This window comes from Lactuca virosa, chromosome 5, assembly GCF_052849685.1.
Source record: "Lactuca virosa cultivar CGN04683 chromosome 5, Lactuca_virosa_CGN04683_v6, whole genome shotgun sequence".
Lineage (NCBI taxonomy): Eukaryota > Viridiplantae > Streptophyta > Magnoliopsida > Asterales > Asteraceae > Lactuca > Lactuca virosa.
Genome location: NC_136430.1, coordinates 422,123,793 through 422,267,971, shown reverse-complemented (window position 1 = coordinate 422,267,971; position 144,179 = coordinate 422,123,793). Strand labels below are relative to the sequence as shown.

At 37.7% G+C, this 144,179-nt stretch overlaps 1 protein-coding gene across 1 annotated transcript; it reads right to left on the bottom strand.

Annotated features, from left to right (window-relative positions):
* Positions 1-399: 399 nt before the first annotated feature.
* On the bottom strand, positions 400-1,075 carry LOC145116402 (uncharacterized). The gene has a single exon (XM_079052747.1). It carries the CDS (start codon positions 962-964, stop codon positions 494-496), a length of 471 nt encoding a protein of 156 aa, XP_078908873.1. The 5' UTR covers positions 965-1,075; the 3' UTR covers positions 400-493.
* Positions 1,076-144,179: the final 143,104 nt, after the last annotated feature.

The window sequence follows — 144,179 nt, the reverse complement described above, 5'->3', positions numbered from 1 at the left end:
ATTGATGAACTATCATCTAAATTTCAGATTTTATCAATTCTTTGCATGATTTTTTTTATTGACATGAAATTTCAAACATCTAATTGTCCTATACATTGTTTTAATTAATTTATTTTACATCGGACTATTTAATTAACTATATTTTGATACTGCCTGAATAGTTACACATTCTACATGTCAATATAAACCAATTTATATATTATAATAATTCAGATAATTTATTAGTTAAACAGTTTAATTAAATGGTTTAGCTTTCAACATTCAGATATCACTTGTGTTTTAGGCCATTTACATTGATTGAAGTATTTAGCACTTAAAATAACTCATGGACTAGTAAAATTATATATAAATTTCTTTACATAGAGCTATCGTTTTTATATTTTGTTGTATTAACATTGATAACATAAATAAAGAAAATAAACATAAATCAAGTAGCTTACATACAGAAGAAAAAAAAAATCAAAGTATCGATCTTCATGCATATGATCAAAACTCAATCCACAACATCAATCTTAGTGGTGCAAGATAACAACCTACGGAAGATGGAAGCTAAGGCAGCATACGACGCCTCCTTCGCCTTCATAACCACCGTGCACTTCCTCCTCCTCCTCCTCTTTCCACCATCTCTCTGCCGGCCGCCACCTGCACTACTCGTTGGAGACTTTTTCTGTTTCCCTCGAACCGCCGCCCTTTCTTTAACTCTTCCAATACAGTTCATGGTTCTCTCATTCAAGCTCTCTTTTCTTGAAAACGTGTAGCTTCGAAGGTAAAGCTGCCGGCATGAGATACTATCGACCAGGCGGGGGTGACCCTGGCTTTCTCCGTTCTTCCGGTGACTGTTTCTACTGACTGACCGGACGAATTCACGGTCAGAATCAGGCCATTTGTAGAGGTTAACATATGTGGCTCTAACCGGGACACGGGCATCGTCGGCAATGCATGTTGACATGCATCCGGAGGTCATGATGGTCCACGGCGAGAAGGGTTGGCCGGAATTTATTAAATGTGGGTTTAGCGATCAGCTTAGAATTGAAGAAGAAAGAGAGGATGAAAGAAGGGTGGAGTGTAGACTGTAAAGTGTGATTTTATTTCATTTTTAGCGTGGATGATGAGTGTGTGGGGATAAGCTGGCAATGATGTGGCATTATGCATGTAAATATACTATACATCAAATTTTAAAAAATAGAAATTCATAAAATAGCAATTTAGTTTTTTTTTTTTTTTTTTTTTTTTTTTTAATTTCATTCACTTTTTATGAATCGTTATATTAACACCAAGTTGTTATCTAATTGTGAGAAAAAACCGACCAAAAAATCAGGAAAAAAATTGATATTAAACAAATAATTGATGGTGTGGTTTTGTTATTTTTAAAAACTAAAGATGCACAGTGTAATTCGGTTTTGCATTTTATACTGTACCGAAAAAACTGCACCGCACCATTTAAATAGAAAGAAATCAAGAAAAATCAATTTTACTTTAGTAAGGTTGCTAATTTTCAAACCAATTTTTTTTTTACTTTTTTTTACAAATAATAAGTCATTCAAAGATAATAAACCCGTTGCTTGACAACCATAAAATCCAAGTATCCATAAATCAGAGTCAATATCATAAACATAGCGCAAAGCTCAAATCACAACTAATGTCGATGAGCATGTACACTTATATGAAGAAGTACCCGAAAACACTTAATCAACAACTGTAAGTCAAAGCTCACTAAGTTCCTCAAAATACCACATACCATAATACACATATAATGCATACAAACAAAGCCTCTCGGCTCTAGTGCAGATCCACCTAAACAAATAGTGACTAATAGCTCTAGTGCATATATAGTCATGATCAGTAACAGCTTTGGTGCATGTCAAGTCATCACAATGGTTAACGGCTCTAGTGCACGTCTAACCATGATACGATAATATGTCGACATATCAAACAATCAAACAATCAACAGGCAACAGAGCATACTAGCCTACTTCCCTAATTAACATACTACAGTACCACTACATCCTATCATATAAAGCATATATACTGTAACATATAGTATAGTGAAATATGACCAAAAGTGGCTAGAACTCCTTAAGATTCTAGACCTAAACATGAAATATGAAAAAGGATGGAACTTTGACACATAAAGAGTTCAAGAAAATATTGAGAAGGATGAACACTTCTGGATCATTGCTTCCTTGCAGTTCAACACCTTGGTCTAACTCCAAAATCACACCAAGAATCACCAACACTCTCAAGAATACATAAGGGGCTATGGTTTTTCTTTTTGGAGGAGGAGGTTAAGGAGAAGAACAAACCCTAATAGTTAGTATCTTTATATAGGGCTCAAGGACTAAGATTTAGGGTTTTGAGACCAACCTCCTTTGTGTCGTGACCATCACATGACCCTCTAGCTTCTTAAATATGTGGCTCGCATCGCAACATAAAGAAGTTGTGATGCATTCTGCCCAGAAACCTTAAAACTCAAACTTAATTTAATTCAACATAAAATCATTACAAACCCGGAAGACGGATGTTACAACTTTCAACAATAATTCCCAAAAATAATTAGTTTCAAGACCTACAAATGTATATTTGGTTACAAATAATTATCTTTTTTCATAGTTCCAGTATGTTCTAGCATTAAACATATTATTCTTAAATTATGTCCATTATGCGCTCATAATTCTTCTCTCGAGGTCCTTAACGATAAGATCAATGTATTTTATAAAATTATCCTTTTTTAGTTTTATACTATTGTAAGATTTAAAGTCATCAACTATCACAAAATTATATTTCTTTGATTAATAGATTCACTATAATATATGTATATATTTTTTCATTAATACATTTTATTGTAAATGCTCCACATAAAAAGATAATTTTATAAAATTATCTTTTTAGTTTTATACTTTTATTGCAAAGGCTCTTGAATTGATGAATCAAAAATGCTCTTGTAAGACTTTTTTTTTTATTTTTCACTATAAATAAAATTAAATGTAGTAGCATTTAGTTTTAATGGCATTTTGTTTTTATGTTACTATAGTCTACTTCTAGTGGCAATTTGCTTTTGTGCCACGATAAGTTTTAAGATACAATGTCACTTTATACCTTATGACACTAATAGCCTACTTTTAGTGGCATTAATAATTTATGACAATATTTTCATAATTATTAATGGCATAAAAAAGTAACACTAAATTTTTTATATATCATATGTTATATTTAATTTAAATTTTAATAAAATATAAAGAAAAAATTAAATCATTATAATAAATTGAATAAGAAAAAACGTGAACCGAAAAGAAAATAACTATATGTTTGAAAGAATAAAAACCATATAAGTATATGTTTGAGAGAATTATCCTAAAAATTAGAAAATCCCTCCTCTTTTGTTGCAAGCGGGAAAATGTTGTCACGTTCGGAAATTATGAGGTAAAAATTTCATTTTTAATTCAACTAAAACATTAATTATCTTTAAATCAACATTCAATATCCTTTTTCAAAATATTCAAAAGTACTTTATAAGGTAACAGTTATCATAGTACAATCTCAAAACCATCATAATGCGGAAATATGGGTGGATGCGTTGCGATCAAGTCGGACCCTTCCCTTCCGAACCGGAAGTACCTGAAACCATAACCATAAAAACCGTCAGCACAAAGCTAAGTGAGTTCCCCAAAATACCACATATCATACAAGTAATGGGCCCCGCCTAGTGAGTGTAACGGGCCTCGCACTAACCCGCATAACGGGCCCTGCCCAATAAGTATAACGGGCCTCGCCCTAACTCGGATAACGTGCCCCGCCTAACATCGGGCCCTGCCCGGAACAGATATGTCAGTCATCGGGCCCCGCCCAGTAATGGGCAATGCCCAACATACATACAATCATATAATAACATGTAAGTATCACAAATATAAATAGCATACAATACATTTATCGGGCCCCGCCCGACTTCGGGCGCTGTCCGACACAAATACAGACACATAACAGATATCATACATGCAAGAGTCACACAAACAACTAGCATCCTAATCATAATCAACCATGGGTCGGCATTGATGCCTTCGAACCGCCAAACACAATGAGGAAACTCACCTCAATCCGCTGATAACCAAATAACTATTCGGGCCGCTGAAACGGATAACGTTGCACCAGCTAACAATAAATACAATTTCAATTAATAATTAATTTGATAACCAAAAATACAAGACCCAATTTCAACTTCCTAAAGGGTAAAAGATCATTCTACCATTTTCCTTACTTGGCCCAAAACCAAGGCCAAGACCAATCTCCTAAAAGGCATACCAAGGCCCAATATGGCCTATCACCCAAATGGGTCCCAAAACCACCATGAACCTAATTCCAAGAAAGCCCTTAGCCCAACCATGGCCCAAAGTTAGAAGTCCAATAGCCCAACAAGGCCCAAAATGACATACTCGGGAGTACGCCTCGCGTACCAGAATGGTACGCCTTGCGTACTCGCAATCAAAGCACAAAGTATAAGTCCCTGATGCACAAAATCAACATTATGATGAGCGTACACTTGCGTACGCGCATCGTACTCCTCCAAGGTCCAAAAATCCAAAATAAGCTCTTAATGGTTAAGACAATGACTTCCAAACTTGGATACGCCCCTAATGAGATGTCTTAACATGTAAAGTTGGCAACTTTACTCCTTTGCATGGCTTAATGGGACCAAAACTTTAATATAATCCATAATAATCACCCAAACTCATGCATGCACCACAATAACTCATCAAGATGATATTTTTATAAACAATGGTCCTCCCAAAGGCCAAGATCCAACATTCTAAGCTCTTAAAGTACCTCATACTCACAAGGATGACTGTAAGGACCAAAATGAACCCAAAATACTCCTCAAACTAGATCTAACACCTAGAGTCATCAAGATAGAAACTTTATACCTCCAAAATGTAGATCAAGATGTAACAAGCATGGATCCAAAAGCTTCAATCAATCCCACACTTCTCCAAGAAGTTACTTCTTCTTTTATGAACACCAAAAAGCATGAAATACCACCAAAAGCTCAAAAACCACTCAAATGGGGGCTAGGCTTTCGTTTCTATGGTTTAGAAGGATGGAGGCTGAAGATAATAGGGTTTGGTGGTGAGTTAAGGAGCTTAAATAGGGTCCAAGACCCTAAATTAGGGTTTGGATTTAACTAGAGTAGTCCCGGCATACTCCTTAAAGAACCATGATCATTTTGCTTAGTACGCCCAGCGTATTCCAATGTATGCCCCGCGTACTGGCCTTCTCGCTAGTACGCCATGTGTACACTTGTGTACGCCCCGCGTGCCCAGTTAAACCCTAAAATCACCAAACTTTCGAAGGCCATAACTTCTTTGTTATAAGTCCGTTTTTGACGATCCTTATATCCACGAAAAGGTAACGAGAAGCTCTATGATTCTATTAACTCATCTTGCATTAAAACTTCCCAAACCAAAATCCAATTTCCATAAAAGGCCAAACTCACACTTTACCAATATACCCCTTGGCTCCAAAACTCAAATCGAACTCCCGGGTAATCTAAACTACATTACTCACACCCAAATGGGTCTAAATCCCTCTTTTCCAAAGGACCTAAGACTTATGATACCCGATCTTCCGATCACCGTCCCGTATTAGGAAACGATTCGAAATAGGGCATTACAAATGTTTTCCCAAAAAACAGTCAAGAATTTCCAGTTTCAATTTCATCCTTACCCTTATATTACTTATCCCAAGTCCAACCGTCTCCCACCCATGCCTTAAATCCCTAATCGCCATATCCATCAACCTGACTCCAAACTCTAAATTGTTGCCGCTCAGTCACACATTTCCGATTCAGGTAAAAAAATCCTTCATCTTCCTAGCACTCCGGTATGTTGTTGCCTTTATAGCTCGTCATCTCCTTCAAAGCTCGTTGTCGTATTGTTGGCTTAAAGTCAGTGATAGGATGTGTCGGATATACGACGCTTCCGTTCCTCCGGAATCCCTCTGATACCATCCTTTGTCGTTTATGAAGGTTAGTTCTCATCGTCTTCCTAAATCATTTGATTTACTTATTTCAAGGAATGTTAAGCTGATTTTAGAATCAACAAAGGCAAACTTAAGTTGTTATATTGATTTTAGCATTTGATTTGAATTACTTTATTGGTTATGCTTATGGGTTTGTTAAAAGTGTTGTGATCGTCTTATTTTAGCATTTGATTTACTTGTTTTGATTAATTGTTAACTTGTTAACGTGTTTAGCTGTTATTGGTTATCTCGTGTTAAGCACTTAAGTTGTTAACTAGAATGTTATTTCCTATAAAAATTTATTTTTGTTGATTGTTATTAGTGTTTCGGTTAAAAAATAACTAATTACATTCAGTCTTTTATTTGTAGGGTTTGATGAAACTAAACATCAGACAAGACAAGGGAATCCCCTTCCATACAATTCATAATACTCGTTTTATTTGTAGAAACACCAGATATGGTTAAAAGGGAAGCTATTTTGATTGTGTTTTCGCTAGATCCTTTTGATCATCATCATGCTATTTTGAATGTGTTTTCTGGTGACCGTTATCTCATCTCATTACGTCATCACCACTGTCATGAACTTTATACAAACTAAAATGCTATCATAAACATATCAATGAAATTACTATTGTTATTTCTTGCATCTAAACCCCTTCCAGTTTGTGTATTTTAACAATATTTAATGATCAATACGATGTGATTTAACTTAAATTGTTTTCATATATTTTTTTCGCAGGGGGCAATAAGATATTCAAGTAGAAGTGTCCATGGGTTGGAATTGAAGTAGAAGGGATGACCTTTACTCACTTTGTTGAGCATTTGTATGTTGTTAGGTTGATTAGTAAGCATTTGTTAGCATTTGTCAAACATTTGTCAAACATTTGTAAGAATTTTGTAAGATTTATTAATTTTTGTCAAGCATTTCTAAGCATTTGTCAAGAATCACCAAGCATTGATTGATAATCATTTTTTAGCATTTGGTAATTGATAATTTGTGACTAACTTAATATTTATTATGTACGTAATATGTATAGTTAGGAAATATGGGTTCAAGGGTTGATCCTTCAAAGAACGGGTCAGATTAACCAGCAAAGATAAATGAAGTAATTTGATAAATGGAACACGAGTTATGAGAGAAAGTAGAGTGTCTTTCAACATGTAAACATTTTCCTTTTATCTATTTTTTTTACTAAATTATGTATTTTTACTAAATATATGTTTTTTATTATTGCTAGAAAAATCTGTTTTTCTTACTAAAAATTTGCTATTTTCAGCTGAAAAACTTTTTTTTTAGATATTATTGCTATAATTCCATGTTTTAAATTCTTACGTTCTTTTATTCTCTTTCTTGTTGTCGCTTCACATGAAGAAATAGAATAGATTGACACAATGTAGGTTGAATGACATGGTGTTTGTCAAATTCAGTCATGCCTTGGACCGGATGAAAGCTTTGAAGACTGACCACACTTAGGTGTAGACATAATATTAGAATAGAGTACATGGGTGTATTATAATACAATGTATGGGAGTCTAGCTTGATATAATTAATCGAGTACAATTCTATTGACATTATCACAAGTGTGATATAGAGAGTCATCGTTGTTAGACAAGTAAAAATAAAAGTATTGATATTGTGTTTGCACCTATTATCTTAATTGTCATATTATTATTTTATATTTCATTTAAAATTAAAACAAAATGGATCTAATTTATTAATATAGCTTTTTTTTTTGTCAAAAAGTGTCATTAAAAATATGAATATAATATTTATTTTATCACTTAAATAGCGACGTAAAAATAGTGTCACTAAAACCTACAACTGATTTAATGGTATAACCGAAAAATGTCACTAAAACCCAATAAGATTACAGCGACATAATCAGAAAGTGCCAATAAATGCCTTTAGTGACACTTTTTTTGTACAGCTGATTGTCAATAGGGCCTTTAATGGTATTTTTTAATAGAATTCTTTTTATACCACTAAATATCATTTTATTTGTAACTAGTATATGATCTTAGGCTTCGCTCAAGACGTTTAAAAAAAAACACAAAAATCGGTGCATTTAAAACAACAAAAACTAAAAAAATAAAAATCAAAAGTTGATGATTTCTTGATAAGTTAGCAAAATACAAAGATCATTTATCTAATTTATGAAAAAAATGAATGATAGCAAACTAAATAAACAAGGATGCATAATAGTAAAACCCATATCAGGACCAAAAGTGCCAAGGTCAACAAAATTCATAGACCATTTATGTAAGGGAACCACAACACTTATGGACCAAAACTGCTAAAAAAGTAAACATCTGTGGTCAAAATTGAAGGAGAGAGACATCACTATTCGTAACCGTGTTGTAATTTAACTATGTATATAAATTTATACAAAAAAAACATTAATTATGAAATTTAAACACATGTAAACCTTTTAACCATATCATCTTCGACAACCTTGATAAGGTGATAAGGTATGTATGGTCTTATTAGTATAATTAATAAAATAGAGAAGATAATAGAATAAAAAAACTAATCGAAGATTAATGAATTGTAATATTTTATTATCATGTTTGGTTGATTTAAATATATAGAATAAATCATGTTAACGTATTATTTAATTTTTAATAAATATATATTAAATAAAGTAAAAGTTAATAAATAAAAATAAAAAATATCATTTCATTAAAATAAGTTTTAATTAAATATATGTAAATTATATATATAAATATTTTATTTCGTTTAAAATACATATTATATCTATTATAAATAGTTAAAAATAATTATTTTTAACATAAAAACATGCTACAAACTATATACCATGCAATTTTAAGATATAATTATAATCAAATACGTTTATTTGTATTTAAAAAACAAATATTTATTTGATATTTTGTGAAGAAATGACTAAAAACTAAGTGACTTAGACTTAAGGAGTCTAAGTGTTGAGAAAATACTGAAACAATTTTCAGAATCGTCAAGTGACAAGTAATGCGGAAAATACGAATTGTGAATCAGCCAAATTTATGATGAAAACTTTTTATTAGTTCAAAGTTAAAGATTCAAAGGTGTCTTGTATTAATATTCGTAATGATTGAATTTCAAGTGTTTGAAGTATAAAGACACTAAGTAAGAAACACTCAAATGGCTTTTTGGAATTCAGTCTAAACAGCAAATGAGCAGGAAGAATCAAAAATTGAGCAATTTTATAATGGAGCCCTAGGGGCCTCTTTATAGGCTTTGGAAAAGCTCATGACATGGGTTGACCAATCAGGTGTTGGCATGTCATTAAGACTGAGTCACCAGTTGATGCCTTACCGTACTTAACAGAGAATTGATAGAATATTCCAATTTCGTTAGTATTCCGTTAGGGTTCCATCCAAGTCTTGAGTCTTCATTTCTCTTGAACATTCTTGATCAACATTGAGGATATGATGAGCATCATGTTGCTCCATTATCTTCTAAAACGGCCAACAACTTATAGAGGTGCATTTACTTCTAGGAGTGTCATTGATCAAGAGAAGTTGCTTCTTGAATGTTCCAACGTGTCTTAATATTGAAGATGTGCAAGCATATAACATGATGTGCCATTGAGAGCTTGAATATGCGATCATTATACATGATGTGCCATGTGCAACTCTAATGAGCCATCAATGTATTCTTGATGCTCCATTGACTTGAGTTGAGCCGCCAATATTCATGTTTCTCCACATATCATCTAGATGTGCCATCTGAGATCATGATGGTACAACTTTCTTTCAGTAAGTGCTCCATGTCAACTACAAGAGCTGTAACATCTGATTCTTCAAACACTTGATCTTCCTTTACTATTTTTCCAACCTGAAATATTCTTATAATGTTTGTTAGAGAGATAAAGACAATGGCTCAACTTATTTCAAGTGACAATCGCATACAAATATTTTTTTACCAACAGTTTCCCCCTATGTGATGGTTAATGAAATAAGGGGTAGAAATAAAACAAATGTTACACTTAATGAAATTTATAAAACGAGTTATCAGTACCAAAAGAAAGTTCATCCACATGTTTAAATAAAAACAAAGAAATAACTAATGAAGACACACAATCTACACTTTATTTCTCAAGTTTAGCCCATTGACGAAAGATTAGAAACCAATTAAGTTCTTGGATAATCTTCACTCTCAATGTGTTGCTTGGATCAGTTCTCTTCAATAGATTGATGATGCCTTGGATAAATTTTGAAGAGAATAAATGATTTTAAGAAATTCTCATGAATTTCAAATGTCCTTTGGATGAAAACACAATTGCTATGCATGGCTTTTTAAGTATGATCCCTGGTTGCTCATTCTCCACATTTAGATCCAAATCCGGTTGATCAACCTCCTTATCTCCAAGTTGATATATTTACCAATCATGTCTAAAATCAATGACCATGTACAAAACATATTGTCTCAAACGATGTAGGGCATATGCATATGCTTGATTTGTGCTAGGCTTCAACCAAATACTCAATGTTCTGATGTCAGCTTGATTTATCTTTAGGAAATCAGCTTTAGAAAATGAAATTTCAGAATCATCCGATCATTTCCCTTGAAAGAAGGCATATGACGTCTTTCAAAATTTACAGATGTCAATTTTCCTTATCGAAACGATTTTGAATTTCGACCAAACTGGGAAAAATTGGTTTGATTTCTGTGTAAATAATCCTTTCTTAACCTCTTCAGTATCTATATCAGATTTAACTAGATATACTGTATTGGGCCATAGATTGAACTTTGTGCCATTTGGAGGTGCAGGAATGTCCTAATTTTCTTTACGGGGATCTGAAGGAGGTTTAAAGGAGTTTGTAGGCTTAATGAATATAACCTCTTAATATGAATATGTATTAGGATTAAAGAAGATAATCCTTTTTGGAGAGGGTGCTCTTAACTGTTTTTTTATACCATGTATTTCTTTCTTCATATGATATCTCCGTATATTTCTTTCTAAGAAACACCTCTTGTTTCTTCTTTAACTCCTTAGCTTGAAGTTGCTCTGCTAACTCAACATCTACTTTTCCTTGAGTTTCTTTAACTAGGTTCTTCTTCGATTTGAAAATGACCTTTTGTTTTCCATTGTCTTTCGGATTGATATGGGGAAGCTTTGGCTGAACAATTGGCTCTGATAAAGAAACATGTTTACTGATAGAAACACTTTTGTGTCTTGGCATATTTACTGTTGGTTCTTTAATCCCTTGCTTTCTAGTAAGTTCCTTTTCTGATTCAACCATTCGTGCTATGTTTTGTTGAGCTTTCAGTCTTGACTCAGCAACCTTTTTGTCTATTGCATCTAATCGTTCTTTTCTCCATTTCTCAGGTTTATTTGGCGAAACTGGAATTTCATGAATAATTGGAGAAGGACTTTATCTGGATTTGTCCAACTTTTCTCCCCTCTTGTTCAGGTTCCCTTTTAGTTGAACCCGATAGTCTCGCCAGAATCAAGACTAGCTTAAAACCAGATAAAGTGACTTTTTGTCGAAGCTCGTATATCTCTGAGGAGTGATATTACGTCTTGAACTCCTTAACTTCATTGACAAGTATCTAAACCGCCTTTTGAAGAGTAGAGATGTCTTCGGAGAAATCATGGATTTTCTGCATATAAGAATTGGATTTGGAAACATCTGTAATGTCAGAGCGTGGGGAATCCAATTTACATTGAACCTTTTCATTAAAGGCTTGAAACAGAGCAGTAGATGATATGTCTGAAGGCTTGGATAGATCTACAACATATTTCTCAAGAGTGGAAATGTACCGATTTTGAGAAGCGATTTGATTTTGCATACTGCCCACTTTCGATTCATATATGGAATTGAGTTGTGAGGAAGACTGTAGAAAATCATCGATTTCTGATGCATTGAACATAGAATATTTTTTATGGTCTTATGAATAAGTGGATATGGTCTCTCTATTTTCCTCATATTGCAAACAGATTGACCCTTGAGATATGAAACCATGCCATAGAAGTCTTCAATGGTTTCTGTAATTTTTGAAGTCAAGTTTTCTGTCTTTTCATTATAGAGACAGAGATTGTCTATTTTTTGTTGTAGATACCAATGAAATTCGCTCAACGATCATCTGCGCATTCAATTTAATGCGTTCAAGCTCAGGTTTGGATGAAGTTGGAAAAGTGGGAATAGGTGCTTTATCTATATCAACTTGAGTGTTTTTTGCATCTCTGGTATGTGGTTGAGGTAATAAGGTATTTGCTTCATAAATGTTAACATTATCTTGAGTCTCTTTTTGAGGGAAATGATAATAGTCATCAAGATCGATATCGAAGACTCTAGTGGACACTTTGTTGTACAGAACTATCGAAATATTGGTTGGTTCATCATCAACAATCAATCCATTACTTGGAGGTATGTCAACATCTGCATAGGAATATCCTCGTCTTGATCATCTAGCATGTTGAAAGTATGAAAAGTTGGTTGTTGGTCACCTTCTTCTTCATCATTGTTCTCTAAAAAGAAATAAACCATGGTAGCATGAGCACTTCGACTGGGTTGGTCTTACTAATTGGATAGCGGTGAATCGGGAGTTGGAGATGACAATTGGACATAGTCAGAAAGAGCTCCAAATATGAATTCAATGAAATTGAATGGCTTAGAGGTTGTACCATATTTACGAGAATGCATTTGCTCATCTAAATCTGCTCCATTGTCATCATCAGATGCGTCTTGAGTATTGACAGGAGTTGGTGGATCTGGTGACTGGTCCCAGCGTTTCCTTTTCATTTTAGGAGAAGGAGTGATTTCATACATGTATTTATGATAAGAATGGATATAAGTGATGTATGCATCCAACTTCTCTAGGATGACATCGGGACTGGTGACTGGTTGTGGAAACTCATATTCAGAGATTGCAAGAATCTTATAAGGTGTCATAGACAAGAATGTGGGTATTTGTCCATCTAGAATGCCTCTCGACGGTTGTAGAGCATTGGTAATGGTATCATGAATAATAGTGGATCACCATCAAGGATGATGAACTTTAAACTAGTTCTTTGAAGCAGGTAGATAAGTGAGAAAGTTCTCCCAAATAATAGATGTGTAGTCAACTTTGACATCATAGTAAAGACTATACATGATAGTCCAGAGATCTGTTATACCACGAGTACCTCCACCAACTGACTCGAGAAGGCACCGAGTAATAATAGAACTGAGAAAGTGCCATTGTACTGGAAGAAAAGTTTTCTTTATTCTTAAGATGTTTTGTTTTTTTATCTTTCTCAAATATGTAACCCATTTCCATGAGCATTATGAATATTTGATCAGTTGTAGGAGTGACAAATGTTGGGGTTCATTAGAGTCATTAGATAGAGCTAAACACTTTTCAAATTCTTCTTTCTATATAATTAAGGTGGTTGCTTCATATTGGAATTCAACATCAAGCTCTTTTGAACACATCTTAGGAGTTATTGTTGCAGTTGAAAGGTGTCAAAGATAAGGGACTCTGGAATCTGAGTGGTATTCACTAATGCATAAGCAAATGGACATTTTTGCAGATATTCAACGATGACTCCTATTTCTTTAGGTTGTGCCTCGGTATCAAGGAGTGTGACATAATTGGATGCAGCCATGGTGATTTTTGAAGAAGAGTTTTCTGTTGTAGCTGAAGATTCCTTTGTTGGAGATGTAGACGCCTTATATATGGGAAGATTTTGATTTTGATGTCTTAACATATGCTTTAGGAGCCATATCTTGAGTAAAAAGAAAAATATAATCCCAAAGAATGAAGGTAACAGACTCTTGAAGATGAAAATGCAAGATGTGCACTTAGTGATAATGCCCAATAATTATGGTGTGCAGAACTAAGTCAAATTCTCACAAGAGAGATATGATCAAGAATTCAAAACTAAGTGAATAACCTAGGATGATTTTAACAAAGAGCAGTGTTTATAGATAAAATATGACAGGAAAATGCTATAAGGGTTGGTTGATGTATTGTTAAATCAATGAATTACACAAGGACAAATATGCATACTTGACAATAACACGTAAGGTTCAAATATCTAGAATGATAAAATAAGATGATGCTCATGATAAATGTTGATGAATCATGTGGTGATGTTCACAAGATGATGATGATCCAACAAAAAAGAGTTATTGATGCTCCAAACAGAAATCGGTGATGTTAAGGGATAGCGCAATAAGAAGTGATGATGTGCCAAGGGTTGATGTTGCACCAAGGGAGGGAGGCGACACTTGGATTTGATCGAGTAGAATCGATAATGGATGGTGATGATGCAAGTCTTTGATGATTGAAAAAAAGAGTGGAGCAAGATTATATGGCGCAAGATCAAGGTGTTGCGCCAAGGGGGATTTCGTAGGTGGGACTTGTGCGAAAATAAAAAATATTGTGGTGCTTTGTTGGATTAGATGTCTAAGTCCATAACTAAAATTGGTATATACTTGAATTGAGAGTAACACAATCCCTTTGGGTTGCCCTCAAACCTAGGAATTGGACATGATGACTTTTGGATAGAGAGGTTAATTTATTATTTGATTAATAAAAGATGTTTATTAATATATTATGAAAATAATATATTAATTAGAAAAGGTATTATTTAATTAATAATTAATCAGAAACTAATTGGAATTAATTTTAGGATTAATTTGATTAATTAAAAGTACAAGGATTGTTTGGTTATTTATTGAAAGTTGAGGAAGGAAGGCTCTAGAATCTCATGGGATGAGGTGGAGGAAAATTCTCTAGGGTAAGCATAGAATATTTCATCCAATGCTCCCTAGATAAGGAGATTGGTCTGCTTGGTCACCAAGTAATTCAAGCTAAGGCTAATCCCTTAAACCCTAGCTTTGGCCCCAAGATTCCTCAAATATATAAACGACCCTAGTCCTTAGATTTTCGGCAAGTCATAATTTCAAAGGAGAGCAAAAATTCTACACCTCCTCTCTCCTCCTTCAAGTCATCTTCTTGCAAGCTTGGGTGTGATTCCATTAGAGGCATGACATTTATGGTGCTAGATTCCAAGAGATCTACAACAAGGTATGTAATCCTAAAACCCTTTTGTGTTTTTCAAAAATTGCCAAGGGTTTCTACGGTTTCTTATTTGATGTTCATATTTATAGGTTCAATAGTGAAAACATACATCTTTAGGTTGCATGTGAACTTAAGAGTTTTTTTTGTTTTGCATAAAACCTATCATGCTTGATTACGAGAAGGACGTTGTGCAAAAAGATTTGTTCACGAGAGAGGAGTTGTGCCAAAAGGTATTATTCTAAGGAGTGATATTGATATTTCTCCAAGATGCTTTTCGTTTGTGATAAGCCAAAAAAATTAGTGGTTGATCATGTGCCAAAAAAAATTGTAGATGAGATGTTGCTCCAAGGAATCGTGGGTGGTCTAGTGTTGCTCCAAAAAATGATGTTTTGCCAATATATCAAAGTTCCTTGAGTGTAAAGCAAGATCAGAGTATGAAACAAGAGAAGGTGTGACGCAAAAAAGGGTATGGTTGCTCAATTAGACTGCGATGTTATACCAAGAATGAGGTTGCTCACGAGGCTCGCTGATGAATGTTGTGTCAAAAGGAGAAGCCTCTTACGAGGTTGATGTTTCTCCACGGAGCCAAATTGCTCATGAGGGAGAAGCTGCTCACAAGATCAATGTTGATCCAATGGATGAAGTTGCGCATAAAGTTAAATTTGTGCCAAGGATCTTCGTGAGGGGGAGGAGTAATGCACCAAAATAGCTTTGCGAGGTTGACATGTTGCGCCAAGGTTATGCGAAAGGAAGATGTTGTGTAAAGTTGCTCCAAGATGTTCACAAAGGGGAGGGGTGTGCAAAGTTGCTCCAAGCTATGACTGTTGATAATGTTCTCCAAAAGAGAAACTTCACATGATGTTGCACCAAAGAGGACTCTGACTACAAGTTACTCCAAACGATTATGAGAGAAAATGCTATGAGAGTATGAGAAAGAAGAATGAGAAACAAGAATGAGGTATTTATAGGTTGTGGTTCCTTGGGTTTCACAAATAATAGGAGAACGAGACATAGTAGGGCTTGCATGGACCGATTGTAGACCCATAAGGCATGAATGACACCCTCGTACAAATAGGAGGATATCAATCTTGGGATACAAGTTAGAGAATGACAACATAGATATCAAGAAAGGAAAGGTGGAACATGCAAGAATGCTAACTTGAGACACTACAAACATGCATGGCACACAAGGAATGTGCATGGCTCACTTGAAACGTGTATGGCCTATTTGAAACGTGTATGGCCCACTTGAAGTACATGGCACATTAAAAACGTAGATGGCATATTTGCGATGCTCTATTTTTTAAGGTGCTCCAAGACAGTCTAATTTAGTGAAGATGCTCCAAGATGGTTCAGTGAGTGAAGTTGCTCCAAATTGGTCCAGCGAGTGAAGTTGCTCAAAATTGGTCCAAGAAGCTTTTGATCTTTTCTAACTTCACTACCTATGAGGATACTCCATGAATAACCAAACATGTTCCCTTTGAAGAGGATGCTTCGCATGGCTAAGGATGCTCCATGATCAAGTAAGTGATCTTTTCTATCTAACTTAGATGCTTTTCCTAGATTCTAAGCCATGAGATAAACAGAAAGCTTTGATATGCAACACTAAAGAATCTATCTTTCATAGTGATATGTGTGTGAATGCGGATAGAGAAATTGAGTAAGAGACACTAACGTACAACACTAGGTAATATTTATTTGAGGTGAAGTGTGTGCATGTGAAAGGAAAAATCATAAAGAAAATTAAGGCTTAGAAGCATGATGAAACTAGAAGCATTGTGGATAGAACTTTTGCTATCACTTACAGATTTATCAAGAAACTACATTATGTTTATGATCCTTCACATCACATTGTTAAGAATTTCCTTTATTGATTATGTCTGAACACATTAACATCACACAAAATAAACCATTTTGTGTAACGTCCCAAAATCGTGACTTAAATTTTTTTATTTTTAGATTAATAAATCGTGAATACACGTCTTTCCCATAAAAACCAAGGTAAATTATTTTTTAACATAGCATTGTCAATCAAAGTATTTCACAGAAAACGGAAACATGCGGTGTGTGCTCTGCAATCATCCCGAGCCCTTCCAATTGAAAACCAGAGTACATGAAACATAAACTGAAAACCGTAAGCACAAAGCTTAGTGAGTTCCCCAAAATACCGCTCAACATACAACCACAGAATATCATGAAACATACATATAGTTGCCATGCGCTCCCCCATGGTCTTTATCCGATATGTCATGGGCTCCCCCCATCGTCTTTACATGGAATGCCATGGGCTCCCCCATGGTCTAATATCCAAATGCCACGGGCTCCCCCGGGTTCTTCCATGCAAGCATCACAGAGACAACTAGCACACCACATATCACAAAAACAACTAGCATACCACATAACACATAATGGGCCGACATTGGTGCCTTCGACCTATGGATATAGTGAGGACACTCACCTCAAATGCTGAAGCTTTCTGAAAGAAATCCCTAGTTGCTGCCCTGACAACTTCCGGAGCTAACAATACCAAAAGACACCCAATTAGCAATTGGGTTCTAATTCATAAATATGGCCCAAACTATAATCTGAAAGTCCCAAAGGCCAATTAATCAACCAATGGCCCAATTTTCCAAAATGGGCCCAAACCTCTACATAGTCTTACCTTAAGGCCCAATCATTTATTCTAGTCCAAACACTTGGCATTCTGATGGTCCAATATCTCACAATCATCAAAGCCCAAATATGGCCCACTTATGGCCTAATTTCCAAATTGGGCCCAGGCCTTTCCAATGGGCCTTATGCTTAAGCCCAATAATTTCCTTAGTCCATAAACATGTTTCCAATTGGTCCATGAAGGTCTACAGCTTAGTCTAAGAAATGGCCCAACCCGAGGCCCACAAATGCAAAGTCCATTTCTATATTAGGCCACAAGGCCCAATAGGCCTAACCATATCAATCATTGGTCCAAAGATACTTTTAGGTCCAAACACCAGCAAGTCCAGGCCCAAAACCATTAGGGCCCAAAGGTCCGAAGTCCGCTAAAGCCCAAGTCTTCCTGAGAGCGTACGCCCAGCGTACCTCTTCTGTACGCTTAGCGTACTGGGCAAAAGGGCAGTACGCCCAACGTACAAACAACTCATGCACAAACTCCATTAAGTGCTTAATGGATGCAGGCTCAACACTCAAATTCTAGATCTTGGTCGATTAAATGATTCTAAGGCATAAAGTTGCTTTGCATGCTATGAAAAGTCCCAACAACTCATTCTTCCTCATTAAGACCTTTCCAAACGTCTTAACTCATGCATGAAACCATAGAAGACATCAAGATTGCATTTTTATAAAATAAACAAGTCCAAGAGTCCCAGATCTAGCCTTCCTAACCTCTAGAGTTGCCCAAACTCACAAGAGATGATTTATGGACTCACAAATGGACTCTAGAAAACCCTAACTCAACTAGCAAGGATAATAGGCAAGATACAAGCTTTTTACCTTCAAAAGCTCTCCAAGAGGCTCTAGATGCATGATCCAAAAGCTCCTTCCATGATTCAAACTTAAACACCACCTTCTTCTTCTTGAACATCCTTTAGAAAGACCACCAAACACACTTTTAAGCTCAAATCTCACACTTCCTTGCAAAACTAGGGTTTTAAGACGAAAAGAGGCTATGGAGGCTGATTAGGGTTAGGCTCCAATGACATAAGGTTGTTTAAATTGGGTACAAGACAAGAAATTAGGGTTTTACTCTGAAGGGAGTACGCCTCGCGTACCCCTTAGTACGCCTGGCGTACTCACAAACCATCCGCGACCATACAGCCTTATACGCCCCACGTTCCTCCCAGCTGCGCCTTGCGTAACTCCTTTTCCTCGGTACGCCCTGCGTACCACCATGGTACGCCCCGCGTACTAGGGTTTTCCCCCAAAACCCTAATTGTTCCGAAGGCTATAACTCACTCGATATAACCCAAATTCCGACCATTCATATATCCATAGAAAGGTATCGAGACGCTCAACACTATTATCAATTCATACTCGCCATAAGATATCGTGAACTAAAATCTACATTCCATAAAATCCCGAGCTAACAAATTACCGAAATACCCATTTGACCCAAAAACTCAAACTGAAAACCCGAGCAACCAAAATACATTAACCAACTCCAACTGGGTCCAAAACCTAATTCCTCGAGGATCCAAAGCCTGATAATACTCGGTCCTTGATCTCCATCCTAAAAACGGAACAATTCAAAACAAGATGTTACATTTTGAGCTCACCAATTATGTTTCACCGCAATGCATATATTTGTATCTAAATCCTAGTTACTTCCTAAAATCCTACTTACAATCCTCATAAATATTTCCTACTTATTATGATCAACATTCATTTTTGGTATTCCTACCACCTATGCCTTTTCATTTACCCCATTTCGTTTCAAAAGTTATTTCCAAATTACAAGTGACACGATTTAGATACAAACAAATAATTTATTATGATCAACTTTTTATCTTTTCTCATAACTTCAACTTTCACGTATAAATAAACAAACAAATAATTTATAATGTTATTTCTATTAATACTATAGTTCACAACTTTGTAAGAGATTCATTGGAGTACTCGGAATCTCAAAGGCTACTAATGGGTTCCATGACTGTCGATGAAACCCACGTAGCAGACTTCCTCCTGGTTTGATCCGCGTTAATCAACTGCAAGGTGGATAGAGTTTAAATATCCCGATGGGATTATTGGCTGAGTTTTAAAGGTCATAGATTGACTCCACTCCTGAACTGTTACTTATTTAATATATAACTAGACTCAAAATGCAGAAATTAAACAAATAATCTTGGAACTTGACTCGCTTTATTTTAACAGAAAGAACCCAAGAGATAAATCGTCACTAGAAGGATTTTTATTGGGTTTAGGTATTCACAAAGAAATACTTTTTATATCCCTCAAACTACATAAGGTCGCGTATTTGTCTCATGATTTCATTAGGACTGGAAAGCTACAAATATACTATAACACATTGGCTTAACTAAATCTTAGAGTTCGCCTCAAATTATCTCACATTACATTAGTACCTAACATATGTTATAAATTTAAGGAAAATATAACGATGATGCTTGGTAATGGTCACTAAGGAACCAATATTTGTTGTGTACTGAGCAAACCAAAGAACCACAGAGTTTGGTATTTTGGAAAATCATTAAAGTGTGGAGCAACTATCTGTAACGCTCATAGATCCGGGCTAGTCAATTTAGAGATAATAGGGGTCGAAAACGACTTTTCAACAAAAGATTATTTAGAATAAATAATCTTAACCAAGTTGTATAATACGTCTCAAGGTTTCCGTACATATAAAGAACGCCGAAATCCGAGTTATAACGAAGAAGTTATGACCCGTCGAAGTTTTACGGCAGAACCGGCCCGGCACCGGGAGACGTAAATAGTGAATTTACGATAGAGCGACTTTTAGCCTTAGCGATCCAAACGAAAGTCATAGAAAACGTTAAACCGAGAACATACAAAAAAAGTACGCCCAAATCTGACTGCGTATGAGGAAGTTATGAATTTTCTAAGATTTGGCATAGCAGTGCACGACTCGAAACTCGAATTTTAGATTGAGCGGTTTTTGTCCTACGTGACCTAAAGGAGAATTGAAGATCTCATTAATAGAAACTCAACGGTAAAAAGACAGACGAAAACGGAGTCCGTGTGTAGAAGTTATTAATTTTACGCGGACATTTAACAGTATAATCTCCTCATACTGTTAAATTTAAGATCGGTCGAGAATTAGCCGACGGAGTCAAAATGAAAGTTGTAGATCTTATTTTTACCTACGCGTGGATATAAAGAACGTCAAAAACGGAGGTCGTATGTGAAAGTTACGGATTTTAGAAGTCGGAAATGTGCTGTGCGAAAATGGATGATGTGGCACAATCTTGGCCATTGCTTTCTCCCCAAGTCTTGCCACTAGATGGTGACATGTGGCACCAAGTTCAGCCATTTTTCACCCTATAAATAGAACCTCTCTCACCCTCATTTTCTTCACACCTTTCCCATTCTTTCTTCTATTTACTCTCTCTCTAGAACCTCTCTCTAGCCCCGAAACCCCCCGAAAAGCCTAGGGAGCCTCCCTAGCACGAGGCAGAAGCCCCGGAGTGCTCGACGGCTCCGAGAAGAAGAGCTTTTCGGCTCGGGAACGCTGCTCCAAGCAAAGCCCGGTTTTCTATAAAACCCGCTGTAAGTGAGCTACGCCTACGCTATTTTTAATATATCGTTTATTTAATTATAGTAGCGTTATTAGGAACTTATAATAAGTACTTGGGCTATTATTATGGGTTATATAAGTATTGTTTAACGCTTATATAATAGTAATAATAGCTAGACTATTAATTAGTCTCGGCGAATAATAGACTAAACTCTAGTGGTAATAATACTAGGTTTCGTCGAAGGAAATTATTTTTAAAGAAGCGAAGCGCTTTCTGAGTTCGGATTCACCACCTTTTCAAGTGAGTGCATAGTTACTTTCATCTTACACATAGATATGAAGTATTTTAAATAAATTACGTGCTATGTGTGCATATTATCTGTATACTTGCTATCTATGCTGGATTAACGATTTTATACATGTTTTAAATTATTTAAACTGTATATATATATATATATATATATATATATATATATATATATATATATATATATCTACGAGAATATGTTGGGTAAAACATGGGTAGATGTAATAGATGGAATATGAGTTGGATGATGAGTTGAGAGGTATTATAGACCACGAGGTAAGTGTGAGAGGTGGACGATGTGAGAAGCCTTTCCCAAATGATGGCCCCGTCATCTAGCAGAGTATGGATGACAACCACGGACTATTCTAGACAGCCCAGTGGAACACTGGCAGGCTCGCAACCTGTAGGTGTTGTGAATGATGTGTTCACCGGTGTACTCTAAAAACCCATTGACATGTATTGCGAGTGGACTCTCGAAAACGATACTGTCAATAAACGAGATAACCCTAGCAGCTGTGCTCGAAGGACAATACTGGTAGCTGCGCCTCACATAGAATGTCACAATTCTGGCAGCTGCGCCTAAGTGATAGAACTAGCAGCTGTGCTTGACAGCTGTGTCATTGACAACGATGGACTTCGTGCCGATTTCTTAGGATGATCCTTAGGAATGAATGAACGAGGAATAATTGATTCTTAGGGTATATCCTTAAGAGTAAAGAAGATAATGGGGATGGGTAATTAGGTTGATTGTTTGATGTTTAAACATAATAATATTATTGTGGGTTGAAAACCCTATGTACTCACCAGGTTTCCCAACCTGACCCACTCAGTTTATTTGTATCACAGGTGTCGATATGAAGTTACATTACACTGAGAGATTTAAAAGAGATGTAGATCACTAGTGTAAATGAATGTAAGTTCTGTTTATGCTTATGTTTCTGTATTAACGATGACATCCCAAATGTTTTAAAATGAATAAAAATACATTTCTTCGGAAATTCTTTGATAACGTATTTATCATGTTTTTCTGGGAACAAATTCCGCAAGATTTTTATTAAAAGAAGTACTCTGATTTTTATAAAGCATAAACAAAATCGGTCTTTTCTGGCTGTGAAAATGGGGATGTCACAGTTGGTATCAGAGCATTAGTTTAAGCGAACTAGGAATACGGATTTATTTCTAGACTTAAACTTAGAATGCTAAGCGATGATTGTGAGATGTGAGCACTAGCTTATTTAGGAAAGTATGCCTAATATGCTTTATGTGCTAAATGATTTATGCCTCATATGTTGTTATTTGTTCGGATCTATGGTCTGTTGCCGACCGGATCTGGAAACCTTATGTGTTTAGGATTCTAAACGTACGACTACGATATTAGAACTAACATGTAAACGTTTCGGAGTGATAAGGACGATTTAAACGACTATCCTAAATAAAGATCTAGATTCACCTTATTTGGTGTATAGATCAAAATGGCAAGAACCCGCAGTGGAGCCGGGAATGCTAATGGGAACAGAAACCAACCCCCAGTGATTGAGCAAATACCGGTTGTGGTAGCCGCTGCTGAGCCAATAACCATGGCAGGAGTACAAGCGATGATCCAAATGATGTTGGATCGTCAGATGGAGGAAACAAGGCGTTTACTTCAACAAAATCGAGAGGAACTTACGGTGCCTATTGAACAACCCGAGCTCAGTGATGGGCAGTCAGAAGGAGGGAACTACAGTGGGACGGTTGGTCGAGCCGACCCACCGATAGTTAGACGAAACAATCAGGATGGAGGAAATGACGGACGTAGATGCAAGTACAAGGATTTCATGGCATCAAAACCCCCAAGTCTTTCTGAAAGCCCAACACCGGTGGAAGTTATGGACTGGATCTCCGAGATGGAGACAATGTTTGAGAGTTGCGAGTGTAGCAACAAACAGAAGACCGCTCTCGCGATCCCTCTTTTAAAGTCTGGAATACTGAGCTGGTGGAAGCTACTAGCTAACACGATGCCCAAGGGAGAAGCAAGCAAGATGTCCTGGGAAGATTTCGTGGTGCAACTAAAAATGCAGTACTGCTCTGAGCAGGATCTCCTAGAGATCAACAATGAGTTTCAAAATCTGAAGAAGGGAAGGATGAGTGTCACTGAGTATGCTGCAAGTTTTACGGAGAAGATGAAGCTTGTTCCTTACCTAGTTCCAACTGAGCTCTCCAAGGTCAACAAGTTTGCCCATGGATTACCAGCGGACTTTGGTCCAATGGTCAAGCAAGCAACCACTTTGAATGCCGCCATCTGGGCAGCCAGGATTGTTGAGACTCAGATTAGGGAAAAGGGTCTGGAGAAAGCTGAAGTTGGCGAGAAGAGGAAGTTTGAAGGATCTTCAAGGTCCAACATGGAGACCAAATTCCTGAAGTCTGGAGGAGGAAGAGGAAGTGAAGCAAGATGGTGCGAGAAGTGCAAAAAGAAACACTCTGGAACATGCGGTGAAAAGGTGACATTTTTCAAGTGTGGAAAGCATGGGCATTACGCCAACGAGTGTACATTCAACAAAAGGGTATGCTACGCATGTAACGAGGAAGGTCACTTCAAGCAAGACTGCCCAAAGAGAGAAGGGGCTACAAAGCCAAATGTGTCGCCAAAGCCAAAGGCGAGAGCATTTCAAATGATCCTTGACGAAGCAGATAACAATGCAAGGATTCAGGAGTGAAGGCTTAATATCCAAAGATCGAGTTATAAAGTAACCAAGGGATAGTATCGTATAATGTAACCTGTTAGAGGCATAGTATAGGGTGAACTTGAACACCTATGTAATAGTTTCAAGAAATAATAAAGCCTTCGTTTTGTTATCTGGTGTGTTAAACTGTTATGTGATTTTCTTGTATGGTGACTTGGGGACTCACGCTTGGATCTGGGAAAGTCACAAGGTTACCGAGAAGCTAGTAGTTGATTCCGTTTTGTTCAGGTATGTCATTACCATTGTTTCGGTAATGACTAAGAAGATGATTGTTATTCCGACCCTAGTGTTCATATCAAATCGAGTCCGACTATGATGAGTATGTTACGAGGTTCAGAGAACCAAGTTCGATGTAGCATCTGACTTAAGCCGGAAGATTGAAATGAAAGATAATCAAAGCGATCAGTACAGGTATCACGACAGATGCTTGTAGCTAGAAATGCTACCTTTTAAGATGTGATAAGAACATGATGGAAGGTATAGTATGTTCCGAAATTTGACTCTAAAAGACCTGAGTCTAAGCATTGGAACATACGATGAGAGGTCATTAGAACATGACCTATCGGTCTATTATGATAATCGAAGGAAGAAACTTATCTCAAGTTTGTTAAATAAGGAGTCTCCAATAAAGATCGAGATCGTGACATGAACATCATGATTGGAAGTCTAACATAAGATAGAGAGCGGATGCAAGATCGAGCACCGCCTGTAGTCAAGGAGTCTAAGAGTTAGATACTCGTTCGAAGAAACATCAAAGTTATGACTTAGGATGAAGAGATAACGTATGGAGTCATCATGTGAGCCCTGTTTCGTTGATGATTCCGGGACGTAATCATCCTAAGGGGGAGATAATTGTAACGCCCATAGATCCGGGCTAGTCAATTTAGAGATAATAGGGGTCGAAAATGACTTTTCGACAAAAGATTATTTAGAATAAATAATCTTAACCAAGTTGTAGAATACATCTCAAGGTTTCCGTACATATAAAGAACGCCGAAATCCGAGTTATAACGAAGAAATTATGACCCGTCGAAGTTTTACGGCAGAACCGGCACGGCACCGGGAGACGTAAATAGTGAATTTATGATAGAGCGACTTTTAGCCTTAGCGATCCAAACGAAAGTCGTAGAAAACGTTAAACCGAGAACATACAAAAAAAGTACGCCCAAATCTGACTTCGTATGAGGAAGTTATGAATTTTCTAAGATTTGGCATAGCAGTGCACGACCCGAAACTCGAATTTTAGATTGAGCGGTTTTTGTCCTACGTGAACTAAAGGAGAATTGAAGATCTCATTAATAGGAACTCAACGGTAAAAAGACAGACGAAAACGGAGTCCGTATGTAGAAGTTATGAATTTTACACGGGCATTTAACAGTATAATCTCCTCGTACTGTTAAATTTAAGATCGGTCGAGAATTAGCCAACAGAGTCAAAATGAAAGTTGTAGATCTTATTTTTACCTACGCGTGGATATAAAGAACGTCAAAAACGGAGGTCGTATGTGAAAGTTACGGATTTTAGAAGTCGGAAGTGTGCTGTGCGAAAATGGGTGATGTGGCACAATCTTGGCCATTGCTTTCTCCCCAAGTCTTGCCACTAGATGGTGACATGTGGCACCAAGTTCAGCCATTTTTCACCCTATAAATAGAACCTCTCCCACCCTCATTTTCTTCACACCTTTCCCATTCTTTCTTCTCTTTACTCTCTCTCTAGAACCTCTCTCTAGCCCCGAAACCCCCCGAAAAGCCTAGGGAGCCTCCCTAGCACGAGGCGGAAGCCCCGGAGTGCTCGACGGCTCCGAGAAGAAGAGCTTTTCGGCTCGGGAACGCTGCTCCAAGCAAAGCCCGGTTTTCTATAAAACCCGCTGTAAGTGAGCTACGCCTACGCTATTTTTAATATATCGTTTATTTAATTATAGTAGCGTTATTAGGAACTTATAATAAGTACTTGGGCTATTATTATGGGTTATATAAGTATTGTTTAACGCTTGTATAATAGTAATAATAGCTAGACTATTAATTAGTCTCGGCGAATAATAGACTAAACTCTAGTGGTAATAATACTAGGTTTCGTCAAAGGAAATTATTTTTAAGAAGCGAAGCGCTTTCTGAGTTCGGATTCACCACCTTTTCAAGTGAGTGCATAGTTACTTTCATCTTACACATAGATATGAAGTATTTTAAATAAATTACGTGCTATGTGTGCATATTATCTGTATACTTGCTATCTATGCTGGATTAACGATTTTATACATGTTTTAAAGGATTTAAACTGTATATATATATATATATATATATATATATATATCTACGAGAATATGTTGGGTAAAACATGGGTAGATGTAATAGATGGAATATGAGTTGGATGATGAGTTGAGAGGTGTTATAGACCACGAGGTAAGTGTGAGAGGTGGACGATGTGAGAAGCCTTTCCCAAATGATGGCCCCGTCATCTAGCAGAGTATGGATGACAACCACGGACTATTCTAGACAGTCCAGTGGAACACTGACAGGCTCGCAACCTGTATGTTGGGTTTTCTACGCATCAAATACACTCTAAAACTAGGTAGCGGAAAAATCGAAACAATGATATACCTAAGTGTACATGCAACCTATGGATCTATGGCTTCATGCTAATTACATCAACCCTAGAAAACTAAAACATAAGTAAGAAAACATACCTCTTATGTAGCCCTTGATCTCCATGCTTGAGATCTTGAACCTCCATGAAGTTGCTTGGATGAAAGGATCCAAACCAGAATCCCTCTAATGGTATCACACCCAATGACACCAAAGAGTGGAATAAAAATAACTAGGAGAAGGGTCAATTTCACAAACCCAAAGGGGTTAGAAATCGTCCCTAAGAGGGGGAGGAAGAAGGGATGGCGAAACTTCAAGCCAAGGTGCAAGGAGGAATGAAATCCCTAAGGCCCTATTTATAGCCTTGGATGCCTCCTAGGCTTTAGTACTCCTTCCCATGTGGGATGGAGGCCTAACCACGAAATTTCACTCCTTTCCCATGTGGGATGGAGTGATTTTCATCCAACCCTAATTCCATAAGGTTCTGGAATATTCCTGATTAACCAACTATCGATTAATGAACATTCAACCCTTTAATTAATTAAACTGTTAATTAATTCCCAAAATATATTTCCAAAATATATTTTCAATTAGTTTCTAATTAATTATTAACCATAATAATTAAAAAAACCAATTTCTCCTTTATTTATTCTACTCAATTTGGGTCTTGAGGGCAACCCAAAAGGACCCTGCTATTATTAGAAATATTAGCAATAGTTAATGACCTTGGACACTATTCCAACACTGTAGGTGTTGTGAACGATGTGTTCACCGGTGTACTCTAAAAACCCATTGACATGTATTGCAAGTGGACTCTCGAAAACGATACTGTCAATAAACGAGATAACCCTAGCAGCTGTGCTCGAAGGACAATACTGGTAGCTGCGCCTCACATAGAATGTCACAATTCTGGCAGCTGCGCCTAAGTGATAGAACTAGCAGCTGTGCTTGACAGCTGTGTCATTGACAACGATGGACTTCGTGCCGATTCCTTAGGATGATCCTTAGGAATGAATGAACGAGGAATAATTGATTCTTAGGGTATATCCTTAAGAGTAAAGAAGATAATGGGGATGGGTAATTAGGTTGATTGTTTGATGTTTAAACATAATAATTATATTATTGTGGGTTGAAAACCCTATGTACTCACCAGGTTTCCCAATCTGACCCACTCAGTTTATTTGTATCACAGGTGTCGATATGAAGTTACATTACACTGAAAGATTTAAAAGAGATGTAGATCACTAGTGTAAATGAATGTAAGTTTTGTTTATGCTTATGTTTCTGTATTAACGATGACATCCCAAATGTTTTAAAATGAATAAAAATACATTTCTTCGGAAATTCTTTGATAACGTATTTATCATGTTTTTCTGGGAACAAATTCCGCAAGATTTTTATTAAAAGAAGTACTCAGATTTTTATAAAGCATAAACAAAATTGGTCTTTTCTGGCCGTGAAAATGGGGATGTCACACTATCCTTCCTCAGATGCATAGTTGTGATAACAACTTGCATTATCCTTACAAAAGTAAAAGTAAAATATTTTTGGTGTTTTTTTATTAAAGTAAAGACAAGAAAAAGAAAAAAGTAACATCTTTTTGGTGTTTCTAGTACTAAAGGAAACAGTTTTTTTGTTGTTTTGAAGTGTTTTTCTATTTTTTTTTTTTTGAAAGAAAGAAAACATAAACTTCAAATTCCTAAAAAATTTGGATTAAGCATGCCAAGTCACCTAAGAAGTGTAAAGAGTCATGGAGGAGGATGTGGAGAAGACGGCGTTTCAAACTCGTTATGTTCATTACGAGTTCATGGTGATTCCGTTTGGGCTCACCAATGTGCCGACGACATTTTCTGATTTATTGAATCGGGTATGTAGGCCAATGCTCAATCGATTGGTCATTGTTTTTCTCGATGATATCTTGGTCCATTTCAAGACTAGGTAGCATTATAAGGAGCACCTTCCAGAGCTGTTGGGAGTGTTGAGTAGGGAGAGACTTTATGCCAAGTTATCGAAGTGTGACTTTTGGTTACGGAAGGTCCAATTCTTTGGACACATCGTTAACTAACACGGGATTTTGGTCGACCCAACCAAGATTGAGGCATTTATGTAGTGGGAGGTCTTGAAGTCCCTTTCAGAGATCAGGAGTTTTCTAGGTTTAGCAGGTTATTATTAGAGGTTTATTCAGGATTTTTCGAAGGTTGTTATACCTCTCACTCATATGACGAGGAAGGACGTGGATTTTTTAGGGAGCTGAGCAACATGCTGCATTCGATATGCTGAGACAGAAGTTATGTAAGGCCTTGGTGTTGACCCTCCCGGAGGGTGTGGAGGATTTTATTGTTTATGGTGATGCTTCTATCACCGGTTTGGGTGCAGTACTCATATAGGGATGGAGGGTTATTGTGTATGCTTCCAGACAGCTAAAGCCGCATGAGGTTCGACATCTAACACATGATCTGAAGATTGGGGTGGTGGTGTTTTCCCTCAAGATTTGGCGCCATTATCTTTATGGGGTCCCGGTGTACCATCTACATGGATCACAAGAGTCTGAGATATCTCATGGATCAGACGAATATGAATATGAGACAGCGTAGATGGCTTGACATGGTCAAGGATTATAAATGCGAGATTCTGTACCATCCCAGGAAAGTGAATGTGGTCACTGACCCTTTAAGCCTCAAGTCAGCTAGTACTTCTATTGGGGGCTTGTGCATGTGGATTTTTATCGATTCACCACTTCTAGATTTGATTAGGGAGGCTCAGGTCGAGGGAGTCAAGAAGGAAAATTGGAAGCAGGAGTGAATCAGGGGCGAGATTGTCAGGTTTTCTACAGATAGCCGCAAATAGTTGACCGGTTGCGGTCGATTTTAGGTACTAGATTTCGGCGGGATCAGGAAGACTGTGATGGAGGAGGCGCATAAGTCCAGATTTTTGATACACCCTGGAGCCACAAAGATGTATCAAGACTTGAGACTTAGTTATTGGTGGTTGTGTATGAAGAAGGAAATAGCCTGGTACGTTGAGAGATGTTTGACCTGTAGGATGGTCAAAGCCAAAAACCAGAGGTCGCACGGAAAATTGCAGCCTTTAGAGGTTCCCATATGGAAATAGGAACATATCACCATGGATTTTATCACAATGTTACCCAGTACGGCTAAAGAGCTTGATTCGATATGGGTCATTGTGGACCGTCTAACCAAGAGTGCCCACTTTCTAGCTATTCGAGAGAGCTCCTTGGCTGAGAAATTGGCCGATGTCTATGTGAGCGAGATTCTTACTCGGGATGGTGTTCTACTTTCCATTGTATCTGATCAATCTGTTCAGTTCACTTCTCGATTTTGGCTAAGGTTCCACAAGGAACTGAGTTCTCATATTCATATTCACTTTCCTGGGATGGTACAGAATCTCGCAGAGTCAGAGCGAGCGGACCATCCACAGACTGACGGCCAGAGCGAGCGGACCATCCAGACACTCGAGGATATGTTCAAAGCCTATGTTATAGATTTCGGTGGGAGTTGGGACTCCTAATATCCCGTAGCTGAGTTCTCTTACAACAATAGCTATCACTCTAGTATCGGTGTGCCGCCTTTTTAGATTCTTTATGGGAGGAACTGTTATACCCCAGTTTGTTGGAGAGAGGTCAGTCACAGGGCTATGGGAAGGCCCAAGGTGGTCCTTCAGATGACAGAGATTATCCAACACATCAGGTAGAGGTTGCAGAAGGCTCAGAGTCAGTAGAAGAGTTATGCTAACAGACGTCGATCAGAGTTAGAGTTCCAGGTAGGGGTGTTCAAAAATATCCGTATCCGAAATTCCTATCCGAAATTCCGAAATTCCGAATCCGAATTATCCGAAAAATCAGATATCCGAAATTTCGGATATCTGATTTTTCGGAATCGGAATTGGATAGTGTTTTTCAGATTTTTCGGATAATTCGGATATCCGATATCCGAAAATTTTGATTTTAGTTTATACATTATATTTTATTTTAGTCACATATTTCTGATAATATGAATGTTAGTAACTAAAACATATTCATAATACCCTTAATTAAATACATATATTACTTCATAAGCCTTTCTAATTTAAAAATATGTTTTTCTAATATAAAAACTTTCAAATTTGAACAAAATTACAAATTTTCGGATATCCGTTTTGGTATCCGAATCCGTATCCGAAATTTCGGATACGGAATCGGATACCAAAAATCAACTATCCGAAATTTCGGATATCCGAATTTTCGGATATCCGGTTATGAACACCCCTAGTTCCAGGTCGACGATATGGTTTTACTAAAGGTATCACCGTAGAAGGGTGTAATACATTTCAGGAAGAGGGGAAATTTAGGTCCCTAATTCATCGATCCGTTTCAAGTAGTGTCCATAGTAGGCAAGGTGGCCTACCGAATGGTTCTGCCTGGCGAGCTCAACCAAATCCACAACACTTTCCATGTTTCTCAACTTCGAAAGTGTGTAGTTGATGATTCAGCGGTGGTCCCTTTGGATGATATTCAGGTTGGTGAGCGCCTGAACTATGTTGAGAGAACAGTGGTAATTCTGGATAGGAAGATGAAGGCCTTGTGAAACAAGGTGGTCCCATTAGTCAATGTTTGGTGGCAGCATCGGAAGGGTTTCGAATGAACTTGGGAACCCAAGGCAGAGATGTGAGAGTACTACCGTGAGTTATTCACAGCATCGAAATTTGAGGACGGAGTCTAATTCAAGTGGGGGAGAATTGTAACACCCAGACATTAGGTATTTTCCTTTTTCACCCAAAAGTATAATTAGATTGCAAAATTGGTCCTTACGCCAAGCGTACTTGGGGCGTATACTTGGCGTAGCTCATTAAAGAGGGTTGTGTGTGCAGGTGAGTACATTAGGCGTACTTGGCAGGTGAACAAACCCTAATTTTTAGGGTTTGAGCACTATTTAAGCATCTTTATCCCTCAAAACCATTTCCTCCATCAGCTTCCATCTCCCAAAAATGACCCTTGCAAACCCTAGTTCTTTGGTGTGATTTTGAGCTTGAAAAGAGCGTGTTCTTGTGCTTGTGAAGGAGGAAGAAGGTGGTAGATCATCTTGGAAGCTCAAGGCAATAGATGTATCTCACCCTCAAGCATCCCTCGAAGGTATAAAGCTTGGAACTTAATGAGTGTTTTCCTTGGATCTTGCTAGTTCTTAAGTTTTTATGCATTTTTGGTCCCATAATATTGGTATTCATGAGTATGGATTACTCTAACCATAAGAGCTATCCTTTTAGACATTTTTAAGTGCTAGGAACCATAAAAATATGATCTTAGTCCCTTTCTTCCTTCCATGAAATAGTTATGATGTTTTGGTTTCTGTATTAAGTTAGGGTTTTTGTTCTTGAACCCCTTCTAGCCATGGAAAGTCAGAAAGTTGCAAAATTATGACTTAGATTGATATTTAGGACTAGATCTAAGCTTTACACATGAAATCTTAATGGAATAAGCACTTAATGAGGAAAAGTAGGATCAAGTTGAGTACATAGGGCGTACCTGGTGGTGCGCTGTGCATAGTAGGCAAAGGCCCTGTATTTTGGCTAAGGATCTACTACACCAAGCGTAGTGACCGAGTATGTTGGGCGTACTCAGTCTATGTTGAACCTTTTGACTTTTGACTTGGACTTTGACTTTGACCAAGTTTGACTTAGGGGTATTTTGGGTAATTTGAGTAGTAGTTTGAGTTTTAGATCACTGTTTATTGTATATGTGACTGGTAGAGTCATTAATTGGAGCAGTGATATGTTCAGCTACATTTCAGACTGTGAGGTGAGTTTTCCTCACTGTACTTGTTGGTCGAAGGCGCCAATGTCGGCCCACTGGATTATGTATCCTGGTATATTGGATTGATTTTATGTTGGTGACAAGTAGATCTGTATGGTTACCTGTGTTCACTGATTATGCGGTACAGATAGGTTGTAGGCCCTGCGAGGCGGTCTAGTCAAGCTGAAGGCTCATATATGCATGTTGTTATCTGTATAGTTATGTATGGTACTTTTGAGGGAACTCACTAAGCTTTGGCTTACAGTTTGATTGTTATAGTTTCAGGTACTTCAGAGGACATGGGTAAGGCAAAGACTTAATCATACACATCCTTTGCGTTTTTATGAAATTTGATTTTGGGATACTTTGATTTATGATTATGACTTTTGGGAACTATGTTTTGTAAACATTTATGGTTTTTGGTTTGGTTTTGAAAATGAAAATTTCATCTTAATTTTTGGGATGTTAAATATTATAAATACTTCAAAAATTCTTTAAAGGTGTAACACGGCCCGTCCTTGGTCTATTCAACATTTCATCTCCAAATATGCTCTAGTTAAATCCAAAGGCTTTAAAACTACTGCCCCAATTCAAATTACGTACAATAGACACCAAAACATGACTTTTATGGGAATTTTAACGAAATAGATGAGTTGTTCATTATTTAAACGAATACAGACCCAAATGCATAAAATATGATGCAAAACAATTCTAAAATCTAATATAAAAGATGCATAAAATGATATCTAATGGATATATTTTTGTTTTAACACGATTTTAGACATGAAAATTGTAAGAACCCTAAATTTATAGAGATTTGACTCTGGGTGAATAATTGGCTAAAAGGGAAACTTGGTCCTTTAGAGGAAATTCATGAATTGAGAAGATGTAATTTCATGAACTGAGATGAGATAAGTCTAAGTCACATTTATGAGATGAGATAAGTGAGTATAAGAGAAGAAATACAAGGGATGGTGCATTTACATCATAAAATGTAAAATGGGAATTTTAAGCTTTTTAGGACATCATGTGACTTAATAGATTAAGATTCATATGTAGTCCGTCAGAAGTGACTTAATGGAGTTGTATAACTCATCCCCGCCTTCGAGTGGATATAAAGGTCATAGAAAACATGTTTAGAACGGAGGAAATATGAGTGTTAGAATATTGGAAGAAAATTGTCCCAAAGCTCGAATGGAATCAGCTAAGGAAGTTGTTGATGTGTAGCCACTATGGCATGGTGAGTGTCTTGACGCGACGTGGTCTTCAGAGCGGTAAAATGGACGTAAGTTCATTGTAAGTAGAGGGAAGAGTACTTTGCACCGCATCATGGTATATGGGTACCAGAACGTTGTGGTGAAAGTAGGATGCTATGTCAGTAACGCACTGCGGCTCAACCAGAGAGAGACCGCGACCTAATAGCGTACACCACACTACAGTAGGGATATTACCACGACACGGTTACATAGTCTGGAAACATATTTAAATAGATTAAGGGTTTATTCTCGAGCAATAACTCCCTCAATTCAATAGAGAACGGATGAATGGCGATTTTGAACCCAAGATGAGCTAAAGATGGAGGATTGCAAGGATTAACATCCTCTTCTCCTTGAGGTAATGATTTCTCCTTTGTATGAAGCTTTGAGCTTCAAATTTGAAACTTTTATCTTGGTTAGATTGCTTAATTTAATCATTTTATAACTTAATTAGTACGTTATTAAGAGTGTTTAAAAGCTTTAAGCTCTGTGTGATTTCCATGGTGAAATCCATATATGGAAAGTTAGGGTTTGAAACCTAAACCAGTGAGGATGATGAATTGATGAAATAGATATTAGAGTAATAAATTAGATAGTATGGGGTGCTTAATTCATTAGGTAAAATAGATTTAGAGGTAGAAGATGAGATGTGAGAATTATGATCAATTAAGTGATCATTTTGATAGAGTGATTAAGCTCTTAATAGGAGAAACCAATTTCTAAGGAGCTTGATATGTTGTATGAATAGGCCTTGAGCAAAGAAGATGGATCAAGATGCATCAATTGAAGAATATAAGTCAAGGGTAGTTAGTCTTCACTAACTAACAATGTGAGTTATAATTTACTCTCTCACTAGATTATGTATGCATGCTTATATGCGTTTATGTTATTATGTATGCATGTTTAAATGTTTGTGGTATTGTGTTAAATACCCAAGATATATTAGATGATGATAAAATATGGACGGTATGATTAGATGTAAGTGGTATTATCTTAAATACCCATAAGATATCAGAAGAAAATAGATTATTATTATATGTTTATAATCATGTAAATGAGTATGTATGTATGTTTAGAGTATATATGTATGGTAAGATAGTGATACTATTGTGTCGAATGACCATCATAGATTAGATAAATATAGAGTATGAATGTATGGCTAGATGTCAAAGGTATTGTGTTAAATACCTATATGTTAGTAGATGAACATTAAGATTAAGTACTTAATGAATTAAGTACTACACTGGTAGTAGAAGATCTCTTGGTGGAGATATGAGATATAATGTTATGTGACATGTGATGTATATGACTATAGGGAGACCATAGCATTTACATGAAAGATTATGAGAAGAATAGAAAGATAACTCCTTTGAGAATGAAATTATGATTCCTAAGGGAATAAGATGATGATTCCTTCGAGAATGGAGATAGATCATTCCTTCGGGAATGGAGATGTTTATTCCTTCGGGAATAGATATAGGTGATTCCTTCGGGATCTGATATAGATGATTCATTCAGGAATAAGATGATATGTGGTTGAATAAGATTGAGAAAGGGTTCCATGAATGGAATGAGGTAAGAAGTTTCTTTAGGGAAACTTCATATAATCCCTAAGAGATTATGTGTAAAGGATTCGTAAGAGATCGTTGTAATCCACGAGGGATTCAAGAAAAGAGAAGCTGCCAAAGGATCCGCGAGGGACTTAGTTCGAATGGTTGTACTCCGGTAAGTTAGAATTGTTTTTTCCCTTATATGATAGGTGTAGCTATCATAGATGATTAGACCGGTTGGGTCTAAGTAAGAATAGAAAGGGAAGGCATGTGAATATTTAAATAGAGAGGCAGAAGGCAATAAGAGATGGCAGCAAAGATGAGATGGGACGAGGAAAGAGTATAAACTATGCCATAGAATGAAAGAGAGTATGAGGTGAGAGAGAAAGGCATAATAATAGGTGTAGATAGAGTTGAACAAAAGGAAAGAGATGAGGTGAGAAGAAGGAATTGGAGGAGTCGGGAAGAGGCTGTGATAGAGCATGAATAGAGCATGAGATGAGCAAGAGAAGACATGAAGATAGAGTATGATAAAAGAATGAGAATAAATGAGAAGGAATGAGGTGAGATAGAGTAAGAGTATGATAAGAAGATGAGGGAATGGTAGAGTACGAGAAGAAAGAAAGAATCGAAGTAGAGTATGATTGCATGAAAACAGAGTATGATATAACTCACCAGACTTGTGGTTTGATGTTGTATATTTTTCATGTATTGCAGGTTCAGGTAGTAGTTTGTGTACGATGGGAAATAGGAGCACAAGGAATTGGACTAGAAGTAGTTTTTATTTTTAATATATTCTTTTTGCTAAAAATTATGATTATTCTTTTATTGTAAACCCGAAATCCTAGTATGTAACGTGTTTTTGAGATATAGAATTATGTATTTTTATAGAAAACTATGATAATCCCTTCGCATTGATTTGGTGTCGGGTGCCGCTCCGATAGCGAAGGCTCCGTACCAGTTAGCACCGCTCGAGATGCAGGAGCTATCTATGCAGCTTCAGGAGCTGCTAGACCGAGGGTTTATCCGTCCGAGTAGTTCCTCGTGGGGAGTTCCGATCCTGTTTGTGAAAAAGAATGATGGATCACACAGGATGTGCATTGATTATCAAGAGCTGAACAAGCTAACGGTGAAAAACCGTTATCCGTTACCAAGGATCGATGATTTGTTCGATCAGCTGTAGGGTGCGTCTTGGTTTTCCAAGATTGATCTTCGGTCAGGGTATCACCAGATGAGGATTCGGGAGGAGGATATACCGAAGACAACTTTCAGGACTCAGTATAGGCACTATGAGTTTGTGGTGATGCCATTTGGGCTCACTAATGCCCCAACATCATTCATGGATCTCATGAACAGAGTGTGCAGACCGATGCTGGATCGGTCGGTGATCGTTTTTATTGATGATATCCTAGTCTATTCTAAGACCAAGGAGCAGCATGAGCAGCATCTGAGGGAGGTATTGGAGACACTGAGGGCAAAGAGACTTTATGCCAAGTTCTCCAAGTGTGATTTATGGCTGCGAGAGGTATAGTTTTTGGGGCATATCATCAACCAGGAGGGCATTTCGGTTGATCCAGCCAAGGTTGAGGCAGTGATGCGGTGGGAAGTACCGAAGAACGCATCTGAGATCCGTAGCTTCTTGGGTTTAGTGGGCTATTATCGGAGATTCATCCAGGATTTCTCCAAGATTGTTGTGCCTTTGACTCGCTTGACCAAGAAGAATGTGACATTTCGATGGGGTACAGATCAGCAGTTGGCTTTTGAGACCCTTAGACGGAGGTTATGCGAGGCTCCGATTCTAGTACTACCTGAGGGGTTAGATGATTTGGTAGTGTATTGTGATGCATCGATCTCAGGGTTAGGCGTGGTACTGATGCAGAGGGGGCATGTGATAGCTGACGCCTCGAGGCACTTGAAGCCTCATGAGGCGAATTACCCCACCCACGACTTGGAACTGGGTTCAGTGGTGTTTTCCCTCAAGATTTGGAGGCACTACTTGAATGGAGTACGGTGCACTATTTACACTGATCATAAGAGTTTTAAGTATTTGATGGATCAGCAGAACCTCAACATGTGGCAGAGGATGTGGTTGGACGTGCTGAAGGACTATGATTGTGAGATCTTATACCATCCAAGGAAGGCCAACGTGGTGGTCGATGCTTTGAGCCGCAAGGTGTAACACCAGTCAAAATAGGTCAATAACAATCACATGTGATTATGCCAATCATGTAATGTGATTTTGTTAAACTAGTAATGTGATAAACTTACTATGTAATTCATGTTAAAGTATTAACTTTCATACATAATTTATGATACAACTCAAAGTATATGTCCATACGATTCCAAAGTTATAGAGAACGTCTAAATCTGACTTCGCGTGAAGAAGTTATGATAAACCCTAACACTATAAATCTATATAATAAGAGGAATTTAAAATAGACTTAGAATTATCTATTGGAGTCTAAAAGATAGTTGTAGTACTCGTAAATACCTACGCGTGGATATAAAGAACGTCAAAAATGGAGTTCGTATGCAAAATTTACGACCTTCCGAAGATACAGCTGTCAGAAACCCTAATCTGACTGAACTCACGACGTGATCATAAAAATTCACGACGTGAGGAGTCAAAATGCCACATTTCGGGCCTAGAAGATGCATGGCAAGTCTACGAAGCGATAAGTCAAAAGCTCACGACGTGAGCAAGGATTTCTCACGTCGTGAGGAGTCAAAGGGACACCATCCGAAGCTAGGGACCAAATGGCGGGTCTACGAGATGAGCAAGCATGGCTCAAGACGTGAGCATGCTTAGTTCACGTCGTGAGAGGCCAAAAATCATCCTATAAATATCCATTTCAACCCCAAGGCTTAGCACACCATTTCTCTTCTTTCTCTCTCGTTTGTTGAGGCCATTTCACATACCGAGCCCGACGATTGCGAACCGCTGACCGTTTTCAGTTAGATTCTGTCAAAGCACGATATTAAAGTGAGTTTCACGGCCCCAATTTCTAATGTTTTCGGGGGAAAACGCATGCTAAATATTGTATTTAATTTAATATTATGTCTATATGATAGTATATTTGTATCAACATAGATAGTTTTATTAACCGAGATATAGTTGTTTTGAATATGATATTTTGAAAACATACAACTATCATAAACTTGTTAGCATGATATTATACTAATGTAGACTCTGAGTTATACTTGGGAGTTCTATATATATGTTGTGTGCGATATATTTCCGGAGTTATACTCGGAAGTTCTATATACTAATTACTAAGTATGTTGCTATTGTTGGTTTTATGTCAAGATAAAACCTATTATGTTATTAATATAACCCTGAAGGTATATTCAGGAGTTCTATATATACTTGTTAAGTATGTTGCTATTGTTGGTTTTATGTAAAGATAAAACCTGGTTTTAATTCTATTTATAGTTGTTGTACTGCCTAAGTATTATAAATATTAGGAGTAATGCTTAAAGCATAGTCTAATAACTTAGGGTTTTAGACACGAATATGTTTTTACTACTAGAACTAACGGAACTCGACAAGTCTACATGAGTTATTGTATTCATCAACTAAGATTAGAAATCTTAGGGAAAATCCTCTGACCTGTAACCGATAATCCCGTGCGAGCGAGGAAGTTGTGTATGCATAAGATACAGATTGACAACCCCCACTCGTGGTTGCTAGCTACAACCAAACTTAAGCGAGTGACGAACTGTCCTTTTATTTGTTTATTGTTCCGATGTTGATGAAGCGTGTGGAACTTGTCTTAAGATGCGAAACTTGTAGCATCAAGCAGAGGTTTGAAACTAGTCATACAGCTGCGGTTACGGACTCGTGGTAGCAAATTGTTAGAAGCATTATACTTTATCGTTATACAAGTATTAATGTTAAGTATAAGTTTCCCAAACACTTATACTCTAAGTACAAGAAACTGGTAGGAATACTACTTGTATATTAAGTAGACAACTATACCTAGCCTACATACTCGTATAGAATTGAAATAAGATTTATATGTAGCCTATTTTACTCGTATAGAATTGAAATAAGATTTATACGTAGCAACCTTCGTTTGTATGGAATTACAAACACCTATATGCATAGTATATGAAACTTATAGGTATACTACTAAGTTAACCATTATAGCTAGGATTTATATATACTATATAGAAACAAGTATGAGTCAGAATAATATTTTCGAACTATGTTCTATACTTTTTGAACTCGGAAAGAGTACTATTTTTACTCAGAGTCAAAACCTGTGAACTCACCAACTTTATGTTGACGTATTTTCAAAACGCATGTGTTTTCAGGAACTTGATAAGCTGGAATAATATAACTTTCTATTATCAATAAAGGTATGTAGTATACAATAATTCTTTTGTACTGTTCAATATATATTTGATAACTATGATACAAGGAATGACGTTACATCGCCCGGTGTTTCCGCCGCCGGCTGGGGGTGTGACACAAGGCGGAAGGTTCCCTAATTGGGAACCATTGTTGAATATGATCAAGGAGGCTCAGTTCGAGGGTGTGAAGAAAGAGAATTGGAAGATAGAGTGGATTTGGGGACAATAACCCTTGTTTGTTCGGGATAGCCAAGGTCTCCTGACACAGTGTGGCTAGGTGTGGGTACCGGTGAATGGAGGAGTGAGACAGAAGATATTGGAAGAGGCACACAAGTCCAAGTTCTCTATACATCCGGGTGCTACAAAAATGTATAGATACCTGAGACTGAGCTACTGGTGGCCCTGCATGAAGCGGGAGATCGCTTGGTTCGTGGAGCGGTGCTTGACCTGCAGGAATTTCAAGGTCGAGCATCAGCGGCCTCATATCAAGGTTCAGCCACTACCCATTCCCATGTGGAAGTGGGAAGAGATCACTATGGACTTCATCACGAAGTTACCGAGGACAGCGAGGGGTGTGGACGCCATATGGGTGATTGTGGACATGTTGACGAAGAGTGCCCACTTTATTCCGATTTCTGAGAGCATATCCGTTGAGAAGTTAGCGAATATTTATGTGCGAGAGGTGGTGGCTAGACACGGGGTGCCAGTGTCGGTAGTATCAGACAGAGATGTTCGATTTACATCTAGATTCTGGAAGAAGTTCCACGAGGAACTGGGCCCTCAGTTTCATTTTAGTACGGCGTACCACCCCCAGACAGAAGGCCAGAGTGAGAGGACGATCCAAACACTCGAGGATATGCTTCAGATATACGTGTTGGATTTTGGAGGTATTTGGGAAACATACCTCCCGTTGGCAGAGTTTTCATACAATATTAGTTACCATGCCAGTATCGACCGACCTCCATTTGAGATGTTGTATGGTCGGAGGTGTAGGACCCCGGTTTGTTGGGGCGAGGTTGGACACCGAGTCATGGGGAGCACTGAGGTAGTGCTCAAGACTACTGAGCTGATTCAGCTGGTGCGCAGCCGGTTGCGAGTCGCGTAGAGCCGTCAGAAAAGCTATGCTGACCGGCAGCGATCAGATCTTGAGTTCCAGGTGGGGGACTTCGTGTTACTGAAGGTGTCGCCATGGAAGGGAGTCATCAGGTTTCGGAAGAGAGGCAAGTTGGGGCCCCGATATATTGGATTGTTCAAGATTGCGGACCAGGTGGGCAAGGTGGCCTATCGTTTGGAGCTGTCGGATGAGCTTAGCCAGATTCACAACACCTTCCATGTGTCACAGCTTCGGAAGTGTGTCACCGACGAGGCCTTGGTTGTTTCTCTGGACGACATTCAGGTGGACGAGAGCCTGAACTACATTGAGAGGCCCGTTGCAATTTTGGATAGGAAGACCCAGGTTCTTCGGAATAAGGAAGTGAAGCTAGTAAAGGTGCAATGGCAGCACCGAAGGGGCTCCGAATGGACGTGGGAGCCGGAGGACGAGATGCGGGAGCATTACCCCGATCTATTTGCGTCTACGGACTTCGAGGACGAAGTCTAGTCCAAGTGGGGGAGATTTGTAACACTCCAATTTAGGTATTACACTTTAGACCCTTGAAAAGGAAAATATGGCATAAAAGGTCCCTTAGTACGCGGGGCGTACTCCAGGAGTACGCTTAGCGTACTAAGGATGCATGATCGCGGAAGGTGGCCGCGTACGTAGGGCGTACGCGTAGGTACGCGGGGCGTACACGATAGAGGGCCAAAACCCTAATTCTCGGACTTGACACCTATTTAAACACCCTTAAGCCTCTTAGACTAAACCCTAATCAGCCTCCCTAGTCTTATTTCACCCTTCTACACCATAGATACCTTGTGAGAGTGTTTTTGAGCTTAAGGAGTGTATTTGTGGCCTTTTTAGCGACCATTCAAGAAGAAGGAGTTGCTAAGAAAGCTTGGAGTGGCATTGGGCTTCAAGAATCTGCATCTAGTTCACCTTAAAGAGCTTCTGGAGGTGTAAAGCTTTGATCTTGCCATCTTATTCATTAGATCTAGCTAGGGATTTCTATTTTGTCCCTTTAGTTGGTTTTGGACCACCTCTTGAGAGTTTGAGCAACTCCAGATCTTAGGGAGGATAGATCTGAAGTCCTTTGGTCCATTCATAGCATAAAAATGGAGTCTTGATGGGTGTTTTGACCTCATGCATGGATTAAGACTCTTGGAAAGGTCTTAATGGGTTGTTGGGAGCATATGGGACCTACAAAGGCATATAGTTGCCAACTTTATTCCTTAGGACGTCTTAATGAGATCAGTTCTAAGGTTTGGACGTTAGAACCTCGAGTATTAAGCACTTAATGGAAAATGTGCTTAATCTATTTGTATGTTGGGCGTAACTTAGAGTACGCAACGCGTACGACTCAGGGACTCAGTACGTTGCGCGTACCAGGGTGGTACGCAAGGCGTACGCACAGCAGATAGGCTCGGACTTGTTTTGGGCTTGTAAGCTTTTGGGCCTTAATTAGTCATTAGGCCTTGTCACGTTTTGGAGTTAGTGGGCCAGCTTATCTGTTTTGGGCCATGAGTACTATGGTTGGGCTTTATTGGGCCATGAGGCCAATTAATGATTTTGGACATGGACTTTGGGCCCATTAGCAAAGGAAGACTTTTTGGGCCGTTGTGAAAGGACTTGGGGCTTGGGTTCTTCAATTGGATTGTGTGCAGTCCTAACCTTGGGTAATGTTATTATTGTTCAGCACGGGTGGTTACGGACTGTTAGGAGAGCAACTTTTAGATTCAGCAGACAAAGGTGAGTCTTCTCACCATACTAATGGGTCTAAGGCACCAAGGCCGGCCCATTTTATGATATGTGGATTGTCGATTGATTATGCGTTATATTAGTATGACATTTGCATGGAAGACCCAGGGGGGTTCCCGTGGTAGTAGACTGAGACCACGTGGGGGTTCCCATGGCATTTGCTATAAGACCGTGGGGGGTTTCCATGGCATCCTAGTATATTTGCATGATTAGTTTGTATGATATTTGCTTTGTAGTGAAGACCATGTGGGGATTCCCATGGCAGGTAGTTAAGACCACATGGGGGTTCCAGTGGCACTAGGTGTAAGACCCTAGAGGGTTTCCATGGCTTCCTTATATGTTCTATGCATGGAGTATGTGATATATGTAGCTTTTATAGCTAATATGATATGTGTTATGTGGATTGTGTGTGGGGTATGCTCTGGGGGACTCACTAAGCATTAGCTTACAGTTTGTGGATTTGTTTCAGGTACATCTGAGCCCAAGGGCAAGGACAAGGATTGATGGTGCGGCGTGCACTCTCTCCCAGGCGTTTTTATGGGACACTGATGATTTGAAATAAAATTGTATTTGACGTGAATTTTGAAAACAATTGTATTTGGGATTTCATGGTTTGTGGAAAGTATTTTGGTTAATCAAAAATGAAAATTTTCTTTTGAAAATTGGGTCGTACAATACTGCTACTAAAAAACATATAATCAGCAATATAGAAGTACCCTCTCAGTCTACACCTTAAAACCCTCAAGTTGACCAAAAGTCAACTTGGTCAAAAAGTCAACGGTCAAAGTCAGCATGAGTTGACCTCTATGTCGTGGCCACCCATAGGCCATGTCGTGGCAGCTACACAACAAAACAGTCGTGATGACAGTAGCCACCACATTGTGGCAAGTAGACTGCCACGTCGTGGAACTGGTCACCCACAACTTAATGGATTAAGCTCTTAACCCTTAACCCCATGAGCTACCAATCTAAGATCTGAATCTTCCAAAGGTCATGATGAATAAAGTTTCCATTAAGACATCCTAATAATCCAAGATCTAAAATCCTAATCTCTTAATGGTTGCACCCATTGCATAGACATCAAACTAAGTCATTAAAGTCCCATTTCTAACCACCACCATGGTCCAGAAATCGAATAAGGGACACAACGATTCTGGAGCTCACTCAAACTCCAAGAATAAGGAGATATGGACCAAAAGCTCAAAAATGACCTATAATTATATCTAGAGATCAAATAAGCAAGGTGAAGACTTTATACCTACAAAAGACCATAAATGTGATGAAGATGTTGTTGGATTAGGTGTCTAAGCCCATAACTATAATTGGTATGTACTTGAATTGATAGCAGCACAGTCCTTTTGGGTTGCCCTCAACCTAGCAACTGGACAAGGAAATTATGAAAGGAGAGATATTAATTTATAAGATTAATAAATTAATATAAATGATTTATTAATATGTTAAAAGATTAATATATTAATTAGAAATCATTATGTTTAATTAATAGTTAGCCAGAAATTAATCAGAATTAATTTTGGGGTTAAAAGAATTAATTATAAAGTGCAGGGACTAGTTTGCAATTAACTAATAGTTGAGTGGAAGGATCCAGAACCCCCTTGGAAGGAGGTGGACGAAATCCATAGGGGAAACCCTAGAGATTTCGTCCAAGGGGTCCAGATAAGGCCCTTGGGTTTTGCTTAGGCCCTAAGCAAAGGAGCATTAGGGTTTTCCCTAAACCCTAGATCCCTCAGCTATATAAGGAGCCTCCCAGCTCTCAAAATCGGTCACTCCTTCTTTGAAGAAACCCTAGGGCCGAAATTGCATACTCTCTCTACCCTCTCTCCTTCTAGTTTCCTTCTTGCTAGTACTTGGGTGTGATTCCATTAGAGGCATTACATTTGTGGTGCTAAGCTTCCAAGAAGATCAAGATCAAGATCAAGAGGATTATCAATTGTTTGCTATAACAATTGAAAGGTATGTAACTCCTAAACCCTAGTTTACTATTTTCGGAAATAGCCTCCTCCTCTATGGTTCTTGTTTTTGCAATTCAAAGTTGTATGTTCAATAGTTAAAACATAGATCCAAAGTAGGTTGCATGTGAACTTAGGAATTGTTTTCTGGTTTATTTGTTTTACCTAAAACCCATCAGTGGTATCAGAGCCATTGTTTGTTTTAAATTGAATTGCTATAATTGTTGAATTGCAAATTAGGGTTTATAGCTATTAAACCCTAAAGGCCAAATTTTCGAAATTAGGGTTTTGGATAAAAGGATTTTCGAAAACCCTAGCCTCCAAAGAACCCTAATCGAAATTAGGGTTAGGGTTTTGAAAACCCTAGCCTCCTCCCTTGTAAATTTCAAAATATGCTAGAAGTTTTAGGGTTTCTTGTTTTGGATAATTGTTACTTGATTAGATTAATTGGATAATTATCCTTACCCTAATTTTCGAAATTTAGAGGGATAAGGATTAGGATTAAATTAATTGATTAATTTAATTAGATAATCCTTACAAGATTTAATAAATTGATTAAAAGTTAATTAATAGATAAATATTAAATCTAGTTAATTGGTTTATTTAAATTTAAATTTAATAGTTTGAATTTCGAAATTTATATAAACCTTGAAGTTTTAAAAAGTTTTAAAACACACCTTATATATGTATTATGATCAAATGTTTAATATTATATATGTATAAGAATATGGTCAGTCAAATCGCTAGTATGCCTCATTCACGAAGCTAGTCTATAAGGGGGTATAAGGAAACTGCCTATAAAATGGTAGTTGAATGGGTGTCCACTCTCACCCACCGCTCCCTTGATTAGTGGAGGGTCGTTAGCAGAACGGATTTGATAGGACAACTACTTCTCATTAAAAGTATAATGCTATTAAAGAAAGTACTAGAACATTATTTTTTAAAATCCCAACTCAAGTTACTTTAGGAAAAATGTGAAAAGTATGCTAATCCATGAAATTGCACATTATGCTTTATTGGTCGTTAGTGGAGCGTGTGTGGTTAACCAGCACACTAAAAGGCACTAATAAAGAGTAGTAATGGGTATCTCATAATTGTCATTTTGATGGAGCGTGTGTGGTTTACCAGCACATCAATAGTTAATGATAAAGACAATGAGGTTACCAAGCACATTTGCATGGTTATTCACATCTTGTTTGTGATCCTCGGCATCCCAGTCACAAATAGAAGAGCATAATCTGAGATTAAAACATGCCATTGAATAGTTTCAATGTATCTCAAAAGAATTAGGAATTTCACTTCGTTTGTTTCGTCTAATGGTGGAATTGGTGAATCGTCATTCACCTACCTTTATGAAATTTACACTTGGATCTCAGCATCCCATTTCTAAGTTATGAATCTTCATAGTTGGATCCTAACCTTGATATTTTATCTTTGGGTTATTATATTGAGGTATCTTGAAATCTAACTAAAACTTTCTTTCTTTTTAGATGTCTACTCCTGGAAACACTTCTGCTTCATCCTCCTCCAACCAAAACTTCTCTTTGCTCAATATCTGCTCCAAAGTCGTTATGGATGGCTCTAACTATAACGATTGGATGCGCAACATCAAGATGGCGCTTCGTTTTGAGAACAAAGAATATGTTCTTGAAAAGGAGCTCAAAGAGCTTGATGAGTCTGAAGCTACTCCTGAAGAATATGCTGCCTACAAGAAACATTACGATGATGCTACCAAAGTGGCATGCATCATGGTGGCAACTATGTCCCCAGAATTGCAGAGGTACTATGAGGACTACTGGCCTTTTGAGATGAACAAGGACCTTATGGAAAAGTACCATAAGCGAGCTCGTCAAGAAAAGTTTGAAGTAGTCAAGTCACTCATGGCTTGCAAGATGAAAGAAGGGGAGTCGGTTGTGTCACATGTGCAAAGAATGCAACGCTACATAGAGCGTTTGGTCAAGCTCAACATTCACTTTGATGAGGAATTGGCCATTGACATGGTCTTGAACTCACTTCCTGATTGTTATGGTCAATTTATTCTAACTTACCATTTGAACAACACTGAGCAGACTCTGGCCCAATTGCACAACTTGTTGCAGACAGCTGAAGCAGGGATGAAGGGTAAAAGTATACCCTCCACACCTGCAAGTGCCCCTGTCTTGGCTATTGGACAGGGAAAGGGGAAAAAGAGGAAAGGTCCTCCCAAGCAAAACTGGAAGAGCAAGGCTCAAGCTGGGTCATCTAGCAATGGCCCAAAGGCTAAGCCCAATGGTTCCACTCCCCATGTTTCTGATCCAAAAGAGGCCATTTGCTTTTACTGCAATCAAAAGGGGCATTGGAAGAGATCTTGCCCACAATATCTGCAAGATATCAAGGACTTTCGGCAGGTATTTACACTATTTCTGCTAATAACTCATTATCTTCTCGTTCATGGGTCCTTGATACAGGATGTGGTTTTCATATCTGTTCTGATATGCAGGGGCTAAAGGAAAGTGAGGAGATAGAGCGAGGAAGGATAAACTTGATCATGGGAAACAGAAAGTCTTCACCAGTAACCAAGATCGGAGTTTATCAGCTTTTGCTTAGTAATGATGTTAGATTAGATTTGATAAATTTTTGCTATTCGTCTGAAATGACGAGAAACATTATTTCATTTCATGCATTGTTCAAACAAGGTTTTAAATATTCTTTTAATGATTTGAATGTTTCAATTTCTGTTTATAAGAATGGTGTTTTATGTTTGAAGCTTTACCTTGTGATGGTGTGTATGAAACAATGACTTGTGTTGATAGCTTAGGAAATAGTGTACTTAATATTGACTTGTCTAATAGTGTAGACAAGGCATGCTTGTGGCATTGTCGTCTTGGACACATTAACAAGAAACGCATAGCCCAACTCCAAAAGGATGGAGTGTTGGAATCATTTGACCTAAAATCAGATGATATGTGTGAATCTTGTCTTTTGGGAAAGATGACAAAATCACCATTCACAGGGTCTTGTGAAAGAGGTGAAGGTCTGTTGGATCTCATACACACAGATGTGTGTGGGCCCTTCAGATCAACTACAAGAGATGCTAATCGATTCTATGTGACTTTCACTGACGATTATAGCAGATATGGTTATATCTACTTGATCAAGCATAAGTCAGAAACCTTTGAAAAGTTCAAAGAGTTTAAGCATGAGGTCGAAAATCAATTGGGCAGGAAGATAAAGATACTTAGATCCGATAGAGGCGGGGAGTATCTTAGTATCGAGTTTAACGACTATCTGAAAGAATGTGGGATAGTCTCACAATTGACTCCTCCTAGGACACCACAATTAAATGGTGTAGCTGAGAGGCGTAATCGGACCTTGTTAGACATGGTTCGTTCTATGATGAGTCGTGCTTCGCTTCCTATTCACTTCTGGGGGTATGCCTTAGAGACAGCCGCCCACATCCTCAATCTTGTCCCTACAAAGAAGGTTTCCAAAACACCTCACGAAATGTGGACGGGGAAAGTTCCCTCGTTGGCACATATTAAAGTCTGGGGTTGTGAAGCTTTCGTAAGACGAGAGACTCACGACAAGCTAGCAGCTAGAAGTGAGAAATGTGTTTTCATTGGTTACCTAAAGCAGTCTTTTGGATATTTGTTCTACAGGCCTAGTGAAAACGTGGTCTTTGTAGCACGAAGAGGAGTCTTTCTAGAAAGGGAGCTCATATTCAAAGAGGACAGTGGGAGCACCATTGAACTTGAAGAAATTCAAGAGTTAACCAATGAAGGAACCTTAGATGACACTAGCACTCAACCAGAGGAAACAATTCATGTTGAACCAGTTGATAATTCATTACCTCTTCGAAGGTCCACTAGGGTGAGTATGCCACCTGAGTTGTATGGTTTTCATATTACTTCAGATGGTGACACATTCATAAGTGACAGAACACTGGTAAACTTAGATGAACCAGTCACTTATAAGGAAGCAATGGCAGGCCCAGAGGCTTCCAAGTGGAAAGAGGCAATGGACAGCGAGATTAAGTCCATGTATGACAACCAAGTTTGGAATTTGGTTGATAGTGCACCAGGTCGTAAGACAGTTGGGTGCAAATGGATCTTCAAGAAGAAGACAGACATGGATGGGAATGTGCATACATTCAAGGCTCGACTGGTTGCAAAAGGTTTCACTCAAACCCCAGGGGTTGACTATGATGAGACCTTTTCGCCAGTAGCTAAGATTAAATCTATTAGGATATTGCTCGCCATAGCTGCCTTTCATGACTATGAAATCTGGCAGATGGATGTCAAGACTGCTTTCCTTAATGGGAAGTTGGCTGAGGATGTTTACATGAATCGGCCAGAGGGTTTTGTTGATGCAAAGTTTCCCAATAAAGTGTGCAAGCTTGAGAAATCCATTTATGGATTGAAACAAGCATCTCGCAGTTGGAATCTTTGCTTCCATGAGAAAGTCAAAGAGTTTGGTTTCTCTAGAAGTGAAGATGAGTTTTGTGTGTATATCAAGGCTAGTGGGAGTATAGTAACTTTTCTGGTGTTATATGTCGATGACATATTACTCATTGGTAACGACGTTCCAACCTTGAGAGATGTTAAGTCTTGGCTTGGAAAGTGTTTTGCCATGAAAGACCTTGGAGAAGCTGCCTATATTCTTGGGATTAGAATATTGAGAGATAGAAAGAAGAGACTAATTGGACTTAGTCAGAGCACATACTTGGATAAGGTACTAAAGAGGTTTAGTATGGAAAATTCCAAGAAGGGAGAGCTACCTATCCAGAGCAATACCAAATTGAGTAAGACTCAATGCCCGAGTACAGATGTTGAAATAGATGACATGAGTCGTGTACCTTATGCTTCCGCTGTCGGATCGATCATGTACGCTATGACATGTACTCGCTCTGATGTGGCATTTGCTTTGAGCATGATCAGTCGCTATCAGGGAAACCTGGGTAGAGCTCATTGGATAGCAGTAAAGAATATACTCAAGTATTTGCGAAGGACAAAGGACTGGGTCCTTGTACTTGGTGGCAATGATACTTTGAGAGTAGATGGTTACAGTGATGCCAGCTTTCAAACGGATAAAGATAACTTCCGTTCACAGTCAGGCTGGGTATTTCTACTGAACGGAGGAGCAGTTACTTGGAAAAGTTCCAAGCAAGATACGGTGGCTGATTCTACTTGTGAATCAGAGTACATAGCAGCGAGTGAAGCGTCGAAAGAAGCAGCTTGGTTGAGGAACTTCATCGGAGATCTCGGAGTTGTTCCAACCATCCAGGAGCCTATGGAACTGTTCTGCGATAATGAAGGAGCGGTTGCCTTGACAAAGGAACCGAGAGATCATGGTAAAACCAGACATATCGACAGAAAGTACCATTTCATCAGACATAGAGTAAAAGAAGGCCATCTTGTAGTAAAGAGGGTGTCATCTGAAGATAACCCAACAGATCCCCTCACAAAGGGTCTGAGTAGGGCTAAGCATATTCAGCATGCTCGGAGCATAGGACTGAAAGATGATATTAGTTTTAGTAGTTAGATCAGTTTTGTTCTGAAACTTGAAACAAAATAAATGTAATTGACTTTTGGTGATTAAATAATAAAGTATTGTTTATTAGTTTGATTACTGCCTTTTGTCAATTGTTTATTATTGTGTTTCATATTTTGCATGTTTTACTTCCTGAATAATAAGATTATTCAAACTCCACAGTCGCTCGTACTTTTGGAAGTAAGTAGTGAATTAAGACTGTCATGAACTGGATTGTAGATTGTCTAAGGATAGACATGGCAATAGAATTGCTGCAATGTTCATGAGTACTCAGAAATTGAGATTTGAGTATTGGATAAACCCTCGCTCAGAGTATCACTTCATGGAATTCATCACGAGTAATACTGAGACGATAATATCTTATAATCTTGAAGCGGAGAAATATGAGTTGTAATTTACAAGTCGGTCATGCATTGGTGATACGAAAACGCATCAGTAAATTGGTGTTATAAAACGTATTGTCATGTATAATTTGATAAGTAAAAGATACAAGCATATGAGTCAACGTTTATTCGTTCCTTTTTCCCTAACCGGAAAAGCGATATCTGTGGGCCCCTCGATGATTTGGTGTTGACTTATGTACTGGGCCCAGCCAGGACTAAATTGATGTGTTCAATTAGAAGTCCTACATCATCACAAATCAGAAATCGGGAAACATAGATTCTGGACAAAGAGATTGATTACATTCCATGTCTTATGTCTAGGGATATCTAGCAGAATGAAGGATTATATGATCACTTATCTTAGGACACGTAACTGACTGGGTCAGAGTTCAGCAGCAGCTTTTGGAAGCTACAATTTGCTGGTCAAATTTAGAAGGCATACTAGCAATTATAGTTACAGACTTATCCAAGTGGGAGACTGTTGGATTAGGTGTCTAAGCCCATAACTATAATTGGTATGTACTTGAATTGATAGCAGCACAGTCCTTTTGGGTTGCCCTCAACCTAGCAACTGGACAAGGAAATTATGAAAGGAGAGATATTAATTTATAAGATTAATAAATTAATATAAATGATTTATTAATATGTTAAAAGATTAATATATTAATTAGAAATCATTATGTTTAATTAATAGTTAGCCAGAAATTAATCAGAATTAATTTTAGGGTTAAAAGAATTAATTATAAAGTGCAGGGACTAGTTTGCAATTAACTAATAGTTGAGTGGAAGGATCCAGAACCCCCTTGGAAGGAGGTGGACGAAATCCATAGGGGAAACCCTAGAGATTTCGTCCAAGGGGTCCAGATAAGGCCCTTGGGTTTTGCTTAGGCCCTAAGCAAAGGAGCATTAGGGTTTTCCCTAAACCCTAGATCCCTCAGCTATATAAGGAGCCTCCCAGCTCTCAAAATCGGTCACTCCTTCTTTGAAGAAACCCTAGGGCCGAAATTACATACTCTTTCTACCCTCTCTCCTTCTAGTTTCATTCTTGCTAGTACTTGGGTGTGATTCCATTAGAGGCATTATATTTGTGGTGTTAAGCTTCCAAGAAGATCAAGATCAAGATCAAGAGGATTATCAATTGTTTGCTATAACAATTGAAAGGTATGTAACTCCTAAACCCTAGTTTACTATTTTCGGAAATAGCCTCCTCTTCTAGGGTTCTTGTTTTTGCAATTCAAAGTTGTATGTTCAATTGTTAAAACATAGATCCAAAGTAGGTTGCATGTGAACTTAGGAATTGTTTTCTGGTTTATTTGTTTTACCTAAAACCCATCAGATGCAAGATCTAAGCTGGAACTAAGCACACAAACACCAAAATGGACTCCTTCTTCCTTCAACCTTCACAAAAGTGGTTTCACACACTCAAAACACACATATGGATGCTAGGGTTTGGATGAGTATGATCTCAAAGGTGAAGGCTGCCAAATGAAACAACCCTAGGGTTAGTGCCCTTAAATAGGGCATAAATCTAGAGATTTAGGATTTTGCACCAAAATAGCCACCACGTCGTGGAAAGCAGATTGTCACGTCGTGGTACTTCACAGCTCCATGTTCTTAATCAGACGATGACACGTCGTGGGGCCTCAACCACCATGTTGTGACCCACCCAAAAATCCTCACAAATTATATTTAATAAATTAAACTTGGAAAAATCATTACCTGAAAAATAGATGTTACAAAATGGGATTTTGAAGCCATAAATTACACTTAATAGAAAATTTTATGTTTTCGATGCACCGCCTAATTAAAAGAAAAGGCAACAATATCATCAAATAACTTATCATGTCTAAGACTCGTTTGGTCAAATACACACTTATTTCTAAAGTTCCAAAGAGTCCACCAAGTTGTGCAAATAAGAACTTCCAAGATTGCCTTCTTATTCATATTTAATTGAATGGACTCCATAAACGAAAATAACCCATCCACTGAATTTAAAGAAGGCATATCAAAATCACACCACCAACTAAGCTTCTGAAATAGAGCTTTAGCAACCATACACTCAATAAAAAGGTTATTAACACTATCCAGTTGGTCAATACAAATTGGAGAGAGAGAACTAGGAACATCAATACATATACAAAATAAGGTTATCTTTAGCAGGAAGGCGATTTAAAGAAGCTCTCCAACTAAAAATATTCACTTTCATCAGCACCAATCTATTTCATCTTGTTTCACCCGAACCGTGAGGTAAAACTAACTCTTCAATAACCTCATGCGTATCTTTCACCAAAAAAATCGACATCATTAGCCAAATCCCACACCCAATAATCTTTAGAATCTGGAATTAAATATTATCTAATGAGTTTACCATGACCGAAAATTGAGAAAGTTGAGCACCTCCTCTCGGATCATATCTCCAATGCCACTACCAATTATTACATGGATGCCTATCTAAAACAAAACAATTTGAATCAACATCCAAAGCTGCCAGTCTAGGGAACAAATCGATTAGAGGAACATTCTCAACCCACACCTCCTTCCAAAACACGATATTTCTCCCATCTCCAACAGATTTTGCTAAAGTAGACAAAGGAATAATTTGTTTAACATGTAACTTCATGATGGATCCCACAATAGACAATCAGACCCCTTTTGTAGTCAAACGAACATTCACACTAAAACCTACTTGTTAACCATGAATCAACTTTATAATACGATCTCATAATCATCAAGATTATTAACAAGTCTCCATTTCCAAGACCGCAAAGCTTCATTAAAATCCATTAAACTACCAATGCCCAGACCACCATTAATTTTATTAGCTAAAATGAGCTACCATTTAACCCAAGACATGCGCTTTTCATCAAGATTTGCACCCAAAAAAAATTTTAGCCTCTTTTAAACACTCCGCAACCTTAATAGGAATTTTAAAAAGAGAAAAATAGTAAATACCCAAGGAGACAAGAATTGAACGAATAAGAGTATACCTCCCTCCAAATAGACAGGATGTTAGCGTTCCAACCGTTCAGCTTCGATCTAAACTTGTAAAAAAATAGTTGTCGGTTTTTAATAATAGATATTCAAAACAACCAACACAACAATATATTTGAGAGGAAAAAAATCAACCCCACATCCTGCTATAATGGTAAAACCGAGAACGTTAGAAGCCAAACCCCACTCCAAAAAATTTCGACTTATGAAAATTTATTTGCAGACTCGATACTTCATAAAAATATTTCAATGTTAACACCAGACTCTTCACATTCTGTTTAGATCACCTACTTATAAAAATTGCATCATCAATAGAGTATCCATTATCTAGTTTTCTGTAACCCGTAAAAGATTAGTTTTCGAACATTTAGCTTTTGCTAAGTAATGTCGTTGATCCTTTTTTTTCTTTTTTATTTTAAACAACAAATGAATATATTAATAAAGTGACTTAACAAAATATTAGTCAGCGAAGGAATACAAGTAGATAATTAGGAAACAATTACAAACTTATAAAAGGAATTATGCTAAGTAATGTCGTTGATCCTACGATGCTATTTGTATTGTGAAATAGTTACATAATTAATATAATATTCAAGTCTTTAAAGTATTTAAGATATAGGAGAATAGTTGATAAAGGCATCTGTAATTTATTGAGTTTTAAAGAGTTCATCTCTTTGCTTTGGCATCACAATTTCACTTTTTATTTAACTTTATTTTTTAATATCAACATTTTATTAAACCCTACAAATTAAATGGATTTTTAAATACATGATTACTTTACCTTTTTAACATAAACATTTTAACTTTTATTTTTTAACATCAACATTTTATTCGCCTATCATCATCAAAATTTTAAATACATGATTACTTTAAAATTAAATTTCAAAATTTCAAAATAAACGATATAATAGTTAAGAATAAATATATTAATTAAAAATTACAAAACCTAAAACATACAATACCTAAAAGTATATAATAAGTTGGAACTAACTCGTTTGGCTAAGATGTCTAACAATATGTTTCTAATAAAGAGATTCTAGATTCAATTCTAGACATATACTAACTCGACGTTATAAAAAAAATATATTAATTAAAAAACACAAAACTTAAAACTACATTAATAAAAAAACAAAATATATACAAATCATAACTTATCTTGACCTGCATGTGCTTCCAGGATTTGCCCAGGAAATTTAGTATCAAATTTTAAAGAACTCTAAATTAGATAATAGTAAAATGCATCATGCATTTTAACATAATTTAATGGAACATATTTTTGAACGCTCTTAAATGATAATAGTCAAAATTCATTCATAATATTTCGATTCATGTAATATTTCATCGTAATTAGTTTGTAATATATTCGTAACTATTATATTTTTATTTTCATTGGTTTTTATTTTTAAATATCTTAATTGAGTTATTGATTTACGAAAAAGATACAACCCCTAAAAATATGATACATTAAAAAATACAATACCCAAAATGATTAATTTAATTTGTTGTTTAATTAAAAAAATTATAATCATCATCTATCTATTTAGTTATCCTTAATATCATTATCAACATTTATTATATTTAACATAATCATCCTCTATTCAATTCACATAAAAACTCCATTGATGCCTAAAAAAAAAGATTTATAAATTGTAGCCTCCCACATAAAAGTTTTGTACTTGAAGAGTGAAATTTCATAAAAAAGATTGAAGGTTCCAAAATAGAGTAAATTACATGGATGTTCCTATGATTTCGGTTAATTTATATGTTTGGTACCTAATTTACTTTTTAAACTTGGATCATCCCTATAGTTTATTTTATTGCGCGTTTGGTCCTAACCGACTTAAAATGATCATTATACCCTTATCTAAGGCTAAGAACACGAAGGAATTATTATAACTTATAATAATAAAATAATAATATAAGCTCACCCTCATCCCTTCCGTTTTATTCCAAACTTTATACATCTTTCATAGTCCCCTTCTATCTTCTCCAAACCCTAACTGTATAAAGACTCTCATCGGAATCCACAACTACAGCTGTCTGGCCGTCGGCGTCCGACGACCACCTTCATCAACTATTCAAGAACTAGAAAAAATGCATCCAAATATCTCTATCCCTCTCTCTCTTTTTTAAATTAGTTTGCAGAACCGTATACCCAATTTAGCCTCCGAAGAGAAAATTGTTGCCACTCCTCCTCATCGGACCCCATTGGTAACCTCCATGTCTCCTTCTTCAGGTCGTCATCGGAAAATGCAACTATCAAATCTCCTCATATCCCTCTTCAAATCTCCACCGGAAGAAAAGTGAAGCTTTAGATCTCCAAAAAAACCGAAGTTTTCAGGTCCACTAAAAAAAAGAATCAAGTCACTGCAGAAACTGGCGTTGATCGCCGGAGAAGACTTTAGAACACTGCAGATCGCCGAAAAAAACAAAGCAATTACCAGTTCACCCACCTGCAACTTTTTTCATGATGGAAATCTCATCAGAAATCATTGTGTTCAGGCCTTTAGGGGAAATGAGACGATTGTAAAAATTCTAGAATCTAAAAAGCGAAATCGAGGCAAGCTGAATCGTGCACGATAAAGTGTATGACGAATTGAAAACATGGCGGGGGTCTCACATTCTCTTCCACAATTACCGCTCAAATCACCTTATCTGGGTTTTAGTTCATTGGGGTTTTTCTGATTTGTAGTGACGATTCAAAAGCTTGTTCCAAATGAACTTTTAGTTCAACGATTCCTTCCTATTCTTAGCCTTAGATTTTGATTAAAGGGTTTGAATTTAGGTTTGATTCATTAAAGGTTTTTTTTTAATTTTGATGGATTGAATAATTCCTTTTTGTTTCCATTTTTTTGGTGGTTTAATGTATTGAATTGTTATGTGAAGATGAAGATTGATAGGTTGCAGGTAACATGACTGGGTTAGGGCAGGGAAGGTCGGTAGTCCTGCAGAGAAGGATGGTGAGGAGGAGGGAGGCCGTGGTATGGGTGAGGGTGATGGACCACATCTATTAATTTTTTTTCTTTTTTACAATTTCATTGAACAAGTTAATAAAAAACAAAAAAAATAAAATAATAGATAAGGGTATAAATGTCATTTTAAGTCGATTAGGGACCAAACGCGCAATAAAATGAAACTATAGGGATGGTCCTAGTTAAAAAAATAGTTACGGACCAAACACGCAAATTACCCCAAACTACAAGAACCATCCGTGCAATTTACTCCCCAAAATATTACCAGGATTTTGACCACTTACATAAATTCTAATTTAACCTAGACCATCGGATTTTACTATTTTTTTTAGGATTTATAAGTTGGTTGGATATCACATCGTATAATATAACATGTTGATAAAGTGGTTAAAAGTTTCATTAAATGTAGACACTTAAGTTACTTAATACACATTTCGGTTATTTAATTCGTGTAGGGGGCAGCAGGGAAAGCAGGAGTATAGAGATGTAGAGATAGCCATGCCCCCCTCTTGTTTCTTTGAGGTTGTTTTTTTTTTTTTTAACCGGCAAATACAATATATAATCTACTTCTAAACTAACACCTAAATCCATCTACGTCCACGACGGGACTAGAACCATCGACCTTAAGGAGGGAGGGCACCACCTGATATCGCTGGGCTAGAACCCGTTGACTTAACATAAAATTTAATACGTAATCTTTCCCAACTTTGAATGGTTACCGCAAACGTAGAATATATATATATATATATATATATATATATATATATATATATATATATATATATATATATATATATATATAGAGGATAGTTCAAATAAAAACTTTAAATAAAGTGAAAACGTGAGAACGGTTCTTAGCCATTCATTTTCTTTAATTAAGTTATTTTTGGTTATTAATAAAAACATTATTCAAAATTATATTAATAAATATGTAGGGGTAAAGTGGTAATTGTATTTTAACATAATTTTGGAAATAAGAGAAATTTGTGGGATTGTTAAATTTTCGAAATTTAAAATTTCAGATTTTTTAAATTTCAAAGTTTTAATTTACTATAGTTTAAAATCTTGTATTCATTGTAGAATATATAATACTTAAGGTAAATACCAATTAACAATGTATATTCATAATAGAATACATATAAATTCATACAATCCAAAATCATAACATAATATATAAACATATAAACTCATTCAGATTTATAATATATAACATTCTTTACTGAATTATGAGATAAGCATACATTTATATGTATAAGTCATAACGAACTAATATCGTATATAGAAAGATGAATTTATACAAAAAAAAAAATTCTATGTATTCAACTAATTTCTTCTATCCCGTTGATCTTGGTGTTGAGTATGTTTCTTCTTGGCCTTGACTATATTTCTTTTGTTGAGCTTTTTTAAGCTGTAGGTAGACAAAAAATCATAAACAATAAGACATGTGTAAAAATTCATAGCAGAATAACAATAAAACAAGAGTTCGTATATATAAATTCACGATAGAATATCAGTAAAACATCAATTTTTCAATGTATTGTTCTAACTAGCATAATATAAAATACACGTAATATAAAATCTAGTAGAATTACATACCTCTTTTTGTAGCTTGATTCCATGGAGCTCAAGAGCCTAGTGTCCCAAGTGTGACACCTCAAATGGTTCACACAACATCAAAACAACTTGGAATAACCATGAGAAGAGACACTTCACTCTAGAAATCGGCTTGCCCTCTTGTGTATGCACTAGTACCGATTTCACCAACCAATGGGGTCCTTATATAGTGTGCACATTAGGGTTACACCATGTAACCCATGAATTTACCCATTCCTTATGCTCCATGGGTTTTAACCTCCATGGAGTATCCATGGGTCACCACATGGGTTAAACCCAACATAAGGAATCATGGATCATAAGCCCACATATATAAGAATGAATGATTTATACAATCAATCCCCATATATTTAATTAGTCTCTTTTGATCACTAAATTAATTCCAAATTAATTCTTGATCAATACTAATTAAATAATATGATTTCATATTAATATATTAGAACTTATAATATATTAATATGTCACAAATATCCTCTTCTCACAAAAGGTCTATCCAAATGTCCCGATGTCATGCAACCCAAATGGACCATGCCGGGTCAGGTCAAGTATATACCAATTATAGTTATGGGCTTAGACACTAATCCAACAGTCTCCCACTTGGATAAGTCTAATAACTATTATTGCAAGTATGACTCCAACCTGACCAGCAATCGTAGCTCTTAAAAGCTGTTGTCGAACTTTGAACAAATCACTGACGCGTCCATTAGATAAGTGATCATATATTCCTCCATTCTACATATCATATGGACTGAGACATGGATTATAATCATTCTCTCTATCCATTTATTGTTTCCCGATTTCTGATTTATGACGACCGACTAATTGAACAAATCAAATCAGTCAAGGCTTGACCAAGCACTTAGGGTGTCATCACTAAATCATCGAGGGGCCCACGGATATCGCTTTTATCCCTTTAAGGGTAAAAGGAATGGATAAACTTTGACTCATGCTTGTACTAACTACTTGTTGAATCATACACAAAGGCACGTTTTATAACATCGAGTTACCAATGCGTTTTCGTGCAATCAATGTATAACCAACTCATAGTTAACAACTCATATCTCTAGGTTTGAAGAATATAAGATATTATCGTCTCATGATTCACTCGTGATAAAATCCATGAAGTGATTCACATGAGCGTGGGTTTAATCCAATACTCAGAACTTATGAGCACTCATGAATGTTGTAGCAACTTATGCTATGTCCAACACCTTAGACATCTACAAACCAACTTCATGACAGTCTTGCCTTAATACTTACTTCCAATGTATTATCGACTATGGATGGTTTGAATAACTTAGTTATTCGGGAAGTCAAGACATGCAAAGTGAAACACAAGAATAATACTAATCCTATATGGCCCCAACACTTTGAGTGTAAATAAAACACCTTTTATCTAACCACCATATTGATTACTCATTATTCATTGTATAATGTTTCAATTTATCAACTTAATACTTGAATAAAAACAATAGTTATGCCATGCTCCAAGCATGCACACTATGTTTGTCTAAACAATAACTATTCCATACTCCAAGTATGCACACTATGTTTGTCTTATGATCCTTACTTTGTGAAACAGATCAATTGACAATATTTCAATGATGCTCATTTCACAATCTCAATCCTTATTGTAAATTTAAGAATACCAAACTCTTTCCATTTACTATAATCTATTAGATTCAAAGCTTATATGCAATGATCCCCTTGCAATGAATATGCACACAAGTCACAAAGACTTGGCAACAGACATTACAAAGTATTCCAATGGAGAGTAATTCCATGGAAACGAAGTCTCACATTCAAAGTACATTCCTTTTAACACCCTTCTTGCATTAAGTTCTCTAATCTTACACAGATTCAAAGAATAACTTCCACCTATGGAGATAATTCCATATTCCCATTTTGACTATCACTTCTGAACAAGAGTTGCCTCCTTTCAGAATATGTCAATGTGGTCCTATCTCTATACTTCCAATTGTCCATGAGCAACCAATCTTTGGCAAACCTCAGATTGTCCTCGACAATTGCTTATATCATTTTAGTCAAATCCAGTTCTATTCCTTTTTCCCCCTTAACGCCCTAGGCATTTGGAAAATTTATAATGGATAAATATTATAGCACATGTAATCGATCCTATACCCGAAGCATATGGGACCCGATTAAATATTATATCACATGTAATCGATCCTATACCCGAAGCATATGGGACCCGATTCATGCTATACTTTTTTTTTATTTTCCATGTTCTCAAAATTCGAACTATGAAGAGGGATGTCGTAATCATAATCGAATTTTTGAGAATGCAACATATATAGAATTTCCTTATGTTGAACCATTCCAACATAACATTCATATATATCCTTGACTAAAGTGTTGGGTTTTGAGCATTCTAACACTCCTATGGTGTACATGCAATCCTAAATACCTTGGATCTATGTTTTCTCTAATATACATGCAAATGCTAATATTCCAAGGTATTACCCTATCTAGCATACAATCATAGATACTTGGGTAATAATATAGATAGAATACATACCTTTTGTAGTGTAGCTTGACTCCATGGGGCTTGAGTGCCTAGTGCCTCAAATGTGACACCTCAAATGGCTCACACAACATCAAATGCTCTTGGAATAACTTAGAGAGAAATCCACACTTCAAGAAATCGGCTAGCCCTTCTTTTTCCCACACTAGTGCCAATTTTGGTGAATAATATGATACTTATATAGTATGTTACAATTAGGGTTACACCATGTAAACCCTAATTGTCGTGACCTTTCGTTTCCATGACCCATGGGTTATGTAACCTCCATGGAGCATCCATGGAGCATCCTATGGGTTTAACCCAACTTGATTATCCATGGAGCTTTGGCCCACTATATAAGTTATGGATGATTTACACAATCAACCCATATATTTAATTAGTCTTCTTTTGATCACATAATTAATTCTAAATTAATTCTTGATCAACGCTAATTAAATATTATTATTCTTATTATTAATATATTAGAACTTATAATATATTAATAACTATAAGTGTCTTATTTCTCTCATTTAGTCTATCCAAGTGCATGATGCCATGCAACCCAAATGGACCATGCCTGGTCGGGTCAAGTACATACTAAATATAGTTATGGACTTAGACACTAATCCAACAGTCTCCCACTTGGATAAGTCTAAAACTATTATTTCGTATGACTTCAAGAACCAACTGGCAATCGTAGCTCTCAAAAGCCGCTGTCGAACTCTGACCTTGTAACTGAACTCTGACCTTGTCAATGACTTGTCCATTAGATAAGGGATCATATATTCCTCCATTCTAGATATCATATGGACTGAAACATGGATTATAAATCATTCTCTCTGTCCATCTGTTGTTTCCCGATTTCCGATTCATGATGACTGACTGATTGAACAAATCAAATCAGTCCTGGCTTGGCCAAGCACTCACATGTGTCATCACTAAATCATCGAGGGGCCCACATATATCGCTTTTATCCCGAAGGTAAAAGGAATGGATAAACTTCGACTCATATGGCTTGTTCTACTACTTGTTGAATCATACACAAAGGCACGTTTTATAACATCGAGTTACCAATGCGTTTTCGTGCAATCAATGTACTATCAACTCATAGTAACAACTCATATCTCTAGGTTTGAAGAATATACGATATTATCGTCTCATGATCACTCGTGATAAAATCCATGAAGTGATTCAAATGAGCGCGGGTTGAATCCAATACTTAGAACTTATGAGCACTCATGAGTGTTGTAGCACCACTTTGTCCACCAACTTGGACCTCTACAAGCCAACCCATGACAGTCTTGATTCATATCTACTTCCAACATATGACCGACTGTGGATGGTTTGAATAACTTAGTCATTCAGGAAGAATAACCTAGTTTATTATGGAAGTCAAAACATGCAAAATGAAACACAAGAATAAATGAATCTAATATGGTATCAAACTATGAATATAAATAAAACACTTTTTATTTATAACCATACTGATTACTCATTATTCATTGTTTCGGTTTTATTAACTTTATACTTGAATTTAGAAAACACTAGTTGTCCCATGCTCCAAGCATGTACACTATGTTTTCTAAACAATAGCTTTGCAATGCACTCTATGTTTGTCTATGATCCTTACTTTGTGAAATAGGTCGATTGAACGTACTTTCAATGATTCTCTTTTCACACTCCCAAATCCTTATCGAAAAATGTAAGAATTCCAAATTCCTAACATTTACCAAAATCTGTTTAGATTTTAAACTTATATGCACAGACCCTCTTGTAATGAATATGTACAAGGTCACAAAGACTTGTCATCAGTCATTACAGGTTATTCCAATGGAGATCAATTCCATGGAGACGAAGTATCAAAGCACATTGCTTTGAATATCCTTCTTGCATTAAGTTTTCTAATCTTACACATATAACTTCCACCTATGGAGACAACTCCATATTACTATTTTGACTACTACTTCTGAACAAGAGTTGTCTCTTTTCCAGAATACGTCAATATGGTCCTTCCAATATTAACAGTATACTTCCAACTGTCCTTGAGTAACCAATCTTTGGTAAAACTAAAACCTTAGATTGTCCTCGACAATTGCTTAATCACTTTAGTCATATCCAATTCTAGACTTTTTTCCCCTTAATGCCCCAAGGCATTTGGAAAAATTCAGAAATGATAAATATTATAGCACATGTAATCGATCTTGTACCCAAAGTAAATGGGACACGATTCATGATGTTTCACATAAAGACATGATTCTAGACCAGTCTTTTGCTACAATATTTTTATTTGCCATGTTCTCAAAATTTGACTATGAAGAGGGATGCCGTAATCATAATCGAATTTTGAGAACGCAATATATAGAATTTCCTTAAGTTGAACCAATCCAACATGAAATTCATATATATATATATATATATATATATATATATATATTCTTGACTAAAACGATTAAAATCTCAATCTAAGCCTTTTAGAATTGAAATGAAGTATAATTTCCTCTCCCTTAATTATAGCAAAACAACTTTTTCAACCCCTGCAACCTCACGAATTGAAACTTTTGTTTTCTATAATTAACATTGCTAACTTGCAATACTTATCATAATTATCATGCTCCCACTAACATGATGATTATCAGCATAATACTTATGCTCCCACTAGCTTTGACATGTATTCAGAAATTAGTGGACTTCTAGAAATCAATACTTTATTGACTTTCTTACCAAAGTTCAAATTTCTGATACTAGATTGCTTTGATAAGACTTTATCAAAATCATACACCTTATTGTAGATAGCCCACTGGTGTGTCTAAACAATTTAAGAACTATGAAAAGGGATGCCGTAATCATATTCTCAATTGGTTAGACCTTTGTTATTTCTCATAAGTCCATGTTAGTGTACTCTACTAACGACTTTGAGAATGCAAAGATTACTATCTACTTAAAAAACTACTTAGTGAAAGTGTTTCCTCACCATCATTTTCATGAATCGGAGAGAAACCTTATGACACTTAGATTTTTATGGTGTATGAGTTCCTACCCATATGAATTTGTCAAAACCATAATCACAAGACAAGGTTAGTGACAAATCCAAACTCATATGGATTGAACTTGTGCAATCTTAAGTTCTTGCCACCTGGCAGCACAAGGGTCTGCCATAGCTTCCAAGTAGTTGTGCAACCAATTGAGAACTCTCAGAACTACTATGCAAAGTCAACTTGAATAGGCACATAAATGTCAACACGATAGGTTATACACCTCAAGTCGTGTGCTAGTGAAGAATTTCAGGTTTTATTCTTGATTATGTCTTGAAACTTTCAAGAGCTTTAGGACTCCCACTGTCCTCTTAACATATAAGACTCACTTGCCAAATATACAAGAGATAGTGCGAATTCTTTATCAAGACAAACACTTCACACACTTGGTCTAAGTTGGTCTCTGTTTTATCCAAAACATCACAACTTACTAATTTCAAATGTACAAGAGTAGATAACCTTTTACTCTTCCATTTGACTAGTGTTAATAAACCTTCTTTAAGATATATCACTCAAGTTACAATCTTGGAGTATGACTCTAAGAATTGTTTTGGAACAAAGTATGACTCATCTTTTTGATTTAACCATTTCAACAATTCATGACTCCTCTTCTTAGTCATAAAAATGCACTAAGATGACCTTAGAGGATCAATTGTGATATGGTATCTTAATCATTAAGATGATCATAAACATGATACTAAAGTACTCCCATCTTTTCAGATTTGAGAAACTTTTATCTTTCTGCCAAATTTGATTCTTCTCATTCATTTTGCCATACATTGAAGTATTTTCAATGTTTTTCAGAATTATACTTAAACTTGTAAGTATAACCATATTTACTAAGCTTTAGTAAATCATGACGAATATTCTTTGTGGTGGACCTGACCAGAACACACCCAAGTGTACCCGATCCCTTTGTCCTTCCTTTGACTAATATATACATGTGAACAAGGAATTAGTCTTAATTTTCCAAAGATGAAATTTCTCATTCATCATACTATACAACTTGCATGATTCCAAGTTTCGGTCCAATTTAAACTTGGGTGATGAGAAACTTTCCTTATTTGGTAAATTTAGACACTACCACAAATGAAAGAATCAAAACCATTTTCCTATATTACTAGCAATGGAATCATATAAGCAACAAATTTTTTTTCCACAAATGCCATTGTAAGGATACTTAAAATAAATAAAATCAAAAATTTCCTTTTATTTTAAAAAACTTTGCGGAAAAACTCATCCTTACAATCCATATGAAAACCTTGTTGTTATCTATTCCTAAGCAATGAGTCATAACTCCTAAGTAACAGCTCAAAAATTCTGATGCGATCGAAGTCCATCTTCGCGATCAGAATCAACATATACTTCCTTTAAGATTTCTCTCTTTTCTTTGATTCTTATAACATCAACATGTGACCCAGTCACATCATGTAATAAGAATCTCCAAGTAGGAACTTAATAGAGTTAGACAATGGACTTTACCTGAAATAAAGTCAAACTCATTGACTTTACCATCCTTAGGTAAGTTTGGCAGCTTCGTAACCAAAGCCCCTTCCTTTGGCAATAGAAACATATGGACCCTTAGGTAATAGTACATGGGACTATCTCAGACTTAGCCTTTCTCTTTACCATTTGGTCAACCAAGTTGACTATGGTCAATCCCTTTCCATTGGGAAGAGAATGCTTTTTTGGATTTCCTGTGTCACTATTGTCCCTGTCCATAACGTTTTGGGAAGTCGATCTTCTAATCAAATTTGCTTTACTAGCCTTCCAAATCATTGCTGATTCAGCAGTACCAAGCAAATAGATAAGATCATTAAGGGTCTTGTCATAGTCTGTTTCATAGGAGTCCCAAAGGAACTCACTATGTGACTTAGAAGAAAGTGATTGAACAACCAACTTTCTCAAGACTTTTACACCCAACTCTCCCGGCTTGTCAATATGTGACTTCATCTCCAAGATGTGATCACACCTAGACCTTGCCTTGCCAATAGGGCTTGAGTGACCTTGAACTTTTCAAGAACTTGTGGGTTAGGGAGAATAACTGGAGGAGGTGAAAGAAGTAAAGTTCTAAGAGATTTGGGAAGATCATAGATGTCTGAACTTAGACATCTTTTGGGAGATATTCAAGATAGTTGATCTAAAGTCCTTAATATGACACCCAATATGAAATATTAAGGCTAGGACCCAACAAACTATTTTATAACTTAGAAGAGGGATGCCGTAATCCAAGCTATAAAATATTTGAAAGTAGGTGAATGACGATTCACCAATTTTCACCAAGATAAACGAAATGTATTATTAGGTTTTAATTGGATTTGAAACTCCTAGATCTTTTGAGATTCATTGAACTTTTCAATGGCATGTTTCAATCTCGAGTGTGCCCTTCAGGTTTTGTGACTGGGATGCCGAGGATCACAAAACAAGGTGTGAAGTAACCATGCAAATTACTTGGTACCCTTAAGTGTTTACCCCTCAATCGATGTGCCGGTTAACCACACACGCTCCATCGATACTATGATAAACATTAAGTTACCATTTGCCTACCTTGTTAAGTCCAGGTTAGTGTGCCGGTTAACCACACACGCTCCACTAACGTCTTAAACAAAGTGCAAAGTGTAATTTCATGGATTAGCACCTTATTCACATTTTCCTAAGTAACTAAGATTGAGAATTTATAAGTGTTCAGTTACTTAGTATTTATCATTAATACTTTTAATGAAGGGAGAATTATAGTCCTTGTCCTACCTGTTTGGCTAACGACCCTCCACCAGTCAAGGAAGCGGTGGGTGAAAGTAGACACCCATTAAGCTGCCATTTTATAGGCAACAACCTTATACCCCCTTTATAGACCGGCTTCGTGAATGAGGCCTACTAATGGTAAGACTGACTTGCTCTTATACATATATATACATATATATATATATATATATATATATATATATATATATATATATTATTAACTTATAATATTATAAAGTATAAGGGTTGAATTTTAACTTTTAAAACTCTAAGGGCTTAACTTGGAATTAAAGTATTCTTGAGGGAAACTTTACATATTCCAAAACTTGAGGGCAAGTTTTGAAAATATTCAAAACTAATTAATTCCATAACTTATGTGTTTAAAGTAGTTTTAATTAAAAAACTCTTCAAGTTCCATAACTTGAGGACAAGTTATGGAAGACTTTAAACTAATAAAAGAATGTAACTTTTCTTTATTTTTGTAACTTATGGAACTAATTAAGGTTACACATTTTATTACTTAATGAAGTGACTCTTGAACCTCCATAACTTGAGGACAAGTTATGGAGTCATAAAACCATTCAATGAAGACAAGACTCTTCATTTTGTAACCTTTGCCAACTTTTATGAGTTTTAAGAAACTTTAATGTGACTTTTCATGTAACTTGAGGACAAGTTACACAAACACATTTTAGAATCAACTTTTAGATTAAAATGGATTGAAAACAACTATTCAATTAACTTTTCTATTAATCTAAGCAACTCATATGAACAAAGATAATTCACATCAAACTTTTCCATGTAATTAGCAATACTCTTAAACTAATACAAAACATGAATCTATTGACAATTATCTTTGAAATTGGATTAGCATGAACATTACCACATCAAAAATAGGTTTATAAGTTCAAAAACAGCTTAGGGTAATGTTCCTAGTCCAATTCCAGCCAAAACAGTCGAAAATCTGCCAACAGGAAGTCAAACTCGTCGATTTCAACATGGAACTCGTCGAGTTCATGCTCAAATACATGAACTCGTCGAGTTTTCTTCCAGAACTCGTCGAGTTTTCTGTTCTGACAGATTCTTGGCTTCGAAAAATCAATTTGCATCAAGTATAAGAGAAAGCAAGCCTAGGCTCTGATACCACTGTTGGGTTTTGAGCATTCTAACACTCCTATGGTGTACATGCAACCCTAAATACCTTGGATCTATGTTTTCTCTAATATACATGCAAATGCTAATATTCCAAGGTATTACCCTATCTAGCATACAATCATAGATACTTGGGTAATAATATAGATAGAATACATACCTTTTGTAGTGTAGCTTGACTCCATGGGGCTTGAGCGCCTAGTGCCTCAAATGTGACACCTCAAATGGATCACACAACATCAAATGCTCTTGGAATAACTTAGAGAGAAATCCACACTTCAAGAAATCGGCTAGCCCTTCTTTTTCCCATACTAGTGCCAATTTTGGTGAATAATATGATACTTATATAGTATGTTACAATTAGGGTTACACCATGTAAACCCTAATTGTCGTAACCTTTCGTTTCCATGACCCATGGGTTATGTAACCTCCATGGAGCATCCATGGAGCATCCTATGGTTTTAACCCAACTTGATTATCCATGGAGCTTTGGCCCACTATATAAGTTATGGATGATTTACACAATCAACCCATATATTTAATTAGTCTTCTTTTGATCACATAATTAATTCTAAATTAATTCTTGATCAATGCTAATTAAATATTATTATTCTTATTATTAATATATTAGAACTTATAATATATTAATAACCATAAGTGTCTTATTTCTCTCATTTAGTCTATCCAAGTGCATGATACCATGCAACCCAAATGGACCATGCCTGGTCGGGTCAAGTACATACCAAATATAGTTATGGACTTAGACACTAATCCAACATAAAGTTGCTTAAAATCTCAATCTAAGCTTTTAGAATTGGAATGAAGTATACATCATCTCCCTTAATTATAGCAAAACAACTTTTCAAAGCGAATTGAACCTTTTGTTTTCTATAATTAACATTGCTAACTTGCAACACTAACCATAATAATCATGCTCCCACTAGCACAATGATTACTATCTTACTAGTGTAACACTAGTCAAAATAGGTCAATAGACAATCACATGTGATATTGCCAATCATGTAATGTGATTATGTTAACCTAGTAATGTGATAAGAGTGCTATGTAGTTCATGATAAATTCTAATACAAATATGAACTTTCTTTATGATATAACTCAAAGTATACGCCCATAGGATTCCAAAAATATAGAGAATGTCTGAATCTGACTTCGCATGAAGAAGTTATGATAAACCGAACACTATAAATCTCTATAATAAGATGAATTTAAAATAGACTTAGAATTAGCTATTGGAGTCTAAACGAGAGTTGTATTACTCGTAAATACCTACGCGTACATATAAAGAACGTCAAAAACGGAGTTCGTATGTGAAAGTTACGACCTTACGAAGATTAAGTTGTCAGAAACCCTAATCTGACTCAGCTCACGACGTGGGCACAGAGCCCACGACGTGGGGAGTCAGTTATCCACATCTCGGAATCTAGAAGGTGTGTAACGAGGCTGTGAGGGGATAAGATCCAAGTTCACGACGTGAGCAAAGATATCCCACGACGTGATGAGTCACATGACACATTCCGAAGCTAGGGACGCAAATGGCAAGTCTACTGGGATAAGATCTTAAGCCACGACGTGGGGGTCCAAAACCCACGACGTGGGGGTCCAAAATCCCTACTATAAATAGCAGGTCCAACCTCAGCCATTCTTACACCTAAACTTCTTTCTCCTCTCTCTTTTGCTGAGGCTATCTTACATCCCGAGCCCCGACGACCTCGTACGCTAACCGTTTTGCTTAGATAACATAAAATCACGCTACTAGGGTGAGTTTCACGGCCCCACTTTCTAATATTTCGTGGGAAAACGCATGCTAAATATTATATATACGTTATTATTATGTCTATATGATAGTATATTAGTATCAACGTAGATAGTTATAATAACAGGGATATAGTTATTTCGTATCTGAAAGTATACAACTATTGTAAAGTTGTTAGCATGTTATTGTTATAATAGTATACTAATGTTGATCTTGAGTTATACTTAGGATTCTATATATATGTTGTGTGCGATATAGTTCCGAAGTTATATTCGGAAGTTCTATATGTTAAGTTATAAAGTATGTTGCTATTATTGGTTTTATGTCAAGATAAAACTGGATATGTTATATGTTGTTATTGTTAGTTTTATGTCAAGATAAAACTTGGTATTGTTATTGATAGTTTTATGTCAAGATAAAACTAGGAACGTTATATGTTGCTATTATTGGTTTTAGGTCAAGATAAAACCTGGTTTTACTTCAAGATATAGCTGTTATACTGCCTAAATATTATGAAGTTAGGAGTAATGTTTAAAAGCATAGTCTAGTAACTTAGGGTTTTAGACATGAAAATACTTTTGTTGTTAGAGCTATAGGAAGTCATCGAAGTCTACATGAGTAATTGTATTCATCAACTAAGATTGGGGGTCTTAGCGAAAATCCTCTAAACTGTAACCGTTAATTCCGTGTGAGCGAGGAAGTCGTGTATAATTAGTATACGGGTTGACCACCCCACTTGTGACTGTTAGCTACAGTCAACCAAAAGCGAGTGATGAACTATCCTTTTATTTGTTATTGTTCCGGCGTCGATGAAGCGTACGGTGTTGTTTCTCATGGTAAATCATGAGTGTGTTTGTTTCTCATGGTAAATCATGAGTGTGTTCTATCAGAGGTATTATGTCATAGCAGCGGTTACAGGCTCATGGTAGCAAATTGTTAGAAACATTATACTTTGTCGTATACAAGTATTAATGTTAAGTATAAGTTTCCCCCTACTTATACCTTAGGATTAAGGAATGTTTAGGTATAACACTTAATTGATAAGTAAACTATTATACCTAATATACATACTAAATGTTGGAGAGTCAGAATGATACTTTCAAAACTATACTTTTGAACGTGCAAAATGTATTATTTTATGGAGTCAAAACCTGTGGACTCACCAACTTTATGTTGACGTATTTTAAAATGCATGTGTTTTTAGGAACTTGAAAAGCTGGTATGTATTCGAACAGAAGAAGTTTTACTATTACCTTTATGTTCATTAAGAAGTATGCCATAGTCGGATATCATGTAATAGGTCCTAGAAAAACAGTTATGTAACTTTCAGTTATCAATAAAGGTATGTATTTTCTTTAGTACTATTCAATGTATGTTATATAACTGTGATAGGAAGAGTAACGTTACACTACCCGGTATTTCCGCCGATGGTTGTGGGTGTGACAACTAGCATAACACTTATGCTCCCACTAGCTTTGACATGTACTCAGAAACCAACTGGACTTCTAGAAATCAATACTTTATTGACTTTCTTGCCAAAGTTCAGATTTCTGATACAAGATTGCTTTGATAATACTTTATCAAAATAATACACCTTTCCTTAGATAACTCACATGCTTGTCTAGACCTTTTGCCATTCTCACTAGTTAGTGTGTCGGTTAACCACACACGCTCCACTAACGACATGAGAATGCAAATATCACAATTGCTATCTACTTAGTGGAAGCGTTTCCTCACCATCATTTCCATGAATCGGTGAGAAAACTTATGACACTTAGATTTTTATGGTGTATGTATTCTTATCCATGTGAATTTGGAAAAAACATAATCACAAGACAGGGTTAGTGACAAACCCAAACTCATATGGACTGAACTTGTTCAATCTTGATTTCTTGTCACTTGGCAGCTCAATGGCCTACCATTGGTTCCACATTGTTATGCAAACAATTGAGAACTCATAGAACTCACAAGCATAGTCAACTTTAACTGGAATAGGAACAGAAATAAGAATATGTCAACACGATAGGTTACAAACCTCAAGTCGTGGGCTAGTGATTAACAATACTCTTGATTAGTTCTTGAAACCATCTCAAGATTTTTAAAGACTCCCACTGACCTCTTGACATATAAGATTCTCTTTTGTCAAGAATCATTCCTTGACAAAACAAATAATCAAGAGTTAGTGCGGATTCTTATCAAGTTAAACACTTCTCACAATTGGTCTTAGTTGGTCTTTGTCTTATCCAAAATATCACAACTTACCAATCTCAAATGTACAATAGTAGAAAACATTTTACTCTACATTTGACAAGTGTTTTACACCTTTTTAAGATTATGTCACACAAGGCTCAATCTTGGACTATGACTCTAAGATTTGATTTTGGAACGAAGTATGATTTATCTTTTGATTTAATCATTTCAATAATTCACGATTCCTCTCCTTAGCCAAACAAATGCACTAAGGTGTCCTTAGAGGATCAATTGTGATATGGTTTCATAATCACCAAGATAACCATAAACCAACATACTTAAGCACTCTCCCACATTTTTCAGATTGGAGAAACTTTTATCTTTTTGCCTAATTTGATTCTTCTCATTCGTCCTGCCATACATTGAAACTTTTCCAATGTTTCAGAATTACACTTAAACTTGTAAGTATAACCATATTTACTAAACTTTAGTAAATCATGACGAATAATCTTATCATTCCTTGTGGTCGACTTGACCAGCGCACAACCAAGTGTACCCAATCCTTTAGTCCTTCACTTTACTCACATATACATGTGAGCAAGGACTTAGTCTTAATTTCCCAAAGATGAAAATTATCATTCATCACACAATACAACTTGCATGATTCCAAGTTTCTATCCAACTGAAACTTGGGTGATAAGAAGCTTTCCTTATTTGGTAAATTATAACACTACCACAAATGAAAGACTCAAATCCATTTTCCAATATTGCTTATCAATGGAAACATATAAACAACAATTTTTCACAAATGTCATTGTACGGATACTTAAAATAAATCAAAACATTTTCTTTTATTTTAAAACTTGCGGAAAAGTCTTATCCTTACAATGCAAATACATATGAAAAACATGTTGTTATCTATTCCTAAGCAATATATCATAACTCTTAAGCAGCAACTCAAAATTCTGATCATCGAACCATGCGATCGAGATCCATCTTCACGATCAGATCAGCATTCTCTTTCTTTAGGTTTCCTTTGGTTCTTCCAAAACATCAAAATGTAATTTACATTACACCATCTATTAAGAACCTCCAAAAGAGACTTCATTGAGTTAGATAATGGACTTTACCTGAAGCAAAGTCAAACTTTTTGACTTTCATCCTTATGAACTTTTCAGGTAACACTACAAATAAAATGACATTTAGTGGAATAGAATAAGTGCCACTAAAAAACAAAAAAGTGCCACTAAAAGCCCCATTGGCAATCAGTGGCACAAAAAAAATGTCACTAAAAACGCTGCCATTAAAGACCTTTAGTGACACTTTTTTCTTGTGCCGTTGCAGTCTTATGGGGTTTTAGTGGCACTTTTTTTATGCCACTAGTATTGTTGCTAAAATAAATGTCATTTTCTGCTTTTAGCATGATATTTTTTTACCACAAAAAAACACATTAAAAAATCAGGTATGATTATTTTAAATTAAATAAATACAGAATTATAATAATAATAATAAATAAATAAATATAAAACATAATATCTTTATTCAATTAAAATTAACTTGTCTAAGAACAATAATATGAAGTACAACAATATGAGCACTACAGATACTCCTTTTCACCTCATCAACTCCAATACAATGATGATATCACTCGAGTCATTATGATCAATTCTCAGTCCCATCCTAACCATGGATGCAGCAAAATCACATGTAAATCTTGAAGGGTTGTTGATGTAATCTAATACGTATGCTATCACTTGAGTCTCCGTTCAATAGCACCTAATCTGATTATAGAAGATCTCTCATATGTACAAGATTCCAAAAGTAGTTGTTTTCAAATTAAGAAGGTGTCACAAAATAAAGTGGTGCCATGTGTTGATCTCCTTCTCCTGTATTTACTAGAGTCGCGTCTAGGTCTAACCCATTTCCATGTATCTCTTATGCCAATACCAAAGAATGACGATGGACAACCCACCTGCATCTTTTTAAACTATTGGTATAAGTACAAGATGCAGATTCTAATCTCATTGTATGAAAATATTTAAACCCGCAACAACACAAGCAACATGGGCTACAACAGCAAGTATATCAGCACATGAACAATGCAATTATGAAAATGCAGGCAAATGAAATGAAAGGCATTAAGGGGAGACTGAAGTATTTTTCTTTAGTAACCTGATTAACAATCCAAAAAAGATCATGTTGGGTGTAATGTGTAATCAGAGTCATAGTCCAACAGAAGATAATTTTGAGTAAAAAATTTTCAATTTCATGTTATGAAGATCATGTTAGAATCTGTAAAACAACATGATCAATACATTTTGAAAAGACTAAATGCAAAACAAGAAATGAATCCTACCATTTACCCTTATAAATATTACTATTACCTCATGAAAAAAGGCTTGAGACATAGAGGGCATGCAATGGTGTTTGTTCAACAATTTTAACTACCTATAATCACAAATGCTACAATGCTCATTCCTCATCTTGATAATTTCGCTCTCCTCCTCAACCTTCCAGATTAAATAAAATATTTAATACACATGCTTCAAATTGAGGATAAGACAGACATGCATTTAAAGGCTAACCTTTGGTGAGAGTTGGTTGAAGGGTGCACCATTCTCATTAATTTCAGTGCTATTAGACCTAAGTGCAACACAAACTTTTGTTCCTATTGCTTTCAAACATAAAAATATTGTTGCAGGGTAAATCAAAGCATCACCTCCAAGCTTTGAGATGAAAACAACATGTTTTATCTATTATAAGTAGTTTTGTTTATTTCCGACTAGTCCTGTAAAGTAATCATAAAAACAACACATTTTATCCAATCACATCACATCACAAACTTCTGATGATGCCCATAAATCAAACAAGAACAGTTCTAAAAAACAATCCATTTGAAAAAAATATCCTACGCCCAACAAAAAATACACAGTTAGACAATAATAGATAACTATTACATGACCTGTATCATTTTGATTATATGTTGTTTCCCCTGTGCATATGAATATGAATTTATCCATGTCCTTTCTTGATATGCCACAAGTAGTGATGATAGTTGGACAAGTATCTCATAATAGATGAGATGGGATGGAATACATTATGAAAGATGGCTTAAAACAATTGAGTTAACAACTGTCTTTTCTTTTTTTGAAAATCATCACCCTTCAAGAACTTAATAAATAATTGAATTCAAATTTTCAAGACAAAACAAAAGAGAAAAAAATGTATATAAAAAGATAGAGAGGTGTTGATAATACCTTCCGAATCAAATAGACCTAAAACCCAAAATTAGGGTTTTGCTGCATTCTTCAAAATCGCACGATCTATGCAACTATTGATGTGGATGAGACTCAAAATCATAATATTTTCTTGCGATTGACATACCCATGCTCCGATACAGATAACCCCTTTCCCTCCTATTGTCCCTATCATACATATCCCCACTCCTGTTATAGATTCATCCAAGGTGGTCACCGACATTGGAGGCGACAGCCACGACGAGGGGATGCCGATGGGTAGGAAATTAAGAGGGATGACGTTGAATGGACGATGGTGATGGAGCGACGACCAGAGGGTTGAGTGATTAGGGAGAAGGGTGGACGAGGGATGAAGTATGAAAAATTATCGGTTTAAAAACTTTCGCTGAAAGAGAATATAAAATTTTCAAGGAGCTGCGTTTTTTTGCCTCTTTAAAAAGTGGGACGTAAAAGCGGGAAGATAAGAGGGAACGAAAAATTGATTCATTAAATTATATAGCATCAAAAGAAGAAATGTGCCACTAAAGACAACTATAGTGGCATAAAACAAAGTGCCACTAAAAAATTGTGCCACTAAATGTAATTTTATTTGTAGTGTAAATTCGGCAGCTTCGCAACCAATGTCCCTTCCTTTGGAAAAAGAAACATATGGACCTTTTGGAAATGGTACACTTGATTGTGTCAGACTTAGTCTTTCTCTTTACCATTTGTCAAATGACTTGACCATGTCCAATCCATTTCTATTGGGAAGAGAAAGCTTTTCTGGACTTCCAATGTCACCATTATCAATGTCTAAATAGGTTTGGGAAGTAGATCTTCCAATCTAATTTGCTTTACCAATGCTCCAAATCATTGCTGATTTAGCAGCATCAAGCAAATAGGTAAGATCACTAAGGGTCATGTCGTGATATGTCATCAGGGAGTGACTGAAGAACCAAGTCAACAGCCAGCTACCTCGAGACTTCGACACCTGACTCTCCCGGCTTGCCAATATGTGACTTAACCTCCAAGATGTAAGCACATATAGTCTTTGCTTGCCAATAGGGATTGAGTGACTTAGAAATTTTCAAGTCCTGAAACTTGTGGGATAGGGAGAATTATTGGAGGAGGTGGAGGAAGTGAAGCATGATTTCCAGTCCCATTAATGCACAACAAAGGGATTAATCTTTGTAACGACGTAAATTTTAAAACAATTTTTCATTTTTCAACACAACAAAACTCATATAATATTCTCAAAAACTCATGTGTATCAAATGTCATCACAATAAAACATATCCCAAAATCTTGAAAACATAGTCCTCTGCCAGTGTGTACAAATCATGTTGGCGCCTTCCCGCGATCCTCGCTAGTACCTGAAACACAATTCACATAACACGGTAAGCATAAATGCTTAGTGTGTTCCCTAATATACCACATACAACACATAAGGCACTCAAGGCTACAACTCGGTATGACCCTCTGGTCAACGTGTCTCAGCGGGACCCTCCAGTCCCGTAGCTCGTTGGACCCTCCGGTCCGGTCTAAATCGTTGGACCCTCCGGTCCGGTTTGATCGAGGACCCTCTGGCCTCATAAGTCGTTGGACCCTCTGGTCCGGTCTATATAACACATAGCATACATATAACACAAAGCACATAAATCTCAAACATACACATACACATAAGACCCTCCGGTCTGCACCTAGATACCACTCTAGGTAATGTATAGTGAGAAGACTCACCTCGGATAACCTCCGCCTAATCACATAAATTAATTTACCTCTAATTAACAACGATTCTCATAGGCTAGACTAATCCCTTCCTATAATCTCTCAGAAGGGGAAAAGACCATTTTACCCCTCCAATGGTCCAAATGTCCAAATGTTGACCAAACCCTAAAAGTCAACGAAAGTCAACTCCAGTCAACGGTCCAACTTTGACCAAACTCGTCGAGTGCACTCGGGTGACTCGGCGAGTCCATGCGTGTCCTCTGAATCCTCCTAAGGCCTCACTCGACTCATCGAGTTAACCTTTCACTCGACGGGTTACCACTGATCACGAATCGCGGAGCAACACGATTCGACTCGTCGAGTCCTCTCATGGACTCGACGAGTTTCCTCCATGACAATGCTCAAACGACCTTCTGAGTTCAGATCTGTTTCTCTAACTTATAGATCTGACCTTCTAACACCCAAAAGTCACGTAAAGGTCCCATCTTTATGTTCATGCATCGCACATATGGCTCTATTTGATGAAATAACTCTTAAAATGGAAACCTAGACTCAAAACTCTTATGGGACTACATAAAGCCTGATGATTGGGACTCTCTGGACCTCTCAAGGTCCAGATCTAAAGTCTATTCCTCAATAGGACTCCACATGCCCCATATTCCAACTAAAGAAGGGGTAAAGAAACCCTAGATTCATGAGATCTACTATATACACGAAAATAGGCATGGATTCATACCTCAAACAGAAACCTTTGATAAAGTGATAGTAGATCTGAGCTCCTCAATCAGCCTAGCTTGAATCCTCTCCTTCCTTCTTGCAAGAATACACTAAAGGTGATATAATTAGCTCTTTCCCTCACTCTCTATGCTCTCTGGCTCGTCAGGGTTTCTCAAGTGGGTGTGTGGCCGCAAATGAAGGCCATAAGGTCCTTTAAATAAGGAACTAGCCCAAAGATTTAGGGTTTCTGTCCACAGCGCGGACTCATCGAGTCGACTCTCCGGCTCGTCGAGCCCATTCCTTAATCCGAGTCATCAGTGGCGATCCCACTCGACGAGTTTAGGCGTCAACTCGTCGATTCCCTCTTCTCATCTCAAAACAAATATTTAAATTATGATACCTAGAAATCCGGATGTTACAATTCTCCCCCACTAGAATCAGACTTCGCCCTCGAAGTCTTACTCTGCAAACAACTCTGGATGCTGCTCCCGCATCTCCGTCTCCGGCTCCCAATTCAGCTCGGACCCTCTCCGATGTTTCCACTGGACCTGAACCAGAGGCACCTCCTTGTTCCTTAGAACCTTGATCTTCTGATCCAAGATCGCGATCGGCCTCTCAATTTAATTCAGGCTCGCATCCACCTGAATATCCTCTAGCGGCACTACTGTCGTCTCATCGGCTATACACTTCCTCAACTGGGATACGTGGAAGGTATCATGAATCTGGCTCAACTCCGCAGGTAGCTCTAAACGGTATGCTACCTTACCTACTCTTGTGGTCACCCTAAACGGACCAATGTATCGGGGCCCCAGCTTGCCCCTCTTCCTGAATCGGATCACTCCTTTCCAAGGAGATACCTTCAGAAGCACGAAATCTCCAACCTGTAACTCGAGCTCGGATCGCCGCCTATCAGCGTAACTCTTCTGGCGGCTCTGGGCTGTCAGCAACCTCTGCCTGACCTGCTGTATCTGCTCAGTCATCTTAAGCACTATCTCAGTGCTACCCATCACTCGCTGCCCTACCTCTCCCCAACAGATGGGAGTTCGACACCTCCTCCCATATAAAATCTCAAAGTGAGGCATACCTATACTCGAATGGTGGTTGTTGTTGTAAGAAAACTCAGCCAAAGGTAGGTATGTGTCCCAAATTCTACCGAAGTCCATGACACATGCCCGAAGCATGTCCTCGAGCGTCTGTATCGTCCGCTCACTCTGTCCATCCGTCTGTGGGTGGTAAGCAGTACTGAAGTGCAATCTCGTACTCAACTCCTCATGGAACTTCCTCCAGAACCTGGAAGTGAAACGTACATCTCGGTCTGACACAATCGAGATCGGCACTCCATGACGCGACACCACCTCCCTCACATATATCTCTGCCAGCCTCTCTACAGAAGAGCTCTCACTGATAGCAAGGAAGTGAGGGCTCTTCGTCAGCCGATCAACAATCAACCAAATTGCATCAACACCCCTCGCGGTCCTCGGCAATTTGATGATGAAATCCATAGAAATATGTTCCCACTTCCACTGGGTAACCTCTAGCGGCTGCAAATTGCCAGGCGGACGCTGGTGCTCGGCCTTAACCCGGCGACAGGTCAAGCACCTCTCTACTATCCATGCAACATCCATCTTCATACAGGGCCACCCGTAGTCTCTCTTCAGGTCCAAATACATCTTAGTGGCCCCGGGATGGATCGAGAATCTCGATCTATACGCCTCCTCCATCAGAGTGCTATGTGTCCCGCCCGTATAAGGCACCCAAATCCGACCTCGAAAGGTCATAAGCCCTCGGCTATCCGTCACAAACTTGGATACCTGTCCAACCACCCGCTCTCTCTTGAGGTTCTCCCATCTCAGAGCCTCTGCCTGGGCCTCTCGGATGGTATCCAATACCGGAGTCATCACCGTCATCCTCATGCATATATCTCGAATCGGGGCACTCTCCGCCCTGCGGCTCAGAGCATCTGCTACCACGTTAGCCTTGCCCGGGTGGTACAGGATCTCACAGTCATAATCCTTTACCACATCCAACCATCTCCTCTGGCGCATGTTCAGGTTGGGCTGATCCATCAGATACTTCAAACTCTTGTGGTCCGTGTATACGGTACATCGAACCCCATACAAATAATGACGCCATATCTTGAGGGCGAACACCACTGCCCCCAACTCCAAATCATGGGTGGGATACCTCGTCTCATGAGGATTCAGCTGCCTCGATGCGTATGCTATCACGTGCCCTCTCTGCATAAGCACCGCACCCAACCCCGATATAGACGCATCACAATACACCACGAAATCCTCCATTCCCTTCGGAAAGGCTAACACCAGGGCTTCGCATAATCTCTGGCAAAGAGTCTCAAACGAGGTCTGCTGCTCTGGACCCCAAGTAAAAGCAACGCCCTTCCGGGTCAATCTGGTGAGGGAATGGCAATCTTGGAGAAATCCCTGATAAATCTCCGATAATAGCCAACCAACCCCAGAAAACTCCTGATCTCGGTGGGGGATCTCGGCACCTCCCAACTCATCACCGCCTCAATCTTGGCCGGATCGACCAATACCCCATTCTGATTAACGAGATGTCCCAAGAGCTGGACCTCTCGTAACCAGAAATCACACTTGGAGAATTTGGCATAAAGCCTCTCCGATCTCAATACTCCAAGGATCTCCCTCAGGTGCTCCTCATGCTGCTCTCTGGATCTCGAATACACTAGAATATCGTCGATGAACATAATCACCGATCGATCCAACATCGGCCTGCATACTCGGTTCATGAGGTCCATGAACACCGCTGGTGCATTGGTGAGCCTAAAAGGCATCACCACGAACTCGTAATGCCCATAACGAGTCCTGAACGTCGTCTTCTGGATATCCTCATCACGCACCCTCATCTGGTGATATCCAGACCTCAAATCTATCTTGGAAAACCAAGACACACCCTGCAACTGATCGAACAGATCATCGATCCTCGGTAATGGATAACGGTTCTTGACCGTTAACTTGTTCAACTCCCGGTAATCAATGCACATCTGGTGTGAACCATCCTTTTTCTTGACAAAAAGGATCAGCGCTCCCCATAGCGAGCTACTCGGTCGGATGAATCCCTTCCCCAACAGCTCCTGAAGCTGTGAGGATAACTCCTGCATCTCCGGTGGTGCAAGGCGATAGAGTTCCTTGGCAATAGGTGCTGCCCCCGAAACCAAATCGATGCGGAACTCCACCTTCCTCAAGGGAGGCACACACGACAACTCTTCGGGGAAAACATCTGGAAACTCTCGCACTATCGGAACCTCACCGATAGAACTCGGCCTCTCAGCAGAAACTCGTGTATCCATCACATAGGCTACAAACCCTCTATAGCCCTGTTGTAGACTCTGCCTTGCTCTGGCAGCCGAGCAAAATGCTGACCCAGATCGGGTACCCTCGCCATACACCGTAAGTACTCCCCCACTAGGGTCTCATATGGTCACCAACTGATGCTCGCAGTCGATAACAACTCCAAATCGGCTCAACCAGTCCATGCCCACGATGACACAGACATCCCCCATCGCAATCGGTACCAGATCTATCGGGAACTCAACACCGAAAATCTCGAGTACACATCCTCGAATCACATCAGTAGCATACATTTCTCTCTCGTCGGCTATAGAAACTCGCAGAGGCCGACTCAACACCTCTCGTCGGATACTGATGTGCTGGCTAAACGCTAAGGACACGAAAGATCGACTCGCACCCGAGTCAAATAACACTAAAGCGGGTACAGAACTCACAAGAAAATTACCTATGCATACCACAATATAAGAACAATATCTCAAACTCAGTATAAGTAATTAAATGAATACATACCAGCCACGACATCGGGCGCTGCCCGGACCTCCTCCGCTGTCAACTGAAAGGCTCTCCCGCGAGCCTTCGGTGCCTCGGCCTTCGCTGGCTGGGCCTCGGTAGCTCTAGCAGCTGGTGCAGATCCCTGTGTTGATCCCTGAAGTGATTCAAATGAGTGCGGGTTGAATCCAATACTCAGAACTTATGAGCACTCATGAGTGTTGCAGCACCACTTTGTCCACCAACTTGGACCTCTACAAGCCAACTCATGACAGTCTTGATTCATATCTACTTCCAACATATGACCGACTGTGGATGGTTTGAATAACTTAATCATTCAGGAAGAGCGAATTAGTTATTCTGGAAGTCAAAACATGCAAAGTGAAACACAAGAATAAATGAATCAAATATGGTATCAAACCCTATGAATACAAATAGACCACTTTTATTTATCACCATACTGATTACTCATTATTCATTGTTTCGGTTTTATCAACTTTATACTTGAATTAAAACACTAGGTGTCCCATGCTCCAAGCATGTACACTATGTTTTTCTAAACAATAGCTTTGCAGTACATCAAGTATGCACTCTATGTTTGTCTATGATCCTTACTTTGTGAAATAGATCGATTGAACGTACTTTCAATGATTCTAATTTCACACTCCCAAATCCTTATCGAAAAATGTAAGAATTCCAAATTCCTAACATTTACCAAAATATGTTTAGATTTTAAACTTATATGCATAGACCCTCTTGTAATGAATATGTACAAAGTCACAAAGACTTGTCATCAGTCATTACAGGTTATTCCAATGGAGATCAATTCCATGGAGACGAAGTCTCAAAGCACATTGCTTTGAATATCCTTCTTGCATTAAGTCTTCTAATCTTACACATATAACTTCCACCTATGGAGACAACTCCATATTCTCATTTTGACTATCACTTTTGAACGAGAGATGCCTCTTTTCAGAATATGTCAATATGGTCCTTGCAATATTAACAGTATACTTCCAACTGTCCTTGAGCAACCAATCTTTGGTAAACCTTAGATTGTCCTCGACAATTGCTTAATCCTTTTAGTCATATCCAATTCTAGACCTTTTCCCTTCTTAATGCCCCACGCATTCGGAAAATTTTAGAAGGGACAAATATTATAGCACATGCAATCGATCCTGTACCCAAAGCAAATGGGACACGATTCATGATGTCTCACATAAAGACATGATTCTAGACCAGTCTTTTGCTACAATAATTTTTGTTTGCCATGTTTTCAAAATTTGGCTATGAAGAGGGATGCCGTAATCATAACCGAATTTTGAGAACGCAATATATAGAATTTCCTTAAGTTGAACCAATCCAACATGAAATTCATGTATATATTCTTGACTAAAATGATTAAAATCTCAATCTAAGCCTTTTAGAATTGAAATGAAGTATAATTTCCTCTCCCTTAATTATAGTAAAACAACTTTTTCAACCCTTGCAACCTCACGAGTTGAACTTTTGTTTTCTATAATTAACATTGCTAACTTGCAATACTTATCATAATTATCATGCTCCCACTAACATGATGATTATTAGCGTAACACTTATGCTCCCACTAGCTTTGACATGTACTCAGAAATCAGCTGGACTTCTAGAAATCAATACTTTATTGACTTTCTTACCAAAGTTCAGACTTCTGATACGAGATTGCTTTGATAAAAATTTATCAAAATCATACACCTTTCCTTAGATAGCATGCATGTGTGTCTAAACAATTTCAGAACTATGAAAAGGGTTGCCGTAATCATAGTCTCAATTGTTTAGACCTTTTGCCATCTGCTTCAAATCTACTTGGTGGAAGTGTTTCCTCACCATCATTTTCATGAATCGGAGAGAAACCTTATGACCCTTAGATTTTATGGTGTATGTGTTCTTATCCATGTGAATCGTCAAAACCATAGTCACAAGACAAGGATAATGACAAATCCAAACTCATATGGACTGAACTTATGTAATCTTAACTTCTTGCCACCTGACAGCTTAAGGGCCTGCCATTGCTTCCAAGTTGTTATGCAACCAACTGAGAACTCTAAGAACTCATATGCAAAGCCAACTTTAACTGGAATGGGCACAGAAATAGAAATATGTCAACACGATAGGTTATAAACCTCACGTCGTGTGCTAGTGTTAAACTACAGGTTTTATTCTTGATTAGTTCTTGAGACTTTCAAGACCTTTAAGACTCCCACTGTCCTCTTGACATATAAGACTCTCTTGTCAAATATACAAGAGATAGTGCGGATTCTTTATCAAGACAAACACTTCACACACTTGGCCTAAGTTGGTCTTTGTTTAACCCAAAACATCACAACTTACCAATTTCAAATGTACAAGAGTAGGACACTTTTACTCTTACATTTGACAAGTGTTTTGAACCTTTCTTTAAGATATGTCACTCAACTTACAGTCTTGGAGTATGACTCTAAGACTTGTTTTGAAACGAAGTATGACTCATCTTCTTGATTTAACCATTTCAACAATTCATGACTCCCCTTCTTAGTCATAAGAATGCACTAAGATGTCCTTAGAAGACCAATTGTGATGTGGTTCTTTAATCATTAAGATGATCACAAAAAATTATACTAAAGTACTCTCCCATCTTTTCAGATTTGAGAAACTTTAATCTTTCTGCCTAATTTAATTCTTCTCATTCGTTCTGCCATACATCGAGACTTTTACAATGCTTCAGAATTATACTTAAACTTATAAGTATAACCATATTTACTAAACTTTAGTAAATCATGACGAATAGTCTTAACGAGCTTTGTGGTGGACATGACCAGTGCACAAGAATGTGTACTCGATCCCTTTAGTCCTTCACTTGATTCACACATCCATGTGAACAAGTCTTAATTTTCTAATGCTTGAAAGTTCTCATTCATCATACTATTCAACTTGCATGATTCCAAGTTTCTATCCAACTGAAGCCTTGGGAATGAGAATCTTTCCTTATTTGGTAAATTATGACACTACCACAAACGAAAGAATCAAGTCCATTTTTTTTTCAAATATTGCTATCAATAGAATCATATAAACAACCATTTTTCACAAATGCCACTTGTAAGGATATTTAAAATAAATATAAAATTAAAACCTTTTATTTTATTTCAAAACTTTGCGGAAAAAACTTATCCTTACAGTGCAAATGCATATGAAAAACTTGTTGTTATCTATTCCTAAGCAATATATCATAACTCCTAAGTAACAGCTCAAAAATTCTGATGCGATCGAAATCCATCTTCGTGATCAGAATCAGCATGTACTTCCTTTAAGTTTCTTCACTTTTCTTTGATTCTTAAAGCATCAACATGTGACCCAGTCACATCATGTAATGAGAATCTTACAACAAAAACTTAACAGAGTTAGATAGTGGACTTTTACCTGAAGAAGAGTCAAACTTCTTGACTTGAACCTTTTGATCTTTCAGGTAAATAGGCAGCTTTGCAATCAATGCCCCTTCCTTTGGCAAGGTAAACATATGGACTCTTTGGTAATGGGACTATCTCAGACTTAGCCTTTCTCTTTACCATTTGGTCAACCGGGTTGACTATGGCCAATCCCTTTCCATTGGGAAGAGAATGCTTTTTCTGGGTATCCAATGTAACCATTGTCAATGTCCATTGAAGGTTTTGGGAGTTGATCTACTAATCAGATTTGCTCTACTAGCCTTCCAAATCATTGTTGATTCACCAGTACCAAGCAAATAGATAAGATCATTAAGGGTCTTGTCATAGTCTGTTTCATAGGAGTCCCAAAGGAACTCACTATGTGACTTAGAAAGTGATTGAACAACCAACTTTCTCAAGACTTTTACACCCAACTCTCCCGGCTTGTCAATATGTGACTTCATCTCCAAGATGTGATCACACCTAGACCTTGCCTTGCCAATAGGGCTTGAGTGACCTTAAAATTTTCAAGAACTTGTGGGTTAGGGAGAATAACTGGAGGAGGTGAAAGAAGTAAAGTTCTAAGAGATTTGGGAAGATCATAGATGTCTGAACTTAGACATCTTTTGGGAGATATTCAAGATAGTTGATCTAAAGTCCTTAATATGACACCCAATATGAAATATTAAGGCTAGGACCCAACAAACTATTTTATAACTTAGAAGAGGGATGCCGTAATCCAAGCTATAAAATATTTGAAGGTAGGTGAATGACGATTCACCAATTTCCACCAAGATAAACGAAATGTATTATTAGGTTTTAATTGGATTTGAAACTCCTAGATCTTTTGAGATTCATTGAACTTTTCAATGGCATGTTTCAATCTCTAGTGTGCCCTTCAGGTTTTGTGACTGGGATGCCGAGGATCACAAAACAAGGTGTGAAGTAACCATGCAAATTACTTGGTACCCTTAAGTGTTTACCCCTCAATCGATGTGCCGGTTAACCACACACGCTCCATCGATACTATGATAAACATTAAGTTACCATTTGCCTACCTTGTTAAGTCCAGGTTAGTGTGCCGGTTAACCGCACACGCTCCACTAACGGCTTAAACAAAGTGCAAAATGTAATTTAATGGATTAGCACCTTATTCACATTTTCATAAGTAACTAAGATTGAGAATTTATAAATGTTTAGTTACTTAGTATTTATCATTAATACTTTTAATGAAGGGAGAATTATAGTCTTTGTCCTACCCGTTCGGCTAACGATCCTCCACCAGTCAAGGAAGCGGTGGGTGAGAGTGGACACCCATTAAACTGCCATTTTATAGGCAGTAACCTTATACCCCCCTTATAGACCGGCTTCGTGAATGAGGCCTACTAATGGTAAGACTGACTTTACTCTTATACATATATATAAATATTATTAACTTATAATATTATAAAGTATAAGGGTTGAATTTTAACTTTTAAAATTCTAAGGGCTAACTTGGAATTAAAGTATTCATAAGTGAAAACTTTTCAAATTCCAAAACTTGAGGGCAAGTTTTGAAACTATTCAAAACTAATTAATTCCATAACTTATGTGTTTAAAGTAGTTTTAATTAAAAGACTCTTCAAGTTCCATAACTTGAGGACAAGTTATGGAAGACTTTAAACTAAAAAAAGAATGTAACTTTTCTTTATTTTGTAACTTATGGAATTAATTAAGGTTACATATTTTATTACTTAATGAAGGACTCTTGAACCTCCATAACTTGAGGACAAGACTCTTCATTTTTGTAACCATTGCCAACTTTTATGAGTTTTATGAAACTTAAATGTGACTTTTCATATAACTTGAGGACAAGTTACAAAAACACATTTTAGAATCAACTCTTAGATTAACATGGATTGAAAACACATAATCAATTAACTTTTCTATTAATCTAAGCAACTCATATGAACAAGATAATTGGAATCAAACTTTTTCATGTAATTATCATAACACTTAAACTAATACAAAACATGAATCTATTGACAATTATCTTTGAAATTGGATTAGCATGAACATTACCACATCAAAAACAAGTTTATAAGTTCAAAAACAACTTATGGTAATGTTCCTAGTCCAATTCCAGCCAAAACAGTCGAAGATATGCTGTCTGGGACACAAACTCGTCGAGTTCTTATAGGAAACTCGTCGAGTTCATGCCTTAACACATGAACTCGTCGAGTTTATGGCCAGAACTCGTCGAGTTTTCTGTCTGGACAGATTCTCAGCCTTGAAAAATAAGTTGCATCAAGTATAATTGAAAACAGCCCTAGGCTCTGATACCACTGTTGGGTTATGGGCATTCTAACACTCCTATGGTGTACATGCAATTCTAAATACCTTGGATCTATGTTTTCTCTAATATACATGCAAATGCTAATATTCCAAAGTATTACCCTATCTAGCATACAATCATAGATACTTGGGTAATAATATAGATAGAATACATACCTTTTGTAGTGTAGCTTGACTCCATGGGGCTTGAGTGCCTAGTGCCTCAAATGTGACACCTCAAATGGCTCACACAACATCAAATGCTCTTGGAATAACTTAGAGAGAAATCCACACTTCAAGAAATCGGCTAGCCCTTCTTTTTCACACATAGTCGCCGATTTTGGTGAATAATATGATGCTTATATAGTATGTTACAATTAGGGTTACACCATGTAAACCCTAATTGTCATGACCTTTCATTTCCATGACCCATGGGTTAAGTAACCTCCATGGAGCATCCATGGAGTATCCTATGGGTTTAACCCAACTTGATTATCCATGGAGCTTTGGCCCACTATACACAATCAACCCATATATTTAATTAGTCTTCTTTTGATCACATAATTAATTCTAAATTAATTCTTGATCAATAGAAATTAAATATTATTATTCTTATTATTAATATATTAGAACTTATAATATATTAATAACCATAAGTGTCTTATTTCTCTCATTTAGTCTATCCAAGTGCATGATGCCATGCAACCCACATGGACCATGCCTGGTCGGGTCAAGTACATACCAAATATAGTTATGACTTAGACACTAATCCAACAATCGGCTCATACGTGCCTGCTCGGTAGACACGTGCTCAGGGAAAAATAACGACCTCTCATGAAACATCTGTGTAATCACAGTCGCGGACTCCGTCCCCTGCTTGAGGGACAAGAACTCCTGGGCTAGACGTTCCCTCTCCACAGGGGAAACATACTCATCTCGGAACATGGTGGTGAACCTCTCCCAGGTCACCGTTGTAATCTCTGCTGTGGTGAAATCAGCCGTTACAAACTTCCACCAATCCTTCGCCCCCAAGCGAAGCTGGTTCAGCGCGAATCTACTCTCAGATGCTCCGGACAAGAACAAGTGTAGAAGCATCCCTCAATGTCAGAGATCCATCTCATCGCGGCTATCGGATCCTGAGTGCCATCAAAATATGGTGGCTTCGTGTTGCTGAACTCTCGGTATAGTAACGAGTCACCCCCCTGTGGCCTCGCGGCAGCGACAGCTGCAGTGGCTGCAGCAGCAACCGCCTCAGTAACAGCAGCATATCTCTCGTCAAACGTCTCAATCAGCGTGGTCTTAATAGACCCAAACATCTTAGGAATCTCAGCTCGAATGGCTGCGGCCACCTCCTCGTGAATCAACCTACGAATCTCCTCATCACTGGTACCACTGGTACCACTGCCTCCTGGGTTGTGGTGCGTACCCACCATGATGACTCTGAAACACAACACAAAAGAAATCAGAGACTCGCTCGAGTATACTCGCATTCGATACTCAACCCTACTTGTTCCTTAGTACCCTAAGGATTCTCACTTGGACTGCTCACTGATCCGGTGTTTCCAGTAGTACGGGCCCTATACTACCTTCCACACCGCATTAGTATTCACCCCAAGTCCTCCTCCTAGGATCCCATATCACAAGTACACTATATCTCGCTGAACACAGGCTATCCTCCAGTAGACCACTCATAAGCTCCTCGCTGCTACCTACTCACTCTCGAAGTAACTCATAGTAGCAATAATCTCCTAGGCTAAGGCATCACAAATCAAGCCACCCTAATCCTAGATATGAATACCTAGCCTACTCTAGCATGCATAGCATATCACATAATATCTCATAACACATAATGTAAGGGTATTTTAGGAAATCACCGTTCGGGCGTTGGCTGATCGTACACACTGCTCCTTTCCGCTTTTCCTAAAATCTCTTTCTCTTTTAGAAAAATCGTTTCTTTTTGAAAATTTTTTCTCAAATCCTCAGTTTGAGTTCAGATACGCCCGAAGGTGTACCCGAATCCATCAAACCTGGCTCTGATACCAACTTGTAACGACGTAAATTTTGAAACAAATTTTCATTTTTCAACACAATAAAACTCATATAATATTCTCAAAATCTCATGTGTATCAAATGTCATCACAATAAAACATATCCCAGAATCTCGAAAACATAGTCCTCTGCCAGTGTGTACAAATCATACCGGCGCCTTCCCGCGATCCTCGCTAGTACCTGAAACACAATTCACATAACACGGTAAACATAAATGCTTAGTGACTTCCCCAATATATCACATACATCACATAAGCCACTCAAGGCTACAACTCGGTATGACCCTCTGGTCAACGTGTCTCAGCGGGACCCTCCATTCCCGTAGCTCGTTGGATCCTCCGGTCCGGTCTAGCTCGTTGGACCCTCCGGTCCGGTCTAAATCATTGGACCCTCCGGTCCGGTCTGATCGAGGACCCTCTGGCCTCATAAGTCGTTGGACCCTCTGGTCCGGTCTCTATAACACATAGCATACATATAACACAAAGCACATAAATCTCAAACATACACATACACATAAGACCCTACGGTCTGCACCTAGATACCACTATAGGTAATGTATAGTGAGAAGACTCACCTCGGATAACCTCGGAAAGTCTCGAACTCGAAATACTGATCTAGCCTCCGCCTAATCACATAAATTAATTTACCTCTAATTAACAACGATTCTCATAGGCTAGACTAATCCCTTCCTATAATCTCTCAGAAGGGGAAAAGACCATTTTACCCCTCCAATGGTCCAAATGTCCAAATGTTGACCAAACCCTAAAAGTCAACGAAAGTCAACTCCAGTCAACGGTCCAACTTTGACCAAACTCGTCGAGTGCACTCGGGTGACTCGGCGAGTCCATGCGTGTCCTCTGAATCCTCCTAAGGCCTCACTCGACTCGTCGAGTTAACCTTTCACTCGACGGGTTACCACTGATCACGAATCGCAGAGCAACACGATCTGACTCGTCGAGTCCTCTCATGGACACGGCGAGTTTCCTCCATGACAATGCTTAAACGACCTTCTAAGGTCAGATCTGTTTCTCTAACTTATAGATCTGACCTTCTAACACCCAAAAGTCACGTAAAGGTCCCATCTTTATGTTCATGCATCGCACATATGGCTCTATTTGATGAAATAACTCTTAAAATGGAAACATAGACTCAAAACTCTTATGGGACTGCATAAAGCTGGATGATTGGGACTCTCTGGACCTCTCAAGGTCCAGATCTAAAGTCTATTCCTCAATGGGACTCCACATGCCCCATATTCCAACTAAAGAAGGGGTAAAGAAACCCTAGATTCATGAGATCTACTATATACACGAAAATAGGCATGGATTCATACCTCAAACAGAAACCTTTGATGAAGTGATAGTAGATCTGAGCTCCTCAATCAGCCTACCTTGAACCCTCTCTTTCCTTCTTGCAAGAATACACTAAAGGTGATGTAATTAGCTCCTTCCCTCACTCTCTATGCTCTCTGGCTCGTTAGGGTTTCTCAAGTGGGCGTATGGCCACAAATGAAGGCCATAAGGTCCTCTAAATAGGGCATTGGCCCAAAGACTTAGGGTTTCTGTCCACAACGCGGACTCGTCGAGTCGACTCTCCGGCTCGTCGAGTCCATTCCTTAATCTGAGTCATCAGTCGCGATCCCACTCAACGAGTTTAGGCGTCAACTCGTCGAGTCCCTCTTCTCATCTCAAAACAAATATATAAATTATGATACCTGGAAATCCGGATGTTACAATCTTTCACCTTGATTGCCATGTGGGATATCATCTTCATTAGGAAGGCTTATTCCTAAAGATTTGGGAAGACCATAGTTGTCTGAAATAGACATTTATGAGGGAGAAATTCAAGTTTAGTTGATTTAAGTCCTTAATATAACACCCAATATGAAATATTAAGGCTAGGACCCAACAAACTATTTATAACTGGAAGAGGGATGCCGTAATCCAAGTTATAAAATATTTGAAGGTAGGTAAATGAAGATTTACCAATTTCCACCATGAAAAACAAAATAAATTATTAAGTTTTAATTGGATTGAAACTCCTAGATCTTTTGAGATTCATTGAACTTTTAATGGCATGTTTAAATCTCGATTGTGCCCTCTCAAGTTTGTGACTGGGATGCCAAGGATCACAAACAAGGTGTGAATAACCATGCAAATTTACTTGGTACCCTTAACTTTATCACCTAATTGATGTGCCGGTTAACCACACGCGCTCCACCAATCTATGATAAACATTAAGTTACCCTTTTCCATACATTGTCAGTCCTATGTTAGTGTGTCGGTTAACCACACACGCTCCACTAACGACTTAACAAAGGTGCAAAGTGTAATTTCATGGGTTAACACCTTTTTCACATTTTCCTAAGTGACTAAGATTGAGAATTTATAAGTGTTTAGTTACTTAGTTTTTATCATTATACTTTTAATGAAGGGAGGATTAGAGTCCTATCCTACCCGTTCGACTAACGACCCTCCACCATTCAAGGAAGCGGTGGGTGAGAGTGGACACCCATTAAACTGCCATTTTATAGGCAGTAACCTTATACTTAGTTACTGGCTTCGTGAATGAGGCCTACTAATGGTAAGATTGACGGTATCTTATACATATCTATATAATTAAAATTATAATAATATTATAAGGGTTGAATTTTAATCTTTTAAAATTCTAGGGTTTGATTTGGAATTAAAGCATTCATAAGCAAAACTTTACAAATTCCAAAACTAGAGGGCAAGTCTTGAAACTATTCAAAACTCTTGGATTTTCATCACTTTTAAAAATTTTAAAGAAGAGACTCTTGAACATCCATAACTTGAGGACAAGTTATGAAGTCCATAAAACTATTTATGAGAAAAAGACTCTTTGTTTTGTAACCTATGGCACTTTTATGAGTTTTAAGATTCATAAATGTGATTTTTCATATAACTTGAGGACAAGTTACAAAAACACATTTTGTGAACTACTTTTAGATCAATTTGGATTGAAAACAACTAACACATAATTTTTCCATTAATCTAAATTAACTCATAAAACAAGGTGACACAAAAAACTTGGTAATCCTTAACTTGAGGACAAGTTATGGAGTCCATACAATGTCATTAAGATCAAGAATTACACTAACAAACAATTTGCACATAATTCCTATGATCTACTAAAACTCATAAGCATGAACAATCCATATCAACAATTTCAAGAATTACATAGAAACACATAAAACTTGAAATTTTGATAACAACCTTGAAATTGGTTTACCATAATCATTACCACATCAAAACCAGGTTTTATAAGTCCAAAACAGTTTAAGGTAATGATTCTAGACCAATTCCAGCCTTAAAAGTCAAAAATATGCTGTCAGGGGCTTCTACTCGTCGAGTGTATGAACCTACTCGACGAGTAGGATGAATTTCTTCGTGGACTCGGCGAGTCCAGTGCCCAGGAAGCCAAAATTTTCGATTTTTAAGCTATTTCAACATGTATAACTTGAAAACAAGCCTAGGCTCTGATACCACTGTAGGGTTATAAGCATTCTAACACTCTTATGTTGTACATGCAACCCTAAATACCTTGGATCTATGTTTTCTCTATTATACATGCAAATATCAATTTTCCAAGGTATTGTTCTAACTAGCATAATATAAAGTACATGTAATATAAAATCTAGTAGAATTACATACCTCTTTGTTGTAGCTTGATTCCATGGAGCTCAAGAGCCTAGTGCCCCAAGTGTGACACCTCAAATGGTTCACACAACATCAAAACAACTTGGAATAACCATGAGAAGAGATACTTCACTCTAGAAATCGGCTTGCCCTCTTGTGTATGCACTAGTACCGATTTCACCAACCAATAGGGTCTTTATATAGTGTGTACATTAGGGTTACACCATGTAACTCATAACTTTACCTATTCCTTATGCTCCACGTGTTTTAACCTCCATGGAGTATCCATGGGTCACCACATGGGTTAAACCCAACATAAGGAATCATGGATCATAAGCCCACATATATAAGAATGAATGATTTACACAATCAATCCCCATATATTTAATTAATCTCTTTTGATCACTAAATTAATTCCAAATTAATTATTTATCAATACTAATTAAATAATATGATTTCATATTAATATATTAGAACTTATAATATATTAATATGTCACAAATATCCTCTTCTCACAAAAGGTCTATCCAAATGTCCCGATGCCATGCAACCCAAATGGACCATGCCGGGTCGGGTCAAGTATATATCAATTATAGTTATGGGCTTAGACACTAATCCAACAACCACCACCCGCCATCATCCACCCATCAACTCATGGGTTTTTGAGCATTCTAACACTCCTATGGTGTACATGCAACCCTAGAAACCTTGGATCTATGTTTGACTATGATACATGCAAATAATTATTTTTCCAAGGTTCTTATCCTATCTAGCATGGCATGGGGAACTTGAATCAAATCAAGCTAGTAGAATTACTTACCTTGTAGTTGTAGTTGATTGCTTGGAGTTTTAGAGCCTAGCACCAATAGTGTGGATGCCTCAAATGGAAATCACAAATCACCACAAACTTGGAACTTTGAGAGAATAGTAATCACCTTCTTGAAATCGGCCCTCTTACTTTACTCACCACAACTCGTGCAATTTCAAGAACCAAAGCCTCCTTTATATAGTGTGGTGGATTAGGGTTACATCCATGTAAACCCTAATACCCATGTCTTTTCATTTCCATGAGATCCATGGGTTAAAGCTCCATGGAGTATCCATGGACTTTCCATGCAAGCCTAGCCCATTCCAAATAAGCATTAGCCCACACTATATAAATACAAGAGCCCATATTTAACTAGTCATACTTTTGATCTCTAAATTAATTCTAAATTAATTATAGATCAACACTAATTAAATAATATGATTTTATATTAATATATTAGAACTTATAATATATTAATAAATCATAACTTATACTATTCTCAAAAGATTATCCGTAAATTGTTCGGGTGAAGTGCAACCCAAATGGACCATGTCGGGTCGGGTCAAGTACATACCAAATATAGTTATGGACTTAGACACTATCTCCAACAGTCTCCCACTTGGATAAGTCTAATAACTATAGTTGCAAGTATGACTTCAGGAACCGATCAGCAATCGTAGCTCTTAAAACTCTGTTGAACTATGAAGCGCCATTTTAGATAAGTGATCATATAATCCTCTGTTCTAGATATCAGCCGGACAAATACATGGAACATGGTCTTGCTTATTGTCCAACATTTGTTTCCCGATTTCCGATTTGTTTAACATAGAACTTAACTGAACACATCAATTTAGTTCTGACCGGGCCCGGTACATAGGTCAAAACAAAATCATCGAGGGGCCCAGATATCGCTTCTAATCCTAGAAGGAACAGATAAACTTCGACTCATATGTTTGCTCTACTACTTGTTGAACTACACACAAAGGCACGGTTTATAACATCGAGTTACCAATGCGTTTTCGTGCAATCAATGCATAACCAACTCATAGGCAACAAATCATATCTCTAGGTTTGAAGACTTATATGATATTACCGTCTCACGATCACTCGAGATAAATTCCATGAAGTGATACAAGTGAGCGTGGGTTGAATCCAATACTCAGAACTTATGAGCACTCATGAGTGCTGTAGCCCCGCTTTGTCTAACATCTTAGACCTCTACAAGCCAACCCATGACAGTCTTGATTCATATCTACTTCCAACATATGACCGATTGTGGAGAGTTTGAATAATATGATATAAACCATAACATAATTATTCTGGAAGTCAAAACATGCAAAAAGAAATAATAGTAAACGATTGACAAGAGATAGCAACACTTTACTCATAAATAACAACTTTTATTTATCATCAAATGTCAATTACATTTTACAAATTTCAAGATTATCTAACTACTAAAACTAATATCATCCTTCAGCCCTATGCTCCGAGCATGCTGGAGATGCTTAGCCCGAGTCAGTCCCTTCGTGAGGGGATCTGCTGGGTTCTCATCCGATGATACCCTCTTTGCCACGAGGATTCCTTCTTCTATTCGATGTCTGATGAAGTGATATTTTCTGTCAATGTGTCTGGATCTCCCATGATCTCTTGGTTCCTTGGCTAAGGCAACCGCACTATTGCTGTCACAGAAAATCTCCATTGGCTCCTTTATAGCTGGTACAACTCCAAGGTCTCCGATGAAGTTCTTTAGCCATATAGCCTCCTTTGCTGCCTCGCTTGCTGTTATATACTCTAATTCACAAGTGGAATTAGCCACTGTCTCCTGCTTGCAACTTTTTCCAAGTAATTGCCCCTCCGTTTAGAGTAAAGACCCAGCCCGACTGGGAGCGGAAATTATCCCTGTCAGTCTGAAAGCTAGCATCACTGTACCCTACAACTCTCAAGTCCTCACTGCCACCGAGGGTAAGGACCCAGTCCTTAGTCCTCCGTAGGTACTTGAGGATATTCTTTACCGCAGTCCAGTGTGCCTTGCCAGGGTTCCCCTGATACCTGCTAACCATGCTCAAAGCAAAGGCTACATCAGGTCGAGTACACGTCATAGCATACATGATCGATCCTACAGCTGAAGCATAAGGTATTCGACTCATTTCTGCTATCTCAGCCTCAGTACTAGGGCTTTGTGTCTTACTCAATCTGGCATTACTATGGATGGGTAACTCTCCTTTCTTGGAGTTATGCATGTTGAACCTTTTCAACACTTTGTCCACATAGGTGCTTTGACTAAGTCCAATTAGTCTTTTACTCATGTTTCTCAAAATCCTCATCCCTAGGATATAGGCAGCTTCTCCAAGGTCCTTCATAGCGAAACACTTCCCAAGCCAGGACTTTACTTCCTACAGGGTTGGGATGTCATTTCCTATGAGTAGTATGTCATCCACATACAGTACCAAAAAGCTGACTATACTCCCACTAGCCTTGATATAGACACAAGATTCTTCACTCCTTGAAAAGCCAAATTCTTTGACTTTCTCATCAAAGCAAAGATTCCATCTGCGAGGTGCCTATTTTAATCCATAAATGGATTTCTCGAGCTTACACACTCTACTGGGTTACTCTGTACTGACAAAACCCTCTGGCTGAACCATGTAAACATCTTCAGCCAACTTTCCATTAAGGAAAGCGGTTTTGACATCCATTTGCCATATTTCATAATCATGAAATGCAGCAATGGCTAACAGAACCCTAATAGACTTAATCTTGGCCACTGGTGAAAAGGTCTCATCATAATCAACTCCCGGAGTTTGAGAATAACCCTTTGCAACCAGTCGTGCCTTATAAGTGTGTACATTACCATCCATGTCGGTCTTCTTCTTGAAGATCCATTTGCACCCAACTATCTTACGATCAGGTACATTGTCAACCAAGTTCCAAACTTGATTGTCATACATGGACTGTATCTCGCTATCCATAGCCTCTTTCCATTTAGCAGCCTCAGGGCCTGCCATGGCTTCCGTGTAGCTGTTAGGCTCATCCAGATTTACCAGTGTGTTATCACTGATAAGTGTCTCACCTTCTGCAGTAATATGAAAACCATAATAATGCTCAGGTGCATTCCTAACTCTGGTGGAACGCCTCAGAGGTATAGATTCTTCAGTCGGCTCAACAGGAGTTTCCTCCTCAGTTTGAGGGCTAGGGTTTGAGGTTCCTTCACCACTTGACTCTTGAATTTCCTCAAGGTCAATTTGCCTCCCACTGTCTCCTTGGCTCATGAATTCTCTATCTCGAAAGAATCCTCTTCTTGCTACAAAGACCACATTATCACTGGGTCTGTAGAAGATGTAACCAAAGGATTTCTGTGGGTAGCCGATGAAAATACACCATTCGCTTCGGGGTTCGAGCTTATCGTGAGTCTCGCGTCTCACGAAAGCCTCGCAACCCCAAATCTTGATGTGGTCTATATTGGGAACTTTTCCAGTCCACACCTCGTGAGGTGTTTTGGCAACCTTCTTTGTAGGGACTAGATTAAGGATATGGGCGGCAGTCTCTAAGGCATACTCCCAAAATGAGATTGGTAGCGAAGCTCGACTCATCATGGAACGAACCATGTCCAACAAGGTCCGATTGCGCCTCTCAGCTACACCATTCAACTGTGGTGTCCTAGGAGGTGTCAATTGTGAGACAATCCCACATTCCTTAAGATAGTCAAGGAACTCAGTACTAAGATACTCACCACCACGATCGGATCGAAGCATCTTAATGTTCCTGCCCAACTGATTCTCCACTTCTTGCTTAAACTCTTTGAATTTCTCAAAGGCTTCTGACTTATGCTTGATTAGGTAGACATATCCATATCTACTAAAATCATCAGTAAAAGTCACATAGAACCGATTAACATCTCTTGTGGCGGTTCTGAAGGGTCCACACACATCCGTATGTATGAGGTCCAACAAACCTTCACCCCTAGCACAAGTGCCAGTAAAAGGTGACTTTGTCATTTTACCAAGCAAACAAGATTCACAACTATCATCTGACTTTAGGTCAAATGACTCCAAGACTCCATCCTTTTGGAGTTGGCCTATGCGTTTCTTGCTTACATGTCCAAGACGACAATGCCATAAGGATGCTTTATCTAAGCTAGTAGAAGAGTTAATACACAATACATTATTTCCTAGATTATCTACAACAGATACAGTTTCATACACGCCATCACAAGGTAATGCTTTAAAATAAAGAACATTATTAAAGAAAGCATCAATACTACCATTATTATTATCAAAATAAAAGGTAAAACCTTGTTTATACAACGCATGAAAGGAAATAACATTTCTTGCCATTTCTGGCGAATAATAACATTTATTAAAATCTAATGTAAACCCACTATTTAGCACTAAGGAATAAACTCCTATCTTGGTGACAAGTGAAGCTTTCCTGTTTCCCATGATCAAGTTTATCTTTCCCTGCTCCACATTCTCACTTCTTTTTAGTCCCTGCAAATCACAACATATGTGAATACCACAACCTGTATCAAGGACCCAAGACTTAGAATGAGGTGAGTTATTAGAAAATATAGTGTATATACCTGCATGGTTGGGTTTTACTTTCCCATCCTTCAAATCTTGCTGGTACTTTGGGCAGTTTCGCTTCCAGTGCGACTTTTCATGGCAATAGAAGCATTCAGCCTCATTAGGGTTAGCAGAAGGAGTGACAAAACCTTTCTTGGTTTTGCTTGAAGAGGAGCCTTCAAGGGTCTTACCCTTGGTACCCTTAGAAGGGTTCTTTCTCTTCTTCCCTTTGTCATGCCCGATTGCCAAGACATTGGCCGCAGTTGGAGTAGGAGTAGGAGTAGTAACAACCGACTTACCCTTTAGACCACTTTCGGCGGTCTTCAAGAGTCCTTGAAGTTTGCTGAGGGTGACTTCTTCCTTGTTCATGTGATATGTCATGCGGAATTGATCATAACACGATGGCGAGGAGTGCAAAATGATGTCTATTGCTAACTCTTCAGGGAAGTTCACATTCAGCTTCAGTAAACGGTCCACATACCTTTGCATTTTCTGCATGTGGCCCGTGATGGTTTCACCATCCTTCATTCGGGTTGTTATCATGGAGGAGATTATTTCATATCGCTCTTGACGAGCACTTTGATGGTAGCGGTCCATCAAGTCCTGGTGCATCTCAAAAGGATAATAGTCCTCATAGGACTTTTGGAGCTCGGCTGTCATGGTGGCCATCATGATGCATGCCACTTTTTTAGCATCTCTTTCATGTACCTCATATTCAGCAAGCTCTTCAGGAGTAGCAGTTGGCTCGGGTACCTTCAGCTCCTTGTCGAGAACATATTCTTTGTTCTCATACCGAGTGACCATCCTGATGTTTCTGATCCAATCTGTAAAGTTGGACCCATCAAAGATGACTCTCCCATAAAGATTCATGAGAGAGAAGGGGCTAGTAGGGTTTGAGCAAGAAGCATTGTTATTGGAAGACATCTAAAGAGAAGAGGGAATAGATTAGATTAGATATAGAGATAGTCCTTAACAAAACACCCAAATGTAATATTAAGGCTAGGACCCAACACAATATTTTATAACTTAGAAGAGGGATGCCGTAATCTAAGCTATAAGATATTTGAAGGTAGGTGAATGACGATTCACCAATTTCCACCATGAAAAACGAAATATTTAATTAGGTTTTAATTGGTTTAGAAACTCCTAGATTCTTTGAGATTCATTGAACTTTCTTCAATGGCATGTTTCAATCTCGAGTGTGCCCTTCAAGTTTTGTGACTGGGATGCCGAGGATCACAAAACAAGGTGTGAAGTAACCATGCAAATTACTTGGTACCCTTAATGTATTACCCCTCAATCGATGTGCCGGTTAACCACACACGCTCCATCGATACTATGATAAACATTAAGTCACCCTTTACCTAACTTTTTAAGTTCAAGTTAGTGTGCCGGTTAACCACACACGCTCCACCCATCAACTGATGGGTTTTTGAGCATTCTAACACTCCTATGGTGTACATGCAACCCTAGAAACCTTGGATCTATGTTTAACTATGATACATGCAAATAATTATTTTTCCAAGGTTCTTATCCTATCTAGCATGACATGGGGAACTTGAATCAAATCAAGCTAGTAGAATTACTTACCTTGTAGTTGTAGTTGATTGCTTGGAGTTTTAGAGCCTAGCACCAATAGTGTGGATGCCTCAAATGGAAATCACAAATCACCACAAACTTGGAACTTTGAGAGAATAGTAATCACCTTCTTGAAATCGGCCCTCTTACTTTACTCACCACAACTCGTGCAATTTCAAGAACCAAAGCCTCCTTTATATAGTGTGGTGGATTAGGGTTACATCCATGTAAACCCTAATACCCATGTCTTTTCATTTCCATGAGATCCATGGGTTAAAGCTCCATGGAGTATCCATGGACTTTCCATGCAAGCCTAGCCCATTCCAAATAAGCATTAGCCCACATTATATAAATACAAGAGCCCATATTTAATTAGTCATACTTTTGATCTCTAAATTAATTCTAAATTAATTATAGATCAACACTAATTAAATAATATGATTTTATATTAATATATTAGAACTTATAATATATTAATAAATCATAACTTATACTATTCTCAAAAGATTATCCGTAAATTGTTCGGGTGAAGTGCAACCCAAATGGACCATGCCGGGTCAGGTCAAGTACATACCAAATATAGTTATGGACTTAGACACTATCTCCAACATCAACACCGCCACCACCGACCCATCCACCACCCATCATAACAACCACTCCCAACCTTACACACCACCTTTCACTACCATCAGCACGCACCACCTATCACCACCACATACCACCACACATAACCACCACAAACCAGCTATCACCCATAACCCCCATCACTCATCATTCACCACCCCCACCCCGTCACTACTACCCACTACCCTCCCCCACCGCCACAACCCACCACACACCACCACTCATCTCCGCCACCTACTACCAACAATCACCAACACTATATGTGATTAAATGCATATAATTGCATAAATTGTGTGTGATTATATGTATTTAATCACATAAAACACATGTGATTAAATACGTATAATCACATGAGATTTTATGTATCTAATCACATATGATTTATATAAACAACATTCGTTTTCAAGTTTTCATTTAATAATTTTCCTCATGTAGTTAATCATATTTGATTATATTTATTTAGTCACTTATGATTAATTTGTTTTCGTATTTTTGATTCAATGGTTGTCCTCTTGTATATAATCACATATGATTTATATAGACAATATTTTTTTGTCCATATAAATCATATGTGCTTAGATACATATAATCACATGTGATTAGATGTATATAATTATATATAATTAAAGATGACAAAGTACAATTATTGAATCGAGAACGCAATAATGAATTTTCTCCACATAAAGCATATGTAATTCAATAGTTATTCTCATGTATTTAAATACATATAATCACATAAATCTTATGTGATTAAGTACATATAATCACATGTGATTATGTTTATCTAATCACATATTATTTAAATAGACAAGATTCATTTTCGAATTTTCGATTCAATAATTTTCTCATGTATTTAATCACATTGGATTATATATATTTAATAACATATGATTAATATGGACAAAGAACAACTTTTGAATCAAGAACTTAAAAAAATCTTGCACTCATAAATCATATGTGGTTTGATACATATAATCACATGTGATTAAATACATGAGAATGAATATTGAATCGAAAACATAAAACGAATATTGTCCATATAAATCTAATATGATTATATACATAAATCTATTCATGTGTGATTAAATAATGAGAACAACTATTGAATCTAAAAAACGAAAATGAATATTTTCCTCATAAATCATATGTGATTAGATACATATAATCAAATGTTATTATATGTATCTTATATAGACAATATTTGTTTTCATGTTTTCGATTCAATAATTTTTCTCATGTATTTAATCACATGTGATTATATGTATTTAATTACATACGATTAATACGGAAAAGAGCAACCTTTGAATCTAGTATACAAAAACAAATCTTGTATACATAAATCACATGTCATTAAATAAATGAGACCAAATATTGAATGGATAAAACAAAAACTTATCGTGTCCATATAAATCATATGTGATTAGATACATATAATCACATGCGATTAAATACATCAAAAACTATTGAATCGAGAACGCGAAAATAAAATTTGTCCACATAAATCATATGTGATTAGATACATATAATCAAATGTGATTATATGTATATAATTACATATGATTTATTGGACAAGTTTTCATTTTCACATTCTCGATTCAATAGTTGTGCTTGTGTACTTAATAATATGTGATTATATGTGTCTAATGACAAATGATTTATATGGAAAAGATTATTATATTGTGGGTTGAAAATTTTATGTACTCACCAGGTTTCCCAACCTCACCCACTTAATTTCTTTATATAACAGGAAGCAGTACTAAGATAATGATGTTTAGATCTGATAATAGATTCGAGGAAATATAGGACGTTGTAAGGAATGTAATGATTACGCTTATGCTTATGTTTCTTGTATCAGTTATGACATCCTAAGTTTAATAATCAATGAAAAACCTTTCTTTGGAAATACTTTTATGGGACAAATTCTGCAATATAAAGAATACTCTGTTTTGCAATAATCATAAATAAAAAGGTCTTTTCTAACCATTAAAGTGGGGATGTCACAGTTGGTATCAGAGCATTAGTTTTAGCGAACTAGGAATTTCGAGGATTTCTAGTCTTAAACTTAGAATGCTAAGCGATGATCGTGATATGTGTGTCCATTTTATTTTAGGTAGTATGCCTGAATTGATACAGTCACTAGCTTACTTTAGGATAAGATGGATAAATTTCTATTATGTGCTAAATGATCTATAGCACGATTTAGGTTGCCTAAATTGCAACTACTTGACTAGATGTAAGGTTTATTGCCGACCTTAGCTTGGATAAGGAAATTTTATATGTTCAGGCTTCTATACCTTTAATTATTGTATTAGAACTGGCATATAACTTTTCAGAGTGATAAGGGGGATTATATGCCTAAACATAACTAAAACCTTCTCTATCATAATATAATCGCGTACCCTAAACGATGGTTGGTGTATAGATCGTCATGGCAAGAACACAAAGTGGATTAGGAAATGGTAATAGAAACCGACAACCTGAGCCTCGTGTGAATGAGCATGCACCTGAAGACGTGCAAGTAGCTGAACCTATCACGATGGAAGGAGTCTAAGTAATGATTTAGGTCATGTTATCCGAGCAAAGGGAAGAGATGAGACAACTACTACGAAATAATATGGATGAACCTACTACACCAGTTGTGCAACCTGAGCTGAATGAGGAACAATAAGAGGAAGGAAACTATAGTCGAACTGTTAGCCAAGCTGAACCATGAAGGGTTAGGAGGAACAACACTGATGATTAAATAGAAAAAAAATGGATACAAGTACAAGGACTTCATGGCTTCCAAATCACTAATTCTTTATGGAATCCCAACACCAGTAGAATTTGTAGATTGAATCTCTAAAATGGAAATGGTGGAAGCTATTGGTTGATACTATGCCAAAGGGATAAGCCATTAAGATGTATTGGGAGAACTTCCTTGAGGAGTTGAAGATGTAATACTGCTCTGAACAAGATCTTTTGGAGATCAACAGCAAATTCCAGAATTTGAAGAAAGGAAAGATGGGTGTCAGCGAGTATGCTACAACTTTCACTGAGAAGATGAAGTTAGTTACTAACTTCATTCCTACCAAATATTTCAAAGTAAACAAGTTTGTTATTGGAATACCAGCGGATTATGGGCCAACAGTGAAGCTAGCAACTAATCTTAAATTAGCCATCTAGGCAGCTAGGGATATGGAGACCCAGATAAAGGAAAAAGGTATGGAGAAAGCTGAAACTGGAGAGAAAGGGAAGTTTGAGGGATATTTAAGTTCTGATAAGACGTGTAGATTTTCAAAGTCCAGACCCAATGACAAGAGGTCTGGGGACATCAACAAAGCAAAGTTGTGTGAAACGTGCAGAAGGAAGCACTTCGGGAAATGCAAAGAAGAAGTGACCTACTACAAATGTGGAAGGCCTGGTCATTATTTTGACGAGTGCATATACAATATGGGTATGTTTTGAATGCAGAGAAGAAGGGAAATTAATGAAGGACTTCCCAAAGAAGAAAGAAGTTGCAAAACTGAATGCACCACTGAAGCCAAATGCCAGAGCCTTCCAGGTGATCCTTGATGAAGCAGATAACACTACAGGAGATTAATAATAAGGAGCTACTTGTCCAGAGTCCAAAATATGATGTAGCTATCCTATATAGATAGTATTATGTTATGTGGCCTGAGGAAAAATGCATGATGTATGATGTTGTTTTCAAGAAGTTATAAAAAAATCCCTAATTAAGTCATATTATTCGATGTGTTAAGTGGCTGTGTGATTTTATTGTAAGGTGACTTAGGGATCGCGAGGCAATTATTGGGACGAGTATGAGTAGGTATGAAAGGTAGTAGAGGCATATACTACCAGAAGCACATGACTCGCACTTGGATTAGGAAAAGTCACAAGGTTACTAAGACATTAGTAGTTGAGTTTGTTTTGCTTGTTTCCGTCATTCCCTTCGTTTCTGTGATGACTAAGAAAATGGATGCTATTTCGACCCTAATGGTCATATCAAATTGAGTCTGACTAAGATAAAAAGTAGGAAGTGAGTTACTCGGTTCAGAGAACCATATTCGATGTAGTATCCGACTTTAGTTAAAAGATTGAAGAAAATGTTAACTGAAGCGATCGACAGAAGTATCGTAACTATCGTTAAGGTTAAGCAACCAATAGCTAGAAATGTTACATGCTATGATGTGATTATATCACATTAGAACATGAAGGAATGTATCTTCCATGCTATAGTCTGACATAAAGGGGCCTGAGTCTAGCTAATAGCATCATGCAACAAAAGTTCATTAGGCTATTGTTAACATGTTGTCGCGAGCATCTTAAGAAATAAAATTTCACTACTAGGTTGCATTATTGGGTAGCACAAGGAAGTATGGTCAAATCCTCAAGGGCACAGCCTAAAAGTCAATGCCTCTTTACGTAATGTAACGCCCGTAGATCCGGGCTAGTCAATTTAGAGACAATGAGCATAAAAAAATGAGTTTTGATGGAAGATTATTTAGAAGGATTAATCTTAACCATTTTTTAGAATATGTTACAAGGGTTCCGTACACATAAAGAACGCCGAAATCTGAGTTATAACGAAGAAGTTATGGCCCGTCAAAGTTTTACGGCAAAACCGGCACGACACGACGCGACGTAAATAGTGAATTTACGATACAAGAATTTTTGGCTTTAGTGATCTAAACAAAAGTCATAGTATACGTTAAACCGAGAGCGTGCATAAAAAGAATGCCCAAATCTAACTTTTACATACGGAATTCGAATTTTAGATCGAGCGGTTTTTGGCCAACGCAACCTAAATGAGAATTGAATATATCATTAATAGGAACTCAATGACAAAAAGACAGACGAAAACGGAATCCGTATGTAAAAGTTATGAATTTTACGCGGACATTTAACAGTGTAATAACCTCCTACAGTTAAATTTAAGATCGGTCGAGAATTAGCCGACGGAGTAAAAAGGAAAGTTGTAGATTTTATTTTTACCAACGCGTGGATATAAATAATGTCGGAAACGGAGCTCGTATGCGAAAGATATGGACGAAGCTTAGTCGCTACTCTTCGTGCGCGATAAATACGATACAGTTTTTGTAAATCTGAGATAGAAGGTGAATTAGCCGACGAGGTCTAAACGAAAGTTGTAGTACTCGTAAATACCAACGCGTGGATATAAAGAACGTAGAAAACGGAGCTCGTACTCGGAAGATACGGACGAAACTTAGGGGCTACTTTACTATAAAACTCCTATAAATAAAGGATGAATCATTCATATTTTCTTCATACCATAAGCCTTTCTTTCTCTCTCTAACTTCTCTCTAGCCTCCCTAAACCCCTCCCAAGTCTAGGGAACCTCCCTAGCACGAGAAGGAAGCCACGGAGCGCCCGACGGCTCCGACAAGAAAAGCTTTCGGCTCGGAAACGCTGCTCCAGCGAAACCCGGTTTTTAATAAAAACCCGTTGTAAGTGAGCTACGCCTATACTATATTTAATATAGCTTTTATTTAAATATAGTAATGTTATTAGGACCTTATAATAATTATTTGGGCTATTATTATGGGTTATATAAGTGTCGTTATAATATCTTTTTAACCATTCGCGGTACGGGGAATCTGGTTTGGAGGGCCGCTTGGGTTGTTGGATTCAGAAGTGCTATATGCCGAAATGATCCTGCCCTCTGGTGTTTCATGTCTGGCCCTTGTCTGTACATAGTGGTTGAGAAATATTGTTTCGTTCTTATATAATAGTAATAATAGTTAGATTATTAATTAGTCTCGTCAAACGTTAGACTAAACTCTAGTGGTAATGAAATTAGGTTTCGTCAAGGGAAAATTGTTTTAAGAGTAACGAAGTGCTGTCCGAGTACCGAGTCACCACCTTACCAGGTGAGTGCATAGTTACTTTCATCTTGCACAAGATATGAAGTATTTTATATAAATTACGTGCTAAGTGTGCATATTATCTGTATACTTGCTATCTATGTTGGATGAACGATTTTATACATGTTTTAAATGATCTAAACTGTATATGTATTTTATATCTACAAAATGTGTTGGGTAAAACATGGGTAGATTAGAGGTGAGATAAATGATGAGCGATGAAAGATGAGATAAATGATGAGCGATGAAAGATGAGATAAATGATGAGCGAGGAAAGATGAGATGAATGATGAGCGATAATATATGAGTGATAAAATATGGTGCGAAGCGATGAGCAAAAACGATGAGCCAGAGCGATGAGTCAAAACGATGAGCCAAAACGATGAGCCAAACGATGACCCAAGCGATGGCCCCGTCATCTAGCAGAGTATGGATGACAACCACGGACTATTCTAGAATGTCTAGTGGAACACTAGCAGGCTCGCAACCTATAGGTGTTGTGAACGATGTGTTCACCCGGTGTACTCTAAAAACCCATTGACAGGTATTACGAGTGGACTCTCGAAAACGATGCTGTCAATAAACGAGATAAACCATGGCAACTATGCGAACTTAGTGCCGATTCCTTAGGATACTCCTTAGGAATGAATGAACGATGAATAGATGAATCTTAGGGTAGATCCTTAAGAGTAAAGAAGATAATGGGGATGGGTAATTGGATTGATTGTTTGATGTTTAACATAATAATTATATTATTGTGGGTTGAAAACCCTATGTACTCACCAGGTTTCCCAACCCGACCTACTCAAGCTTATTTGTATCGCAGGTGTCGATATGAAGCTACTTTACACTGAGGGATTTAAAAGAGATGTAGATCACTAGTGTAAATGAATGTAAGTTCTGTTTATGCTTATGTTTCTGTATTAACGATGACATCCCAAATGTTTTAAAATGGATAAAAATATATTTCTTCGGAAATGCTTTGATAACGTATTTATCATGTTTTTCTGGGAACAAATTCTGCAACATTTTTATTAAAAGAGATACTCTGATTTTTATAAAGCATAAACAAAATCGGACTTTTCTGGCCGTGAAAATGGGGATGTCACACGTAAGGCACTAGTCAAAAACAAAAAATATAAAAGGGGATTTTTTATTGTAACTAAACTAAAAATTGTAGTGAAAATAACTAAATAAAATTCAGTAATAAAAAGTGAATTCAGTTCTGCTGCAACTTTCCTAATCATGCAATCAACATTAAAATGGTTATTCAAAATGTGTTCTATCTAAGCTGGTACTGAGAAAAACTAATAAGCTCTAGTAAATTCTTTTTTACTTAGCTAAATTAACCAAAAAAATCTCTTCAATTAACCCTAACTTTTTACTGGTCTAATTAAACAAGGTCTTAATTAAATTCAGAAAAGCAGCATTAAGATCTGTGTAAAATTCCTAACAATACCCAATACTTCTTACAAGCTCGGAAGCGTAAAGATATGAAGTTTCAGTTTATATCAGAGTTAAATCCCAACATGGAACCAATCTGATACTTGTTACTTATTACCAGTTTATTAAAACAATTATGGATTTCAACAACTGATTAACTAGAATGATTAAACCCTAATTAGGCGATCAAGCTAAAAAAATCAAAATCAAACATTCATTAAGATCAAAACTGAAATTACTAGATAGAATCACAAATCAAAAACCAAGTCTAATGATTGATTACATGAAAGGTACTAATCTATATAGAACTGAAATCTAGGGTTTAGCCAGACATGACTAAAATCTGATCTAAACTAATAAAAAGAAAGATGAAACTACTAATTCTTATTAATATAATTGATTGAGATGATCCACGGCCTTCAGATCTTCTGTAAGTGATGTAAAAGTGCAGAAAATCGCCTTCAGAAGTCGTTTTCGTCGTCTCGGAACATCTCGCCTTCTAACTGATCAGAGAGGTCGAAATTATATGACAGCCAGTGAACTTCATAGAAAGAAACATAAAAAATATGATCGAATTTTCTAAAGCATGATCGAAGTTTATGAATTTCGATCGTGTCAGGCTCGTGTTAGGCAATAAAGTGATTTTTGAAGATTTCTGCACCTCGAACCATTAACACAATTGTGTATTTTGGCATAACACGATCGAATTTTTCCTTTTTTTAGAAACTTCAAACTAAGGCAAAAAATCTTCAAATGATCAATTCGATCGTGTTTCTGGAGGAAGCACGATCGAATTTTGTGTTTTTCGTGCGAAATGTTGTTTTTCCTTGATTTAAGCATCTTCCAATCGTTCCTCGGCATCCTTCATAAGTTCCTGACTCTAGCTTAGCTCCAATGCCCCATTAAACGCATCCAAATCTGCTCTCAAAGTACCGCTCCACTCGAATTATCTGAAAGTGACATAAAAACATGAGCAATATGGGAATTCTGACGAAAGACATAAGCTAAACATTTATTTAAACAAATGTACATGAAAGTGCATAAATATTATGCTAAATGTTAATAAAAACTACCCTAAAAGATGCATAAAATGGCATCTATCAGGTATGGTCATTCGGTTTGTTACGATAGCCAAAGTAAAGACTCGAAGGTTAGGACTAAAGGTCCAAAATATAATGAAGAGCAAATGCAAGGTTGAGCACCGTCAGAAGTTAAGAAGCCCGAGAGTTTGATACTCACATGGAAAGATATAGGAGTTACAGTTATTACCTAGGATGGAAAGGTGACGTGTGGGATCATTATACAAGCTATGTTTTGATGATGATTCCAGGAGGTAATCATCCTAAATGGGAGATAATTGTAACACTCGAAACTTTGGGCTAGACAATTAATATAATAGGTGATAATTTATATAATTTGAACCCTCAAGTAGGGATATCGCTAGTCTTACGCATTGCAGACTACATATTATAAGTCTTTTTTGGAAATTTATCGATAAGCGATAAAATGACATTTTGATAGAAGTTTATTTAGGATAAATAATCTTAACGAAAGTTATAGTAGATGTAACAAGGATTCTGTGCATATAAAGAAATCTGAAATCCGACTTCGCATGAAGAATTTATGTTTCTTCAAAGTTTCACGATTAAGCCGACATGCCTAAATCTCACTTCATATGAGAAAGTTATGATTTTTCGAAGTTTCAGCGCAACTGTATTAGCACAGAAATCGAAATTCAAATTGGTTGATTGTTAGCCAAAATAATCTAAACGAAATTTAAAGATATAGTGATAAGGAGTCTGTTGATATAAAGAAAATCGAGAACGGAGTCTGTATGAAAGTTCTGAAATTTACACGGTCCTTTGCAGTGTTATCTTCGTAGACTGTTAAATTTAAGATCGTCTGAGAATTATCCGATAGAGTCTAAATGAAAGTTCTAGTACTCAAAAATACCTACGCATGGATATAAAGAACGTCGAAAATGGAGCTCGTATAAGCGAGATATGAATTTTTGAAATTTCAGCCCGTACTTATCCCCTTGCCACACAACTCCACAGATTGCACCCGTGTTTTAAAAACCGGTTGGAACCGGCCGGTTGAACCGACTGGATCGGGAACCGGAGAAGTGAACGGTTCAACTAGCACCAGTTTTATATGTATTTTTGAACCGGAATGAACCGACCATTTTTATAAAAATCTGGTTGAACCAGTTAAATTAAATAAAAACACATAGAAATTGATCATTTTGCATAACAAACTTTTTCGTTTTTTTCACATCTATTTAGATTTCTTTGAATTAAAACTCATGGTAAATGTTCAAGGTTTTTAATACGTTTGTATTCATCTAAAACAATATTTTGTTTCCGTATTATACATTATTTTTTTTAATGTATTTGTATTGATGTAAAATTTATGGTTATATGTTTTCTTAATGTATTTTGATTGATCTATGACTTGTATTTATTTGTATTTTTTATGTTTAAATGTGTGGATGTCTATGTGTGTAGGAAAATTGAAAAAAAGATGAAAATTATAGAAACTCGTTGAACCGACGATCGAACCGATTAAACCTGTTGAACCGGGAACTGGTCACCATACCGTTTCAACTAAAAAACCGATTTTTGAAACATTGGATCGCACGCCACGTGTTGCTTTTTGGGCGGATGAACCGCCACCTACCCAGGGCATTGCACGCCTCCCCCGAAAACCTTTTATACATAGCTTCCAAAAGCCCTCTTGTTCCTCACAACTCATCTTTTCCTCTTTGAACTTTCTAAGATCAGAATTTCTAAATTTTCTTTAGATTCTAGAGTATTTTAGCTAGGCTCTGAAGCATCTGAAAGCCCTACAATTAGAAGCTGTTTCGGAGTTCTGCCAGTGCAATTTCCAACTTTTCGCTAGAAAATCTTCGTAAGTTAAGTTGGACTTATCTTAATTCAAGTGTAACTTATATTTATATTCATAGTCATTGTTATGAATTTACAAATAAGATTTATCAGTGATTCTAAGTCATTATACTTATTGATCTACTTACGGGGGTAATGTCTATGCTAGATTTAGTGAGGTGCTTAAAGTGGGATTTCCAAACAGTATACTTTGTATACTAAACGAACCCTACCTCTAATATCATCTTACCTAGTTCCTCCTTAGTTGATAGATCTTGATGTAGACATTGTGATTGTTGAGGAATCTAGACTATCATTAGTCACGAGGAATATGAGACTAAGACTTAGTGATAATTAAACCTAGGTCATATCAAAGGAAAAGCCAAGGTGTTAGGAGAAGCGCTACCAAATTCACCAGGCATCCACTTTTAACAAGTGAGTGTATAGTTACTTTCAACTTACACATAAAGTACAAGTATTCCAAATGCTTAAATGTTATGTATGCTGTTTAGTTGTGCTTAATATGTCTATGTAACATGATATGACTATTACTTGATTAAGCTGTATATTAATCATACTTAAAATATGATTGGTAGTGAAGGGCTATGTGAAATAATAGATGAGAGGCTGTGATAGGTTAATGAAGGGTTGTGTGAAAAAATAGATAAAAGGCTGTGATAGGTTAGTGAAGGGCTGTACAAAATAATAAGTTGTGATATGTTGTGTTGTGATCAAAGTACTATCGTACTGCTATGCTTACCCAAGTACTATCATACTACTGTGTCTACCCAAAGTACTACTGTATTGTTGTGCCTAGTCATGTAGGAAGGTATTAATTAGGAAAAGGTTGTGTGAAATAATAACTTGTGACCTGCTGTGTTGTGACCAAAGTACTATCGTATTGTTGCGCTCGTCCAAAGTACTATCATATTGTTGCGCTCATCCAAAGTACTATTGTACTATCGTGCCAGATGTTTAAGGAAAAATAGATAACGAACACTGGTGATAAAGATCCTTTAGGAGAGATCAATCGGGATCATTATTCTAGGATTTGGAAGTGAGGACAACGAGAATGGAGAATTGGGTTATTTGCTTGCTGTAAAATTTATTATTAAAGATTATAATATTGTGTGTTGAAAACTTTATGTATTCATCAGGTTTCCTAACCTGACCCATTTAGTTTCTTTGTATCACAAAAAGCAGTACAAAGATAATGATGTTTGGATCCAATGAGATATTTGAGGAAATATCTATTATGATATGTTTATGCTTATGTTTCTTATATCTATTATGACATCCCAAGTTTTAATAACCAAGTTTCTTGTATCTGTTATGTTTCTTGTATCTATTGTAAGAATACTTTATTTAAAATAAGCATAAATAAAAAGAGTTTTTCTGACCGTGAAAATGAAGATGTCACATTGGCCGACCCGGATACACCATTAATTATCTTCCCACGATTACTACTATCTCCTTCACAATTATCTCTTTTCCAAATATAAATCATTTAATCGATTATCTCTCTAATTATTATGATTCTACTATGCTGCACGTCGTTCTCAATTTCTACTACGTTGCACGTCGTTCTCGATTTATTGACCTTGGTTGCTGTTGTGTCGTCCTTTTTACCAGGTAAGTTATTCAACATATGTTGTATATATCCTAGAAAACTTGTAATCCTTTACATACTTCATGTATTTCCTTCAAACATAAGATAAATGCATTATTGGAAATAATCGAAATTTGTGAATTGACTACATGGGCCATTCCTTCCTTCTCTTAACATGGGCCTGAGCCCAACAATGGGCCGTAGCATAAAGGCTTTATAGTATACACTATAATACACGTTGATGGTGTATACCCTCTAGATTGGAATGGTTTAAAAATATTGATTTACTGTATTTATTTAAAATGTTTATTGTTATTGTTGTAATGGTGTATGATACCGCTGATACATAATAGGGATTTCTATTTGTTTTAACTGAATGAATTAAAAAGATTTATTTAAACAAAACATTTTTGTAAGTGTTTCCTTCTAATTATTTAATACTATTTATTATGGATGGAAAGTTGGAAACTACTTTACTAATTTACTCTTATTTTAACTTGGACAAAATCGATATCACACTTTCGGGGTGTTTTTTCAATATTTAGAAACCCATGTAATCCTTTTACACATCTAATTCAATTAAAATGCATAAATAAAGTATTATGTATTTACCTTTGATTATTTATTATAACACAATATACTATATAATTAAACAATTATTTTCATTTTTTTTTTCAAAGATGTCGTTTCTTTTATATATTGAAATAGGAATATAAACAATGTAAAAGTTAGTTTTAAATATGATTTATAAAAACGTTTTTAAATTCCCAAATGACAAGACAGTTTTTTTATGAAAAGGTACAAAACAATCAATACTTTTGTTACTTTAATGTTGTAAAAGATATTTTTTTAAGACTATTAATCTAGATTTTTGTAAAAGATATTTTATAATATTATCATTGTTTATTGTTGTATATTTTATCTTATAATATAATATGTTATATAAATAAATATATGAGTTATATATATATATATATATATATATATATATATATATTGATATAAATTTTTTGTCAAGATCATTATTATGAATCATAATGAATAAGTTTTTATGTGTAGAAAATCAAATAAATGAAAAATATGTAAAAATATGTTTTTATCATTTTAAGATGTATAAGTGAAAAACAAAGGGTGAAGGAAAAGTGAGAAAAAAATAACGTGATGCTGATATGAAACAAAAAATAAGAAGTGAGAGGGTACATTAGCCTTAGACTTTATGTTGAGTTAAAAAAACATGTTTTTAATAATCTTTAAATCCTTGTATTTTTCAATATTAGTTTCTCTGTATTGATAAGTTTTTCAATGTCGACATGTATTGCAAGTTGTAGAGAAATGGAGGACATACTTTTCCCCGAAATCGGAAGATGGCTCATAGTGTTGTAATGAAATTTCCATGTATTTATGGATCTTGTATGGTTTTGCAGAAAAACTCAATTTGATTAGTTACGTAATGAATTGAATGTCTCCTATATTAGGCTGGTAAGGTATATGTTAAAAAAATATAATATAGTTATTGATGTGGCAGTGGAAATTAATTTTAAAAAATATTGGTATCTATGTAGAAATAATTGTAAAATATGATACGGAATTTATGAAAGATAGTGATATTTCATTTGTGTGGATAAAAGTTGTTGCAATTACGTGTTTCTAAATTAAAATCTTTTTCAAAATAAATGCATTTATCTTTAAAAGTTAAAATGTCTTGTTGTAAACCTGAACCGTATTTTTTTGGGTTTTGAATTGGAGCTATGTTCTTGGGGCTATACTTAGTTGGATTCAATCGAGGCATTTACTTTAAAATGGTGATATGTTTTCACTAGACAATGATAAAAATGTGTAAGGTGTTTGTTGGTAACTTGGCATCCATCGTCCTTTAGAAATACCCAAGAAGTTGCCAAACACAAGCTATCTTTAATACCCCTACTCACCTACCAAAGATAAAACGAACAAAGGACTATGGTGTCATAAGTAAAGGAATCCTGTCGCTATTTGAGGAATGTTAAACAAAAGGCATATATCATGCTGGATTAAAACTTAAATCAAATAAGTAGATAGGGTTAAATAGATAGTTCGAAATAATTGACCGATAAATTATGATAAGTTTAGATCAAACGAAATAATGTTATTTTTTTTAACCATTAACTTTTATTAAACTCGTAATGTTGTTACAAAGAGAAATAACGGTTGGATTCCGTAAATAATCAACTCAACTCAATTAAGTTAGAACTTAGATCTTTTATTAAAAATTTCAAAATACAATTGGAAAACAAACGTATCAAATATGTAGTCTTTTCTTGGGTTTTGAACTCCAAATAATATTGCATTTTCGAAATTTCAAAGCAACCAAAATATATCTATTAGGTTAGAGAAAGTGATAACATTCTTAACACATTGCAACGTAAAAATTTTAGTTTTTTTGAAGTCACCTAAGCTTAGCATGTCTAGCACAAAAAAGATAGGAAATAGTAGTGTGACAATTTATTAGGTTTAATTTTTGGGGGAAAATTTTGGAAAACAAACAAACAAAATAGATAGAACCGATCACAACCCACCAACCAACTTTCTCTCTTCTCTCTCCTCTCGCTATCAGCTTGGTGAGCTCCTCCTGGCACGCCCTTCGCACAAAGCAGGGGGTGGTGTAGCGCATGCCTAGCATGCCTGGTGGCTAGCACCTCTCACGCTCTGAGGTCTTAGCACCACATCTAAACATAGTCTTTAAGTCTTTTGAAGGCCTTAATTACCAATCTATGAATTCATATCACTCGTGGTAGTGTCATAATCCTACAATCCAGCTATCCAATTCCAAATCAAAGCAACAACAAAACAAGAGTTAAAGAAATGGCCATTTGTCTCCACACACGAACCGCAAACCGGCCACAAAAGAGAGTCAACATCAACTCCTCTTATATCCAAATTAACTCTAGTTTTTTAACAGCTTCATATATATATATATATATATATATATATATATATATATATATATATATATATATATATATATATATATATATATATATATATATATATATATATATATATATATATATTGTAAATAATTGGTGGTGTTGTAAATAATTGGTGGATGACATAATAATTGGTGCATGGTAAATTTGTCAACATTTCTAATTAGTTACAATTATATGTTAGTAAAATTTGTAGTATAAATACCCCTCCATTGTAAAGAATGAAAAACACAAAAAATTTATAAGAGATATAACTTTCATATTCTCTCTAAATATTCTTTCTTCTCAATTAAAGTTCTTATCAAAGTTTACTAGTTTGGTTTGATTTATAGTTACATTAATTACGCTTAATTCATAACACGTTATCAGCACGAAAGCTCTAATCAATGTTATTAAACAAGTGGAAAATCACATCTATCTTAATCAAGGTATGCATTACTTAGTAAAAACACTATTAATTATAAAAACCTCAATCATATTAAAATAATAATAATACTAATGAATTAATGAAACTTATACATTATGGACATTATGGACTACTAACAATTTTTATTTCTTATACTAACATTTCTTTATGTATTCTAATTTTTATACTAACATTTATATTATGCAACTGATTTTTATTTATGCAAACTAACATTTACATTATGCAACTAACTTTTATTTATGCATACTAACATTTATATTATGCTACTAACTTTTATTTGTGCATACTAACATTTAAATTATATTTATTTATACATGTCAATGTTTATTTATATTTTAGATACTCTTCATAATTTTATTTAAACATTTACTAATATTTATTTATGTTTCTAATTAGTAAAGTTATGTATTAGTTATAAGTCTTATTATATGATTTATAAAATACATATACATATATACACAACGGGAATATATATGCAACGGTTATAAACAACAAAAACAACGGCTATATTTTTTTACCATAAATAAACATCTTTACCCTGCTTATTTTACCCACAACAAATATTTCTCTCTTCTATCAAATAAATCAATTTCAAGAAATCAAGCTTCAAGATGATTCATCCTTTTGTGATAATCATGACTATAATAGTCATGTTACTTTTCATCCCAATCCTTAACATCGAAGATAATATGGAATTTCATCTACTTTTAGGCTTGTATGCAATGTTAGTTTTACCGCTTCTTTTTTGTGTAATATTTATTGAAATAAATGGATTTTAATTTTTATTTTTATTTTGTTTAAAATTTATAGTTACATTATGTCCAACATTGCAAAGCTGGAGTTTGCAGCACTTGAAGTTAGTGGGAAAAACTATGTGCCATGGATGATAGATGTAAAAATACATCTTGAATCCATGGGTATCTCAAATACTATATATGAATTTAATAATTTCTTGGCACAAGACAAAGCAAAAGCACAAGTTTTCCTTCATAAGCATATTGATGAAATGTTGAGATTTGAATATCTTGATGTTACTGATCCAAGTATTCTATGGAATCTTTTGAAAGAAAGATTTGATCATCAAAAGGAAGTTATACTTCCAAATGCTAGAGATGAATGGAGAACACTAAGGTTTCAAGACTTCAAGAAAGTAAATGCAACGGGAATATATATGCAACGGTTATAAACAACGGGAATATATATGCAACGGTTATAAACAACAAAAACAACGGCTATATTTTTTTACCATAAATAAACATCTTTACCCTGCTTATTTTACCCACAACAAATATTTCTCTCTTCTATCAAATAAATCAATTTCAAGAAATCAAGCTTCAAGATGATTCATCCTTTTGTGATAATCATGACTATAATAGTCATGTTACTTTTCATCCCAATCCTTAACATCGAAGATAATATGGAATTTCATCTACTTTTAGGCTTGTATGCAATGTTAGTTTTACCGCTTCTTTTTTGTGTAATATTTATTGAAATAAATGGATTTTAATTTTTATTTTTATTTTGTTTAAAATTTATAGTTACATTATGTCCAACATTGCAAAGCTGGAGTTTGCAGCACTTGAAGTTAGTGGGAAAAACTATGTGCCATGGATGATAGATGTAAAAATACATCTTGAATCCATGGGTATCTCAAATACTATATATGAATTTAATAATTTCTTGGCACAAGACAAAGCAAAAGCACAAGTTTTCCTTCATAAGCATATTGATGAAATGTTGAGATTTGAATATCTTGATGTTACTGATCCAAGTATTCTATGGAATCTTTTGAAAGAAAGATTTGATCATCAAAAGGAAGTTATACTTCCAAATGCTAGAGATGAATGGAGAACACTAAGGTTTCAAGACTTCAAGAAAGTAAATGAATACAACTCAGTTTTGTTTAGAATATGTTCACAATTCAAGTATTGTGGACAAGAGGTTACTGATGAAGATATGTTGGAGAAAACTTACTCAACATTTCATGCAACAAACATTACCTTGATGCAACAATATCGGATGCAAAAGTTCACAAGATATTCTGAACTGAATGCATGTCTGCTCGTTGCAGAGCAAAACAATGAACTCTTGATGAAAAACCATGAATCTCGTCCAACGGGATCAGTAGCACTTCCTGAAGCAAATGCTACAAATACTGATGGTCATCGAAACAATACACGTGGACGAGGCCGGGGTCATGGTCGAGGACGAGGCCATGGCTATTTTAATTGAAACCAAAGCCATATCAGAACCATAATTTTGGTCGTGGACAAGGTAATAATCGTGGTCGTGGCCAGAAAAGGAATAATTACCAATATTCACAAAGAAACAATGTCCACACACAAGATAAGGCCAAAGTGGCAAGGCATGACACTGGGACATCACAAAAATCTGATGGTTCATGTTATAGATGTGGTAGCATATGCCATTGGTCAAGGACCTGTCACACACCTGCACATCTTTGTCAACTTTATCAAGAGTCCATTAAAGAAAAAGGAAAAGAAGCAAACCTCATTGATTATGATTATTGTTCTAGTAAAACTGTTTTTCCTTCGTTTGTTTGTCATGTAATGTCTTTCCTACAATAAATGAACTTTCTTTTTAATAATAATTATGATTATGTTTATTCACTTATTATTCCTTTTATATGTGAAGTTTAATATGAGTCCAACTGGAGCACAACACCAAGAAAAGATTGGAGATCTTTGTATAGCAGATAGTGGTAGTACACATACTATTCTAAAATCAAAGAAATATTTTTCAGAATTAGTACCAACAAAAACAGTCATACATACAATATCAGGTCCTGCAGACTTGATAGAGGGAACCGGGAAAGGCCATTTTATATTACCAAATGGTACAAGCTTTTGTATAGAAATGCCTTATTTTCTCCAAAGTCTAATAGAAACTTATTAAGTTTCAATGACATATATTTCAAAGGTTATGACACAAAAACTGTGACCATTGAAAATAAGAAATATATGTATAATATAGACAAAAACCATGTGCTTGAAAAACTACCAACACTTGATTCTGGTCTGCATTATACATATATACATATGATTGAATCAAATATGGTAGTCGAAGGAAAACATTGTTGTAACACCCCGTTTATTAAATGAATAAATAGATAAAGTTGATGAATGGATAGTAGCCCTAAAATCAATAATTTGATAATAAGAGTTGGTCTCGAGGAGTTAATTGTTACAATATTAGAAGTTGGGGGATAAAAGTGTGAGTTCCAGGTTAGTTTTGTAAGTATTTATGAAAGCAGGGACTAAATGGTACTTTATGGGACTTCTTTTGAGAAGATTTTAGTGGTCAAGGGGCTAATTGGTAAATTCTGGAGTTGATTTGTAAAGAATTTCAGAGGATGGGGTTAAAAGGGTAAATAGGGACTTAGATTGAAAGGAATAAGAGAAGGAGGGGCTGGAATTGCATATTATGGGAAGTTTTGAAGTAATCGGGTATATAAACCCGTCACTCTTCGGGAACCCTAACCCTAGGAGCCCTTAACAGCCTTCACTCACACCCCCCCTCCTTATGCCTCCCAACCGCCGGCCACCACCCATTCACCATTGTTCCTCCGACCACCGCAATCCGTTGATGACCGGCGAGACCGTGCGCTGCTGCTATTTCTTTTATAATGAAGACAAGGACCGCCGGCGGATTCATGCGCTGCCCACTGCTATGACTCGCGCCGCCATCTCCGGCCGATAGAGTTGTTGTCGCCACCGTGCCGCTGTTGGGCCACCTCTCCGTGTTTCTTCTTCTTCTTCCGCCGTGTCCCGTCAACACCATCGATAAACACTCTTGTCGATCCATGGAAGACGAAACTTTCGCCCTTTGTCGCGACTGCTAGGTTTGCTTTCCGATCCATCCGCCTTCTCCACCATCTTCCGTTGTTGCGTCGCCCCTGCTGCCTCATCGGCGGAGTCCCGATTACATTGTGGTTACCGCTAGTGCCGCCGCTGCCCGCCATTTCATGCAATCGTCGCCGCCAACCGCCACCGGAGGGTGGCTGGATCCGTTGGTAGCAGAAGCATGTGCGTGGGTGTGTTTTATGTTATTAGTGTGTGTTGTGTGTGGTTTGGCTTGGCCGGAAAAATCGAAGAAAGGTCACTACCACCACCGTGAGGTGGTGGCTGCCGCCACAAGCCACCACCGGCCACCACTAGGTGGTTAGTGGGTGTGTTTATTTGTGGATTAAAAGCCTTGTAATTGTAATTAGCGAAAAGATTAATGAAAAGAATCAAAACCACCACCGTAAGGTGGTGGCCGCCGCCGCAAGCCGCCATTGACCACCACTACCCGAGGTGGTAGTGGGTGGTGCCCCGCAAGCAAAACCCTAATGGGCTTAAGGATTAGTTTTGGGCCTATTGGGCCATGTTTGAGTGAAAAACCCTAATTAGGGTATAGAAAACCCTAATTGTGAGTAATTAGGCCTTAGACTTATTTGGACCCACTTTTGGGCCATTGAGATTGGATTGTGTATTAAGCCCAATTTTACCATATCATTTATCTAGTAGAGTAGAGGACTTAATGGATTAGGTCCTTAATGGGTTAAGTAAGAAACACTTAACCCTAATCGTCATTTTATGTGAAACCCTAATTTCACTTGGGCTTTGTGTTGGGCCATCCAAGAATAATTAAATGGACTAGAGTAATTAGTTGGGCTTTAGGGTAAGGCCCATATGAAGGATTGGGCCCAATTTGGAAAATTGGGCCATAGTTGGGGCCTAGATGGTTGTATGATATTGGGCCCCTAGAATGAGACATGTTGGACTGGATTGAACAATTGGGCCTTAAGGTAAGTCCATGTAGAGGTTTGGGCCCAATTTGGAAAATTGGGCCATATGTTGGGCTTTGATCCCTAGTTGACTTTGGGCCATATGATGGGCCTTGGGCTTGGGTAAGCCAAGCTAGGGGTAATGTAGTAATTATCCAAAGTATGTATTTATAGTATGTGTTAGAACCCAATTATTAATTGGGTGTTATTTTGGTGTTGACAGTTCGGGAATCTGTCATCTAGCAGCTGGGGTTGAGTCTGCGGGACTTCAGCAGTGTGGGGTTGTGTCTACGGGACTTCAGCAGTGTGAGGTGAGTTTCCTTCCAGTAGGAACGGGTCTACGACCACAATGCCGACCCGTTTAGTTAGCAGTAGTTCTGGAGTTCGGTCCGATGCAGTAGTTCAGTGTGCTTGAGGTCTTTGTGATTCAAGCATGTCTTTGTGTTATGTGTTCCGGACTTCGGTCCGATGCAGTATGCAGTATATGTGTTTATGCTAGTAGTTATGATTATGCTATGCTATGTTCAGTCAGTTTTGGACTTCTGTCCGATGCCGGGCGGGGTCCGATGTAGTGGGCGGGGCCCAAGCTAGTTCCGGACCTCGGTCCGATGCCGGGCGGGGTCCGATGTAGTGGGCGGGGCCCAAGCTAGTTCCGGACTTCGGTCCGATGCCGGGCGGGGCCCGATGTAGTGGGCGGGGCCCAAGCTAGTTCCGGACTTCAGTCCGATGCCGGGAGGGTCCCGATGCAGTGGGCGGGGCCCAGTATTTGCATGCTATGTGTAGATGGTATGTGGTGGATTCGGGAGACTCACAAAGCTTCGTGCTTACAGTTTTCAGTTTTGGTTTCAGGTACTCAGTTTTTAAAAGAGGAGCTCGGAAAGATTGCAGTGCACACACCATTTTTTCAGCCTGGGATGTTTATACTCTGATATATTTGACAGTTGTTATGATATTTTGAGATATATCGTTTATGATTCTTATATGACGTTTGATGAATATGGTTTTATTACTGATTTAAAACGAAATTTTCAGACTGTGTTTTTGGGATGTTTCAAGTTGGTATCAGAGCCTTGGTTTGAGGGATTCGGGCGCACTCCCGAGTGTGTCTGAACTCAAACTAAGGAAGTGGTATAAAGTTTTCAAAAGAAAAGAGCTTTAGAAAAGCAAAAAGAAACTTAAAAAGAGAAGAGTTTTAGAAAAGCAAAAAGAATTTTTAGAAAGAAAAGAACTTTGAAAAGATAAAAAGGGTGTGGTGCATGCAATCAGCCGAGCTCAAGTAAGTACTCCCAAATTACCCATACAAGTTTACGTTATGATTATCAGTTTCAGTTTCAGTAGAACAACATGCTATAATAGGACTAAGGATCTAGGAGGATGCCTTATGTGCCTGCTATATGTGTTTCAGCTTTATGAGAATTGTATGCTAGTATTGAGCAGACAGTAGTAGGATAGCCTGTTTAGGTTATGCCTGATAGTATGAGCTTAGCATTGTATGCTAGTACAGTTTCTCGTTATGAGAATAGATTTGCTTGAGAAGTTTCTTGTGTCCGAATGTTGCTTGCTTTGTGCTTTGTAGGACTCTGAGTGATGGGAGTTAGCCATTAGGTGAATACGTCACATCACATGTGATCAGGGTTGAATAATCTCAGAGTGTTGGATTTGGCCCTATTGCGCAGCTCTTGTCTGAGTCTAACCGTTGTGGGGACGAGTCTTTTACTCGAAGGATTATCTGAGCGTCGTCACATGTGATGGTATTCAGGTGATGGCTAATTGGCATTACAAGGGGGCCTTCAGCAGCTGAGGACTGGTTTGGGTCGGAGATTTCCCTGGGGTAAGCCTAGGATGAGAGTAGCAGAGAGCAGTAACAGTAAAAGGGACTTGGTGGAGTCAAGGCAGTTCTTGAGGAAAGTACGGATAGATGTGGAAGGTAGTATGGGCCCGTACTACTGAAAGAAGAGGATCCGTACTCGAATCAAGGAAGGCTGAGATAAGACCAGGGAACTTGTAGTGTGTGAGATCCCTCGAGTTTGGATGAGTATTGTGATGTTAGTGATCGTGTGTTGCCGAGTATAGTGGCGCTACGTGGTAGACCATATGGTAGTTCTGGTGTCGACAAGGGATCAGGCTCGGACTCTGTAGCCGGGCAGATTGATGAATAGATGAGGGAGTTCATTCCATTCGAGAATGATGCGCAGTATCATCGACCAAACTCCTATGATCCTCAGTGTAATCAAGGAGGGAATTATAGAGATTTGTGATGAGAGGCCGAGTGCTTTCCGCACTGAGATAGCAGTCATGATAGAGACCCGTACGTTGACGTTTCAGGAATTCAGAGTTTGTGAGGCTTCAGATTGTCATGGGGGTTAGGGACCCTATGGTTAGCAGCAGATGGTTGGCAGATGTTGCCAACACTTTTCGTACCAGACATTGTCTCGAAAGGAGACAAGATCTGACTTACTTCCTGTCCCCTGAGGGATAGAGTACGAGATTGATAGGAAGAAGTTGGTAGTGAGTTGAGTGATGATGTGGTTAATGCTATGTCATGGGATGACTCTTAGACCAGATTATGGGCAGAGTGTGCCCAGGCGATTGAGGCGCAACAGTTGGCGCAAGAGTTGTTAGATCTCCACCAGACGACTGAGACTGTGGCAGAGATCACTGCCAAGTCACGGGAAAGAGTTTATATGGTACCACAGTATGCAGCAGATGAGGAAATGAAGAAGGTAAGTTATCAGAACATACTGTAGAATGATAACAGGGAGATTGTGAGTATCTCGGGGTGCAAGACCCTGAATGATATGACTTTTGGAGCTTGAGAACGGGGTATGGACTTGGAGCACATTGGTAAGAGGGAACCAGATCAGTTGCTTATATTGAAGGGTCTCGGGAGGAGACCCTAGATTTCGGATCAGCTTTTGAGAGACCAGCAGGGTTAGATTCAGTACAGCACTTGCGGGAAACTGCACAAGGGAGCCTTTTTTCCAAGGGTGGAGTAAGTGCAACCCTGAGTTATCCTTGGTTTGTGTCTGAATTATATTTTCAAGAGATGTCATATGCCAATTGCATGCCGAGAATTATTAGCGGATAGCGAAAGATCATTTCTCAAATTGCGGGATTTGGGAAAGTACAGCGTCATCTTGGTTTATTCCAAGACTGAGGAGCAGCACGAGAAGCACCTGAGGGAGGTGCTAGAGACTTTGAGAAGGAAGATAATTTTCGCAAGCTTCTCCAATTGTGAGTTATGGTTGCGCGGGGTGCAATTTCTTGGGCACCTTGTCAATCAGAAGGGTATTCTAGCCGATCCGGCCAAGTTAGAGGCTGTGATGCAGTGGGAGATTCCGAGGTCTCCAATTGAGATTCGGAGCTTCCTGGGTCTAGCGGGTTATTACCGGAGATTTATTCGGATTTTTTAGAAGTTGTGTGACCTTTTGGACTGGCTAGTATTGAAACACTAGCAATGGTAAGCGTGGATTCTAGCAGATTGGTCATGGGTGGTGAGAAGGATTGGGAATTCTTCCAGTTTTGTGTGCTGTAAGGCATTAGCTGAATCAAAGTGGGGGAGAATCGCCCAAGGATTCAGAAAGCGGGAGCAGTTTTGAGACTAGGATAAGTTTCACATCTTTGTTTGGAAGGAAGACAGCTTAAGCGGTTGTATGGTTTGATGATAGTGTGAGATGGAAGTTCAGAAAAACTTGCCAATAAGGAGATCGCGTTCCCGTAATGTTTGCTAGCAAGCCTTAGGGAATCAGGTGGGGGATTCCAGTCAGGACATGGGTTTAGTTTTGGATGCTAGGTCATGTGTATGCTCGACGCTGGATGTGTTCGGATCAGTAACCAGCGAATGAGATAGTGTCAGAGTGTTGTAAGTCTACGGGTGTAGCTGTAGCGTTCACTAGCAGCCATATAGTGTTAGAGTGTTGTAAGTCTGCGGGTGTAGCCGTAGCGTTCACTAGCAGCCAGATAGTGTTAGAGTGTTGTAAGTCTGCGGGTGTAGCCGTAGCGTTCACTAGCAGCCAGATAGTGATAGATTGTTGTAAGTCTGCGGGTGTAGCCGTAGCATTCACTAGTAGCCAGATTGTGTTAGAGTGTTGTAAGTCTGCGGGTGTAGCCATATCATTCACTAGCAGCCAGACAGTGATAGAGTGTTGTAAGTCTGTGGGTGTAGCCGTAGCATTCACTAGGTTGGTAGTTAGCGTGAGTGCGTTGTTAGGATGCGGAAAGAACAGTAGTACCCACCAGTTCGGGTGTAGCAGTGAGGAAATGAAAATCCACAGATTGGATTTCGGAATTTCCCAGACGGATTAGACCTGGTTAAGCCAGTGATAAGATTGTAGAAGCGCCACTACAGAGATGAGAGCAAGGAAGCAGTGGACTGCTTAAGGTCATTTATGACATGAGGCTACCAATGGTCATGTAGCAATCACTTTGAGCCTTGAGTTTGGTGACGTTAGGATTCGACGTATGGAGTCGATCAGTTAGATCAGAAAGTTATTAGAGCCTTAGTGGCATGGTAACTAGTGGCAACTAGTTCTAGAGAAGGAATTTGTTCAGAAGTCGTGTGAGGCGACTAAGTGGGAGTCCTTTGGCTCTGCAACCAGGTCGGAACCCGGTACTTCAGATGATTGGCGAATCAGTTGAGACCAGGAAGTCCTAGATAGATTTCCGGAAGCAGCCATGTGGCAACATACTGCTTCAGGAAGTTCAGTGTTCATGCAGTTTCAGTGTTTGGGCAGTGTTAGTAATTGTGTTTAGGTTGCAAGTGCGGCCAGAATAGCTGGTTGAAATGGATAGTGACAAGTCACTCACAGTGGAAATAGTTGAGCATTGGCCAAGTATAAGTGAATCACAGGGATAATGGAGTTGTGATTCTGTTTTTCTAGTGGGAGCCTTAAGTTATTAGGAGATGGGTAGGCAGCTGAGAGACAAGAGGACCATATTCGGCAATAATGACCTAGTATGAGTGGTCTGTCAGGGATTCAGAGCATCTCGGGACATCAGAATCCAAAGGAAGTAGATGTGAACTTGTTGCGAGGGATTAGTTCACCTGCAGATGTTAGGGCTTTGTTGCGATTGGTCACAGTTACCCTGAGAAGGTTAGGGTGCGCCCAGGATGGTGACCATGTTACTTGAGTGGTTAGCATGTAACGTATGATAAGGAGTGATTTCGAGGACGAAATCTAATTTAAGTGGGGGAGAGTTGTAACACCCCGTTTATTAAATGAATAAATAAATAAAGTTGATGAATGGATAGTAGCCCTAAAATCAATAATTTGATAATAAGAGTTGGTCTCAAGGAGTTAGTTGTTACAATATTAGAAGTTGGGGGATAAAAGTGTGAGTTCCAGGTTAGTTTTGTAAGTATTTATGAAAGCAGAGACTAAATGGTACTTTATGGGACTTCTTTTGAGAAGATTTTAGTGGTCAAGGGGCTAATTGGTAAATTCTGGAGTTGATTTGTAAAGAATTTCAGAGGATGGGGTTAAAAGGGTAAAATAGGGACTTAGATTGAAAGGAATAAGAGAAGGAGGGGCTGGAATTGCATATTATGGGAAGTTTTGAAGTAACCGGGTATATAAACCCGTCACTCTTCGGGAACCCTAACCCTAGGAGCCCTTAGCAGCCGTCACACACACCCCCCCTCCTTATGCCTCCCAACCGCCGGCCACCACCCATTCACCATTGTTCCTCCGACCACCGCAATCCGTTGATGACCGGCGAGACCGTGCGCTGCAACTATTTCTTTTATAATGAAGACAAGGACCGCCGGCAGATTCATCCGCTGCCCACTGCTATGACTCGCGCCGCCATCTCCGGCCGATAGAGTTGTTGTCGCCACCGTGCCGCTGTTGGGCCACCTCTCCGTGTTTCTTCTTCTTCTTCCGCCGTGTCCCGTCAACACCATCGATAAACACTGTTGTCGAGCCATGGAAGACGAAACTGTCGCCCTTTGTCGCGACTGCTAGGGTTGCTTTCCGATCCATCCGCCTTCTCCACCATCTTCCGTTGTTGTGTCGCCCATGCTGCCTCAGCGGCGGAGTCCCGATTACATTGTGGTTGCCGCTAGTGCCGCCGCTGCCCGCCATTTCATGCAATCGTCGCCGCCAACCGCCACCGGAGGGTGGCTGGATCCGTTGGTAGCAGAAGCATGTGCGTGGGTGTGTTTTATGTTATTAGTGTGTGTTGTGTGTGGTTTGGCTTGGCCGGAAAAATCGAAGAAAGGTCACTACCACCACCATGAGGTGGTGGCTGCCGCCACAAGCCACCGCCGGCCACCACTAGGGTGGCTGTGTGTGTGATAGAATAGTTAGTGGGTGTGTTTATTTGTGGATTAAAAGCCTTGTAATTGTAATTAGCGAAAAGATTAATGAAAAGAATCAAAACCACCACCGTAAGGTGGTGGCCGCCGCCGCAAGCCGCCATTGACCACCACTACCCGAGGTGGTAGTGGGTGGTGCCCCGCAAGCAAAACCCTAATGGGCTTAAGGATTAGTTTTGGGCCTATTAGGCCATGTTTGAGTGAAAAACCCTAATTAGGGTATAGAAAACCCTAATTGTGAGTAATTGGGCCTTAGACTTATTTGGACCCACTTTTGGGCCATTGAGATTGGATTGTGTATTAAGCCCAATTTTACCATATCATTTATCTAGTAGAGTAGAGGACTTAATGGATTAGGTCCTTAATGGATTAAGTAAGAAACACTTAACCCTAATCGTCATTTTATGTGAAACCCTAATTTCACTTGGGTTTTGTGTTGGGCCATCCAAGAATAATTAAATGGACTAGAGTAATTAGTTGGGCTTTAGGGTAAGGCCCATATAAAGGATTGGGCCCAATTTGGAAAATTGGGCCATAGTTGGGGCCTAGATGGTTGTATGATATTGGGCCCCTAGAATGAGACATGTTGGACTGGATTGAACAATTGGGCCTTAAGGTAAGTCCATGTAGAGGTTTGGGCCCAATTTGGAAAATTGGGCCATATGTTGGGCTTTGATCCCTAGTTGACCTTGGGCCAAATGTTGGGCCTTGGGCTTGGGTAAGCCAAGCTAGGGGTAATGTAGTAATTATCCAAAGTATGTATTTATAGTATGTGTTAGAACCCAATTATTAATTGGGTGTTATTTTGGTGTTGACAGTTCGGGAATCTGTCATCTAGCAGCTGGGGTTGAGTCTGCGGGACTTCAGCAGTGTGGGGTCGTGTCTACGGGACTTCAGCAGTGTGAGGTGAGTTTCCTTCCAGTAGGAACGGGTCTACGACCACAATGCCGACCCGTTTAGTTAGCAGTAGTTCCGAACTTCGGTCCGATGCAGTAGTTCAGTGTGCTTGAGGTCTTTGTGATTCAAGCATGTCTTTGTGTTATGTGTTCCGGACTTCGGTCAGATGCAGTATGCAGTATATGTGTTTATGCTAGTAGTTATGATTATGCTATGCTATGTTCTGTCCGATGCCGGGCGGGGCCCGATGTAGTGGGCGGGGCCCAAGCTAGTTCCGGACCTCGGTCCGATGCCGGGCGGGGCCCGATGTAGTGGGCGGGGCCCAAGCTAGTTCCGGACTTCGGTCTGATGCCGGGCGGGGCCCAAGCTAGTTCCGGACTTCGGTCCGATGTCGGGCGGGGCCCGATGCAGTGGGCGGGGCCCAGTATTTGCATGCTATGTGTAGATGGTATGTGGTGGATTGGGGAGACTCACTAAGCTTCGTGCTTACAGTTTTCAGTTTTGGTTTCAGGTACTCAGTTTTCAAAAGAGGAGCTCGGAAAGATTGCAGTGCACACACCATTTGTTCAGCCTGGGATGTTTATACTCTGATATATTTGACAGTTGTTATGATATTTTGAGATATATCGTTTATGATTCTTATATGATGTTTGATGAATATGGTTTTATTACTGATTTAAAACGAAATTTTCAGACTGTTTTTGGGATGATTCAATTGTGATCCCGGGACATTCAATTTATGGCATGATAGGTTGGGCCACCCAGGATTAACAATGATGCGAAGGATAATTGAGAATACACATGGGCATCCATTGAAGGACCAAAAGTTCCCTCAATCCAATAGCATAAAACCATGTACATCTTGTTCCCTTGGAAAGTTAATTATAAAACATTCTCCAATGAAAGTTGAAAGGGAGTCACCTAGATTTCTAGAAAGAATCAAGGTAATATATGTGGACCGATTCACTAACCATCTGGACCATTTAGATGTTTTATGGTCTTAATAGATACATCCAACAAATGGTCTCATGTTTGCCTATTATCAACTCGTAATATGGCATTTGCAAAGTTTCTTGCCCAAATTATTAAATTAAGGGCACATTTCCCTGGTTATACTATCAAAAGAGTGAGACTTGATAATGCTGGTGAATTTACTTCACAAGCATTTAATGACTATTGTATGTCTGTAGGAATTGTTGTTGAGCATCCAATTGTTCATGTACACACACAAAATGGTTTAGCTGAATCACTGATTAAACGTCTCCAGCTAATAGCTAGACCATTGATAATGAGGACCAAACTTCTTGTTTCTATTTGGGGCCATGCAATCTTACATGTTGGATCATTGATACGCATGAGACCAAGTTCATATAATGTATATTCTCCACTACAACTTGCTTTCGGTCAAGAGCCAAATATATCCCATTTGAGAATTTTTGGGTGTGCAGTATATGTCCCTATTGCACCACCTCAACGGACAAAAATGGCCCTCAAAGAAGGTTGGGAATATATGTTGGTTATGAGTCAGTCTCTATTATAAGATATCTTGAACCATTAACAGGTGATGTTTTCACAGCACGCCTAGCAGATTGTCAATTTGATGAGGAAAATTTCCCATCATTAGGTGGAGAAAAGAAGATTCTGGAAAAGGATGTGTCATGACATGAGCCTTCTTTATCATATCTTGACCCTCACATAAAGCAATGTGACATGGAAGTTCAAAAGATAATGCATTTCCAAGAAATGGCAAATCAATTACCTGATGCATTTACTGACACAAAAAAGGGAGACTAAATCATATATACCAGTTGTCAATGTTCCAGCTCGAATTGACATTCCACATGGATAATCTGATGATAAAGTCACTCAAGGGTCTAAAACACGCCTGAAGCGTGAAAGGCCATTTGGTTCTAAGGATAAGAACCCACGAAAAAGAAGAGGAGCAGAAAATGCACTAGATCATGAGGAAAGTGTTACTGGAGAAACACGAATTATTCAAATTCCCCCAGGAAAGGAGGATGATGCACTAAATTATGGTCAGACAAATAGAATATGTGACCAAAATGAAACTGACAATATAGGTGCAATATTTTCTTATTCAGTTGCATGTGATATTATGAATGATGATCCCGAACCACAATATGTCATTGAATGTCAAAGAAGAAATGATTGGGCTAAATGGAAGGAAGCTATGCAAGTTGAATTAAATTCTCTTAACAAGAGAAAAGTTTTTGGGAACATTATCCTGACACCTGAAGTTGTGAAACCATTAGGATATAGATGGATTTTTGTACGAAAAAGAAATGAGAAAGATGAAATTGTAAGATACAAGGCCAGGCTTGTTGCTCAAGGTTTCTCTCAAAGACCTGGAATTGATTATGAAGAAACTTATTCACCGGTAATGGATGCAACCACTTTCAGATATTTAATCAGCTTGGCAGTATCTAAAAATTTAGAGATGCGTCTTATGGATGTTGTTACAGCTTACTTGTATGGATCACTTGATAGTGATATCTATATGAAAATCCTTGAAGGATTTAAAATGTCTGAAGCGTTAAGTGCAAAACCCAAAGAAATGTATTCTATAAAATTACAAAGATCTTTGTATGGTTTAAAGCAATCTGGGCACATGTGGTATAATCGTTTAAGCGATTATTTGACAAGTAAAGGTTATAAAAATAACACTATTTGTCCATGTGTATTTATTAAGAAAACAACATCTGGATATGTGATCATAACAGTCTATGTTGATGATCTAAACATCATTGGAACGAATAAAGAAATCCTTCAAGTGATTGAACTTTTAAAGAAAGAATTTGAAATGAAAGATCTTGGAAAAACCAAATATTGTCTTGGTTTACAGATTGAGCATATGCCTAACGGAATACTTGTGCATCAATCAAATTACACAGAAAGATTCTTGAAACGTTTCAATATGGAAAATGCAAATCCTTTAAGCACTCCAATGGTTGTTAGATCATTAAATATTGACAATGATCCATTTCGTCCATGCAAAGAAAATAAAGAAGTCCTTGGTTCAGAAGTACCATATCTAAATGAAATTGGAGCTCTTATGTATCTTACCAATTGTACTAGACCTGACATTTCTTTCGCTGTAAACTTGCTAGCAAGATTTATTTCATCCCCAACAAAAAGACATTGGAATGGAATCAAACATATTTTTCGATACCTTCGAGGAACTAGTGATTTAGGGTTATTTTACCCTAACAATTCAACACAAGGCTTGATTGGTTATGCAGATGCAGGTTATTTGTCTGATCCTCATAAAGCTAGATCTCAAACTGGATACGTATTCATGAATGGAGGTACTGCAATTTCCTGGCGTTCTCAAAAGCAAACAGTTGTTGCCACATCCTCAAATCATGTTGAAGTAATTGCACTAAATGAAGCTAGTAGAGAATGTACATGGTTAAGATCGATGACACAACTGGTTTTAACTTCATGTGGACTTGAAAAGGATATATGTCCAACTTTAATTTATGAAGATAACTCAGCATGTGTCACTCAAATGAAAGAGGGATATATCAAGAGCGACAGGACAAAACATATACCTCCAAAGTTTTTTGAGTACACTCAAGAGCTTATAAAGACCCATCAAGTTGAAATCAAATATGTTCAATCCAGTAACAATGCAGCAGACCTTTTTACAAAGGCACTTCCTACTGCAATCTTCAGGAAAGATGTCCATGGCATCGGAATGCGACATGTGCATAGAATATAATGTGACAGATGTCTAAATAAGGGGGAGTCAACTATACACTGCACTCTTTTTCCCTTCGCTAAAGTTTTTTTTCCCACTGGGTTTTCTTTAGCAAGGTTTTTAATGAGGCAGTACGTCAAAGTTGAAGGCTAAAATGATGTCATCCAAGGGGGAGTGTTGTAAATAATTGGTGGATGACATAATAATTGGTGCATAGTAAATTTGTCAACATTTCTAACTAGTTACAATTATATGTTAGTAAAATTTGTATTATAAATACCCCTCCATTGTAAAGAATGAAAAACACAAAAAAGTTATAAGAGATATAACTTTCATATTCTTTCTAAACATTCTTTCTTCTTAATTAAAGTTCTTATCAAAGTTTACTAGTTTGGTTTGATTTATAGTTACATTAATTACGCTTAATTCATAACAATATATATATATATATATATATATATATATATATATATATATATATATATAAACACAACATCAATGCGAAACGAAGTTATACAATAAGTTTGCTATCAAAACTTTAAAATAATATTTTGAAGAAGATATAAAGTCAAGAAAATAATGACATAACAAGAATTGAACAAAGTACTTTAAATAATATATTTCTTGATTAAACTCGACGTACAAACTGTGTATACATTTGGAGAAATGATGATCTGGAAATCTAGAGATTTTGAATAACGCGAAGTATATAAAGAAACTGTAGATGGTTTCTTAGACACAAACTATACATTTGAGAGAGAAATATAATTTTTTTTGAATGATATAATATGAAATCTTCATCTCGTTATATAGAGAAATTTCTAGATATCTTCATTATTATGTTTTGTTTTCTTCCTTTGTAAGTGGTCAACATAGAAATGACATTTTTTTGGCAAGCTTCAATCTTTTCTTTCTCTTTTTGATAATGGTTGTTAAATCTTCAATCTATTCTTCTTTTCTTTTGATAATGGTTTTTATTTATATTGCTGACACGTTTGATAGAATCTTTTCACAATCTGACTACTTGTGTAATATCAAAAGCGTTTACGCAACCAGTGTTTACGCATACATTTTACCCACACTTTTGAGAAATTAACAATCTTGAAAAACATTGAAACGAAATACCTTACATTGAAGGTATACACCAAAATAAAAGTTAAAATATATTAATCTTCGTATGGATCACCAAACGAATCTTGAGCATCTTGAAATAATTGAGTTCTGGATTTAGGAGCAGATTAATTTGATTTTGGAGGAGATCTATGTCTTCTTGAGATGAACCGACAACACCAAGAATTCTGACTACTAACTCGGTATCAGACATAGGAGGAGTGATCTTGATTAACTCTATTTTTATTCTGAAGAATGATAGACGTCTTGAAAGTACTTAATTACCGTCGTTGAATTAGCTTGAGGATGTTTGAATTTATCGCACCATTTTAATCTGTGTTGATAATTAAGCCAAGGAGGAGAAGTGGATTTTGATTCTTGATAATTATAGGCCAATGACATGATCCATGGGATTTGAATAACATGGTGAATTATAGAAGATATTCGAATTCACAAATTAGTTAAACAAATAATTATTTGAATTTGAGAAACCTTTTCATTACTTCTTCTGGTAAACAACTTGGTATTAAGTCCATTAGCTTAAACCAATTAACAAAACATCTTGGACATTCATAATTAAAGTTTAAATCGAAGAAGAAAAACCAGGATTGTGAATAGTTGCGTACTAAAAACGTTTTAGACCAGGATTTTTGATAAGCATAATAAGAAAAACTAGGGTAGGAAGGAAATCCTACCAAAGCTTTCTCAGAATAGGGATTAATTTCCCAATCATCTAGAGAAATGATTATGAGAATTTGAGCTTTGTTGAAATCTATTGTTTCTTCTTGTGAGTTGGATTAGCGAGTGAAAAGTATATGACGACCATTTTCTTGTTTTGTTACACCCCAAACCGGAACGGCGGAAACGTTCGGTGGCGTAGGACGTCATGTACAGTATCACAACAATTGTATAATAGTAATCAAAGCAAACACAACCATTACATTGATAAAGTATTGTTTTTACATCTGTTCATAACATAATTTGTATGACATCAAAAGTATGTAGCAAAAACTAAAAGACGTGACTGCATAGCTCCGTCTTCTCAAAAACCTGTAAGTGTACTTGTGTACCGGTTTCCTAAGAATACAAGTGATTTTGAAAGTGTATCAACATTTAAGTTTGTGAGTTCATAAGTATGTTTGTATATGAAATCAGTCTGTTGTTTTTTGAAAATGTAAGTGTGTTTTCTCAGAAAATCCTATATTTCCTGTTGTAAGTGAATTGTAGTCTTAATAACATAAAACCAAAATATGTAAGTGTTATTGTACTCAGTGATAGTATATCGTAGTTTCATTATTAAATAAAAGGAAGTGATAATGAATGTTTCTCCGAAATGTAAGTTTCTCTGTACTGGAAAATAGTATATTGTATGTATTTTTGTATGAAAACTCTGTATATGTAAGCGCTTGGATTCCACCAGTTGTAATGTAAAATACCGTATCGTAGTTTTATTATGACTCGGCGAGTCGACTCGGGATTCAGTGGAACAGACTCGGGAGGAACTCGACGAGTTGTTGGATGCACTCGACGAGTTGAGGTCAACATGGACTGTTGACCTTGACTTTGACCAGGGTTGACCAGGGTTGACTTTGAGGGTATTTATGGTATTTTGGGATTGTGACAAGTTAATCACATGATGATTATAGGCAGTTGAGTTGGAACCATGCGTGGGATTTATCCAATCTTAGCTTGTCAGTTCGGCATTCGGGTGGTGAGTCTTCTCACCATACCAATGGGTCTAAGGCACCAAGGCCGGACCATTTTATGATATGTGGATTGTCGATTGATTATGAGTTATGTTAGTATGACATTTGTATGGAAAACCCCGGGGGGTTCCCGTGGCAGTAGACTGAGATCACGTGGGGATTCCTGTGGCATTTAGTATAAGACCTTGGAAGGTTTCCATGGCATCCTAGTATATTTGCATGTGTAGTTTGTATTTTACTTGGTAGAGAAGAACATGTGGGGGTTCCCATGGCAGATAGTTAAGACCATGTGGGAGTTCCAGTGGCACTACGTGTAAGACCCTGGAGGGTTTCCATGGCTTCCTATATGTTGTATGCATGGCTTATGTGATATATGTAGCTTTTATAGCTAATATGATATGTGTTATGTGGATTGTGTGTGGGGTATGCTCTGGGGGACTCACTAAGCATTAGCTTACAATTTGTGGATTTGTTTCAGGTACATATGAGCCCAAGGGCAAGGGCAAGGCTTGATGGCGCGGCGTGCACTCTCTTTCAGGCATTTTTATGGGATAGTCTGATGATTTGAAATAAAATTGTATCTGATATGAATTTTGAAAACAATTGTATTTGGGATTTCATGGTTTGTGGAAAGTCTTTTGGTTAATCAAAAACGAAAATTTTCTTTTGAAAATTGGGTCGTTACAGAATCTGAACATGAGGCAGCGTTGGTGGTTAGATGTGGTGAAGGATTATGACTGTGAGATCATTTACCACCCAGGGAAGGCCAATGTGGTGGCCGATGCTCTTAGCCGCAAGGCAGTGGAGGCTGTGATTCGAGATATATTTCTGAGGATGATAGTGGTTACCCCGTTGCTAGAGCAGATCCGAGAGGCGTAGGTTGATGGTATGAAGACCATGTGGGGGTTACCATGGCAGGAAGACCATGTGGGGGTTCCCATGGCAGATAGTTAAGACCACGTGGGGGTTCCAGTGGCACTAGGTGTAAGAACCCGGAGGGTTTCCATGGCTTCCTATATGTTGTATGCATGGATTATGTGATATATGAAGCTTTTATAGCTAATATGATATGTGTTATGTGGATTGTGTGTGGGGTATGCTCTGGGGGGCTCACTAAGCATTATCTTATAGTTGGTGGATTTGTTTCAGGTACATTTGAGCCCAAGGACAAGGGCAAGGATTGATTGTGCGGCATGCACTCTCTCGCAGGCGTTTTTATGGGACACTCTAATGATTTGAAATAAAATTGTATTTGATATGAATTTTGAAAACAATTGTATTTGGGATTTCATGGTTTGTGGAAAGTCTTTTGGTTAATCAAAAATGAAAATTTTCTTTTGAAAATTGGGTCGTTACAAGTTGGTATTAGAGCCTTGGTTTGAGGGATTCAGACACACTCTCGGGTGTGTCAGGACTCAAACTAAGGAAATGGTAAAATTGTTTTCAAAAACAAAATAAAAGTTAAAACTTTTAATAATGGAAAAGAGGAGAGTGCAACGCGCATGATCGGCCAAGCCAAGTAAGTAGTTCCCCAATATGTTTGCCATGTTATACTGATATTTGAGCTATGATAATCGTATGGATCTTGCTATGTGTATGCTTTTAAAATTGTATACGGTTAGGAGCTTATAGCCTTAGAATGATTGATTTGGCCTTATTTCTTGTTCCTTTTCTGGTTGTGGTCCTAGGGTAGAATCTCTTATTCGAAAGTCTATTTGATCCTTTTCTATGTATAATTTGCATGCATAAAGGCAACCTGTTATGATTGGTCTGATTGATGTGGGTAGAGAAAATCTTAGGATAGCCTAGGATTTGAGATATGCGGTATTCTGTGGGATATGATTTATTTTGGGATGAATTGGAGTTATCAGGTAGAGCCTTGTGGAAGGTACAGGTAGGTGTGAAAGGTAGTATTGGGCCCATACTACTGAAAGCACAGGACCTGTACCCGAACCAATGTTAGATCTGAAATCTCTAAGGAGGACCGGTGTGGTAAGATCCCCTATATGGATATCCTGGTCATTATGATTTATGACATTTCAGTTCAGCATGGTGGTGACATGATTGGGAGCAGGGGGTCAGGATCGGGATTTGGATTCGGGTCGGGCAGCGGTACTGAGCCCGTTGATGAGAGGCTACGCGAGCTCATTGCAGCCGAGGTGACGAGGGGCATCCTTGACGCTACCCCAATTATCTTTGGGATGGTCAAGGAGGGTATGATGGAAATTATGGAGGAGAGGCTCAGGTCATTCAGAGTCGAGATTGCTGCGGGCCAGGTCGGGGCCCGAACTCCCTCGTACCGGGAGTTCAAGGCGTGCGGAGCACTGGAGTTTTTCGAGGGCAGGGACACCATTGTTAGCCGACGTTGGGTGGTGGATATAGAGAACGCCCAACACATGATTTCTTGACCTGATGCGGCAAAGGTGGGTTTTGCTTAATGTATGCTGCGAGATAGAGCCCGAGACTGGTGGGGAGAGGTGACTAGTCAGGTGGGAGCAGCCGGTGTGGCTGAGATGACATGGGCTGAGTTTGTTCGGTGATTTGATTTGGAGTTTGCACCAGCTATTGAGGTGCAGCGGTTGGTGAGGGAGTTCCAGGAGCTCCAACAGGCCACCGAGACTGTGGCGGAGATCACCGCCAAGTTTCAGGAACGAGCATTGTTGATCCTACAGTATGATACCGATGAGGACATGATGAGGACGAGGTATCATTCCATGTTGAGGGATGATATCCGGGAGCTTGTGAGCTTCACAGGGTGCAAAACCCTGAATGAGATGGTGAAGAAGGCCCGTGAGCGGGAGATGGAGTTGGACTTCCACACCAAGCGGAAGCCTGAGCAGACACAAACAGTAGTAGGTCAGGCTAAAAAGCCTAAGACCTCAGATTCATCCAGTAGGGGCCAGCACGGTCGTGGCCGGTGTGCCAAATATGGGAGATCTCATGGTGGAGTTTGTCGGGGGACAGGTCCGGTATGTTATACGTATGGTCAGCAGGCCACGTGAGCAGGGATTACCCTAAGAAGGGCTTGATTTGTTTCCACTACAACCAGACTGGCCATAAAAAGGCCGATTGTACGAGGTTGCAGGGAGGGGGAAGATCAGTGGCGGCGCCTGTGCCCACCACAATGAGGATTACTGATGGTCGCCCTGTTAAGTTGGATGCTCCAGCGGTGAAGAGCCGCGCATTTCAGTTGACTACCGAGGAGGCTCGGGCAGCGCCAGACGTTGTGGCTGGTACGTATTTTATCTTCCTGCTCTAGATTTATTGCATTGCTTATGTGTATAGTGTGCTTATGTATAGGGACCTTTTTGGTCAATGGTATGTCTGCTCACGTTTTGTTCGATTCGGGAGCTACCCGATCGTTTGTGTCTCTTGCGCTTACAAAGAAGTTTCGGGATGCGCCGAGAACTTTGAATTCCCCGCTCAAAGTGGAAATTGCGGATGACCGCACTGTGAGTGCTGCGAGGGTGTATCGGGACTGTGTTTTGAATGTTCTTAGGGAGAGGTTACGTGTTGATCTAGTCCCGATACCGTTGCGAGGGTTGAAGGTGATTGTTGGGATGGACTGGTTGGGGGCCAATGGGGTCATGATCGATTGTGAGCGCCAGTTGGTGAGGATTCGAACCCTAAGTGGGCAGAACTGGTTATTCATGGGGAGAAGGCCTCGCAGGGGCCAATCCTCTGTTTAGCTGCGAGAGCTAGGAGATTTCAGCAGCAGGGTTGTAAGAGATTTCTGACATATATCTCGGATACGAGGGTTAAGACCACGACAGATGTGGGAAGTGTGTCGGTTGTACAGGAGTTTCGGGATGTCTTTCCCGAGGAGTTATCGGGAGTGCCTCCGGAGAGGCAAGTGGGGTTTCACATTGATTTAGTGTCGGGTACTGCTCCGATAGCGAAGGCAGTCAAGGCACCGTACCGGCTAGCACCGCCCGATATCCAGGAGCTATCTATGCTGCGTTAGGAGCTGCTACACCGAGGGTTTATCCGTCCGAGCAGTTCCCCGTGGGGAGCACCGATCATGTTCGTGAAAAAGAAGGACAGGTCACACAAGATGTGTATTTATTATCGAGAGCCAAACAAACTAACGGTGAAGAACCGTTATCCGTTACCGAGGATCGATGATTTGTTCGATCATCTGCAGGGTGCGTCTTGGTTTTCCAAGATTGATCTTCAGTCGGGATACCATCATATGAGGATTCGGGATGAGCATATACCGAATACAGCTTTCAGGACTCGGTATGGGCACTATGAGTTTGAGGTGATGCCATTCGGGCTCACCAATGACCCAACATCGTTCATGGATCTCATGAACAGAGTGTATGGACCGATGATGGATCGGTCGGTGATCGTTTTTATTGATGATATCCTGGTCTATTCCAAGACCAAGGAGCAGCATAAGTAGCATCTGAGGGAGACTGAGGGCGGAGAGGCTTTATGCCAAGTTCTCCGAGTGTGATTTCTAGCTGCGAGAGGTACAATTTTTGGGGCACATCATCAACCAGGATAGCATTTCGGTTGATCCAGCCAAGGTTGAGGCAGTGATGCGGTGGGAAGTACCGAAGAACGCATCCGAGATCCATAACTTCTTGGGTTTAGCAGGATATTATTGGAGATTCATCCAGGATTTCTCCAAGATTGATGTACCTTTGACCCGCTTGACCAAGAAGAATGCAACATTTCGATGGGGCACGGATCAGCAGTTGGCTTTTAAGACCCTAAGACAGAGGTTATGCGAGGCTCCGATTCTAGTACTAACTGAGGGGTTAGATGATTTGGTAGTGTACTGTGATGCATCGATCTCATGGTTAGCCACGGTACTAATGCATAGGGGGCATGTGATAGCTTACGCCTCGTGGCAGTTGAAGCCTCATGAGGCGAACTACCCCACTCACGACCTAGAATTGGGGGTAGTAGTGTTTGCCCTCAAGATTTGGAGGCACTACTTGTATGGAGTACGGTACACGATTTATACTGATCACAAGAGTTTGAAGTATTTGATGGATCAGCAGAACCTCCACATACGGCAGAGGAGGTGGTTGAACGTGTTGAAGGACTATGATTGTGAGATCTTATTATTGGATAAGGTGTCTAAGTCCATAACTATTTCTGGTATGTACTTGACCCGACCTGGCATGGTCCATTTGGGTTGCATGGCATCATGCATTTGGATAGACTAAATGAGAGAAATAACACTTGTGGTTCATTAATATATTATAAGTTCTAATATATTAATAGTATTATTTAATTAGTATTGATCAATAATTAATCTAGAATTAATTAAGTGATCAAAAAGGAGACTAATTAAATATATGGGTTGATTGTGTAAATCATCCATACTTGTATAGTGGGCTAGATGCTCCATGGATTATCTATGTGGGATAAGGTCCATAGGATGCTCCATGGGAGTTACAAACCCATGGGTCATGGAAATGAAGAGCCATGTCACATTAGGGTTTACATGGTGTAACCCTAATGCAACATACTATATAAGCATGCTTCTAGCAACCAAAATCGGCTACACTAGTGAGACAAGAGGGCAAGCCGAATTAGAAGTGTTCTACATTCTCTCAAAGTTTATTCCAAGAGAATTTGGTGTTGTGTGAAACATTTGAGGCATCACACTTGGGGTGCTAGGCTCTCAAGGTTTACAAGGAATCAAATCAACTATAAGGTATGTAATTCTAGCCATCTTTTATGTTTAATGTTCCCCATGTATGCTAGATAGGATTATGAACCTTGGAAAAAGTATTTTGCATGTATTTTAGACAAACATAGATCCAAGGTTTTTCTAGGGTTGCATGTACACTTAGGAGTGTTAGAATGCTCAAAACCCATCAGTGGTATCAGAGCCTAGGCTTGTTTGTTTGATACTTGATGCAAAATTGTGAAAAAAAACTCGCTTTTATGCATTATGAAGCATGAACTCGCCGAGTCCATGGGGGGACTCGACGAGTCCATGAGAAAAATCATCCTACTCGTCGAGTAGATTCTTGCACTCGACGAGTAGGAGCCCCTGAGTGCAGTTTTTCGAGTTTTGCTGCTGGAAATGGACTAGAAACATTACCCTAAACTATTTTGGTGTTTTAAAACTTGTTTTAGATGGTGTAATGATTGTTCTAATCCATTTACAATGGCTAATATCAAAATTACATGATTATATGTGTTCATATGTTCTTGAAATTTTGATATAATTATTCATGTTCTTATGAGTTCTTGATAGATCATAGGAATTACTTGTTTAATGCTGAATTCATGATCCTTATGTGTTTTAATGGAGTCCATAACTTGTCCTCAAGTTATGGATAACCAAAAGTCTCTTTGTATTAAGTCCATTAAAAGAACACATAAGTTACAAAAATGAAGAGTCTTCATTTTAATAACTCATAAGTTATGAATTGAAAGGTTTTGTAAAGTTACAAAACTTGCCCTCGAGTTTTGGAACATGTAAAGTCATCTTAATAAACTTTAGTTCCAACCCCTAGAATTTTAAAAGTTAAAATTCAACCCTTATACTTTATAATATTATAAGTTTAATAATATATATATGTATAAGATCAAGTCGTTTTACCATTAGTAGGACTCATTCACGAAGCCGGTCTATAAGGGGGGTATAAGGTTGTTGCCTATAAAATGGCAACTTAATGGGTGTCCACTCTCACCCACCGCTTCCTTGACTGGTGGAGGGTCGTTAGCCGAACGGGTAGGACAATGACTTAAAATTCTCATCAAAAGTATAATGATTATTATAAAGTAACTAAATGTTTTATAAATTCCCAATCTTAGTTACTTTAGGAAAATGTGAATAAGGTGCTAACCCATGAAATTACACTTTGCACTTTCATTAAGTCGTTAATGGAGTTGTGTGGTTAACCGGCACACTAACTTGGACTTAACAAGGTAGGCAAAGGGTGACTTAAGGTTTTTCATAGGTCGGTGGAGCACGTGTGGTTAACCGGCACATCGATTAATTGAAAAACATTAAGAGTACCAAGTAATTTGCATGGTTACTTCACACCTTGTTTTGTGATCCTCGGTATCCCAGTTACAAAACATGAAGGGCACACTCGAGATTGAAACATGCCATTGAAAAGTTCAATGAATCTCAAAAGAATCTAGGAGTTTCTAAGAACCAAATAAAAACTTAATACTTATATATTTCGTTCTTCATGGTGGAAATTGGTGAATCGTCATTCACCTACCTTTGAAATATGTTATAGTTTGGATTACGACATCCCTCTTCTAAGTTATAATATATTGTGATTGGATCCTAGCCTTAATATTACATTTGGGTGTTTTATTAAGGACTGTCTTTATATCTAAACTAAACTTGTCCCTTCTTCTTTTCAGATGTCTTCCAACAATGATGCTTCTGGCTCAAACCCTACCGGCTCCTTCTCTCTCATGAACCTTTGTGGGAGAGTCATCTTTGATGGATCCAACTTCACAGATTGGATCAAGAACATCAGGATGGTCACTCGTTATGAGAACAAAGAATATGTTCTCGACAAGGAGCTTAAGGTACCCGAGCCAACTGCTACTCCTGAGGAGTTTGCTGAATATGAGGCACATGAAAGAGATGCTACCAAAGTGGCATGCATCATGATGGCCACTATGACAGCCGAGCTCCAAAAGTCCTATGAGGACTACTATCCTTTTGAGATGCACTAGGATTTGATGGACCGCTACCATCAGAGTGCTCATCAAGAGCGATATAAAATCATCTCCTCTATGATAACAACCCGAATGAAGGATGGTGAACCCATCACGGGCCACATGCAGAAAATACAAAGGTATGTGGACCGGTTGATGAAGCTGAATGTAAACTTCCCAGAGGAGTTAGCAATAGATATCATTTTGCACTCCTTACCATCGTGTTATGATCAATTCCACATGACATACCACATGAACAAGGAAGAAGTTTCCCTCAGCAAACTTCAAGGACTCCTAAAGACCGCAGAATCAGGTCTTAAAGGTAAGTCGGTTGTTACTACTCCTACTCCTACTCCAAACTCCGCACCTGTCCTGGCAATCGGGAAAGGTAGAGGGAAGAAGAGGAATAACACTTCGAAGGGTACCAAGGGTAACACCCTTGATGGATCCTCTTCAAGCGGAACCAAGAAAGGTTTCGTCACTCCATCTTTTGATCCCAAAGAGGCTGAATGCTTCTATTTCCATGAAAAGGCGCACTGGAAGCGGAACTGCCCAAAGTACCAGCAAGATTTGAAGGATGGGAAAGTGAAACCCAACCATGAAGGTATTTACACTATAGTATCTAATAACTCACCCTATTCTAACTCTTGGTCCTTGATACTGGCTGTGGTATTCATATTTGTTCTGATTTGCAGGGACTAAGAAGAAGTGAGAATGTGGAGCATGGAAAGATAAACTTGATCATGGGGAATAGGAAAGTTTCACCTGTCACCAAGATTGGAGTTTATACTTTGTTGCTAAGTAGTGGGTTTACTTTAGATTTGAATAAATGTTGTTATTCACCTGAAATGGCAAGAAATATTATTTCCTTTCATGCTTTGTACAAACAATGGTTTACCTTTTCTTTTGATAATAAAGTTGGTGGAATAAATGCTTTCTTTAATAATGTGTTTTATTTTAAAGCATTACCTTGTGATGGTGTGTATGAAGCTGTGTCTGTTGTAGATAAATTAGGAAATAATGTGTTGTGTATTGATTCTACTAATGATAATAACTTGGATAAAGCATCATTGTGGCTTTGTCGTCTTAGACATGTAAGCAAGAAACGCATAGGCCAACTCCAAAAGGATGGAGTCTTGGAGTCATTTGACCTAAAGTCAGATGATAGTTGTGAATCATGCTTACTTGGAAAAATAACAAAGTCACCGTTCACAGGTTCTTGTGCTAGGGGTAAAGGTTTGTTGGATTTAGTGCACACGGATGTGTGTGGACCCTTCAAAACTGCCATAAGGGATGCTAATCGTTATTATGTGACTTTTATGGATGATTATAGTAGATATGGATATGTCTACTTAATCAAGCATAAGTCAGAGACTTTCAAAAGGTTTAAAGAGTTTAAACAGGAAGTCGAGAATCAATTGGGCAGGAACATTAAGATGATTCGATCCGATCGTGGTGGTGAGTATCTTAGTACTGAGTTCCTCGACTATCTTAGGGAATGTGGGGTTGTCTCACAATTGACACCTCCCAGGACACCACAGTTGAATGGTGTAGCTGAGAGGCGTAATTGAACCTTGTTGGACATGGTTCGTTCCATGATGAGTCGAGCTTCTCTACCAATCTCATTCTGGGGGTATGCCTTAGAGACTGCCGCTCATATCCTTAATCTGGTCCCTACAAAGAAGATTGCCAAAACACCTCACGAGATCTGGACTGGAAAAGTTCCTAATCTAGCCCACATCAAGATTTGGGGTTGTGAAGCTTTCGTGAGACGTGACACTCACGATAAGCTCGAACCTCGAAGTGAAAGGTGTATTTTCATCGGCTACCCACATAAATCTTTTGGTTACCTCTTCTACAGACCTAGTGAGAATGTGGTCTTTATAGCAAGGAGGGTTGTCTTTCTAAAGAGAGAGAGAGTTTATAAGCCAAGGAAACAGTGGGAGGCAAATTGGCCTTGAAGAAATTCAAGAGTCAAGCGGTGAAGTAACCTCAAACCCTAGCAATCAACTTGAGGAGGAAACTCCTGTTGATCCAATTGACGAGTCTGTATCTCTGAGGCATTCCACAAGGGTTAGGAATGCACCTGAGCACTACTATGGTTTCCATATTACTGCGGAAGGTGAGACACTTATCAGTGATGAGACACTGGTAAGTGCGGATGAACCTAACAGCTATGCGGAAGCCATGGCAGGCCGTGAGTCTGCTAAATGGAAAGAGGCAATGGACAGTGAGATTGTAACACCCCGATTCTCAGGTATCGATTTTAGATAAGAATTTTCTTGATTTAAAGGTCTACTCGACGAGTCGGTTGCCCTACTCGTCGAGTAGCAGCGGGTTGGTCCGTGTGTTTTAGTGACCTACTCGCCGAGTCCAATAAGGGACTCGACGAGTAGGAGCTGGCAGATGAAACCCTAAATTTCGGGGTTTTGCACCCTATTTAAGGATCACTTATCCCCCCTTAGCCTCTCTTACTGCTCCCCTCGAATCAAGAAACCCTAAATCATGTTGTTCTCTTTGTTGGTGTGCTTCTTAGCTTGGAAGAGGGATTTTTGGTGAGGAAAGGTTTGAAGATCAAGGAGCCTTGAGCAAGGAGCAGCTGGAGATCTGAAGTCCACCTCAGTTTATCACCAATTGGAGGTATCAAGTCATCACCTTGAGCTTCTTCTAGTTAATCCCCTTTTAATGTTGAGTTTTGGAACCCTTTTGGGGCATTTGTGTTGCATTTCGAGTGATGGACCAAGATCTGAAGTT

Bases quoted from the DNA above. Each gene is read 5' to 3' on its own strand.
- LOC145116402 (XM_079052747.1), bottom strand. From the start codon at position 964: ATGACCTCCGGATGCATGTCAACATGCATTGCCGACGATGCCCGTGTC.